Here is a 107,618-nt window from a genome sequence, read left to right as displayed (position 1 = left end):
GGAAAGGAAAGGAAAGGAAAAGGAAAGGAAAGGAAAGGAAAGGAAAGGAAAGGAAAGGAAAGGAAAGGAAAGGAAAGGAAAGGAAAGGAAAGGAAAGGAAAGGAAAGGAAAGGAAAGGAAAGGAAAGGAAAGGAAAGGAAAGGAAAGGAAAGAAAGGAAAGGAAAGGAAAGGAAAGGAAAGGAAAGGAAAGGAAAGGAAAGGAAAGAAAAGAAAAGAAAAGAAAAGAAAAGAAAAGAAAAGAAAAGAAAAGAAAAGAAAAGAAAAGAAAAGAAAGAAAAGAAAAGAAAAGAAAAGAAAAGAAAGAAAAACATCACAGAAGCATCATTACATCAGAGAAGCAAAGACAACACCACTTGCACATGACAGCATTAATACCACCAGGATAACAAATCTCTTACTCAAAGACAGTGGAACTTTTGGTCTCAAGAATAATTGCATTTGCACAACATGTCTAAGAGGTTTTTTCTACTGTATTTATATCCATCTGTGGTAAATTAGACCTCAGAAATAAGGTCGTTATTGTGCTTAACTATTCTCTTCCTCTTTTTCCCTTGAGCTCATATATTACTTATAGTTTTCTTTTTACTCTGCTCTCTGATTATACTTTATCCAGTAAGGATGTCTTGCTAAATAGGTTCAGGTTGATAAATTTCTACATTCCTCCAATCTCTGGAGGAATTTCATTCCCAGATTGTAGCTTGGTCAGGTTACAAACATTTTACTGGCCAAAAAGGGCATAATTACTTTCCACAGGAAAATATATAGCAAAATATATAGCAACCGGCACTGTTGGTTCTAACTGAGAAATTTAAAGATCAAGACTTAGCACCTGAAATACTGAAGTACTTGAATAAATTCTTCTGGAAGTTTACCAGCAAGATTAAGTTTATTACAAGATCTCATACGCCTGTTCTCAAGGAGATAAAAATTGTTAAAAATGTTATTTAGCATTAGATCAATTCCAAATTCCTTGACATTTAACTTGGAAATGTCTTCACACAGGATTTAGCCAGCTATTGGTTTTGCCCTGAGAAAGGGCAAAACCTTGTCTCTTTTTTCACGTATACATTTAGATACTTTGTGATGTCAAGCAGTAGACTGTCTTTGAGTGTTTTTTTCTTTAAACATCTTCCTGGACATCATTTTTATACTTTCTCATTTATTCTATTAATTCACCTCCTTTACTTTGGCTTCATTTCTGCAGCTTTTATTATTAGTATTTGTAAAAGCTTACATGCATGATTACTGGATTATGCAAAAGGAAAATAAAGCAGTGCATACAATTAAAATCCTCACTTGTTATTATGAAATAACTAGAAAAAGTTTTCAAGAGCTGCTCACCACTTCATTACTTTGACAATTGTTGTGCTAGACTAATTTTAAGAGAGAGAAATCAAAATATGGGAAATAAAGGCAGCGCTTTGACAAAAGAGGCATGTTTAGCTACCATTGCAATTCCCAAGGATGGCAGTAGTGTAGTACTGCATTATCCTGTGATAGCAGCAATATTGCAGAAGGAATGACCTGGAGTACCTTCCCTCAGCCCATGTAAAACTGCAGACTAAAGGTCCTTTGGATGTTACATTATAGGGAACAGTAAATAAGGGTAATTAAAGAAAATCTCATGTTCACATTGCCCAGCCTTTTAGGAATGACAAGGACTAAAACTGCCATGCTATATAAGTCATGGGTTCTACAACTCTTAATTTTAAAATTATGTATGATGTCAAAACGTTCCCCTACAACCTGGGTTATTATTGTTAGCTCAGGGAAAAACTTGACGTTTAACTCATAGGAAGAAAGCAAATGGGAAATTTAGACTTCCTTTTAGGAGTAAATAACATTAAAAGAAGTGGCATAGAGCACATTTCAACAGTCAGCCACAGGCTAAATAAGTGGGAAATAAAGCTCAATGAAGCAACACAGTGGATTGATTCATTAGGTTTGTATTGCCATCAGAGCTTGGTTTACACCGTATTTTTACTTGGAAGTAAAAATAAAACCAGCCACCTCAACCTTAGCCTTCTTATAATACCAAAAAACTTCATTTTTGTTCTTATATGGAAACAGTGGCAAAGATCACAGGCAGCTATATTAAGATGACAACAGGAAAACAAGGTAACAAGGCTTTCCCGTGCAAGTTTAACAATGGAAAGTTAAAGCAGAAATGTTCAAGGGAACAGACACATACAGCTGGAAACAACTGGAAAAGGTAATCCCCACACCTGTGGCATGGAGAATATACTTACACTTTTTTGTAGTATACCATAACGAGGTATACTTTCCAGAGACCACTATTCTATCCAGTACAGCTGAACTGGGGACGTTCATATGTTTGTTTGTTTTTAATAAATATCTGCCTGGCTGCAGCTCTACATTTTGTCAAATTTACACTTTAAAGAATATAGCATTTACAGTAAAACCATTTTTAAAATCTAGGAATCTGCTGAAACAGAGCTTTGCTAAGTCTAACTGAAGATGTAACTCCATTCATACACAACTGTTTCCTAACAGCCTCTACTCACATACAATGGGAAATCCAGTTGCTTTATATCAAAGTATGAGAGTGGTTTTTAGATTCTACCTTTCCTTTTCCATTTCCAACAATAAAGCATAGCAAAGACAATATACCTACAATTTTATTATATTAATATCTTATTCTGTATTATTTCTTTGCTTCACTCCAGTATTTTTGTTCTGCATGGTTCCCAGAGAAATCTCTGTTAAAACCAGTACTCACTGTTTGATTATTTCAGCTTTTTTTTTCCCGTGTTCTCACTATATTACAAGTTTACAATTAACTATCTTATCGCCAATGATAAACAATTCCTTAAATGATAAGTGATTCAGTAAGTTCGAACACATTTCATATGCTAAGCTCACTGAACTACGTTACGTAAATATATATTATATACATATATATATATATAGCTTCTATTGTAGCTTCTATTCGGAACCTGCTGTTCACCGGGATTTTTTTTGACGGGAAGACCTAATTAAGGCAGCAATGAAGGCCTCTTTCTATTACTAGTGTTAAACATTCTCACCTCAAGAACAGTAAAAAGAACAGATGTATTTGAGAACTTCAGTCAGCACAAATTACAGTCCTTTCAGCTGCTGGGCTTGAATGGGGAACACTTATCACCTACTAGAAACTGAAAAGAAACAGGAAACTAGCAATGTTGGTTTGGACAGAAAAAGTGGTGTTTGTTTGATTTTAAGTCATTTTCCCCAAAGATATGGGGGAATCTGCTTTTTTATTTTTTTTTTTTTCCACAGCTTCTTTCACTTGGGGAAGTGAAAGAAACAGAGCTGGGAAGAGAAATAAGCATCCTTATTTTAAAAGGCTTGCAACGTTGGAGAATATAATACCAGAGCCAAATCCTAGTTGCCTGCAGCAAGAATCAAGTGAAAAGCTTGCTTGTACCTGCCAATTAAAATTTGTGGTTTTCTTTTGTAACCCTAACAGAGACACTTCCATAGATGTTTTATAATGTCTTGCTTCCTCTGGGTCTCCAAGGAAAAGGAAGCTAAACACCTCACCTCCTTTAGGTATGACATTTAGTGCAACCATTCCACATATTTAAAATGTATCTGGGTCCCTTAAGAGCACTTTAATAGGCAAGAGAAAAGAAAAAAAAATGATACAAGCCAACAAAATCCCAGGACAACAATTTAAAAGGTTTATTAAATGCACATGAAACAATGTCTTGGATGCACTGCCTAAGTATACATTAATTCCTGAACGATCCTCCAGGAGGTTCCCAAGACCTTGTATGAGAAGGAGCATACACTCCTTTGGTTTCTTTTTAATGCAATTTCCTACTGATTTCCTACATGTGCAGTGTAGGGGAGTGATACTAGCAAGACTCCTCCTCCTGTTCTTTCTGGGATTCCACTGTTACTGTGTTTGTATGACTACCCTTCCCACCTAAAAACAGAAAGAAAAGAGAAAAAGCATATAACAAAAATAAAACAAGTTTTAAGACATGTACATCTGCAGTATTTTTAAACATTTTGCAGCATCTCAAAATGGTATAGCTCAAGAAAAAAAAAATCACTCAGTTGGAAGAAACATTTAGATAAAACAGCAAGCCAAGAATAGCCAGTTGAACTATAAAGTCATGATATTTTCTGTAAAGTGAATTAGGGAACAGCGATATATTTTTTTATGTTTGTTGGCAACACATGCAATATTTCTGGTTAGAGCTGCAAAATACACTTACAAGCACCAACCTCATATATATTAAGAAAATGAATATTAAGAACAGAACATCACCTCCATTCAGCTATAAATTGCTACCAGCAGGATCTTGGGATATGAATAAGAATGAATGTTATATTTAAATGGATATATTCTTCCAGAAATATTTTGAAAGTATGCTGCACATGTCCAATCACATCACAAGTATAACTTTCATTTGTTTTTCCATCTTAAAATGTTCCAGATCACTTCTTGTAGGCATATTTACAATGTAGATTCCCAGACAAACAATATTGATTCAGTTATAGCACACATTACAATCTGTCCAGGTCTCTTTCCTTCTCTTCTGTGTTGGCTGGGATCCATATATAGATTTGCAGAATGGTAAAAAATGTGTTTAATTTTTCACTTATGGATGAATAAAAATTTTGGAAATTATAAAATGAAGTGTATCAAAGGAATTATCAAGAAAAATCAACATTATAATTGAGACCAAACTCTATTCACAAGTTTTGCCACCCACACAACAGATAAAAAAGATTGTGTCTCTTTGAGATCAGCGCCCTTTGGGTTTCTGCTAGCATGCAATTAAAATTCTCATTTACTTCTAATACTTAATTTAAAAATACAGGTATGAATACTATCATTTAATAATTTTCTTCTGATTACTAAAAAATCTTTATATTCTTTATTGTTAATCAGCTTCATAAGTTATAACATTTTATATGCAACTGTCTTTCTTACTTCAATGAAGAAGAATCAATATCTATCTCTATTCTCTTTCTCCTATTTGCTACTCCATCTAGTCTGTCCCCTCATCTGTTTTTATCAAGCTTTGCTTTATTTTCTGAGGTTGAATTGACAAGCTCAGCAAGGATGAGGCTGCCTCTCACTTCCATTCCTTAACTGTCCTCATTTAGCTGCTGGCGTGGATCACAGTCTTCTTCCTGTTGTTGTTAGGCTGCTCTTCCATTTCTTTAAATTAAACAGTAGCACTGTTGCTCACTACACATGTTGTTTTCTCGGTGACGTCAAAATCTCAGTATTTCCCTGATGACTACCACATTTAAACAAAAACGATGAACAGATTTTTAAGATTTCAATGCAGGTCAAACACTTATATTCTTTTGAACCTTGAAGTTTTACCAGATACTTTTGATACTGCATCAAGTCACATAAAACTAGGCTGTCTGTAGAAGGACATAGGATTCTACCTCCAAGTGACCACCATTTTCTGGGACACACTACGTCCATGTTGCCCCAAAAACATTTGAATTCCAACAACTAATACAACCTTTGTCCATCTTCCACAGTACAAAGGGCTACAGTTTGGTGTAATATGACTACTGCATGGTCTTGTGGCTTGGAGAACATGTAGGAGATAGCACAAGTTCAAACACAAATCAAAGCCACATATCTACTCTCTCATACTCCAGCAGGAGTCTGGAGGTCTGGAGCCTTCAGGGTATCATTTTCATGCCGACTGGAATGCTTCTGTGCTCCCCCTACTGCCTGAAAGTGATTCTCACCTCTACTGATCTCTGGGAGAGGATGGTAGAAGACCACCATAAAGATCATCTACAGGCTTATTCACCCAAGCAAGAAAGTCTGCCTGAAAAGCTGAATTTGCATCCATCTGTACCAGTTAGGAACACACTGGAGGAATAATCCCTAAAATTTCCCCAAAATGAACATGTATAGAATAGATTGAGAGTGGAAAGAGAAAGTATAAGGTCCTGAAATTTTCTTAGCCAAGATATTTAACAAGAGAGAAAGAGCAAAAAAGTCACCAGCTCTTATATTTCAAAGTCACACAAACACTTATCAGCCTTATTTTTCAATTATCCTTGTGGTTGCTTGCCATTGTTTTCTCTTACTATACTCTTCAGAGCTAAGAAATTACTGGGCTAAATTGCTTTAGTCAGAAGTCAGTTGCAATGTCCTTATCAATCTGCCATTCATTTCCTTCATTTTTCTGTTGTTGGTTCAACTTTTCTCCCCTGAAGCAAGTCAAGAAATCTTGCCTCATACCTAATCTTTTTATGAAGTTGCAGTCATTTATTTTCCAGATATTTCATGATCCATGCTTATTTTGCATGTATAGGGATTTTCCCAATTCATGTTCATATTGCATGCAGACCATTTGGAAGAGGTGACTGAAAAGAAAAAAAAATTATTTGGAACAATGTTTCAGAGGCAGATGAATGTCTGTGGGGACTGGATTTCCAATCTTATCCGGTAAAAAGACCAACCAAAATGTATTAATACATTTTAATACATGTATTATATTAATACATGTATTATATTAATGTATGTATTATATTAATACATGTATTATATTTATTATATTAATACATGTATTATATTAATACATGTATTAATACATTTTGGTCTAGAGCAGTGCAGGAAAAAGCAGATAACTGTTTCTCAGTGGTTTTTTTGTTGTTGTTGTTTTGTTTATTTTGTTTTGTGTTTGGTTTTGCTTTTTGTTGTTTTGTTTTGTTTTTTAAATTGTGTTGCATAAAGAAAAAAATTACTCTAAAAGAAAGATATGAAGAAGAGAAGAAGCTCGTTAGATTACAGTTCAAATGTACTCTTACCTACAGAACAGGCAAACCCATGTCTCTGTGAGTATAAGCAGGGCTTCTCCATCCGCTGTTCACTGCAGCACCAAGGGATATGACATGCAATGTAAGCAAAACCTTTGCAACATAAAGATCCCTTTTTCTAATTTAGCTTGCTTTTTTTCACTTAAACTTCAAATCAGGCTACAGCTGGCTACAGTTTATATTCTGCTTTTGAAGCAGTGCAAACAAATGTGGTACCATCCTTTTTACTTGCCCATAAGGACCTAGTGTTCTGACATGTCAGTCTGAATTCTTCCATCTTATGAGCATGGAGACATCTTTCTTCCAGCTCTTCCCACTGTACTGTATTCATATTCTTGACTGCCTCTTCAAATTCTCAGACAACTGCTGCATCAGAGAAGACAAACTAGATTTCTAACTAATGGATACAGTGACTAATTATCTCACAGCAGGAAACCTTATTTATTTGTTATCAAAACAAGTATAAAGTTACAGAAAAGCAAAATCCTACTGAGGGTAAACCTGAGATGTTGCCTTGTGCAAAAAGGTTTTGGAGGGCAGGAGAAACATCATTTCTCCAGTGCTATGTAGCCTTAACTATCTCAACAGAATAGGAGACTATTCTTCAGCTTTGGGTGTGGACAGTTCTAGTCATGCAGGAGAAATCTCTGATGTTCCTTAAACTGCCTATGTCCCTGAAGCCACTCCAGATAGCCAACTCTCTTGTATCTCCTGTCTGTATGCACCTGAAGTCTGTATGCTAGCTAATATAAGTCCCAACCTATGACTGGGACAGATCTGATGATTGCAGTCCAGCAACTGAGCCTGCTCTAGAAAGTACATTTTGAGCATTGGTAAGATTTGCTGACTGCTTGGGATTTTTTCAGACATAATGTCAAAAGAGAAGGTTTTTATTATCTTTTGCATGGTAGCCTGATGGTTAAAATACCAAACAAATGGGAGATCTACTCCCACAGCAGCACTTCCCAGACTGAAAGGATACTGAAGAAGGAGGTTTTGAAACACAAGTGTTGAGTGGCCAGGAAGTCAAGATTCACAGTACTAGAAAACAAAAAAATGAAAAGAAGTATAAGTCTACCCTAGCTGAAGAGGACAGTCTCCTGGCTCTCTCTGAATATTCTGGAGAATATTTCTTGGTTTTATCCAGTGCATATGTAATTCAAAATGCATAATCTTTCCTAAGAAAATGAACAGAATAATTACTAAACACAGAATTTCTTTCACAACTTCTAATGCGTTAGATAATGAAGAAAGAAGTAAAAGTAACAGTTCTAAATGTTCATCTACTGTGAATTCAAAATACTTTTTTTCTGAGAAGACAAAACAAACAACAGTGTACATATTTTGTTGAGAAAGTAATAAAATAAAACTAATCCAGAAGAGAAAAGATGGATAATATTAAGAAAAATAATTTTCAGAAACTTTCTTTAACCAAATTTATAAAAATCCTTTAAAATGACAGTAATGACAGTAATAAAAAATTGAACACTACACATTTTTGAGAAGTTCTTAAGAATGTTATTCAGCTACTATAAATGCTGAATGGAACACATGATTTTGTAATATTTCAAGTTGAAAGCTCAAGAATAAAGGAATGCAAATCTCTTTCAAATTTCCTTATTTTATTCCTGTATCTTCAATTTGATAAACAAATTAATAAACATTTTATGCATAAGTTATTCTTTATTGGGCAAACAGAAATTGTAATCGTCTGTAAAAGTAAGACACACTATTAATACAGCAATGACAGAATGCATTATATTAAAGGGTTGCAAAGTGACCAACTTGAAACAGCTCTCTGGGGAACAGAATAGGCTAGTGTACATTCACAGATGAAAAGTTAGGAAAACATCAGAGTCAGATGCATCAGAGGCAGGAAATTTCAACAGCAAAGCTGTGCCCTCCAAGGTATACTGGAACTCTCTGCTATGCTGTATGCTCTTTTCTGGGATTTAAAATTCAAGTCATATCACTGAAGTTTCTCACAAGTAAGACTAAAACAAATACATGTGGCCCACAGATCTCACCAAAGCAAAGAGTTTTGCTGCACACTTGGAAAAACAAAAAAGTTTATATGTACTACTTAAAAGACAGAAACAGTCCTTGTTATTTCTTCTTGTTGAACACTAAATGCATGTTTTGAATTGCTAAGGAGTATACTTTCAGCAACTAATGATTGTAAACTGCTAGTCAGAAGCCAGAATTTAGAAAGCTTAGACAGATATTGCTCATTGACCAAGTAAACGAGTCCTGTAGAAAAAGAGACCTGTAGAGACCTGTAGAAAAATAAGAGTTAAATTTTCAAATCTAACAAGTGTGAAAGAAAGGCATGTATTTCTCATATTTCATAATATTCAGGTTATACTGAAGAATAACAAAATCCAAAGCAGGACATTTTTGAAATAATTTACATAGTACTCCCATGATAACTGAAAATCAAGTAGAATTTTTAATCATCCTTTCTGAGCCAAAAGAGATAGGACCAGCCACAAAGACACACAGGAATAATAAAGAACTTAGTCTAGCTGGTTTTATCAGGAAATTCAGAGTCTACTTAGAGAAAATGTTTTCTTTAATCAGAAAAATGCATGAATAATAATGAGAACTAAAACCATAAATAATCACTCTCATTGGCATAAAGGAAGACACAGTTATTATCAAGCATTATGCGGGAATTACTTAGTATAGGATTATTTAGATAGTCTCACCTCCCTGTTGAGGTAGCTGGTATGCCCAAGGAAACCTATAGAGACAGTGGCTAAGGGGGACCATGGAGGGACGCAGCTCATCAGCCCCTGGGCCACCCCATATGCAGCTCCTATCTCATGTCAAGTACATGCAAGGTTTTCAAGGAACTGGGCAAAAGAAAGCCAAGTTTTCCATGATTCTTAAACTGAACTTCTGAGAATACTTTGAAGGGCCCGAAGATGGTGAGGAGTCATAAACCTAGAGAGAGAGCAGTGGGGACTCCACCTCCGCTGGTAATTTGCCGTGGTGGGTCATTTTGACCAAGGTCTTCATGAGTCTTTGAGCATACAATTCACAGATTCTTTGCATGCCCAATTCCAATAGAAAACAATAACACTTAAGAATCTAAAATGTTTGCTGGGATTTTAATGCATTTTCAATCATCTGCAGATTGCATCTGGAACTGAAAACCCTGTATGAGAAAGGGAAGAATTTCTCAAGAAGCAGGCTGATACATGTCCCTCATTGTGCTAAAAATATCCTGAGGCCTATTGCTTGTATAACACTAGGTTCCCTCAAAAGAAGAGGTGCTAAGTAAACAGAAGATATATTTCTATAGACAAGAAGTTACTTGAAACACACTTTGAAGAGAACAAGATACAACAAAGCTGTACACATGGAATACCATCAAGCAAAAGGCAACGCTATCCACAAGTAAAGAAGATGTAAGCCATTTTTCCTGAAAAATGCATGGAATACAGAACAAATGTATGGAAAGGAGAAGATTATCTATAAAAACTTAAATTGTATATTAGGCCTTCAACAGACTGACAAATTCCCTAGGAATAAAAAGAAAATCCAATTTTTTATGAACCAACATAACATTCTTTCCAAAAATAAGAATGACTTAACACCCACCAGTAGACATCAAAATAACAGCATACACTTTCAAATATATTTATTTTCCTCAGTGCTCCATATTGCTTTTTAAAGCTCCTTATCTGTCCTACGTTCTGGCACCAGAAATCTTTGCTTAAAGTCCTTCCCCTATACCAAGACTCCTTACCTTTCCCACATCTGACTTACTTTGCCCCTCAGATCTGTAAGACATGTTCTAATAAATGAATATCAGGATGAAGCAGCCATATGGACTGCAAGTCCCTCCAAAGTCTTTCCAGTACCTCTTTCTCTTAAAGGTACGGCAATCCATAATTAATACCAATGATTCACAATGAGCAGGGTACAAAATGCTGTAATTTCAGTTGGCTTCCTTTTCCAGAAGAGGATCACAGGCTAGGTCTGTCTGCCTTTTGGGAATCTGTGCTTGACGGATAACCCAAAAGCCCTGCCTAAACTGCTTTTGTGCCCCAGATTTTTCAGGGTTTGGTCAGCACCTTGGTCACAGCTCCAAGTGTTGTCCTATTCAGACAATGCTCAAGATTAACAATTGTGCTCTCCTGCTTTAACTGTGAAAAGTGGGTTGTGATTAAAAGGCAAAAAACTCATGCTGTTTGTAAAATGAAATCATGCTTGACAAATCTACTGGAGTTCTTCCTCTGCTTACAGGGGATGTTATAGAAAAGGTGGAGCCAAACATATAATAGCAAGTCAGAATCACATATAATAATTAACCTGCAAAAAGCAAAGCCCTTTACAAAGATCTATAAATTGTGCCTTCCTATGCATTCTTTTTAATTTGCTTTAACATCTTCTGTGTAAACATAAGACCTGCGGTTTGCTACTTATTAAAGTCCAGTCTTCTCTCATACCCTCTGAAACAGAAGGTCCACCATGAGACCAGGAAAAGAAACCACTGAACTGCACAGCTGTCATCTGTCCATTTAGTTTGAAACTTTCTTGTACCCTACAGTGCCCCAGTATTTTGACATTTTCTGTTTTGTTGCTTTGACCACAGACATTTTATTGGTTGTCTCTCTCAAAAAAAAAAAAAAGCTTCACTTAAAAAATGAACTAAATGCAGGTAGCCTAAAGAAAGACTTAGAGGTTTTATTTAACCATGATTTTCTATCACTAGTTTTCTTTAATTTATTTCTATCCCTTGGCACTGACAGAAGGACTATCTTCTACGCTTCGGTTGAAAATTGAAGGATAAGAAAAACACTTCAGATGATTTGCTGCAGTGAATTCTCACCAAAATAAATGGCAGAGGTTTTAACCCATATAGCCCCTTGAAACAGCATACCTTCTTTGTCTCTAACCAATTTATGAGTGGCTACATGGCAAATGATAGGGACAAAGGATCCCTATTCTAAATCCAGAATACGTTAGCTTGTCAGGAGTCCATTGTGGGAGATGAATGATGCTTTAGTTGTTTTTCTTGCAAGTGAATCTGTGTAACAGCATAGATACCAACAGACACAGAGAGTATTAAACTAAAATAATCCAGAAAGAGGATAAGCATTACATTTTTTTCTATTTCTGGTACTTTAATTGCTACTTCATTTAGTTTATTGAACCATCAAATTAGTTTAATTGAAGGTGACGGATACATATACTCTTCCAAGAATCAATTTGGACTCCCAAATATATTTAAAATAAACCATCCCCTATACTAGCAGTTCCACTTCGCTTAATTATTCAGTGCACAATTAGGATAACAATGTATTTTATATTAGTTATGTATATTTTTTGAGTTTATTTTAAACCTACCACAAGAACAAAACCATTTCAACAACTCTAAATTTTTAATCATATGATGATAGAAATTTCTTCCAACAGCAGACAAATTTACAAAAACCAAAACTATTATTTGCCCACCGGTTATTATAAAGTTGATTATTTCATTCCTTGATTAATAAATGGGAAAATAGAAGGTGATATTAAATAAAATTTGGACTTATGGATAACTCTATATAAAACTACTGTGAAATAGAATAACTGTCACTATCAACTCCAGTTTTGTTTCTGAATGAGAATGTCTGATATAGATCTTGATTTTTTTCTATAAGAACAGTCGCTAATTCAATATTTTTATCGGCATATATAATGTGATCATGCTTCACTAAATCAAAAGCTTTGGCAAGGCCTAAAGCTATTACAGACAATTTATCATTACCACTTTATTAATAATAATGGAAGATATTGCCTTTCTTTAAACCTGTGACTGCTATGAAATATTTTGATCATCACGTGCAAGTAGGGTAGTCAAAATCTTAATGTACAATCCTTTCCTAAAAGAATAGATATTAAAAATATTTGCAATTGTAAAACCTAAGACTTTTAGTCTTAGGGATAAGAATAACCTGGTTTTCTTTAAAATACTCAAGAAATCATTAAAAACTTAAATTAATTTTTTTCTCAGCTTTTTCTGTGGGCATCATTTAAAAGTGCCCCAGGAATCTTTAACTTTCATTAATTCACGTACTACTTTTTTGAGCAAAATTAGAGCACATTCATTACCAAGAGTTATCTAAGAAAGTAACACATTTTCCCTTTCCAATGCACTCTGGCATTTCCAAAATGCTTAGAGGCCAAAATCTTTCACAGGTAGGGGACATATTGGGTTCTTAGCTGCATTTCATCTTTTTGAGAACTTCCTGGTAAAAAATTATAATGCACAAACTGGGTAAAGGTTGTGCTATGTCTATTTTAGTATCATCTGTCTACTTCTTAGCAATGGACCTTCTTTTGTATGATGAATATTATTTAAATTGCTATTTTGATACAGAAATAGTGTAAGCTAAAGGTAAAGATATTAATGCTTCCCATCACTTTTCTAGCACCCATAAGTAAGGGTTCAAGCATTCAGCTACCACTCATCTTTATTTATGGTGAATTTGGAATGAACAAAAGAAATTGCTTTTCAGAGCTAACCATGGAAAAGGTCCTTCTAAATAAACACTGAGAACTGCAAATTATGTGATGGCAACTCTGCTCAGACTTTTCAAGACAGGACACATTCATCAGAGGTTTGTTCATCAGGGTTGTGTGTTTAATTCCAGCTCAGGTTGTAGACCATCTTTTCCCTTCGTTTATTCTATTCTAACTAGGTGAATAGAGGGCATATCTAGAGGATGCACATTTACAAGTCAAATGTGTCAGCAGGGTATCTTTGCAGTAAAGGTTTGCTGCATACTGGGTTGCATTAGCCTGTAGGTCCAGGGAAGTGGTCCTTCCCCTCTATTCCATACCTATGCAAACACTTCTAGACTGCTGCATATAGTTTGGAGTTCTCCACTACAAGACAGACATCAGCATACCAGAGAGAGCAAGTCCAGCAAAGGCCACTGCTCTGGTCAGGGGGTTGAAGCACAGGAAACCAAGGGGAGGCTGAAGGATTTGGATTTGTTCATCATTAAGACGAGAAGGCATCAGGGGCATCTTATTGCTGTCTACAGTTATCTAATGGGAAAATATAGAGAAGACAAAGTCAGATTCTTCAGGAAGGTACACAGCAATAAGATATGAATCAACAAACACAAGCTGGAAGAAGGAAATTCCAGACAGATAGAAGGATTTCTTCTGTCATTGACAGTCAGTGAGGTAGATCAAATATTGGAGCTTGCGGCTCAGAAAAAAAATAAGGAATCTCCATCCTTGAAGATACTCAGAACTTGACTGGACACATTGCTCAGCAACCTGATTTAGCTGGCCCTGCTTTACACAGGGCTTTGACTAGATGATCTCCCAAGGATCCTTTCAACCTACACTTCTTTGTGACTGTGAAGTGCAGACAGTTGCACACTATATATACACCAAAGAGGAAGAGGTCATACAGTCACAGTTGTGTAAATGTGCTTAAATTACTTCCGGACTGGAGCTGACACACATCTCATCAGTCCATCAGAAACTCACAGATGCCCAGAAAATGGGCAAAGCTATCAAGCAGTTGTCTGCGCTGGCCTGCATAGACAGGTTTTGGAAGGAACAAAGTATCAGTTATGTTCTTGATAAAGAGATAACAAGCCATCACTTTTACTTTCATAGTTATCTGTGATGAAAAAGACATCATCCCCTTGCCAGTTGACTGGTTTCATACTCCTGTGAAATGTTACCTGTGCATCTCCATGCAAGCTCTTAGTCTCCATCTCTGTACTTCTCATGGTATCTGTACACATTTCACTTTCCCATTACTCTGTGTTTCAGTACCAGATTGATCTCTCATTCAGAAGACTTTTCTTTTTTGGGTCAGATTAATGGTATCCTTAACTGTAGCTGTCTGACATTGAGCTAAACTTCCTCTGTAGTCAGTGGAGAGAAAAAAAGATCCTCTGGGGGATGATTCATCCCCACTTATCTTGGGAATGAGACTGGTAGGTTTCTGAACATATGCAAATCTCAGATTTGAGCTTTTTAGCCACTATATATTTCTTTACCTGTCTTCCTTGGTAAAGCTTTCAGTGAGGCACAGAACAGAAAAACCTGGAGATCTTTGGAACAATTTAGAGTAATATAGCTGTAATATAGCTATTGTGGCCTGCAGAAGAAAGCACCAAGAGAAAGAAAGGGGAAAAAAGAAAAGAAAAGGAAAGAAAAAAAAAAAAAAAAGGAGCTTTACAGATTTTACAGAGATGGTGAACTGGTTTAATTTGTGAAAAGGGAAGGGAAAATGGAAATACGAATTATTTTTATCTCTGAAGCAAGTTACAGTGTTTTAGATGAGGACACTTTACCCAAGTATGCCCTTACAAAAGGTACAATATTTATGTAATACTCCAATGACAAAATCTCCTTCAAAAAATCGCACCCAGGAACCTAACTCAGAAAAAAAAAAAAAAAAAACCTCTTTCCTTTTGCTCCTTCTCCAAATCCCTGCACCAGTATAGGTAGTTTTCACAATTGTGACAAAGCAGTTTTGCCAGTTCTAACAGCCAAGGCTGCACTGCAGCACAAAGAGCCTTTCATCATCGCATCAGTGCTGAACCTCTCATGGCTAAAGAAACCCACAGAGCTGTTGAGACAGCACCAAGTCTCAAAAGCTGTAAATGGGAACTTGTATGGCTGCAAGGTGAAGCAACGAAGCTGCAAAAGAAAAATCAAACCTCTCCATTTGAAGAATGCCAGCAGAAAATTTTACATCATATTTGCTCTTTGCTATCTCACTGGTCTTCTGTTCTTCCCTGTGGCATCTTCCCAAAGCTTCAAGTTGTGTCAATTAACTTCAGATCAAGACCAGGAGTGTGCCAACAGCCTGTAGCTCCTGCTGAGCCCTTGCTGCATGACGAGGAGCCCACTGATCCAGGAGGTGCTCCAGCTGCAGCGCTCTGGGCAGCTGACAGGCGTCAGCCCATACGGCAGGCGTGCAGGGCAGACTGGAAAGAGAAACACTTACATCAATGTCAGCCGAGTCATCAGGGCGCCCGGGCATAACAAAAGAGGCATGTTAGAAACTGTCCTGGCTAGACAAGTGTAAAGGAGTTTCTTCTAGGGATGACAGCTCCTTTAGAGCTGGAGGAGGAAAGGAGAATGTGCCTCTCATCTTATTCTCCTCCTGTGAGAAAGACAGAAAATAAACTCATTACCTCACATATTTCTCAACACATCTGTAAATAAAAGACTACCATTAGCACTTTTCACCACACATTATCTATGTGTCAAAACTGTTTAGGGTGTGATCTGATATCCTCTCCTTCAGAGTGCATGCAAGCAAGAAAGAGCTGCCTTTGATTTAGTAAAGATGAACTATCAGTACTGTAAAAGGCAGAATGGGAATACACGTGCATACCTTAAGAGCAGAGCAGGATAAATACCAGCTTCACATTTATATATGAAGCTCCGTCCACAGCCTTTCCTGTTTATTAGCCCTGTCAACATTCATGCAGCCATAGTACATCTACAGTGATATGTTTTGAGAAGTTTACCTGTGTGTTATTCACCCGTGATTGCACCAATTTAGATACAGAATGCTTCCCTGTCTGCATCAAGTGTATTGACTTGGGAAATAGATTATGGGGAGAAATAGCATATGGAAAAGAGCATATGAAAATAAAAGGAATTTTTATTGGTTTTGTTTTGTTTTGTTAAATAAAAGACAGGGTGAGATTAATTGGAATTCAAATACAGGAAGCAAGGGAAGAGTAAAACAGTGAAAGGCATGACGATACAAGCCCAGTGCCAGGCACTGTGGCATGCATTTCCAGATCAAGACTAGTACAGAATTCAGCTCTGATCACTGAGAGTACCAGGGGGCTGAGCAAACAGAGCTTTGCCAGGGCTGTACTGGAGCTGATGGAGATACTGCCTTCAAATTACTGAATGTAGTTGTCAGTGAACAGGACAACACAACGTCACCTCCCACAACATACACTGCAGCTATTGAGCAGATAAGGCCTACAAGCAGTACCCTGTTCCTTCTTTTAGTTGTCACATGTATGATGTCCTCAGTATCCGCTGACAGCAGATACTGGGCAGCTGCTGTAAGGCAGTGTTGTGCTAAAGGTGTCATTGGTATCCCAGAAAACAGAAGTCCTGACCAGGCTGAGAAACGTCAGAGCCCTGTGGTACTCCGCCAGTTCTTACTTCCCACCATAATCTAAACACCTGCAGAAATATTCTGCAGAACAGAGCAGTCCTCAAAACACCAGAAGATAACTATGGGTTACAACTGTATTGGGTTTCCGTGGCAAGGTTTTGGTAGCAGGGGGCTGCAGGGTTGGCCTCTGTGAGAAGAATCCAGAAGCTGCCCCATGTTAGGTAAGGGCCAATTTACAGCCAGCTCCAAAAGGACCCACTGCTGTCCAGAGACAAGCCAATAAGCAACATCGTTTGTGTCTCTCTGAGAGCAGATTTAAGAAAGGGAGGAAAAAAACTGCTGCACAACAGCAGGTGGGAGAGACAGCCCTGCAGCCCCCCAGGTCAGTGCAGCAGGAGGGCAGGAGGTGCTCCAGGCACCCAGCAGCAGTTCCCCTGCGGCCTGTGGAGAGGCCCCTGGTGGAGCAGGCTGTCCCCCTGCAGCCCATGGGTCCCACACGGAGCAGATCTCCACGCTGCAGCCCGTGGAGGAGCCCCCGGTGGAGCAGGTGGATGTGGCCTGGAGGAGGCTGCGGCCCATGGAGAGCCCCCGCCGGAGCAGGCCCCGGGCCGGAGCTGCAGCCCGTGGAGAGGAGCCCACGCAGGAGCAGGGGGTCTGGGGGGAGCTGCCGCCCGTGGGGGACCCGTGCTGGAGCAGTTTGCTCCTGGGGGATGGACCCCGTGGTACGGAGCCGTGTGGGAGCAGTTCTTGAAGAGCTGCTGCCTGTGGGCAGCCCCCGCAGGCTCAGTTCGGGCAGGACGGCATCCCGTGGGAGGGACCCCGCGTGGGGCAGGGGCAGGGAGTGACCGTGAAGGAGCAGCAGAGACAGAGTGTTAGGGACTGACCGCAGCCCCCATTCCCTGTTCCCCTGCACGACTCAGGGGGAGGATATAGAAGAGGGTTGATGGTGTTTTTAGTTTGTGTTTAGTTTCTCAGTGCTCTAGCTTGTAATTAATAGGTAATAAATTAATCTTCCTATGCTGAGTCTGTTTTGCCCATGATGATAATTGTTGAGTGATCTTCCTGTCCTTATCTCAACTCTTGAGACCTTTTCAACATATTTTTCCCCCTTTCCCTGTGAAGAGGGGGAGTGAGAGAGTGGCTGTGGTAGAATTCAGCTGCCCAGCTGGGTAAAACCACCACAACAACATGCAAACATCATGGGCAATGCAAACAGTCAGACTTAGCTCTTTGCATAAAGAAATACTTAAAACTCTATTGTTGCATATTCAGTGCAAACAAAACAGGAGAAAAGAAAAAGAAAAAGCTGGTGCAAGCTTGTCTTTTGTGCTGCTTACTCCCAAACACAAGGCTGTTCTCTTCTTTCACACAGTTGTCAGTGGCCCCCAGTCACTTACTCAACCAAGATGAAATAATCTTCAGAAGCAAAGTGAGAAGCAGCTCAGCATGGAAGACCATCATTTGAGGGTTTTGTTGTCACTGCCGGCTCGGTTTTGTTTTCTATGGAGCACATTACGAAGTGCATGCTATTACTGCTCAGCGTCCCCTGTGTCCTGTTCTGCCCTGCTGCTAGTAGAAGCCACGTGCTCTCACTGGCAGTAGCTGCGCAGAAGCGTTTGCTCATCTTGGTGGCTGCCAGCCTCCGTGCATTTCCCCATGGGAAGCACATATGCTTGTCAGGGGTAGCAGCACCTGCCAAGCTAAAAAGCAATTCACAGAGAGCATTTGAGGGGAAATAGTTGAGCACGAGCAGTTCATCTCTGTGAAACATGCCCCTCAGCAGATCTCCACAGCTGCCCATATCACCCACAGGCAAAGTTTCTGGCAGGCACAGCCACATCCTGCCCTACTGCATGAACATTTCATGAAGGTCAAGCTTTAGCCTAACCCTCATGGAGCTTAGGGATTGTGCTGGAAGAGCCAGACTCCACCACAGCTCCAAGAGGCTTTCCCTTTCTAAATAACCACCATCGGGCTGCTACCGCATTTCATGCCAAATGGCACCATGCTGCAGCAGAATAGACCATGGCCCTGGCCAAAAGCACAGCAGCCTCTGCAAGCATTAGCCTTCAGTTCCAGGGGTTTGTGTCTGCCATTCCCTCAGGCAGGCAGAAGGAAAATGTACTTTGAAATCTGGTACTCAGCTATGTGGTTCTGTATATTTTCTCTATATATTTTGTGGTGCCTGGCATTTTTAGCAGCACTGCTTGAGCTAGCCAGGTCTACCTCCTATGTTACTGCCCACAGCACTCAGCCTTCCACCTCACCTCATTGTTCAACAGGCAGAAAAACAATCAGACACAACACAAAACACAGTAGAGGACCAAAGGGCGACAGGAAAACTTACACACATCTCTATCAAGTGGGCAGTTTAGCCTGTGCGAAGTTCAATATCTGAAATCTCCTGGTGATGGGGAGGGTTCAGCTGCAGAAGCTAGTCTATGATATGTGATAGAATCATCCTTGCCTCAGAACAGATAATTAGCTCTAGCAATAGAAATCTGCTGAAACAGGAACACAGTTCTCAAGCCACCATCAATCTGTTTCCTTCATGGGGATGTCAGACTGGTACACAAAAGCCTTGGAGCAAGAGAAACCAAGACAGCCATTTCCAAGCTGTCTCACCTATGGCCTCCTGTGAAACCCCACAGAAATTTGAAACCTGCTACCATGCAGTAATGAATTGGCTTTCCTTGCAGGCACCAGAAGTATCATATCAGACAGTTCCAACCCAAAGCTTGGAAATTTGCTATGTCAGCACATCTGGGTTTGTGTTTTGGCAGGAAAGGGTAGGTTCTGAGAGAAATTAGCAGTAACAGTGCTCAGCTTTAGACCATCTGAACTGAACACAGCCATTCAGTCTAAATTAACAGCACAACCCAAACTCAAAATTGATAAAACAATCTTTCCCCAAGCTATCCTTACTATTTCTTTTTTTTCTATGCAGAGTACAGTGTGTCCTGCCTGTTATAAAACCTTGCAGCTCAAGACCTCTTTCTACCCTGGTATCCTGTAAGGTCTTCATCTCTAACAATGTCTGAATGTCTCTGTCTCCAGCTCCCAGCTATCTGTAAATGCCATTGTTTTCTGCATAATGTATCTGACTTTTGGTTTTTGATCCTCCCTGCTTTTCTGGCACACTGAGCATAGTCCAATTACCTTTATTTTTCAAAGCCCTGTTCTCTGCCACCACCCTCCATATACTGTGCCTCAATCAGAACAGAATCACAGATTCCTTTTCTACTTATAGCTTGAACAGGCATCACAAAGTCACTGCTAAATCTGCCAGGTATGGGCATCTTCTTGCCTCCTTACACACTGACCCTCCCATTTGGAAGCAGCAACACGCATAAGGCCTTAGAAAAGGAAAATACTGAAAACCTGTACTGCCTGTCCCTTGCTAAGCCCCAGTGACTCACCGTGTGCTCAAGGCCACTTGCAGAACAGCTCACTATCCACAGCTACACAGGGTAATTCTAGCTCACAGTTTGTACTGCTGCTTTTACTGAAGCCTTACACCATTGAATAAGGATGGGCCAGCTTGAGCACGCACCCCAGCAAAAAGCTGGCTGTGCAGAGCTGAGCAGCTGGGGCTGAATTAACTGAATTAGAGAGCAGCTCCAATCAGGCAGCAAGCACCCCGGCCCTTTGCCTCTACCTGGGCTCCCTCCAGTACAGTGCCAGTCCTGCTACCCACCCTGGAGCCCTTCTAGCTCACAGCACGAAATTGGTCCAGCGCCCTGATGAGGTGATTGCCTGACCTCTTCCAACAGGCATATGTTAGGCTGCCCGCTGTTTCATATTTTGCTCAGGTAGGCTGTCTGCTACAAGTTGTACATGACATTTGAGCATGTAAGAGACAGTGGGACTGAAAGTGTAAGGGGAGTAAAAGTTTTGAAGCTACTACAGAGAAACAAAGCTTCCAGAAATACCAAAAATAGAATATAGACAAATAAACCTGGTACTGAGTATTAAACTCAAATAATGATACAATTGCAAAAAATAGTATTAAAGGAAGATCTGAATGCAAATGGTTCTCAGAGCTGTGATCAGAACCTCCATATTAAAAGGCCAGATGCAGTTGCTAAATAGACATTTAGAGCATGCATGGTGACTCTCAGGGGCATCTTTATTTGAAGCAAAAACAAATATCACGTACTGAACTGTGAAACAGACAGCTACTGAAGGCTGCCTACCAGAATAAGGGAAAATAGGAAAAATAAATAGAAAAGAAAGGAAAGGAAAGGAAAGGAAAGGAAAGGAAAGGAAAGGAAAGGAAAGGAAAGGAAAGGAAAGGAAAGGAAAGGAAAGGAAAGGAAAGGAAAGGAAAGGAAAGGAAAGGAAAGGAAAGGAAAGGAAAGGAAAGGAAAGGAAAGGAAAGGAAAGGAAAGGAAAGGAAAGGAAAGGAAAGGAAAGGAAAGGAAAGGAAAGGAAAGGAAAGGAAAGGAAAGAAAAAAAAATAAAAAAAATAAAAAAAAGAAAAAAAAAGAAAAAAAAGAAAAAAAAGAAAAAAAAGAAAAATAAAGTTAAATTTCTTAGAATAAAATGTAATGACATCACCCCTGCTTTATTTTCCTTTCCTTGAAGCCAAGTTTCCCTGTATTAGGTCTCCTTGGTTTTCTCTCTAACTCATCCAAAAATCTCAAGGAGGATTTGGGCAGAACTTGAAGACACTAACATTTCTGAGAGAAAAATCTTCATTCATAATTTTGTCATGCCTAGAAACAGCAATCCAGATGACACCAAGAGTACAGAGTGTGCAGAAAGCATGCATTTTTAATGTTTGCCACTTTTCTCTCTTATTGATATGCCAAATTATCTTTTTAAAAATATATTTTATGTTCTTGATACTTTTAAGTTTTCCTGGCAGGACAGATAGCCTGATCATGCTGAGCATTTCTATGCAATCACTGTTTGTTCTGCTGTTTCTCAGTACTTTTATTCAAGTCCCTTCACCATCACAGAAGGTAGCTAATGAGTGGCATTACAGTTTATAACTCACAGACATAATTGAGAGCCTTTTTTCTAGATTTTCACTACCAGTCATTTCAAATAATTCACATAATTCTCCAATGATCAACATGGTTGCAAAGTTTTCTAAAGGCAAACAAAAACTGACCTCTTCATGCCTACTCCTCAGGTTGTGTTTGTGTCCTCAGGAACCATCTGCAGCTTTCTGTTTGAATTTCCCCACGTGTGAACAGCATGCACCTTGTACCACACTGAGAGTCTCCTAAGAACATGGGTTTTGATTATGTAGACGAGGAATACCCACTAAACAGCAGACTACATTTTAGGAAGGCTTTGATCTTCTATTTGTCTGCAAGGATTACAAACAATACTTTAACATCCCTACATTCATGTCCTAACCTAAGCAGGAATATTTTCAATATTTCAATGAAATACTCACATTAGACTTTAGGTCTCACTTGTTTTTTTTGTATAGCCAGCAGAACGAGGAGTGCTTTGTAGGCTAATAATAATTGAATCTAAATTAACAAGTGTTTTGCAGAGGCTTATTTCAATTTTTATTGGCTTTTAGCAATAAAAAAAAAGGCACAACAAAAGTTGCATTACAGCAATCTAAGTATGCATCCTGCCTGAGAAATCCAAAACAAAAGATGACTTTTCAAACTCCTATACTTTATTACATATTTTTAGACATAGCTATGCTCCAGTACAAAATCAGTCTCCTATACATACTGAAATTTTCTGAGTTTTGGAATGGCCACTCTTTTTCGGCTACTGGCACAAGAGTCCCAAAACTAATAATTTTCATTATAATTATTATGTGAGATAATACTCCTTTTACTAACCACCAGCAATTACATGATGACATGTTTTTAAACAATGCACCTCTAGATATAGCATTGCACAGGGCTGAGAATTGCAGATTTACATCATAAAATCATAGAATCATAGAATGATTTGGATTGGAAGGGATCTTAAAGACCATCCAGTTCCACCACCCCACCCCCGCTTCCATGGGCAGGGACACCTCCCACCAGATCAGGTTGCTCAAAGCCCCATCCAGCCTTGCCTTGAACACCTCCAGGGATGGGGCATTCACAGCTTCTCTGGGCAGCCTGTGCCAGGGCCTCACCACCGCCATAATAAGCAATTTCTTCCTTATATCTAATCTAAATCTCCCCTCTTTTAGTTTAAAGCCATCACTGATTGTCCTGCCACCACACTCCCTGACAAAGAGTCCCTCCCCAGCCTTCCTGTAGGCTCCCTTTAGACACTGTAAGGCCTCTATAAGGTCTCCCCAGAGCCCTCCCTTCTCCAGGCTAAAGAACCCCAACTCCCTCCACCGTTCTTCATAGGAGAGGTGCTCCAGTCCCTTGATCATCTTTGTGGCCATCCTCTGGACTCTTTCTAATACTTCCATATCCTTCCTGTGCCGGGGGCCTCAGAGCTGAACGCAGTGCTCCAGGTGGGGTCTCACAAGAGCAGATGGGGAGAATCACCTCCCTCGGCCTGTTGGCTACACTTCAGTTGATGCATCCCAGGATACGGTTGGCTTTCTGGGCTGCAGGCGCACACTGCTGGCTCACGTTGATCTTCTCATCAACCAACACCACCAGGTCCTTCTCCTCAGGGCTGTTCCTAATCCATTCTCCACCCAGCCTGTATCTGTGCTTGGGATTGCCCCAACTCAGATGCAGGACCTTGCACTTGGCCTTGTTGAACTTTATGAGGAACTTCATCCTTATGTTGTAGCTCAGATGATTTTAACCCCATCTAAGTGTCAGGCAAAATTTCTATTTTCACTATCCTCTGCTTATGAAGTTAAACACTGACAAGTCTTCCTGATGGTCTTCAAAGAACAGAAGAAACGTTGATATTGTAGTAAAATATTGTGCCTTAGAGAGAAAAAAAAAGGGGGGGGGGGGGGAAGAGGGGACTAAAAGCAGAAAAGCAATGTTATAGAATATGGGTTTAATTGGTGTGGATTGTGGTGTATGCAGAAGACTTAAGGAAGCCAGAGGTTTCGCTAGGGACAAAAGACACGTTGAGGTTTTGTTTTTTTTTTATTCAAGGGAGTTTAACACATCCTACAGTCACAACCAAAGGTATTCAGGAAGTGTCTGCTGAGGTCTCTACTAAGGATAGTTGAAAGTTTTCCAGAAAAACTAATTTTCAACTGAAAATTAAGTTTTCATCTAAAGATTAAGTTACTCATTTTCTAAGGGTGTCCCTATTCCCAAAATCGTTAAGAAAACCTCACTTTCAGAAATGAACAAGCTGCTTTCTTCAGTGTTTCATTAATGCTCAGTTCAACATTAAAAGTACCCTGGTGAGCAGCTGTGGGGCTGGATATGCCCACCCTGCAGACAGATCCAACTTCTAACTGGTGTTTGTCCATCAGTCACCTCCAGCAGCTTTGCGACTCCTCCAGTGCATGGTGAAGGCCATTAAAGGAGAACAGTCATAATAAACAGTCTTGGGAGGGAACGTGGTTCAGAGAAGGAAACAAAAGCTTGAAGCTCCCAAAATACAACTTTTATAACATTGAACCAAACATAAGTCAATGATGATCTTGCCTCTGAGGAAGTTCTGAGGAAGCTCTAAGGAAGGAACTGCCCAAATGCAATCTGTTAAGTCAGGTAGCTGAAATAATTCATTACCATTTCTCAAAACAGAAATGGTTACAAAATAAAAGTAATTTCCAACAACATCTTGTCCTGAATCGTATGCAGTCATTACATCTGTTCTAACTGTAAATGAGGTATTACGTTCGGCTCTTTCATTAGGTATCAGAATACGTCATTGCTAGTGATATCCCTCACCCTTTCCTCCCCCCCTCCCCCCCGCCCCCCCCCCAAATGGAGATATTATTACTGTTGGTCTTCACTCCAGTAAGACTAGGAGATCAAAGATCTTAGTGTGCCAAGCTAAGGCCGTATTTCTACGCAAGTTCTGCAATGATAACTTTGCAGAACACATAGCTTTGAAGAGTTAAAATCACAAATCTTTATAAGACTGATTTTGCAGGAAGCAGCTTTACAATGAAAATTTCATAACAACAATTATCTACTAGTCCAGACACAAACTGAAGAGAGACACATGGGCTCGATCACCCTGAGAACAAAGGAATCACTGTCACTGCTTCAACTTGACTGGGTTGAGTCATGGACCTCCAAAATTATGGATGCAATTGTAAGTATTTCTACTGTATCCTTATACTAAGCCCTGAATAGTGCTCTTTTCACAGCCAATATAGCTTTTTTACTGTTTACTCTGTAGCCAAAACAAACTAGTAGATCAATTAGAATGTTTTGATGTGAATCTGAGGTTGAGAATAGATTTGGCTGGAGTACATGGGATTCTTTTTAGTGTCAGGTGATTAAGGGCAAATCCTCAGGTACATCAGAAACAGTCGAATATTATGAAGTATTTCTTTAAAGACATAATTACAGTAACCACTACTCTTCCACTGAATCTAAATTTAAAAAATAAAAAAATAAAAAAAATCCAGGCTGCTGCTGCTGTGTAATTGCTGGATTGTTTTTCCTGCTGGCTTCAGTAGGTTTTAATCATTTAAAGTATTTGTTAATAGTTTAAGAGATGCAGTGATTCTTTTCCATGGCATGATCCAAGTAAAAACTTCATGAGCTCTTTGGAAAGAAAAATATACATTGGTACAAAAGCGCTCAAACAACAGAATACTTAGGAACAGCAAAGAAATGTTGAATTAGTATTCTTTCTTAGTGAGTGTTCAAGGAAAAAAATTAACAGAATAGATTAATGAGGATATACTAAGCTATAAATACTAGTCATCAGCCCACATTTCACTTGGGGGATCGAATATTTCCCTTTGTTTACAATTTTGCCTTCTCATTTACCTGAAATAATGTTGGTACCAAACCAGCAATCCCAGTTGTTAACAGCTGACAGAAGGCCATTTACGACCAATGTCTCCTTTTTTTTTTTTTTTAAGATTCAAGGAACTTCTTTATAAGTTGAAGAATAAAAAATAATAAATAAATAAATAAATAAATAAAACACCAGTTTAATTCTATGGCTTTCTCTGCTAAGATTTCTTTTCCTCAAAAAAAGATAGAAAAATGGCTTGCAGATACTCTGTTATTGCTTTATTTTCTAATGCATCATATCACACTGGATTATAGTTGGTATCATTCAAATTAAATTTACTCCTGAGAGGTGCAATAACTTTCAATCAAACCACAGGTACTCAGCCTTCTCCAGGAACAGCCTCATAATGCAGAATGAATGAATGAGTGTGAACACAAGCTCTGTAAGACTACAGAGTCAATCAGCTGGGGAAGAACAAATTACCATTGCTGAATACAGACAGTTACAGCCTTAGAAACTCTATTTTGATTAGCTGAATAACTCGCAAATTACGTGTGATCCTAGGAAAAACATTTCTGAGAATGCAGTTCCTCAGAAATGGTCCTGGAGTGAAATGATGTCTGCTTTCCAAATCCAGATTCAAATGGCTCGCATTCAGAAATACATGAATACTGGTTTAATGTCACTGCAGAAGGTATCAAGAATAATAAATAATTAGAAAATAATACTCAGCAAAAAATGGATGTAGCTTTCCTACTAGACAGTTTCAAATCTTCTGCCTGGCTGCCTCTCAACCATTACATCTAGACCCAGGGAAAGCTGGTAAGAAGGAAAGGTGGAGAGGTGTAAAAAGCCAGAGCACAGAACCCATATGAGGAGAGAGAGAGACCGTTTTTGACTAGGTGCATCTGCACATGGGCAAACCTCTTTCTACTGACCACTCCAGTCATCTGTGTCTGTGGTGCTTCAAAGAGAAGGATGTAGTTCTGAGCCATTCCCACCACTATGAGCAACTAACCCAAAGCTACTCATGAGGAAAGAAATCCCTGGATAGTAAAAATTTCTGATTGCACTGTTTCAGAGTCCACCCTAAGTGAAGAGCCTGCCTAACTCCTAAACTGAAATGGCCTCTCACTTTTTAACAACATTGAGATGTTCACTGTCTATTAGATTCTCTTTCTCTGACGTATACATACAGGACAAATTGAAGTAACTGCAAAGGTTTCAGCTACAGGAGTTATGGAGAAATAGCACGCTTTGCAGTAGCTCTTTTCTAAAGTTGAGACAAGGTAATTCTGAGGACCTTTCTGCTTTGAGGAATTTAAGGTGTTTTCAGAAAACTTTTCATTCCCACCTACTACTTAATTGCTCTTAAAAATGTGTACACAGTGATCTCCTATTAGCCACTTTACAGTTACACTCATACTGTGGTTTTGGTTTTACTGCTTGTGAAAATTGACATTTTTATAGGGACTGGACCACTACTGACCTTCATACTTGTCCTCTGAAAAGAAGAAAAGATCTTCACATCTTGCATATAAAATGCAATTGTTCAAAGAAACCATCATATCCTGATACAAATCTCAATGTCCACAAAACAGAGAATTTTAAGGCAATACAGATGGTTTACACAATCTACTGAGGCCCATCCTTCTAGCATTTTGTCATGCGGGAAAATATCTAATGCTCATTTCGATGATCCCACTATTTTTCACATGAGCCTAGTGCCTCTTGGGATGTTTCAGACATTTATTATTCTCAGCTTGAAAAATTGCTTCCTAAATTATTATTTTTATCTGTTGATACTCACTTTGTATCGTCAGTGCTGGACTGGAAAAGAAACAGTTCTGACTGGTGTTCTGTGTCAATTATTTTTTATTGTCTTGTATTACATATTTGACTACTGTTTTTCTAAGCTCTATTACTTTAGGTCCTTTTAGCCCCAAACTCAATTTATTTCCCCTAAAAAACAACAATAGAAAAGCCTATACTCTGTGTAGCAGCAAGTGTATAAATCTAAATACAAGTAAGCAAAAGAAGAAATTAAGAAATATTAATTAATATTTAGACTGTATGTGACCCAAAAATTCTGCTAAGAATTGATTCTCCTGTTTTTTAGAAGGGCTGTTATCCATATTCCTGGTGGTACAAACATGAGGAGCTTGGCAGTATATATGAATAATTCTACACGCAAGAATGGTGCCATAGAATTTGCTGGAAATACACACTCTTGTGTAAAGTTAATAGAGCTACTCCAGAATGTAAATTTACTTACATGCATCACTGGTTGCAGGATGGGAAGCTGATGTTACATATTCCAGTCCATATAGTAACAACTCGCTCATCTCGCACAAACTGTATACTTCCATACAGTGTGTCTGGGTTACTTTTGAGAAAAATAAGAATTTTAATCGTAATTAGCACAAAATTAACAAGTGTTACAAGAAGACACTAGTTTCTGTTGCTCTAAATTTGGTAGTTGATCATACTAAAAAACAATTGCTGCCTCAACAGAGGCTTAGATTTTTGTCAACCTAGTTTCACTTAAAACAAACACAGCTCACTTCCCTACCTTAAATCCTAGAGAATTCAGCAGGATGCAAGCATATTAAGCTTCTGGAAGATAGAAATGGTCTCTTACTATACATCTGAGAACCTACCAGTGCAAGAAACCTACCTATTAAAGTAGCCTACGGTACAAATAACAGGCATTAAATGGGGGAGAAAAATGATAGCTATATAAGTTGCTCATGAAACAAAACAGAATTTAAATGAGAATTATTTCTCATTGTATACACAGTCATATAATTTTTTCTCTATATCTATAGAGTTATATAAAGACAGATACGTACATTTTCTCTCCTTAAAGTATCGTCCTTATTAAATTCTGTGTGTAAAATCCAAGGCAATTGCCTTTCTGCAAGGTTAACATTTTATGCCTCAATTCATGGTAGCCATCTCCACATTTAATGAGCAAAGCTCACACAGCTAAAAATATCTCCTCTCATTGCTTATTAACTCAATTTAGCTAAAAATTGAGCACCCTCAGATTTCACTGCAGGGAAAGGGTGTGGGTATTCAACACCTCTGGGATGAGGGCATGGAGTCTGATTCCTTCTCTATGTATGCTTATATATGTTTAATATGCACCATACACATAAAATACATATTATATTGACCTAAAGAAAAGTTGTTGATAGATACTGTTGATAGATATTTGAAGAAATATGATTATGTTACACACAATTCAGTGTAAGCAAACAGATTTGTGCCTGCAAACCTATTAGCTCAAATAGGTTTTGTGCGTGCCTCTTCTATCTAAGAATGAAACCTTTAATGAACAGATTTTTTTTTCTAAGCTAGTTGAATCCCAAGTTATTTATGTCACAGGAGGACACTGTAACAATTTAGCTGAGTATTGTTTTAAAGTTAAAGCAATGAGGGAAATCCAGTAGCCATAACCTTTATTGTAACCCTCTCTTAATTTCAACTGCCTGGGGTGAGATGAAAGTAGAGATTATAAAATGTTGCAATGATCTTATAGACTCAAAAGTAACATGACTTTTATAATTAAAATTATATTACTGCACAGTGATCCAACTTTATTTTAAATTCCAGATAGCCCATACGTTCACAAGTCCTGCTGCATTTGTTGGGAGTCTTGGTACAAAGGACAGGCACAAAGATTTCTGCAGTTTGCCAGGTTTATCAGGTGAGAATGAGCAACATCTGCAATGCACTGGGTTTGTAGCCTTAGCGAACAGTTGTCTTTGGTAAGATGTACAACATATGCCTGTTTAAAGATTCATTCTTCAGTTTCAGGTTTCTGGAATTGCTGTAAATTTCACTCACCAGCCCACAGACCAAATCCTGCATCGTGAGCAATAGACACACAGAGTCAAGCAGCATGAATCTGCCAGAGGCTCAAAGAATGAGTCAGCTTTTTTGGAGCCAATCCATAACACTGGAGTCCACAACTTACTTAGGTTATGCTACACCATGCCATATTTTCCCTGATTTAATCCACTGTCATAACATTTGCCCACATATGCAATACTTCCAATACGTTCATCACTCAGCCCATCATTCAGCACATTTCCCTGATGAACAGCCTCCTCTCCTAGAATATTTCATTATTCACATTGTAAGCATACCCACTGCTAGTCACATAGAAACTACTACTGCTTGCCCATTTCATTCCTCCTTGCTTAAGAAATGTCAGGAGCAAACCTCGAGTACAATCAACTAGAAAACAGTTTTTACAAGAAGCACAAAGACTCTGGGAATCTCCAGTCAGCTGTAAAGGTTAAAACATGATTTGCTCTACAGGATAGCATTTCTGGCAGAGTTGGGTATGCTACAGTCAAACATCCACAGCTCCAATAATAAAAGTTTTATTTTAATTAAATGAATTAGATAAATGTAGTAAAAGGTCTTGAAGGCTAACCTTTTCCACTGCTTCAGTGGAACTGTGCAGACAGCTGCAGGAAAGACATTACCAAAGTGTAATCACATTAATTAGTGTGAACCCATTAAAAAAATGTAAAAACAGGAAACACAGGTCAATGCTCATTTAAACACTTTCCATTCAAGGACTCAAGAGGCTGTGGACACCTATGCTAGGGAGCTTCACAGAGCCATAACCACTGGAAACATTTACTGGCACCACTGGAAACAGCCCTACATACGTAAGACATGTAAGCCACTTTCAAAAACAATAGTCCTACTGTTGGGATGCAAGCCAAAGCCACATCAGAGCTGAGTGTGTTTCTTCCTAAAGATCATTGCACGCTCATACCTTGTGCATGCTCATACCTTGTGTGGTCCCATAACATATGAATGGAGTGCAAGCCTCCATACAACGTGTGGAGTGCCTTCACGCTTTTTCTGTAGCCCAGTAAGAATGGGGATGCAGCTCTTCTCCTTGCAGGTAACTGCTTGTGTGTTCCTTGCAGAAAACTGCAGCCATTTTTTATTGCCTTTTTTACCAAGCTTTGACTGATAGAGCATCCTGAATTTCATGTACCAGGAATGGTACTATATACACAAGAAAGTCCCCATTCAACCTCACATCCATAAAATTTTCATGGTCATTTCTGTATGCCCTGTATCATGTCCTACTAAAGGTCTACTTTACATAAGTGCACTGCTATGAGAAATTGAATTTAATAAGTGACTGCAGTCCCCCATCCCCCTCAAAGATTTTACTTAAGACAAAATCATTAGCTTACTAAAAGTGTTAGAGGTGACCTCTGGAATAAAATGTAATGTGGTAGTAAAGGGGTTAGTATCTAAAGATACATTCACATCCAAAACATAGTAATAACTCAGAAAATGGCAATCATTTTCTAAATCTCCTGTGCAGAATACGGCTAGTGTTTCCGTTGACTATATCTTTAAGGAGCTGAGTTACAAAAGTAAAAGTTCTCTTGAGAAATGTTATAATAAATCCTTACTGACTTGTCTTTTAAGCAGGGAAAAAAAAAATCCATTTATGAAAAGGCTTCAAGGCAAAATGTTACCTGACTTTAGATTCGAACTTTTTATTTATTAGAAGAGATATAAAGTTGTCTCTAGGTTCTTGATGTTACTTGTTCTGAGCAGTGGAAGTAGTGAGTTACTCCAGGGGAAACATCCTCCATTTTCACACTGTTGATCTTAAAATATCGTATAGTATATATACACAAAGTCGTGTCAATCAGACAAGTACTAATCCAAGATACAAATCACACACGCGTAGTAGTGCTGTGTAGGCATTGCAAAGAGAATCTGATCAGCAGTATCTGATTTGCAATAGATAAGTTCAACTCATTATGACCCCTGTTTGGGGACTGAGATGTCAGCATATCTGTCAAACCCCTGAAAGGGAGCAAGGTTTTCCTGTTTTGGTTTGCTTTATGTTGTTATACTAAACTCTTTTGTTGTTACAGTAAGCTTTTTTGTTGTTACAGTAAGCTCTTTTGGGTTTTGTTTTATAACCAGTGCCTTCAAGCTTCAAAAAGAAAGACATTTTTTCTACTGAAACATTTGATCAACTTACATAGCAAAATAGAAAGTTCAAAATTACTGCCTTTGTTTCCAAACCAGTCCCAGCAAATATGGTCTAGAACTTTGATATCTGAAATGTCAGGCCAGGTTGGATGGGACTTTGAGCAACCTGGTTTAGCAGAAGGTGTCCCTGTCAATGGCAGGGTTGTTGGAGCTAGATGGTCTTTAAGGTCCCTTCCAGCCCAAACCATTCTATGATTCTATGATTCTATGATTCTATGTCTGTTGTTTTCACTAATAAAAAAACTAAATTGTGGAAGCAAAATGACAGTGGAAATTTCAAGATTTTCAAGTGTTTTAATATACCCATCACTTAAAATGATCTAAAAATTCTGTAGGTAGTCCTATAGGAAATAATAGAAGCTTTGTGTCCAAAACAAGTGTTGAAATATCAATGGAAAATCCTCCAGTACAAAGGAAATGGGATAAAACCTGTTTTTGAGCTACATCTAAAATCTACAGCTAAATAATAAAATACTTTCCCACTGATGAAATGGAAACTAAGCCTTCTATATCATTGACAGCCCAAAGTTGGATTTTTCAACTTCATAACAGTAGGACTAAACAAGAGCTGACACAAAATGGTCATAGAAATCAAAAAGGAAGCTGTGTCTTTCCAGCAAACAGAGATAAAGACCAGACTCTACGGACTAATCTTAGGTGGGGATGCTGGCATGCACAGCAGTGGGTTTTTGAAAATCACAGTAACATCTGCTGAGTAGTACAGGGTGACTTGTAACAAAATGGCCAATGGCACCTAAGGTCCCTAGTGAACCACCTACCAGAAACTGTACTTATATTTCCATTTTCCTTTAAGATGTTACTTCGCTGTCATTTAGGAGCAAAAGAGGCCAAGGATGCAGAAAGGGAGCTTTGCTTCCTTAGAGGCAAAAGTTGATGAATTTAGGGACAGACCTGAGAGATAACTTTCTGTGAGGTTAACAAAATCAGCTCATGCAGCAAATCATGATTTATTCCATCCCTGACTAATGGCCAGTTGCCTTAGTGTACTGAGTAAGATTTTGCTCTGCACCTAGTTGAATGCTTGCCCAAGCCAAATTTTTTTCCAATAACAAGCGTAAATCATCCAAAGGAAATTATGACTACATTGGTAATTTGATTGACTCATCTCATATATAACTGAAAATCTTTTAAGCCTCTTGCTCAATTCATTCCATGTTTTTGAGTCCACAGACTTGAGCAGAAAAATAATTGCTTGGGTTGGCAAGTAGAGAACTGTAAATGGTTTCAAATTTAAAGTCATTAATTGGAGCATATATAAACATATATAAACATATAAAGCATGCAGTTCAATAAAGGTATGTGCAAACTGCTACTCTTACATAGGAACAATCAAGTGCATGATTATGAAACAGAGAAAGACTAAATAAACAGAAATACTGCAAAAAAGGACCCACAATTAAAAGCTTCAGGAACTGCCCAGAGTCAACAGTATCATTTCACTACCTGCTTAGCCCACTTACCTGTAAAATGGAGCTTCTTTCACCCAAGCCTTACATATACCTTAGAAAGGCTAAAAGATCTGTCAACACATTATTTCCTTTAGGGTGCCAATCTTCAAAAAAGAAACTAACCAGAAATTGTCCAAAAAGAAAGAAAGAATCAAAGGTAGAAAAAATAGAATACACACACACACACACAAAAAAAAAAAAAAAAAAAGAGAGAGAGAAGAAAAAAGGAAGAGCTGAAGTTCAGATTACTGAATTGAAGATTGAAAAAAAGACGGGGTAACAATTTCCAGATATGTTAAATGGAAAAGAAAAATTGTGCTTTGTGTTCTCTGATGAATGAAAATAAGTAATGAGTTTAAATTAAGGAAAGAAGATGTAAGGTAAACATGAAGGGAAAAAATCTGTTTAATTAGAAGAATAATTAGGCAGTAGAATAGAGGATGATTTCAGAAGCTGATAGACCCACTTGGCTGTTTAAAAGAATAATGCATGTAAACACCTACAAGAGAGGTTCTCAATATAACTGAATCTGTCAGAAGAATAGACCACAGAACCTTGCAAGGACCTTTCTAGCCATATTTACTATGATTATATAATTTTACAGTTTGGGTACAAAGCTTTGACATTTGTAACATACATATAATATATGTAATTACTCTACTTAGGGATGGATTTTATGTCTCCATTCTTGGAAAGACTAGCCATTATTTGGGGGAAATGTGAGAGGCTATTAAGCTTATCTCAGAATGAGAGGAAGCAATGGTTGCTACTGCCCCAAATGCATCCTACACATCATGCCAGTCAGAAACTGAGCTACGTGGAGGAAGAGATCGGCATATTCACTGTGGACATACTGCATTTTCAGAGATCTGCCAGCTGTTTGCAGAAGCTCTCATTTCACAACCAAAGGCTAAAATGCCAGATGCATAAACACAGAGGGTAGCAGGAGGTCTGACAGGCCAAGAAGCATTTCTGAGTTCCAGAGAGGAAGCTAAGAGGATTTTTGAGCAAAAAGCAGGCTGTAAGAGAGAGAGAGAGAGAGAGAAGAAGGGGAGAAGAGAAGAGAAGAGAAGAGAAGAGAAGAGAAGAGAAGAGAAGAGAAGAGAAGAGAAGAGAAGAGAAGAGAAGAGAAGAGAAGAGAAGAGAAGAGAAGAGAAGAGAAGAGAAGAGAAGAGAAGAGAAGAGAAGAGAAGAGAAGAGAAGAGAAGAGAAGAGAAGAGAAGAGAAGAGAAGAGAGGGAGAGAGAGAAAAAGAGAAAGAAAGAGAGAGAGAGAGAGAGAGAGAGAGAAAGAAAGAAAGAAAGAAAGAAAGAAAGAAGAGAGAAAGAGAGAGAAAGAAAGAAAGAAAGAAAGAAAGAGAAAGAAAGAAAGAAAAAAGAAAGAAAGAAAGAAAGAAAGAAAGAAAGAAAGAAAGAAAGAAAGAAAGAAAAAAGAAAGAAAGAGAAAGAAAGAAAGAAAGAAGAGAGAAAGAGAGAGAGAGAGAGAAAGAAAGAAAGAAAGAAAGAAAGAAAGAAAGAGAAAGAAAGAAAGAGAAAGAGAAAGAGAAAGAAAGAAAGAAAGAAAGAAAGAAAGAAAGAAAGAAAGAAAGAAAGAAAGAAAGAAAGAAAGAAAGAAAGAAAGAAAAAAGAAAGAAAGAAAGGGAAAGAATTAGATTATTAAGCAAGGAAACTTTAGTGTTATACAGTTAAAACTGCATTAGGATGAACAAGGTCTTGTAAATTATGATTCTGTCAAGAAATAGTCTGACTTTCCCTTGCTCTTGTAAACAATGTTCAACAGGACAAATACAGCCAAAGCATTTTAATCAAAATAAGTTAAGCAATAAACATGTGAATGGGCATATGGCTGTAAAGCCGACTTTGGTGCAAAATTCTTCATTTGTCTTTGAAGTTAAACACATAATTTTAAGGAAAATAGGAGCTCTGTATTTTAACTCCAATTCACCCATGTTATTAAGGTCATGATTAGTCTAACTGACTGTGAGCACACATTTAAAATTAGAACTATATTTATATTTTTTTACTGAGTCACCCTTGTAATGGGTGAAAATGGACTTGGAAATATACATTAGCCACACAAGAGTTCTGTTTATCTGTCAGCAATCTGGTTTGGAAGGTCTCAGATGATGCAGCAGGCCCATATTTAAATTCACTGCTAAAACAATACATAAATAGCTTTTTTTCTTTACAACCAAGTTCTGTTTGTGTGTTGGCAATTCACTTCTGAAGGTTTCAGTCAGTGTATAAAACTGTGAAGTCTTCATTGTATTATTCTAAAAAAAAAGAGAGTCTGACAACAGAAAAAACTGAGCTGCAGGAAGAGAACATCTGTACAGAGTGTTCAGCAATATTTTTTAAATATCATTTTCTGATATTTGAGACAGTTTGAACAAATGATTTCCTTTCCTATGACCAAGCTTCTTCTCCTGTTAATCCTCCTCTAAAAATATTGTGCTTTCTTGTGGCAGTTCAACTCCCTGCCATACAAATGAACATAAACGTTACTAACTCATCATTAAAACCACGCTGAAAGAGCAACAACAGCAGTAAAAATGAGCTATGAAGAGAACTCCTATTTAAAAAAAAAAAAAAAAAAAAAAGTTTGACAGCTGCAAGCCCTGGGTATCTGCTTTTTCTCTTCAGCAAATAAAGATTCATAACTCATTTATTCCAATGCAGTATAGAATCAGTTAGTTTGAATCAATAGGGCTATTCTCAATTTATATTGATATAAGAAAGAGCAGGATTTAGGTTTTACATTTCCATTCATTTTCCCCAGGAGTTATCAGTGACCCCTTTTGCACATACTTAGGTAGCTCATCCATTCTCATGAATTAAGAATTTAGGGAGAAGTAAAGGTTTGGGGGAGAAAAATACTTTTTTTTTAATGTTGAAACTTTTGTGTTCAAAACAAAGCAGGATATTTCTTTTCCTTTTTGTGATTCCTAAAGATGACTTTTACTACTAGGCTGTGTACCTGTCTTTCTCAAAAAAAAAAAAAAAAAGTGATTCTCTTGAGAGCAAAGACATGGTCCCCTCATCATTTCCCCTGTTACCTCGTCATAATTCCAGAAAGACTCTTTTCAAATTACCCAGCCACAGCAGTACAATGGACAACGTGTACTGCTTCTGAATGTATTGTTTCAAGAAAAAAAGCACCTCCATCACAGTAACCAGGCTTTATTTCAGGTTACAGTAATAATAAGTCTAAACACCTTCGCAAGGCAGACCCAATACTGTAAAATAAAATAATAAAGGAAAAAAAAAGAAAAAAAAAAGAAAAAAAAACATTTATTATTATGTCCAAAATGTTAGAAATATAACTACCACTGACCAGATCTTCAATTTACCATATGCAGGGTTTTTAGAATCTTACTCTCCTCTTATTTTTGTGAAGCTTCAGCCTGCAAGTTATTATGTAGGCAAATAATGAAAATAGTCTTTATATGTATTATGCATTGTTTCTGAAGACTTAGTGGAGAAGGAGAGGTCAAAAATTGAAGCTAGGATACAAAACTGATTAGGAGGAGCTGGATGAACTGTTCACCACAGTGATGCCACAATGTGGTGCCACAAGGACAACATGCTCTCCCACAGGCCAGGAAAGAACCCAAAAACTCCTGCAGAATAAGTGCTTTCAAAGCAAATCTTGCAATTCATACAGTTAGGCTGATCTTGACTTTAACATTTCCATAGTGCTAAGCATATTAAAGTCACAGGGCAACACTGCTCCCTGTGCAACACGCGGCATAAGGCAAGCAGGGTCTGCTGTGGAGAGCATAGAGTACTGACTGCCCTACGGTGTGGCTCTGGAATGGAAACGCGTTATGTGGTCCCGGCTCAGCAGTTTAAATGCAAGTCCAACCATCACCTTTTTGATGGATGGATAATCCTTATATTTTGCATAATCGACATGCCCATTTAATTTGGTTTAAGCACCTCTAACGCTAAAAGAGCATCTCTCACGGAAAACAGTTGCCTTTCCCACCATACCATTTTGTACTCAGAACAAGCATCAAGCATTTTTGGCAGTCGTATGAGGCCTCCACTTGTTTCTGTCCGATACTACTACCTAAGTTTTCTTATTGGACAAAGTTGTCTTCATAAAGCTAATATCCCGCAACATGTCACTCTAGTCATTTCAGTGTCCTTTATCTTTTTTATTACTTACCGATTTTTCTGCCAAGACCTTTTCATGATTGATCTGGTACAACTTTATTAGAAACTGTTCACTTACAGAAGGCTTGGGGGGGGGTCACATTTACTCCCAATAAAATTAAACTGACAGCAGTAACTTTATCCAAGAAAAAAATTGACTCTGTACATTTAGAATAAATAATGAATGCCAAAATTACTCAGTTGTTTCTGTATCTCTTTTTTCTCCTGCAGAGAGTTAAGGTCTATATTGAGCCATGCATCTTGGTCTTGTACACATCCTTTAGTACCAGGAGATATCAGCAGTAATTGCATTAGAACCTGTGAGGTAGTTAATTGGATTTAAAATATTCTGATTGTGAATCTGGATCAGACCTAGTTTTGAATCACAGGTAGGTTGAATTGCTGGCATAGTAGTTATGCAAGATATATTTGCTAGCTAAATTCCCCATCTGCATTTCATTCATTATCTATTGTTACAAAGGCAATACAAATCATAACGCAGAGTCTGAAGTCGCTTATAATTACAGTCTTTCTTCCTATGCCTGTCTTATCACACATTTCTCTCTTTCTTTTGTACTGCATGCACTCTAACCACCTCCCCCTACCTCCAACCCATGAGAGGTTAGATTATTACACCATTTCAGAATTAAGTAATAGGATTTCCTTTAACTCATATGTTGTGTTCACCTCCTCACCTTTTCATTCTCTCCTGTCTGCTCTTCATAATTACTATTCTCATTTTCTTTCTGGAAACTAGCCATGAATCTGCCCAGCTTAGAGTCTTCAAACTGGTTTCCACCTGAAAGTTTAACGTTGCCAATTCCTCTTCTTTGTATTACTTAATGCTAGGACTGGCCCCTGGGATTTTCATGAGATATGAGAAAACTCTGTGACTAAGTTTTTTGACAAATGTGAGCTGTGAGAAGACAAATCAGAAAGGACAAAGGGAACTCTATCCTTCATAGCAGCAAAAAAAGACCAGGCAGTTGTACACTCCGCCTGGTTGCCAATGTTTAAAAAATATTTTATGCATTTAATAGGTAGATCTAGGCACAGATAGGCACTTGGAGATAGTATAGAATGACAGAATGGCCAAGGTTGGAAGGGACCTCTGAAGACCACCTAGTCCAATCCCCCTGCCGAGCAGGATCACCTAGAGCACATTGTGCAGGATGGCATCCAGGCAGGTTTTGAATATCTCCAGGGAAGGAGACTCCACAGCCTCCCTGGGCAACCTGTGCCAGGGCTCTGTCACCCTCACAGTAAAGAAGTTCTCCCTCTTCCTTCCTTCCTTCCTTCCTTCCTTCCTTCCTTCCTTCCTTCCTTCCTTCCTTCCTTCCTTCCTTCCTTCCTTCCTTCCTTCCTTCTTTCTTTCTTTAGGCAGTCCCCATATAAATGACAGGTGGGTAGCACCATGTGATCATCAATAGCCATCTTGTGGAAATACTTATCAAAGAGCAAAAACATCAAACTTTTTTTAAGTATGCCTCTTGTATAGCAAGCCCAGTCCTCAGGTAAACAGTGGGGGTGAATCACTGCAGGCAGACCAGAGGTTGAACTTCCTTGTATAAGCCACCTGCCAACACATTTTGAGGAACACCAGTAAAATAAAACATCTGTTTGTAAATAATTTGCCTAGGGGAGAGAAAAATGCTGTTTAGGGAATAAATAAGTACTCTGATGCAAATACTGTGCCTAGTTATTTCTTTGCCTCATGACTTACTTTTGTCACACATGCTGAAAATGCTTTGTTTTTAATATCTCTAGCCCCTGGGGAAAGACACTTATTATTTTCCATTTCCTTTCCTTTTTCTCAATCACGCATCCATATTTAGGGTTTCACTTCTGCTGCTTCTTCATCTTCCAGCAAGTTCAGTCACTATTCTTTAAAATTAGGAAGTGTGGGGGTCAGAGGAGGTGTGCCAGGACATATATTCTATGAACACAGGTTCAGTAAACTTGTAGGTATATAACAGCAAAATGTTAACATCTTCACCACACCATTCCAACAGCAAAAATGAATTCATTCCTTTTATTCCCTAGAAACCAACTGCAGAGCATTGCAATCTGCAGTCTTTTCTTCCACACTAGGGATCTTTTCCTCCCTGCTTGGATTAGGGAAAGATACGACATACCCATCTGTTTAAACGTGCTCCTGATTAACATGCTGTCAGCCATCCTGAAAACATTTGGATATTAACTAACTAATATGAAACTTGAGCTAATTAATGCGTGCATGCACACACTTGTGCAAGCGTGTCTGTATGCAGCAGTTGATATGCATGTGCCAAGGAGGGATTTTCACCTCTGGCAAAGCAGAGGAGCCACCCCCAGGGCAGCCGGGAGCCCCGTGTGTCACATGCCATGCTTTGTTCCTCCGCTGGACCCAGCACAGCAGCAGCAATACTTCTCTGTGATAAGTTTTTAGATTTGTCATGTCTGCACCCACTGATGTAGACATTATGAAAGTGGCACCAGGAGCAATCATGGAAGGATAATTAAGAAATAATTAACAAGAATAATTTGCGAGGGGCCAAGGGACAAGAGCTTTTATTTCATCAGCTGGTGTAAGTGACTAAATAGGTACACAACACTGTTGTAAAAGTTGTTTTTGGTTTTTTTTTTTTTAATTGAGAGGAGGGAATGCGTAGAGGGAGTAATTACCAATTCCTTTCTTTCTTTTGTTCTTTTGTCAGACTAACTTGCATGACCAAGTAGTTTACCCCAAGACAAGCAGTTAACAAATCACCTACCTCTACTCAGTAGAGTATCTCTGTCAACATGATGATATTTGATGAAGAACACAGCTGCACAGATACAAAGCAAGAGCAGAATAAGAAGAATAGGCTCTCTGCACTACCCCAGGTAGGGGGTATGATGGGAGGAGGGGACGAAGTCTCACTGCATCGCCTGTCAGCTATCTTGCTGCTCCTCTTTCATTTGAAAGCACTTATTGTTTCTGAAACAGGAGAAGAAAAAAGAGAATGAGTTTTCTCATGATATCTGTGGTTCTGTGATTTTGTGATTTGTTTTGGTTTCAGGAACTGAGAAAGATTACAGCCTCTCTGTAAGAGATACATGCCGTAAGACTTGCCTTCAGCCAGTCACATCTTCCTACCAGCTGACTACCCCCTCACCCCCCATGGCAGAGACAGTTTGCTTCTTGCAGTTCCCTGCTGCTGGTGAAATTTTTTGTCCTGTGCCTACTACTGCATGGCTGTAGTGCTGAAAATTAATCTCACGGTAAGAAAGTAAGTCCCATTGATCTTGTGCTCTCCCCTGAAAATGAGCTAACATCTTTCAGGTATTGTACCTGGTGTATCTTCTTACTTGCAAGTCTTGTGGTCACCACTGGAGTTCCTGCACGTGGATGGCAGCCTACTGTCAATCTTACCTTGGCCAGGACCTGTTTCTCCTGCCCTAGATTAAGAAACAAGACAGTAGCTTTTTTCTAGGGTAGTTTCAAGCCCTAAATCTGCTGCTTTTCCTTCAGGATACATTGATATCTGGTTCCCTGCAACTTCCTGTTCTTCTGACATTGCCTTTGTATTTGGCCTCTGTTAGAAATGTGATTAAAAAGATACCAACAGCAAAATGATTCAGAGGCATAAAACTAGCCCAAAACGTACAATAAGCCCAAGAAAAAAAAAAAACTTCTGTTATTAAAATACCTCACAAAGAAAGAATCAAAATCCCAGGTCAGCATCCGAGCTGTAGATTTCATGCCAGATTTCCAGGCCAGTACAGCATGAGCACATTTCTGGGAAGTATCCAAGGCTTTGAATACTTTTCTAGACCTTTCAAGTTCATCAAGCATTAATGACTGTATGAAAAATGCAAATTAAGTACTATATGTGAATTCAGAATTAAAGCCTTATAGAGAACAATGTGGAAATATGCATTCCAGATGCATTCCTGCTTGGAGGCTAAAAGAAGAGCAGCTTTCAGGATCTTGCCAGGTTCCCCTGTTGTAATTTTATCCTCTCTTTGAACAGCTCTCTAAGTAAATGATGACAGGGCAGTTAAGCACAGTGATTCTTAAACACTTCCTACTGTTCAGTGCGTTTTTTATCTGTTTTTCAAATTCAGCATTTTTATCTGTACTGCCTTTCCGTCAGTGCAAAGTGGCTGCTTCTCACCAGCTCCAACAAATATCTCTTCTGTAACTTTGATCTTTCCGCTGTCACAAGTATTATGCAATATAAAAGTCAGGCTTCTAACAGCTGAGAAGTGGATCCAGTCATGTGCTAGATGCATATTCATATCTTGTACCCAGTCCTATTTTCTTCAGCTCAGGGAGCAGGAGCAAGTCACCTGACCATGCACCAGGGGCCAAGGTCCTGCCTGCAGTGGGCTGGAGAGTCTTATAATCACAGCCAGGTTTCCCCAGTGCCCCTACAATACAGCACATACCAATGAAACCAATTGTCAGCAAGCATTCAGGAGTGATCACATCACTTGTGCAGATTGCACTTGACCCAAGCAAAGTTAATTGTCATGATAGTCTCTATACACATAGGTCTCACAGTAACAAGCATTTCCAAAGGAAGACATGAAACTCCATAAGTCCTTATTTTCCAAATAGGCTGTGTTATTTTCAAGATATTTAATTGCTTTTTCTTTTTTAATTTTTGAAAACACTACATAAAGGAAATTCTCACACTATTCACTGTTATCTATGATAACATATAATCCAAAAGCAGATGTTACAAGAGCTGCCATGACAGATAATGCCATTGAAATTGGTTGCCCAGAGCAAATCTATTCTGTGTCCTACTTACAAACATGCAAAACTCTTCACACTAGGACTCTGCCAGAATAAATTGGAGAACACAGATGTTACAAAAAAATGTGACATTATCAAACATCAGCAAGCACTACAATGCTATTTTGTGAAGCACGGCTCCAAAGTCATCCCTTTGTTCGTATATATAAATAAAATTCAGTGAAGTGAACGGTACATTGACAGAGGGTTGCACAAAATGGTCTCCTCTCGCACAAGACACTCCTGCCTTGCCTCAGGACCTGCTAACTGGGGCAGGCTACAGTACACTTACCTGTTTTACCACCTTTCAGCCCTTCAGCCTGGAAGCCCGTGTATGTACCAGAAAAATACCAAGAGTGCTTACACAAACTCAAGAAAACTTTCAAGACTTCATGTTTTCTGTAGTTCTTTCTCTAGTGAAATCTACCAAAACATATCTCAAATAGCCTATAGAGTTGGCTGGGGCAGATGGAATTTCTCAGTTGCTATTGTAGCATTTGCAGATAGTGAAATATCTACAAATGTCTTGTGAAACATCAGCCAGTGAATTTTCAGACTCACTGGCACTACACAGAGAAGAGGCAGTTTCTGGCTATAGTAGACTTCTAAACACATAGGCAGACATTACATAGCTTATACTAAATTAGCTATTGATGTAGCTGACCTCTCCTTAAAAAAAAAAAAAAAAAAAAAAGAGAGAGAGAGACTTTTTAAATGAATTCTTCCCGAAAAGCTGGAAAAAATATTTTCAGAACCACCACCACCACCATTCTGGGGTTTTGCTTTAAAATGTTATGCTGTTATACTTAATCAAAAATAAACAAATAAATAAATAAATAAATGAGGGTTTTTTGTTAAAATAGTTTTAACTGAAACAATTTAAAAAAAAAAAAAAAGCAAATGCTTCATTCTGGTGCCATGTAAGAAATAACAGAAAATACTTTCCATGGGTTTGATTCAGTTTCTCAAAAACTGTGTTCTACAAAATCTCAGAGCTATCATAATGGGATAAGTGCAAAATGGCTGCATAAGATAAGGGCCATCAACTAATAAAGAATATGAGTTAGCCAGGTATAGGCTTAAGTTGGAAGTTAGGTGAAGGTTTCTCATTCATTAAAGAGCTGAATTTCAGGCTCAGGAACAGCTTTCCCGTAGGAACTAAGGAGAATTAAACCTAACAACTTTAACATGGATTTTGCCGCACATATGAAAAAGATTAGGAGATCTGATATTTCACAAAGCAATAGACTGGTTTGTATAACACAGTAACCCCCATTCTTTCTAAATCTCCCATGACAGTCACCATTTAGAAGAATAATTTCAGGAGCTATGGAACAAAAAACTCATAAAGAGTTATATATACAGCTTATAACTAGATCTCTGTGCATGCATGCAGAAAACAACTGAAGGTAAAATTAGTTGCTGTATTGGACAGAGTAGAGGTGCTCTCAATAGAGGAATAACCTTTGTAGTGCTGTTATAATTTCCTGCAGAAAAAGATAGCAAAGTAGTCCTGCACTGTCCTGTAGAAGCATTGCTTATTGATTATATCCTAAATGGTTTGAACTCTGCCATGATAGGGCTTCATGAGAGAACAAGAATTGTTAGGTATTGTGTAAAAGTCTCCACTCTGCTCAAGGATTCTAAGAGATCTGCAGCAAAATAAGAACAAACGGAATAAAATTGGGGCTAGAGCTTATTGTGAAAACTTTAACTTTACTAATAAAATGCTTGAGGCTCTCAGCCACACTATTGACAAAGAGCAATCTGCATGAAAATTCACACTGTGGCAATGATCCGAGAACTCAAGGCAAAATTTCTGAAAGCAAGATTTTTTGGTTATTCTTTAAGAAAAAATGAAGAAATTCAGGGCTATACTAGCTGTGCCAAAATGAATTTTATTCTTAAGAATAGCTTACCAGTGTCACTGAGTCTTGTCCCCTGCTAATGCAGACATAAAAACCACTCATAAGCCCACCCCAGACACCAGCAGGTTTTGGCTCTCAAGAGCTCCTTTCCCTTTCTGCCCTGCCAGAAGAGCCCCATCCTGGTGAGCACAAATGGGTCCCACAAGTTCTGCTGGCACCCGCCAAGAGGATGAGGTGCTGAGAAATGGGGATACTTCCTCTCCTCTCACAAGCACTGGGCAAAGCTTTTGATTAATGTTAACAAATGGAAACAAGCAAATCTCTCTGACTTTTACCCTTCAAGGTTTTCCTTAGTCTTCCTCTAGCTCGGACCCTCTAGTCTCAACAGGCCAGTGCTGTAGCATATTTTTCTGATATCATCTGGAGTGACTCCTTTATTTCCTTGCAAAGAGCCAACTGAAATTTCTGAAGTGGGAACATTGTTCTCCTAGGAACAGGGCTATATCTCCCATCTGTTTTGAGAGAGGCAGACAGATTCATCAGATGATAACCTATCGTGACTATCCAGATGAAACATACTCAGCCCAATAACCTAAAGTGAAACCCTCTGTTTTTCATTACTTTGCTCTCTAGCGCATCTGTCCCTCTAAGAGAATTTCTTATAGTTCTGAACACTTGAGAAAACTGCAAAAGCTGGATGTAAGGAGAAGGTAGCCACTACTGGCAGGTTTATAGGTGTTCTTATTTTTTATTCCACACAACATGAGTGGCCACCTCAACAGTTTAGAAGTTGTACTTCACTTTTCTGTGGTTCTTTTATCTTGAAACTTGACAGTGATAATCGTAGCAAAATTACTATCGTGTTCAGATCATATTGATACTTGTTTATCCAACTCTGTGAAGCTCACCACATGGTGCTTTTTAGCACCCTTAACAGTACAACTGCAAGAGAACAAAACATATATATTACCTGAGCAGCTGGTACAGACCAACCAATGTAAACAAGAGAGAAAACTAACAGAGTGCAGGACTTTATATACACAGTGTAGGTTACAATACCTTAGAGAACTGTGGTTAAAAGATTGCACAGATAGATGCTCAATGATATACAGTGGCCTTTCATTGATAATGTATGACATCATATACAATAACAAAGGGAAAAACAGGTTGAAATTGTATTTAGAATTACATTTTTCTTTGTACTGACACCCTTGAGAAAGCAGCCTATGGTAATATAAAAAGGACCATATTGACCGCTTCTTGCTTTTGGCATTTGGACCGGCAATAACTGTCCCTTTTTATTAATATTGTTTTTATCTAGAGCTGTAATGACCACCCTACATAGGTGAAATGAAAGACATTTATTTCATGCTTAACACCTCACTGGAAAAAAAAAATCAATGTATTGCACTAATTTGCTGAATAACTTTTTGCTGTCCAGGAGAAACAGCCCTCAAGGGCCAGCCACCTCACCTGGCATGCTCAGAAACTAGTTGCAAATTACTGTGCTGGAGAGGTGGAACCTTACCCTTGAGCATGCTGCAGCCTGGAGCTCTCTGCACTAACATAATCGGCAACAATGACATAAGTTATGGAGAAGTTCCTTGAGGACAGCCTAAGCCTTTCTTACAGCATTAATCAGCATTTTCATAGAAAGAAATAAAACTATGGGACAGCATTTAGTGGCCCAAGCAGGTTGGCAGATATTAGTCCTGCCTAGGTAAGCTCACTCTGTTGAGATGTCAACTAAGATGTTATCATCTCCAGGCACCAGCACCAATGAATTTAACAGAGCTTAAAAACAGTTCCTCACCACTCACTCCTTCATGGAGGAACAGGGAGATTTACTGGCTATTTTCAAACCAAGGTTCCTATCTAAGACATGTAAAGAAAAAAGAGATATATCTGCCCATAGCTAGAGATGTATAGCAGAAGACTTCGCTTTCCTATTGGAACTGAGGATATGTCTATACTGCAGGTACCATACAGTGTAACCAGAATATCCTACATCACTTCCTCAGACAACTACCAGTAGCAGAAATACAGCACTGTGTTTCTCAATGCTGGTTATAAAACCTGTCTGGGAAACCTAGCATATATTTGAAGAGGTTTAGCAGCCTGCTCTAGGTTGTACACTGCCAGAATGATGCTGCTAATGCTAGTTTAAAGATAACCCAAGCCTTGTCTGAAGGACAGCTGCCCAAACATCACCCGAGGGAGTAATCTGAAACAGCAGCAGTCAAAATCTAACTTTGGCATTTCATCTTTATCAGTGTCTATGTGGCTACAGACTGCTCTGAGCGTCCATGTTCTTTTTCAGAGAGAAATGCCAAGTCAATGCCTGTCTTACAGCTGGACTGGTCTATCTCAGAAGCACTGAAGCTTGTGAGTTAAAGAGGGAACTAAGTGAGCCTCATGAAACAGCAGCTCCCTAAGCCTGCTGAGAGAAGAATAACTTGCAAAACAGAAAACCTACAAAATAAATGATCACACACAGTAAGAAATGCTACTGGTACATTTGAATGTGCTATTAATTTCTCACGGCTCAAAGCTATGCTCATGAACAGGGTGAGGATTTGGGAGAGACAGACCTGAAGAACAGTGCCCTGATTGCTTGCTTGGCCTGGACTCATTATACCTTGAGCATGGCTCACACGGCCCCTTGGTACAAAGCACAGGTGTCACCACAGCAGCCCATCTAATAGCTAAGTTTGCAGCCTGTGGGAAAACAACAGAAAGATTTCATTACTCAACCAGTTCAGTCTGAGTAAAATTTTATTAACACTTGGATTTGGGCTTCTGATACGTCATCAGGTGTCACTTGCACATAGGTCTCTTTTTCAGCTGCAGGAAGGAGCCATTTCCTTCCAGAAAAGTCACTTGTGAATCTCCATTTAGAAATGCATATGTTTTTCCTTCTCTGCTTGGACCCAGACTGCCCACACACCTAGCTTTGGATCTCAGAAAGCTGTGCTTCAGTTCTGGCACTCCAGATAGTTCGTGCTCTCTGTATAAATGGCACTATTGCTATCTTCTCTAACTTTTTTTTTTTAGCCTTAATAATTATGAATCACAGATCAAAAATGAGCCAACAACATTGTGCTACTGTGAAAGAAACAAATACCATACTAGAATGAAATAATATAAACATAGCTTGGAAGACATAAAGTAGTTGTGTTCCCGTTTAATGTTGATAAAGCCCTGACTTGAACACTGTATCCAGTTTCAGGGGTAATACCAGAGGAAAGATTTTAAGTAACTGGAAAATATAAAGAATAGTCATGGAAGTGACCAGAAGGCTGGAAAGCATGAAAGAACTAGAGTTGCCTAAGCTACAGGAAAAAACATAAATAAATAAATAAAAAATCTCAGTGGCCTGAAATACGTGTGCAAAGTTGCTGAAAAGAAGTGAATAATCTATTCTGCATGTTTATAGTAGATAGAGCAAGCAATAAAAGCAATAATGGTATGTAAATTGCAGCAAGAAGGATTCAGATTAGACCTTAGAAAAACTTGCAAAATTTCTTGGCACTCTGGTGATCCTGCCTTATGGTAGGCAGAAGGGCTATTAACCTTCTGAATCTCCTCTAAAACAATTACTTCTACATTACCCAAGTAGCATCTTTTTGCTCCACAAAAAGAGACTTCAGACCATTTTCTTCAGAGAGTTAAGGATCTTGAGCTACAGGTGGTAGTGGGGATGCTGAATGCCTCTTCCAAGGAATTCAGCCAACAGAGAAGGAGATTTCAAGGTCAGATGTAGCACATCCCCATTGCTAACATGCATATACACACAACTCATGACAAGGAAATCAAGAAATTAAATATCAGGTAGGTTATTTAGAAGCGAAACTAAACAAAACCAAAACAGTATTTTTCAGAACTATTTGTGCTTAACATAGTGTGTCATTCATATCATTGTATATCAAAAAATATAAAGAGGTATTCTTTCATCTGTCCTCAGTCATTCACTCATCTCTGACATTTCATGTAAAGTAAATTTTTCCAATTACTACAGGCAGCTGCAGAGAAATTTTGGCTGAGATAGAAACACTTTCAATAAGTTATCACAGAATCACAGAATCACAGAATCGTCTAGGTTGGAAGAGACCTCCAAGATCATCTAGTCCAACCTCTGACCTAACACTAACAAGTCCTCCACTAAACCATATCACTAAGTTCAACATCTAAACATCTCTTAAAGACCTCCAGGGATGGTGACTCAACCACTTCCCTGGGCAGCCCATTCCAATGCCTAACAACCCTTTCAGTAAAGAAGTTCTTCCTCATATCCAACCTAAACCTCCCCTGGTGCAACTTTAGCCCATTTCCCCTCGTCCTGTCACCAGGCATGTGGGAGAATAGACCAACCCCTTCCTCGCTACAGCCTCCTTTAAGGTACCTATAGAGAGCGATAAGGTCACTCTTGAGCCTCCTCTTCTCCAGGCTGAACAATCCCAGCTCCCTCAGCCGCTCCTCGTAAGACTTGTTCTCCAGACCCCTCACCAGCTTCGTCGCCCTTCTCTGGACTCTCTCGAGCACCTCCATGTCCTTCTTGTAGTGAGGGGCCCAAAACTGAACACAGTACTCAAGATGCGGCCTCACCAGAGCCGAGTACAGGAGGACAATCACTTCCCTAGACCTGCTGGCCACACTGCTTCTTATACAAGCCACGATGCTGTTGGCCTTCTTGGCCACCTGAGCACACTGCTGGCTCATATTCAGCCAACTATCAACCAGTACTCCCAGGTCCTTCTCTGCCAGGCAGCTTTCCAACCACTCATCTCCCAGCCTGTAGCTCTGCCTGGAGTTGTTGCGCCCCAGGTGCAGGACCTGGCACTTGGCCTCGTTGAACTTCATACAGTTGACCTCAGCCCATCGGTCCAGCCTATCCAGATCCTCCTGCAGAGCCTTCCTACCCTCGAGCAGATCGACACACGCACCTAACTTGGTGTCATCTGCAAACTTACTGAGGGTGCACTCGATCCCCTCATCCAGATCATCGATAAAGATATTAAAGAGGACTGGCCCCAGTACTGAGCCCTGGGGAACTCCACTAGTGACCGGCCTCCAACTGGATTTGGCTCCATTCACCGCAACTCTTTGGGCCCGGCTATCCAGCCAGTTTTTAACCCAATGAAGCGTACACCAGTCCAAGCCACGAGCAGCCAGTTTCTTGAGGAGAATGTTGTGGGAAATGGTATCAAAAGCCTGACTGAAGTCAAGGTAGGCCACATCCACAGCCTTTCCCTCATCCACCAAGCGCGTCACTTTGTCATAGAAGGAGATCAGGTTCATTAAGCAGGACCTGCCTTTCATAAACCCATGCTGACTGGGCCTGACCGCATGGTTACCCTGCAAGTGCTGCATGATGACACTCAAGATAATCTGCTCCATGAGCTTCCCTGGCACTGACATCAAACTAACAGGCCTATAGTTCCCTGGGTCTACCCTCCAGCCCTTCTTGTAGATGGGTGTCACGTTTGCTAGCCGTTATGTCATCTTTCATCTATATTTTACAATCGACACATACAAAAAGAGAAACCCATAGTAAAACTCATCCAAGAGGATTACAAACAAAAACAGACTTAAAAAGAATTTACTACTACTATCATGCCTTCATCTGTATAGCAAACAGTCACTGAAAGCTAAACAAACACAAGCAAAAAAGTCAGTGTTGTGGAACTGTGGAAACCCAAAAAAAATTCTTCTTTTGAAAATAACACATGGCAAAATATTTGGCTTTGCAATCTCTCTTCATAAACCTGTATTCAGTCCACAATTACTCAGTGAAACCAGGACTTAAGTCTTACTGACCTGTGTATTAGCCTTGCAAGAGCATGAATTAGGGTGATACACAGCAAATCTGAAAACATTTTACTTTAGCCATGTGTTATTAATGTTAAGTAGGAAATTCTACTATGGAGGTTCCTCTCTTCCCATTACATCTCAACAATAACATCATTTCTCCTTAATACCATCATTTCTCCTTAAAAAAATATGTAGATGTAGAACTTAGTACCATGGTTTAGTGGTGGACTTGTCAGTACTAGGTTAAAGGTTGGACTACATGATCTTAAAGGTTTTTCCAACCTGAATAATTATATGATTCTATGATTCTCTGAAATTAGGCTGAAAATAAAATCTCTTCAGAACTAGCTGTATGGTAGGAACAAAACCAGCAAAGCAGCAGTTGATAAGGGTGTTGGAAAGTTTAGCAAGAAAAGCCATATATTAAAAGCCATAGGGAAGGTGACTGTACTGGGGCTGAAAAAGAAGGGCCAGTACGCAGTTCACAAGTGACTGAGAATCAATGTGGAAATTAAGTACAAATGCTGGTAAAGAATAATAATACAAGATAGAAATTGGCATGTCATGAGGAATTTTATTAATATATTAATAAATTATTTCACGCAGATGAGAGAAAAAATTATACTATGAAATGGCAATATATATACATATTTTAATTAAATTATAGGTGCTTGGCTCCAATTGTTTCTTAGAACACTATACAAATATCCGTCTTTCCTTCTGATGCAAATCTGTGCAAAAAAAACATATTGCTACAAGAGTATGGAAAATTCACACCAACATGTTGCTTTTTGTTCTTTAATAGACTGTAAATTTTCTTTAACAGACTGTAAATTTCTGTTGTGTGAATTGTGTGCATGAAAAGGCTTCAAGGTAGATGCAGGTGAAACAAATCTCAGCTGGATAGAGAAGGAATCAGGACAGCTTAATAAAATTAAGCTCCTGTTATTTGGCTTTTCTTTAACTTCCCTGTTAACTCACTAACTGACTCACCCCGTAACAACACCAACCAGGTATTACCCACATGCTGCAGGTAAGGTGGGTGCCTAACATAGAAAAGGTGAAGTGGGCTGTCTGTATCTGCAGAGAAAATGCCAGAGACTGAATTCACAGGCAGGACTTGTTTGGCTCCATGCCCAGTTCTTAAAAACCTAGACTGTCATGCCATCAATACATGCATTTCCCTACCAAACTTTGTGAATTAAAACCTCCTGAGCTTTGCTGCCTTAGCAAGTCCAGTCTCCTAAACATCTCGCTTGTGGCCTGAGCCCTCTTAATTAAGATTCAAGAGGACCAAAGTGGCTGATGCACGGGGTCATCAGGCAGCCCCATGCCAAACCTTCATGGGCTAAAGAGGAGAGAACTTTGGTCACGCAATCTGCTCATTAGGGAGTTTGGAGGGGCTGTGTGCCCTAGCAGGTTGTGGGTCATGGTTTTTCACAACCTTTCTCTGCACAGGGGCAAGAAAACCTGGGAGGCAAGCTGCTGGTGTTTTCTCTCATTTTATACATGCGTTGTACCAGACTTGAATGCTCACACCCTTCAGGGACAATTTCTGTCCCTGTCAATTACTTCAGTAAACACGGTTAATGGTGTTTCAACTGGTTACAACCTGATATTTTTCAGGCATATACACAGGCAAAGCAGGATCTTCCTAGTACCAGCTCTCTCTGTGTTTACACAGCAGGGAGGGTAAATATGGAATGCATGTGCCAAAATAAATATGATTATTACCCTTGCCATTGTGAAAGAAATTACTCAAAAGTGAGATCAATAGAAATGTGTTGTAAATGCATGATCAGATGATTTTACAATCAGGATAAGGATTTATAGAGAGCTAAAGCAGTGAACAACAAATACATAATCAGAAATATTAAATTATCTTTGCTATGTGGGAGGAAGGTTTGACATTAAGGATTTTCTTTCTCTAAATATTTGTGAGCTGTGTAGAGACTAACATTAAAACATCAAAATGACAGCTAAACTCATATATTAGCACATCAGCAAGAAGAGGCAGTGGTATAGGTATGATTGCTAGAATGTATGAGGATATTTAGAGGCTGACTGAGGTAGCAACACCGTTTTAATGAATGTACTCAGTAAGACATTTTGGCATTCAAAATGGCACATTTTAAGTAATAACAAAATTTATGTCCAGACCAGTTCAAAACAGGGCTTGCCTCCTTCCCTTAAACACTGTATCTTTGGGGCCAGTCCAGTTATGAGATGACTGTGCTTTAGCTTCCAAATCACTTAGCTGTTTCAAAGGTAATATTGTACCTACTTTGCTTATCAAAAGATAATGCTCTGCTTGGTGACCTTATGTGCTGAGGATTAAGACAAAGTGGATACAGTCTCCTGTGGCAATAGCAAAAATCAGCTTCCCTTCTCCTCTCTCACGTTCTATGCGTAACCAGTAAGCAGTCTTGCAGCATATAACAATTTAGAACAGTATTTTACAGAAACTTGATTAAAATGACACAGTTTGGGAGGAGGGGGAAGAGGAGAACAAAATGAATTTGCAATTGCTGGAAGAAAATGCATTAACCTTGGTGGGCTTTATAGCAAGTTGCTTTTTCATGCATCCTGACACTTCTTTTGAAGTCTGACACATCCAGCCGCTCTGTTTTCCCAGTCGCTATGACTGAAGACCGCCTTGAGAATACAAGAGCTCCCATCCAGGGCACACACTGAGTTTTCTACATGTGAAGCCAAGAAGCAAGAAAGGAGAGAAGATAAGGAAAAGGAGGAATATAGAGAGGAAGCATGTTAGACAAACACCCTCATCTTAATAAAATTTAAGACATGCCTGGGGTTTGCAGGCAGATGAGGAACTTCAGAAATTCTCCAGTGTGGAGTAATACAGACTGTTTTTTGTTTAACTGAACATCAAATCCTCAGCTGAGGCTCTTCAGTGACATTCACCATATTAACACCTGAACACTTCAAAAAAATGTAATGCATCTTAATTTTCCTCCATACTCTTCGTTAGTCAAAGATTGGGTTGAATAAAACAATTTAAATTACTGATAACAGTACACAGTAACAAAAGTGATGCCTAAGGAGGGATGGGACAGGAAGGAGATGGCATGGTACATGTGCAGTGATGAATACAGAGCCAGAAGCTCTCCTCCCACCAGCTTGCCTAGTGCTTTGGTACACATCATCTCCTGCCACCCTCCAAACCATCTTTCAATTCTGGCTGAGGGCAGAGGCGTAAATTCAGGTAAGATGCACAAGCATCTTGGGGAGGGTAGATTAGGGTGCCGAAGGGGAGATGGACACCTATGTAGGGAGAAAGGAAAAGCAGGAAAAAAGGGTAAAGGCCAAAAATTAGTAGTGCAAGAGCTGGACAAGTTGTCAGCACCAGGAGGAGCACCAGGTTGCCCTCAGGAAATGTATCAGCCATGCTCGAGTCTGTCCCTGTCCCCCCTGTTTTTCAGCAAATGAATTGGGAAAGAGAATAATTTTTTCTTCCAAGGAAAATACCAGATGACAAAGAAGTCAGAAGCTACTCATTGTTTTTACTTTTTCACATTTTCTCACTGCATTTCTTGGCCAACAGTTCGTTTTTGTATTCATTTGCTCCACAAAACAGCTTCACACTTTTTGAAGTATGTTGGAGGGCTCTCACTCTTCAGAGAAACTAGGACCCATCCTAGAGACATTGTAAGAAGAGAAAGTTTCAAAGCACGTATTTGTCTCTCTATCATTTTGTTTTTCCAAAAGGTAGCTACTATCTCTAGTCACCATGAAGCAATAGTAATGGGTAGTGCTGGAGACTGCTGCAGAGGCAGCACGGGAACCCAGATAAATTAAAGCACTGATGTTCTGCCTAGTTCTTAGGGCACTGAGAACTAGAGAAAGCTACAAGAAATAGCTTTCTAGAAGGCATTTCTGATCTCAATAATATATATATATATATATATAAAATAATAATTTTTAAAAGGTAGTCTAACCAAATTATTTACATATCATATCTAGGTTAGAGACTTTTAGCCAAAATTTTAAAAATGGGGAACGAAAGTCTCTTTTCTTTCTTTTTCCTTTTTTTCTTTTTTTTTCTTTTATTTATTTTTTTTAATGCTCTGAACTTTAAAGCTTTAATTTGATGGAAATAAAATATACTTCAAAAATTCAGAAATAATGGGATACTTATCTACTTTATTCACAAAGCATATTTAAAGTAATTATAAAAAGTCATGGAAGATCCACTACAGGTTGTTATACATAAAGATACAATCCCTGGCTCAGTAAAATGAGAAGAATACTAGAGAAAATAATTTTTCTCTGTGCTCATACACTTCCCCACAGATTTTCTTCCAGACAGTGCTGGAGTCAGGCTACCAGGCTAGATGGATGCTTGCTCATACCCAGTACCACTCCTCTTACCTTCCTAAGGCACGGCAAACACCTCATAAGACCTGACAGTAGGAAGACTTACGTGGGCCATAGTTAACTATTTACCAAGCATCAGCTCTTACTGGGTGAGCTTGGTTTTGATTGTTGTATTATTTGCACTACAGCCAGGTTGCCCAAATACATTCCAGTTATTGGTACAACAAAAAAGCTTTATAAAAAAAAAAAAAAAAAAAAAAAAAAAAAAAAAAAAAAAAAAACATTGTAAAGGAGGAGGGGATGCCTGGAAGGTCACCAGGAAGCCTAGCAAAAAAAGAGAGACTGCAACTCTCTATTTACTAAACTCATCTGTAACAAGGCAGGCTCTGCATCACATTACAGAGGGTCGTCATATCACTGGGGAACTGCGTGGACATAAAACTTTGTGGTTTCAAACAGACTGAAAGTTTGGTTTGTCTGCCATTCTGCTGCCTCCTGTAGAGAAATACCATACAGCCTGGCTGTCTCCAGCTTCCAATTTACTTCTCATGAAACAGCCATGTATATCTGCCACAAATGCATTTATTCCCCATATGGAACTGTGCCACGTATGGCTGGCATAGACACAGTAATGTGACACAAAGATAGACGAGCTTTCTCCTCCTGCTAAGATATCAACCTTTTTTAATGCAAATGCCGAGGCTTCACCTGCAAATGCAACTTACTAGGAGAAAACAAATATCCCAAATATCCCATATAGTCCCTTCCCTTTGTTCTTCTTCCCCTAGATGCCTTTTTAGCAGCACTTGAAAGAGGCTTAAACTTTTGTGTTCCTCTGAGTTGCTGGGAGAGAAGGAAAAAAAAAAAAAGAAAGAAAGAAAAAAAAAAAAAACACTTCTTTGGGAGTTAAGCCGTTACGTGACTGAACTTATGCATTTTGTTTGTAGAATTATGTCCTTAGTTTTGATGCTAAAGCAGCTACTGGACTCACATCTGCTGCTGGAAGGCTAGCCAGACTCTGGAGAAATTTCAGTAGATATCAAAAAGTTCAGAGGATCCAAAAAGTGCAAAGAATAAAAGCACAGAGGAGGAAATATGCTTGTATATGCTTGTAAACTTGTGTTTGGATATCTGAAAAGTATTTCTGTTAAAAAAAAAAAAAAAAACTTTTCTAATAATCTGTACTGTGATAGAACCTACATTTTGCCTTTACTAGACTATCACAGAAGCCTTTAGGCTAGTGTCAACACAAGGAGATGCACAGTTTCCTGTGTCTGTCAACACAGAAATGTGAACAGAAAAGTGTCAAAACTTAAAGTTCTTTATAAGGGTTTAATGGAAAAGTAGAAATGATTGGATTCACCTTTTTTATACCACGCCTCATTTTCTATTAGTCACATTGTTATACCAGCACTACTCCTTTTCCATCTGAAGATGCCTTGCTATACTGGATCACAGTCTGCTTTGGTACAGCACACTAAAAAATCCATATCTCATTATGCCATAACACTACAGGGGAAATACAGTAAGACAAGTATAATATACCTTTTAAAAAATAGATGATGTAGAGGTGTTAAATAACAAAAGTCAAAGGGTTAATTTCATCTTAAGAGTTCTTATTTCAAATCATAGTCACACACGCTTTAGTTTTTCAGTGTGTAGTTCACTTCCATTCCCAGCCCTGTCTTGACCTCAGAAACTTCCTTGACAATACAAGCAAGAATTCTTATAACTAATACTGGCTTTACAGTCTATATGTCTCATTGGCTTGTCCTGGATGCATCGTGTACACCCATGTAGATAAATATTTCTGCCTCATATGTTAGATATTTCTGAAAAAAAAAAAAAAAAAATTATAGACATGTATGTGAATCCTCTACCACAGGTATTTGCATGCATGTAGGTGCACAGACACAATTGTTTGTTGGCTTATCAGTATTCAAAGACAGTTCTATGTGTAAAAACAAGTTGATATTCTGATATTTTTATCTTTATGACCACACTGATATTGTTAAGAGCAAGAGTCTTTTTGACATGGGAGTCCTTCTACCTCCTATGTCCTACTTCCCCATGACCCTGCCCTCCACCTCCTCCTCATACTACTTTTGGAACTTTAGTCCTCACGTATTCGGAATAGAGTCATGGCATAGAGAAGCATGTAGTTCGCCTTATATAATACAATATAAATAGGATATTCCACAATATAAAGATGAGGTACTTGAAAGCTTCCAGAGGAGGGCAGCAAAGCTGGTAACAGTGCGTGAAGGCATGTAGTGTGAGGAGAGGCTGACGATACTTGGGTTGTCTGCTCTGGAGAAGAGGAGGCCAAGGGGCAACCTCGTTGCTCTCTGCAACTCCCTGAGCAGGGGAAGCAGGGAGCGGGGTGCCGGCCTCTGCTCCCTGTTCACTGATGGCAGGACATGAGGGAACAGCACAAAGCTGCACCAGGGGAGGGTCAGACTGTGCATTAAGGAAAAACCCTGTACCGTGAGGGTAGTCAAACACTGCAACAGGCTTCCTGGAGAGGTGGTTGATGCCCCATGCCTGTCAGTGTTCAAGACGGGTTTGGACAATGCCCTTAATAGTATGCTGTAACTTTTGGTTAGTCCTGAAGTGGTCAGACTGTTGGACTGCATGATCTTTGAAGGCCCCTTCCAACTGAACTATTCTATTCTAAAAACATCATTGTTACTTTCTTAGGCAGAGTGAAGCTTTACAATGAAATCTGGGCAGTCTGAGTGGATTTCATTTCAGCTATTTCTCGTTACTTAAACTAGGCAAACCACAGCATTTCTCAGGTCCTTGCAGAGCCAACAGACTTTAGGGAAACTCACTCTTTACTTCAAAATATATATTCCTCTTTGCTTTACCATTTTTCAGTCACACAGTAGACACTGATGCATTTGGAATACAGTTCCTCTTATTCAATATATCTGGCCAGTGTAGTGGGGCTGGTCCTCTTTCCTGTGTCATGTCTGCATTCAGCATCCTGCTGACAAAATGGACTAATTTCTCACACTCCTTTAACTTCTCCCTGGTTTGGAGCCCCGACCTGAGCAGCCAAGTCTTCAGATCTACTACAGCTCCTGAAGCTCTGAATGCAGTTTGCTGACTTCCCCCAAAATGTTTTAATGTGTCTGGGGCTGTTCACCATTAGAAAGGAGTGCTACAGAGAGTGTGGGCCCCTATGCAAGGGCTCTCATTCTTCAGAGAGTGCTGACAGATGCTGCCAGCAGGAGAGCACCTCTGTAGGTTGGACTCTTCAAATGAGAGACCTAACTATATCAGCAAGCTAGTAATCTTAGGAAAGAGATCTGACAGGCCATTTAGGAATGTCAATAGAATGTCCAAGAGAACAAATATTATTTTGGTTGATTTTATTAATCTTAGACCAAATTTTGCTTCCTAAGAACCAGTACAGCTCAGAATGGCAAGTACTTTATCCATATGACAACATAATAAGAAAATTGCCACTCAGGTTTAGAAATCGAGTCTTTTCTATTTTCTGACATTCATTTATCCAGAAGAAATCATGCAATATCTGAAATTACACAGGCCTTATCTTAAGGAAAAAAAAATAAAAAAATAATTAAAAAAAAATGAATCATAGAAGCTGTCAATACAGTTTTAACCTTTGAAGAAACACTTTCTTTTCAAAAGGAGTCGCATTACCTTTTCCATGGAAAATTCTAATAATGACCCATAAAAATATTCCAAATACTTTTTTCTTGTTAAGGGGTCTAATATTCTTTAAAATGATTTTACCACTTCCTGTGGTAACTCATTAGTTCAAAGAATGGCATTTCACCTAAGTGCTATGACAGTAAACAATTAGTAATAAAATGTAATAAAAGTTATCACCTACTTCTAAGAAATAAAAATTTGAAGAACTATTCCTATACAACATCATAATAGCAGATAACCTCTTTGAACTGTTCTAGCATCTAGATTCTTGTTTTTGCCTTTTTACAATATATAGCATTTCTAACCTTTACCTTTTATTAATTTACACAAAGAAGAAAACAATGTCAATAACAGAAAAGTTTCTTCAAAACCAGAAAATGCATTTGATGTTTGGTCCAGTAATTTATGGTTAAGATTTCCCAAAATAAAGATGAGAATGGTCTATCTTGCCTATTCTTCTCATCTTACAGTTTTGCTTTTCGGGAATTACTTGTTCAGTCTAACTGAAGTCGTAGGTAGTGCTGCTAGTGCTACTTCTCTTGGTGCTATCTATTCAAAAATTACTGTTAAGAACTACTTGAACATTCATCTTTGGTTTTCTTTTGCCTAGTTTTAGCCTATGTAAGCTTCTCACCCTACTCTTTTAAGTTGTTCCTGCAAAGCATGAATCTAACTTACTGTTACATAGACAGTATTCTTTCACACAGATTTCAGCAGGCAAAAAGTCATTCAAACCAGTGAGAACTTCTTACACACCACAAGAGTAGTACACGATATTAGAACTCATTGGCTTATTCGCTATGAGTAAGATATCTGATGAAGTAAGCTCAGTTTTTGCTCACAAACCATTTGCAAATTGGTCATGAATTTTGTAGATCTATTGGTGAGTCTTCTGACAAATTCAAATACGGATTTCAACCTAATGACCAGTGAGAAAACTATTCACTGTAGCGTATAGTTTGTTTAAAGCTGTGATTGGTGGCCTATATTTCATATCATTTCTGCTGCCAGGAGAAACAATAACTAAATGAATACTACTCAATAGTCAACAGAAAACATTCTTTCAGGTACAAAACTCACTCAGGTGAAAACACACAAAACTCCTCCTGAGTAAACTGTTGGTCACCCAAACACTCAGAACTGATGAGGACACATGAGCAGACTGCACTTTGTCAGAGTTTGTTGATGAAAACGTTTTCTAGACATTCTTTTGGCTAACTTTCCAGAAATACTGAAGATTCCCTAAACATTTCACACCCTTTATTATAACATAAAATAATGCAAAGCTATTCTTTGTGAGTAAAACAGTGAAAAGGGTACATTTTAATATATCAAAAGATAAGTATCAATATACAATTTAGAGTTTATGAGGATAATATTTGAATTAGTTCATTAAGCCACAAAAAAACAATACTACAAAATGAGGTTGATCATTTGGAAGGACAACATCAATGTGAAAGGAATGATTTTCAAGAGCAATTATGTGATTTAGATGTCTTCTTGGTAAACTAGATAGTCTACCCTACAATCAGAACTATGATTACAGCACGTAATCCACACTAGCTTTAAAATTGAGCTAGCACTGAGAGGGCAATGAACGAAAAGTTTGTGAGCTGTAGATGCCACAAGGGACATGCTGCACTTAATGAGGCAGACACTATATATCCTTCTCTGTTCCTTCTCATGTAGGGATAGCAGCTTGTGCTATCATCCCATTCCAACTGCAAGAGTCAGCATATGTACCTCACAGATTTGCTTGCATTTTTATGGATTTTATACCATTGCAATCACTTTTTCTGTTTGTTTTTTGTTTGTTTGTTTGTTTGTAAAACAAAGGCCCAATCAAAGAAATGAAAACCTTGCTCAGATAATTGAGGATTACAAAGTTTAATGTAAATGGAAAAAGTTTCCAGTCTCTCTCAAATTTAATACCCTTCTATGTTTCTGCAAGTGTAAACTATTATTTTGTCATGATGTCCTAGTGGGTTCTTGTTCTACATTTCGCTTACAGGAAGGTAAGGCATTATGCTGAAGAAGTGGAAAGAAGACACTGAGCAGCTATTCACCTATCATCACTTCACTTCAGCTATTCAGAAAGTCTGTTCTTTGTCCTACTACTTCCCCTTGGCTACGGATTTTCCTATGCAAATATGCCTACAAACCAAGGCTGAAAATATGTCAACAACTATATCTTAAGTGCTTGCAGGCACCAAGCTAGTCAGGAAGCATTCTCTCAAAATTATGACTGACTTGTCAATAGGAGAAACAGAATGAGCATTACAGTCTAATTGCTCCCTATGCCATCCATATGTATTAAATACTGCTGCTGCTATCTTCCTTGCCAACTGAGAAGGTGTGTGTGATGCAGCAATCTGAAGGTCAATTGCCAGCCCTGCATAATGAATAATATTGCAAGATGCACTTCTCAGAGACAGTGTATACCAGTTCAGATATTCACTTGATTCAATCACACCTACAAGATAAACGAATGTCTGAAATCCCACCATGCGGGTGAGCAAATAAGACATTTCTACATCATTTCATAACAGGCGTATGACCCTGAGGACTCTTCAGAAAAACTGGGACTTAGTTGCTCTTGGGTAATAGACAAAATACCACACAACAGTTCATGAACTGATCTCAGGAACGGTCCATTTGAAATTTAGACATTGTTACTGAACTAAGCATGAGCCACAAGCTATTGATCAATCAATTAAGACCCAGCTGACTGAGTGCTTTAAACATTTTTAAAATATAACTGAACAGAAGCTTAGGTCATGTTTCATCTCCTTACCTTACACAAACATATGTTTAAAGCACTCAGCCAGTGAGTCCCAGGAAATCAGAGAGTTTGGGCGAACAAGGGGTTCATTGAAAGTGAATTGACACTATGAGAGTGGCCGATGTTCTGCTTGCTTGTCCTCCACCCTTTCTGCACTGCTTCCCTCAGGACTGCTTATTCCCTCTGTTCTCTGGTTCTCTTCATACTTTCTGCAAAACTTGTCCCCCTACATCTTACTCCATCCACCCCTTTTTCTCTGACCCTCCCTCCTCACCGTGAATGCTTTTCTTCAGCTCTCTGCTTGAATCCCTGTATTTTATCCCTCTATAAAACTAGGTCAGCCCTGCGGCTCATGTCCACAAGTGCTTGGCATATATTTTTCAGTTGCTGGCTACTGTGCACACATGCAGTCAGTCACTGCAGCTGGTTCTGTATCCTGGAGGAGCCAAACTGCTGCCAAGCGAGGGACAGCTGTCTTGCTGACTATCGACATCTAAGGTACCACAAGTTCTCCTCTTCAGCACTCCTTTGAGCTCAAAAGCATCACAGCCAAGTCTGAGAAGCATTGATCTTACCTCCAACTGTGGCCAATACCAGATGCTTCAGAAAAACAAGGCACCCTGTATGGATAAATATGCCAGAATTTGCTCTGATCAGATGGACAAAACCTACGGATGGAAGATGAAATAGCTCTGCTGGAAACAAGGTCCAAAATCTGACCTTAGCCTGAGATATATTTCAACAACATCGGGGTTTGGAAAGAGCTCCTTCTTTGTGGAGAAAATAAAAGAAAAAGGCTTCCAGACATATCCTGGAAGAGAAGGATTTTGTTCATTTTGTTCGGTGCTGATTTACAGCAGTGAATCCCACCCAGATTTTCATTTTGAGCTACAAGGTTATCTTCCCTGTAGCACCAATTACTGGATATGCTTCCACCATGCTATTTCTACCACACTATTTGTTTCCTTTTTAAACTAAAAGAAGAGAAGAACATCTCTTACTCATTTTAGATGTCTTACTTATAAGAAGAAAATACAATCTTATCCACTCATAAAACTTCTCACATACCACTAGAGCTCCTTACCTACTCACGTTCCTATTTCTCTTTAAAAATGAGGCTACCACAACCAAACATAGTATTGCCAGCTATGAAAGATAACACATCACCATAATTTGTATTCACTGTACTATTCCTTTCACAAAATTATGGTTTGGTTTGGTTTGGTTTGGTTTGTTTGTTTGGCCACTTCTGTTTTGGCCTTTGAGACACCCAAGGCAACAAGTGAAAACATTTTTCCATGTTGAAAATCAATCTTTTAATCCTCCTTTGTCTTTAACTTGCAGTCCATGATGGCACTTCAGGTGAGTAGTTTTTTAATAACTTTATGACAGACTGTGTTAAAGGCCTTTGAAATTCCAGATAAATCCTGTATATTAACCTCCAGGGCTCAGGAGGAGTTAAATCTTATCAACATTTTAAAAAGTGAAGGCAATTCTTTATGAGTAATTTTCATGAGAAAATTTCAGATAACGCTTCAAATAATGTCTTAAAAATATCAAAAATCACTGTATTTTCAAGACCATTCCCAAACATGGAATTCCAAAAAGTGTCTTGTATCAGAATTGACACTGATAGAGTACTACACTTGTACCCTTTTCATTATTAATATTTCAAGCATACTGTTGTCTCTTCACAAATTGTCACTCTGAGAGAAATGTTCTTTACTTTCTCATCTAAAATAACAGCAGATGACACTCCTAGTATTTTCTAGGAAAAGTTATTATTTTTGCGCAGAACACCAATTATCTACTCTGCCAGGTGCCACAGATCAGATAAAGGAAGAATTAGTAGTTTAATCATAGCAGAACTCTTGTATCACCTGCGGCTCTCTGCATCTCTATTTCCAGTCTCGTTTTTTAGCAATATTATGGATTTTATGGGGAAAAAAAATCTTCTTCTCAGTCTTATGCACGCTTATTAACTGTTAAAATGCATGGAAGAGTGTCTTCTCTTGTAAGTTCTATCTGACGGCTGTATTTCTTTAGTTGTAGTAGTTGTTAATTCTTAACAAGTAACAGAGACCGACAGATCTCTGTCCTTGTATCTCGGCCTCCCCTCCACATTTCCAGAAAGGCAATCCACAGATTTCTGTTTCAAAGAGCTGAGTTTTGTTTTCTCCCCTAATTTATGTTCCTGTCTCTGAGACAAATGAACAAATGAGTCACAAAAACAAATTTGTTAAATTAAATGAATAGAAAAATTGAAAAGAAAAAACATCCATAAGTAAGAGATCACTGATCAACACCATGATCATTTAAACTTTGGCAGTCCCTCTGAGATGCATTTGTAGCCAAAAGGAAAGATGGGACAAAATAAAATATTAAGTAGCCTCTATTGCTGGAGAAAAACAGAGAAATTAAATTGTGGGGTGTATTAGCACTGAAAATCAAGTCACACTGACAAAACATCCACTGTCTTTTTCTGATAGTACAGTTACAGCAGTGACAGTCTTGCAAATTTTTTACAAATTCTGTACTCAGATGTTTAGCCCCTCTCTGAGTTGATATGAGCCTGCAAGTACTTTCATACCCAGAATCTAACCAAATAAAGCATTTAAAAGTTTTGAAGTCAAGGAACATAATAACCTTGCAAATTTAATGAGGTTGCCTACACTCGCGGTATTAGAAAGAGAAACAGAATTCTCCTTAAATTATATCAATAATCTTGTGTTTTTGTCTGCAGTTCAGCTGTCAGCAACTTTTGTTATTTTTTTCAACAATATAAGCTGTTCAGTACTGGCATGGCTGTGTTTCTGCCTATCTCCATTCCCTGCCATTTTGCATCTACCTACCTACTCTGTAATTTCCCTTGGATGACTCAACATCAACTCCAAACAGCCAGTGCAGAAACCTCAGTGCTCCACGCATTACCCAGCACTGCTACAAATTCAAAGCAACACTCCCTGCCACTCTCACTACTGCTTCTACTGGCCACATCACTGCGTCTTTGCTCCATACAGATACACACTCGGTAATATAGCTGGTAGAAGACTTGAGCATTTCTCTCTTATCCACTCCTCTGGAAAATATCTGCATGTGTTTTGCTCTCTGACCAAGGGAAAATACCATCTTTCAAAGTCATTTTTGCAACTCATGGTCCCAATTCCAACACATTGAAATTTATCCCTGAAATATTCCACTGGCTCCTAGTGTTTCATTACATAAAAATCAGTATTTCCACTGGATGCCTGACTCCTGTGTCTTGCCATGTTTCTCCCTTGCTTTCCTGCTCTGCCAGAAGTGGCACACCATGCTCCCAGATGCTCCAGAAGTCTCTGAAATTCCCATCCAGAACCTGCCTCAACATTGAATTCCCTAATCAAGACAAACCCTTATATCCTTTTTTAATCCAAATCACTGCTCAAAAGCCATCTTTGCTGTTTTGCCTATAATAAGAAGAGGCAGATAATTAATGATGCCTTGAGGCATAAATGAGGCCATCTACCAACTTCTGACAACAGTTAAATAGAGCAAATGTGTATGATTTCAAAATAGATTTATTTTGTTGCATCTCTCCTTTGTCTCTCTTTTCAGGTCTCATCTTTCCTTAAACTGTGCATGTTAATACAGCACTTAGCACAGTGGGGGTCCCAATCTTTAGTGGGGCCCCTGGGCAACAAACATTACAAGCATTAAGTAATAATGTTACACATGCTTAATGTTGATGCAGATAATAAGTTTCTTAGAACAGGAAATTTCATTACCTAACGTGACAAATGTGATCAGCCTAAACAATGTTCACATTGCTTGCATATGTGATATTATTAACTGTATTCTTAAAAGCTGTGCTCGTTAAATTTAAGGACTAGAATTCTAAATCCTGGACTGTTCCTTATTCTTTCTGTTTTTTATAGGCACACAAGTATGTGAGTATAGATGGCATGAATCATCACTCTTTTCCTCCTAACGTTTGTTTTCCTTTTAAGCAATTATCATAACTATCACAAAAATATGTAAATACAAAAGGGGCATGAACAATGTGGTTGGGCAGAGAAGAATATGTAGACCAAGAGACAGTTGCCTTAATAAAATATTATCCTCACCACAATGAGATTCAGAAACTCTCATAGTATCAAAAATCAGTTGGCAGACTTATGCTCAGGATGCATCTCATCACCAGCATCCTTCTGGCTGCTGTGGCTGTTCACCTTGCTCATGTCTCTGCTGAGTTTGTCATGCCCTGGCACTGGAGGGATGTACCCCCAGGGTCTCAGGGTACATCTGCCCAGAAACCAGGTCCACAAGGTAAGCTGATAACAAATTTTGAGAAATCCTGCCTTATCAAGGACATCTGAATAGTACAGACCATACATTCACCATGTTCCTGAATCCTGAAATAATTACACATCAGGCTGTTATGGCAGAGGTTGTTTTAATCACACGCATGTCTTTTACCACTCTCCAATTTCTAGTTGATTTTCATTCTCCTTTTACCACTGACTAATGTATCTGATTAATAACAAAAATAAATGAATAAATAAAAAATTGTAAGTTAAGAAAGTATGAGTTACTAAAAAAAAAAATTAAAAAAATTCAGACTGTTTTTCTTTATGCAACTGCTTAAGTAGCTTAGTCATTTTACTCTGTCATTTGAAAATATACAGCCAAGTGTTTTGTTTTTGAGGTTAGATGGGGACATTATTATTGCTAAGTCTTTTAAGGCTAATATTTATAAAGAATAATCAGGGACATCATCATCTTCTGTCACTGAGGCTCTACCTGTCAAAGCTTAGATTTGCACAGCTGGGCTTTGCACAAAAGCCAGCCTGCTGACACACAACTCTGTGATCATCTTCCTCAAACAATGAAAACAAGACTTTCCAAAGGAGATGAGAGACACCTTCTTTTTGAGAGCTGACACTAATGCTTTATATTATAACTCAGCTGCAGATGAGCAAGTTTGCTGAAGTACTGCAGGCAGAGGGGCACCTGCCTGCTGCATCTGTTATAGTTAGTAGCTGTTGTTGGTACACACAAGAACATTTCAATTGCTAAGTCGTAAACATCAGCCAAGCCCCTCCCCAGAATTAAAACTGGGAAAAATAACCATAGTTACCAGTAAAGTTTCTTCTCCTGTTTGCTGACTAATTGCTTAACTTCTATTGTTGCATAAAAGAGAAATTAGTTTATTTCACCTTTGCAGTATATGTGCTTTACTGGATCTCCCTTTTGCTTCAGGCATTTCAGTTCAGCCAAATTATTCTCAGGAAAGCTGTGGAAAACAGTACTCATGTTATGAAAAAAAAAAAAAAGAGGGGGGCAGGGAGGAGGAGAAAGGGAGGCACTCAAAAAGTGTGCCAAACCTTGCATTACCCATCCACAGAGTGCCATATACTGGTCGTTCCAGCCAGCCCTCACTGCTGCTGTTAGTAATGCTGCTCTCGTTCACATGGCACTGATGATCACTCCAATCATCAAAAGATTGTTCTGTGTTCTTTATTTTATGCACCAGCCTTCCAGCCATTTCACATTTCCACCAAGAAGCCTTTCTAATTTGAAGTGAGATGAGATGATGCTGCTAAGACAACCTGGCAGAAACATTCAAAGGACAGTAAATATCTGATTTATACTTGGGAAAGAAATTCAAATACTCCAGCTACAGAAATAGACTATACTTTCTATACCTCAGGAAAAAAAAAAAAAAAGAAAAAAAAAAGTATATTTTGATACTATGTTTTTCATAAAATTTTGTCAACTTAGAATGAGCACAGACAACAAAGACCCGTTTTTATTATAAATGCTTACTTTCATTTCTCTTATAAATGGTTGTTCAATGAGCAGCATCAAAACCATTCTAGGAGAAGAGGTTAATTGCTCGTTGAGATGGTGGAAGATAAGCATAAAAAATAAAGACCCATGCTGCATTTAAAAGAATTGTTAGGTTTGGTTTCAAAATGGTTTACATTACTCATGAGTGACAAAACTTCAAGAAAATTTTACAGGTCACCCTTGTGTCAATTAGACAGCCCTGCCCCAAGACACCAATACTTTTTGCATCTCTCCACCTGTATTGCTGCATTTTCTTAGTACTACAGGTCAAACAGAGACTCAGAAGCCTCTAAAACAAAACCTAACTCAAACCAAATACCATTAAGTTCTGGAAGTAACCCGTTTGGGAATCTCACCTACCTAACGATATTCTGACCCTGATAAGTTTGGAGAACTTGGAAAAAGTGTGTTTATGTCACTCTTAAAATCATCCCTTCTGGTGACACGTGTTACTGCCCATTTTAAGCAGTTTTCTTGCAGTTCAGTTCATTCTTCCATTGCAGTATTGCCAACTCAGAGACAAAGATCCCAGAGCATTTTTATTGGTCTTGTCATACCATGGGTGCTGAAAGCTGTCCGAGGAATGTGTAAACAAATCTGTCAGAAAAGCATTTGCGGCCAGACAAGCACATGTCAGATACAGTAAAAGAATTAAGGTTTAACATATAAATGTTACTATCCCATTTATATATTGTAGGTACAACAGAATGCCATTGAGACAACAAGGTCATCTCCTTAGGCCATACTTTGTCTACAATTTGAGCAGTCCCAGAAAGAACTGTAACCAATAATGAAAATAAGAACATAAATTAGGGTACTCCAGATAGGAAAAGAACAACCTGTGCCCATGTCTGGAACAGTTTCGTGCACAAAAGGCAATCAGGGAAAGCCAGAAAGCTTTTATGAGAGCTATAAGTTTCCTCCTCCTACAGACAGCTAAAGATTGCTCAGTGCCCCCCTAGAAGAAAAGTGTACCAGTTTGTGAGTTAGTCTATCAGGAAGCAACCCTGTCCTTGCACGGTCACCTAAGGTAAGAAAACTGGACCCTACTGACTGTCATAGAAACTCTATATAAGATGTTGCTCCATCACTTGGTGAAAAGCCAAGGCACTTTGCAAATACACAGCCTTTGTCCCTTGCATTTCTGTTTAAGTAAAAAAAAAAAAATCTACCTACCATTTATAACTCTCACATGTGCCTAATCAGTGTAGTCAGGCTGGAAACTGTTGATAACTGTCTTACAGAATATATTTATTGCCACATTCAAACACTTTGTTTCATAAGCTAAATAACTTGAATAAATTACTTGGGCAGATGAAGCACTGCATTACAAAGCACAACATTTTAATGTGAATATATTATTTATTGAATTATTATTATTATATGAAAAGGCCATCATTTTAATAACATTTTTTACCTGTGCAGTGGAAATAATGTAAATGAACCATCATTGACCTAAAGTTTGATCGTTCCTACACATAAAACCAGGAATTAAAATAAATTTGATGTATTACACATAGTCATCTTATATTTCATTTTGCCACTTTCCTCGAGTCCTATGACCACAGTTTTCAATTAATTTTTTTCTCTTTCACTGATCACTGTAGAAAAAGACAATGGGAGGAAACTGATTAAGGCTCTGTCAGGTCTTGTCACGTTTAATAACAGTGATTTCAGGCATTACCCTCTAAATCAAACAGAACCCAGCAGTCTGAACCCTAAACTTCCTATCTTGCAAATAGATCTTCACACAGGCAAACCCTTAGGCCTTCAGGGAGCTCACCAGAGATTTGGGATATAAATGACTGTGATAACAGGCATGATGCAGGCAACGGAAATATGGACTTAAGAGCAAAACAAATGGAGGGGGTGCCATGAAACAGGGAAGGATCCTTTCCCTCACATCATGGCAGAAGTGTTAAATATTATATGTAGCAACATGAAGAATAAAATAGTGTAGACAAAAGAAACATTTTTTGGTTGGTGGTCACTCTCTACAGTCACTGTCAAAAAAGGTACTTGCACACAATATAAAGTTTTTTCAAACAGACATTACTGCACAGGGCATAAAAGCAAGATGTCTAAGTTAGATATTGAGATGAAACACTGGGATCTGCATTAATTTATGTTGCCTGTAATTCTCATATATTTCTACTGAAAATAGGTTATACCTAAACAGAATGATTTTAACTGCTTTCACTTTGCTTTTTGTCAGTCCAAAACCCTGGTTTAAAATTGCTGCCTTGAAGCAGTCTTAACCCTGGGCTAAATAAGTCTTCCTAGTCAGCATGCCTACTGAATGCCTTAGGAAGTACATAGACTGTGTGGATGAGATTCCCCTCAGCTAGCTTTTGCAATCTAAAATGTGGGTTTCTGGTTGACACTAATAGTCCCTCTACAATTTAGAAAGGGTCGAGGTGGTCTGTTCCCAAGGGTATTTCAATTTATCAGAAAATAAGTGGGATAAATATCCCTTTAAAAGTGCCAGTCTTTCTCCACTGTCTACAAAGAAAAGCTCAAGACAACCTTAAAGACACACCCAACCTCTGCACAATGAATATTAAAAAAGTGTCTGCCAACATTTAAATGGCTAATGACAGAGGAGGAAAAAAAACATACCCTCATTGTCTGTGGCATCCACAGAGTTACAGTTTAATTCTGAAATATGATGCTATATGATTTAAAGATTTCCCAGCAGCCAAAAGTTTCCAGTATTTTCCAAAAATTTTTCTTATTTTGGCAAGCTTGTTCATAAACCAGAAGAACTAAGAGGTGAATTTGAGCCAAGCAGTTATAGCAGTATGACACCTTATAGACAGTTTTTCAAAATAGAACCAATTTATTTTATTCACAACTAATACAACTTAGAAAGTGGTTTAAATGAAACAGAGAGAGAGAGAGAATAATCTTATAAAAAAGCGTGAGCATCCACACAAGGAATCAAAAGATATTGGCATAACTTTTTGGGGGAAAAAAAAATAAGGAGAAAAAAAAGTCTGAAGAAAAGATTGGAGGAATTACAGAGCATCTTAGAGGAGATAAATGACAGTTTATCATATTTGCATTCATCTTCTAAGATAACTTTAAGCTCTCAAAGACTAAAACTCCTGGTAGATGCCTCAAGAGGCTTCTTCATTATAGGTAATCTATCCCCTCAAGGGAGGCAGTCTTTTACACACTCTTATGCAGCGCTTTGACTAAAGGATATAGATGATGCCTCCAAAGTTTTATTGCTAGGTGAGAAAAAAGACCTTCATGTCTTCATTTTCCCAGTTCTGAGTGGAATTTAAATTAAAATTTGACACTCTCATATTTTATAAATGGAAATAGAGTCTGGTGTCCTGTTTAACACAGGCTGCAGTACTTCACTTAGAAATATCTTCATTACCTGCTTAACCCTTCTCTACCAGAGAAGGTAATGGCAATGTAACAGTAAAAAAATAAATAAATAAATAAATAAATAAATTTAATCACTACATTAAAAACTGAATTAGAATATGGTCTAGTATTATTTCCAGTCATTTACTACACAGTATTTGGGTTTTGGTAGAGAATGCCGATTTTTTTTTTAATCTTTTTCTATTTTAATCTAAAATAAACATAAATCCTTATAACCGTCTACTAGGAAGGCTATTTCAAAAACAATATTTGTAAATCCATGGCTTTCATATGCAGTGAAGAGTATGCATTCCCTAACCAAGAGGACACAAAGACTGCCTTCATGCAACACCATCATAATAAATGTGTCCTCTTAAATAGGGTTCATATAAAAACATAAACACACCACAACTAAACTATTGCTTCCAGCATTGGCCATTGCTGTTTCCAAGGAAAAATAAATAAATAAATAAACTTCCCAAAGTAAAACTAATTATGAATCAATATGGCTCATATTTTTTTCCCACAAGTGATTAGTCCATGCCCTACTGTGCTGGGTTTTGTGTCCTTGGTTTGTGTTAAACCACAACACCTGCAGCACACACACACACACACAAAAAAAAAAAGGCGATTTTTTCTAACATGAACTTAGTTATTTTAGTTGTTTACTCACAGAAGCAAGTAATCTTCTAGGACTACAATAACTGTTTCAATATTTAATATTCAGCAACAATTAGATTAGACCCCCAGACTGGGCTACATTTTGGATGTAAAATGTGTTTCCTTTCTGAAAAGCTCTCAGGGAAGTGAACTGTCACTCGGCATGCTAGAATACATCATTTTGGTCATAGAGCATCCTTTATGAACAAAAGCAAGATAAGAAACACTCTGAAGAACTACTCTAAAAATACTTTTTTGAATAAGAACCCTCTTCTTTTATCAAGGACTCTAGGCAAGCATGATACTAAAACATCTTGAAATGTGAGTAACAGCATAAACTAAATCTCACACACTTAACACATACACAGTCATTTTATTTGCAGGCTAAAGAAGAAAAAAAACATATGAAATTATATGTTACTGAGGAAAAAAGAAAAAAAAAAAAGGATATGTATATTTATGTATATTTACGGAAGCAACATCAAGACCACTAGCACCATATGTAAATGATACCACAGGAGGACAGGATTTCTTTTCCCCAGTGTATCTCTGAAAATGTCACCCCCAAATATTTAATGAGATAAACTGCCAGCAATTGTACTCTTTCAGATGATCTTTTACATCTAATTGTAATCCTAACAGGTCTATGTCACCGTAGCCTTTGCTGCTATAAATCTTACTAATGACAACATCTCTAAAGCCTTTTTGTTTCATACCCCAAGCACAGCAAAATTGTCAAATCAGTTCATGAAGAAGTGACAGGCTATTGTTCTTCCTTGCATTCATGAACACCTCATTAACACAAATTTAGTTCCCATAACATTTTAGAGGTTTCGATTAGGTACCCAAGCATTGCTGCACTGTGTAAGGGACAAAGTATACCATAACTTCACAGAATGTAAGTGAATGTGCACGAAATTCAATCATTATTTTCTTAATTGGAAACTTGAAAAAAAAATGCAGCTTCATCAAAAGCAATCCTTTCCAGCCCTTCTTTAAGGATAAATATTTCTGTTCCGAAGCAGAATAAGTAAATTATTTATGTCAGTCAAAACAGAGTGGTACATTGCTCCATGGTTCTGTAGCTTCTGCCCAGATTCAACTGACTGTAGGCTATAAAAATACTCAAGGGAAGTTAGTTTCATTTGGATTAGCACACATATTTAGTGTATAATAACTCACAATACAGAAGGATATCACACTGGGACTGAAAGAATGCCTTTTAATAAAAGAGATCTGGATTGCAATGAAGCCATGAGAATTCCTAGTCAATGGTGTATGAAATACAATTTAAAAGTTGGTTATTCCATAAACTATGTTTCAATATCAGTTAGGAAAAAAATAGACTGCATTTTTTTTGCAGTCCATGTCATCTGGGAGAAGCGAGAAGAAGGCCACTGGAGCAATAGGCCCCTATAGGGCCAGAAGCAAGGAAATATTAATATACTCCTACTTAAAACATGGTAAAACAATGGGGTATGAGCAGAAATTATAGTTAAGTTTTCAGTAAAGTGTTTCCTGAGGGCCCTGGTAAGGCAGTATCACTAATAATTTTTCAGTAATCACTTCATCTTTAAGGCCCAATACTTTCTCCTATCCAGAACACTAAGAGGGAGGTACCACAAGCACAGTTCTTGATATGAAGATGTTTCAGGGTAATAGGACTGCTAAGGTCTGCAGGAAGTGACAGGGTTATAGTGAGGATGGTATTGGCACAGAAAAATGAATAAATAAGAAGTGAAAAGGCAGGAAAGAAGGATTTTCCCAATAAATACCTTTGCCTGAGATTTGTTTTTGGAATTTATTCCCACATTCCCACTTGATCCCCCTTAACCTTTGCCTGTTTGATCCAGTTCCTTCCCCACCTGCCATGTCACCACAGACAACTCAGAAAACACAGTTTTCAGAATGGGCATGTCTCTCCAGTGCTCTAAGTGAATGCAAATTAATAAAGTTACAGAAATTCAGTATGGTCAGCTTGTAGCATACTGACCACATACACCTTCAACCTGCTGCATTTGTTAAAGATTTCAGTTCATAAAACCCATGAGCTTTTCTCACAAGCCTCTCGAGCTAGGAAGGCACTCATGACTGTTCTGCAGGCAGCTTCTGTGGCCATAAGGTTAAACATATTTTTAGGTCCTGAAATGCTGTTCTAGTACAATTAGGTAGTAGTACTCCATGCCCACGCAGATTTCCTTAGCCTTCAACAAGGCTCCTACCAGTGCCTGTAGGAATACGTCTTCACTCATCAAAACGCTGAGGCAGCCGCTTAGTATTTCCTTGCAAATCAAACCCAAGAGGGGAGCCTGCAGGGTTTCCAAGGCATAACTGAAGCCTTCTCTCTAAGAGGCTCTGGAGGAGTCAGCATTTACAGCATCTTGTTTGCATGAATAATGCAAACCATGAGGGTGATGTTTGTGCCCACTGAAAAGTAACTGCATCGTGCTCCTGTGTAGTCAAAGTGTCCAGAGGGCTTTCAGATAAGAATTTTCTCAGTTTACAAGTACAAAATGTTTTTTCTCCTAGCTGCTAGCTCTGAAAACTTCAACTGAAAGTTGGTCTGAAAGTCAGGCAAGGCTCCGTTTTATTGCACATTGCAAAGATTTTGTGAGCCAAACTGCACTCTAAATTACAGGTGTGAAACTGCATTCGTCCTCAAGGTCTTCATTTCTGCCTTGGCAATTTGTCCTTGTAACTGAAGCTCCGTTAACAATTGTTGTTAATGTATGAGCCAGATGGAATCCATTTTGCCTTCCTATAACTACAGGTTCTGTGATTTGAGCAGAAGTAAAGCTGTAATAAAACCCCTTTATCTGTTAGAGCAATAACCATCACTGCTGAGTCAGAAAGTGTCATTTCCACTCTTATTTTTCAAATACAGCTACAACTTCAGGGACTACCATGAATTAATTGCATAATGAAGGTGGTCTTCCTGAACAATTTCAAATAAACTTTTGAAAAGACAGTGAAATGAACACATTAGAAAAATGCTGCCTGTTACATGTGGTCTTCTGTACTAGTGTCACACTAAGAATGAACATAAAAATCATAGAATCATAGGATCATAGAATGGTTTGAGTTGGAAAAGACCTTAAAGACCACCCAGTTCCAGCCCCCCTGCCTTGGACAGGGACACCTCCCACCAGACCAGGTTGCCCAAAGCCCCATCCAGCCTGGCCTTGAACACCTCCAAGGATGAGGCATCCACAGCTTCTTTGGGCAGAAAATCTCGGGCAAAATTGGGGCAAAATCCTGGTATTGCCTTCAGTGCAGTCATTCAGTGGGTGCATATGCAGCTGAGACATAACGCACCTCAGGTGTGCAGAGAGGCCTAGGGAGCTGCCTCGAGTTCACCACAAAACCACAGCCATGCTCGCTCCTTTGAAGTCTCTGCCAAGAGGATTGAAGTGTTTCTCGTAACTTGTTCCTGGGGGCTGTTGCAAATCTATATGTCTCATGAAAATCTGTTGTTACTTTGGGTAAATCCTTGGCACTCTTTAGCCTACATGACCTTTCTGATACTGAGACACGTAAAGTGATAGCCAGATTATTTCGATTTCTTCTCCATCAACGACTACAATATTCTTTAGCGTTACGCTCTATTAGGCAACACAAGCAGAGATCAATACTTGGATCTTTATCTGTTTCAAACTTTATTTGCTTATTCCCCACTGTGCTTTCTGTGGGAGAACGATATCTAGTACTTTCTGGTTTACAGGATTTTGAACAGCACCAAGATAATATAGGTCATCAGAACTGTTCACTTGAATACTAAACTCATATATGTAAGACTGAAATTAAGATAAAACTGTTTTATTGGTGGATAAAAAAGGAAATTCTGAGCCTTTTCCTCAGCTTTAATGTGATTGCATCATTTTCTGCCTGGTTTATGCATGGTAAGTAGATTCATGCCTTGCTGTAAAGCCTCTGTGGTGGCACTGGGGACGTGGTCCCTGCTCTTCCCTCCTCCCCCAGCCTCTGGGTGCCCGTCCCTCTGCCAGAAGCTGCTGTCCCTAACGTTTCCCAGCAGAAGGGATGGTATGGGAACAGCAGGCAAAGTCAGCAAGCTATCTTAAGCAGCTAATAAAAGTGTCTTGTCCTCTCCATGAGCAGCATCCCCCACCTGCTCTGTCCTTTAGGAACTGAGCACAACTGAGAGAGGACCAGCTGTAGGCATTTAGGTATTTGTTTAGACTTTCAGATCTCCACAGGCAGGTGCAGAGAGCCCAGAGCTCCACTACCAGTGACTGAAACTAGGAGTGCCTGAGTTCACGGGCTGCAGAAGGATACAGGAGCTCAGGCACAGAACTGTGCTAATGCAACTCAGAGCATAGCCCCTCTGCAAACATCTGTGTAATTACAACCCAAACACATTCAAATCTTTTTTTTAGTTTTCACAAGAACAGAGAGACACACCCGTGGCAAAGGTACCAGAATAAAAACAGTTGAGCCGTATTCCCAGCATTTCCATGCCTTTCTGTGTGCCCTGGGAGTTTACGATGGGGCTCCTTGCCTCGTTCACCTGTTTTCCATGAGCAAGGAGTTCTTTATCCTCCTCAGGGTTATTACAAGCCTTAGTTCATTTGAAGAACAAATATACAGAGAATTTCCATGGGAGGACCTGCAGTAGGATTCATTCTTCCAACACGCCTACCAGGTCATGCGCGATATAGCAATGCACTTATACACTTCAGAGGGATGTTCGTGCTTTAGAGCTAAGCACACATGCAAAAGCAACGTTGGATCAGGATCAGAGTATTCACCACCAGATGGCACCCACAGGTGGCCAGTTTTATTCTTTTTAATATATAATCACAATTTTATCATTTTTCTTTTGCCACTAGTCACTAGTGGGCTAGACATGAGAATATTAGACTCTCCTGGTAGCTGTAACTGTTTCTTCCTCTGACAGTTTAAGGCAGTCTAAGGCATTTTAAAACCAAATGATTTAACATTTTTATCTGTATAGTTATGTGGAAGCAGGCATGTCTGCAGCACTGCACACAAGCCAGACACATGCCCCATCACCATGTTCCCCCTTTTGTTCAGACTCGCTGCTCTAAATGTATACTGTTGTGCTTGAAGAACCACCACAGCACTACAGATTTCATTTCATCTGCATGCACTCCCAAACCACAGCACAGTGGACTGAGATGGAAAGACAGCATGGTATCAGAGGCGCCAAGAAGAGACGCTGTAACTGCTTACTGTGTATCATGTCACCGAGAGACACAGGTTAATAAGAAGGTCTGAGCACAATGTCTGCAGCAGCTCCTTCTGAGAACTTACCAACAAATCATGTCAGTCTGTATAGTGTCAAGCTGTTACCACGTCAGTAACACAAACTTCGATTTATTGTGCATGTTTCCAGGGCCAAATGCCACTCTGCTATGATCAGAGATATTCTCAGGCATACTGGAAAGCTGAACCATACAGCCACAGCTTTAAGATTAGCTTATTTTAGTTTAGTTTAATAGGAGCTATTGTCCAACAAACTGGGATGCCATTAACTCCCTAGGTGCACACAGTTCTTCATTAGACTTAACTACCAGAGCCTAAAAATGTGCCTGAATGCATTCACGTGTGCTAGTCACAGAACCTCAACATTATATGGCAGTAGTTCCCATCTACTGGCACTGAGACACCCTCGTGTCTCACATTGAGTCACAGAGTGAAGGAATATGAACAGACAGGATTTAATAAGACAGAAAAACAACACAAAACCAGTGCTACATTTTCTTCTAGTAAAGTAGAAGCCATCCAAACCTCCAGAGTATTGCACTGCCATATTCTCCATGCTCCTATGGCACATCCATATTCATAGCATCACACTTCTCTTATTCTGACTCTTGTACCTATATTCTACTCTTCCACATATTCTCCTGCCTTAATCTCACATGCTATTAGGATATTAGGAAGAGTTTATTCATGGAAAGGGTGGTTAGGCAGAATTATGAGAAAAGTAATAAACAACCAAAGCAAAACACGGTTACATCACTGTTACATGTCTTATGGAAAACTGCTGGTCTTGCTTCCCTCCCAAAACAAAGAGGAGTTGGGAAATGATACCAGAGAAGGAAAACAGCAATGAAGTCAATTACAGAAGTTGCCCAAAGACAGTTTCACAATGGCTCCCCTTATAAAGAACAAGTGAAATTACTGGTCTTATTTCCAGAGTCCAGTTGAGGAAGGATTGCAACAGAGATCTATGAAACTGTGAAAAAGTGAACAAGGAATAAATATTTAGAGGTCATCAGCTGAAACTAGCCAGTAGCAGGTTAAAAGTGAGCATGTCAGACATACTCCCCATGAAAGAGGAGGAAAGCTGTAAACTCCTCACAGCAGAATCACAAAAGCAAATAGTTCGTGTTGGTTCAAAGAAGGATTGGACAAAGAAGAAAATACCAAAGACACAAAGTGGCTCAATAAGTTTGTGACCTGGAACCTGTCTGAGTGTAATCTAGGGAATTATCAGGTTTTGCTTGCTCTCCATTCTTATACACTTCCTTTTGGCTTGCTGCTCAAACTAAGGCTGTTCTTGCATTCATTTCCATTCTTTAATGGTTACAGAAAGCAGTTTCTTGGTTTGTCACCTGTGTAGTAAGCTCAGAGCAGTTTCCAATGGAAAGACTCATTTGCAGTATGCTCAACTATTCAAGTATAATACATTTCTACTTAATGCAAGAACTTCACAAAACCAAATGGATTAATCAGGCTGGTACTGTTTATTGGGAAGCACTGGTGAGCACAGCGCTTTGCAGACAGGCTAGTTCTTCATCCTGCAGATCTTCAAAACAGGACATAGACAAGGAAGACAGGTTACACAAAGCAGAAAAACCTAGTGCTTAGCATTGCCTTGTGACTTCCCAAAACATTTTTGTTGTATAACCCTAACTGCAGATATAAATGAAATGAACTCTCATGGAAGCTAACTAAAGGATAACAAAAATGGAGAGGATGTGAAAAGGTTAAACAAAAAGAGTCTCCAAGGCTCTCTAAAGCATCCCAAGAAAGTTAACAAAAAGTTTCAAGGAAGAATCAGAAGGAGAAATTGTTATAAATAGAGTTGGGTCAAGGAAACAACTGTTAGTGGAAACAGCTTTCATTTGTGGGGAAGAGAGAAAACTGAACAGGAACTTTTAGCTCCTAGTTCTTCCAAAATACTTTGGGGGTTGGGTGCTGAGGGTGGCAGGGTACACAGCTAAACAAGTGCAAATAAAATGTGTACCTGCAGCCCTCTCAGTTCAATAGCTCTCAAGAAAGTGAATTTGCCCATCTAATTTATTAGACTATTATTCCCAAGAAACTAGCTTTTATGGGGACCTGGCAACCAGAAAGAACTAAGAGTGGGTCTTTGCTCACATACTGCTTTTGTGCCCAGGGCCTCCCAGATTCTTAAGGAAGGTTTACATCAGGCACACTAAAAACAAAGAACTGCCTTCCTCTTGCCAAATCACAGCTACAAAGACCAAAGAGAAGAGCCCTCAGTTCTCCAGCGCAGTGCAGCAGAGACTTACTTGGAAGGAAGATTTCTGAAGCTTGATGAGAGAAGCAAACTGTGACTGCTGCTTGCTAAGCAGACATCACCCTAAATCACATTAATTAGTTTAATTTAGAGTCTCACCATAATGCTGCACAGTGGCAGAAATGCAGCATTGCAGTGCACTGTGAATGGGAAATTACAACTAGCTGCTAGTGGGCATTTTTTTCATTCCTGTTTGCCGTAGCTCAGGGTGGATGAAAAATGTTGGTATTTCACTGACTATAACTGAACAGCAAGGCTAATACCTTAAAAAACAGAAGTAGAACCTATGGTACAGCAAAGATCATGAATGGAGAAATCACAGAATAGGAATGAGGAAAGTGCTAGACTGGTTTAAACCAGGAGGACTTAGACCCTGCAGCCCACAAGAAGTCTGAAGACTGACCACAGGTCAGTACAAACCAGAGATTCAGATGAGTCTGCAGATGCGGAGATTTATTAATTTATTTATGTATTTATTGTTTTGGTACTGATTTAAACTGTATTTCATATGGAGCCTTCTAAATCAATAAGAACTGCATAAACACTTCAACAGTGGATTTACCTTGTCCTGTCTTCTGTCCGATTAAGCTGAAAAACTGTCAAGGTTCAAAGTTAGAGTGAAATAAGTTTGGGTTTGAATTATAGGCACAACAGCTTCTCTAGGCTACTTCTGGGCTTTTCCTACACTGTGAGCATTGGGGGAGTGACAGTTTAGACTGCTCTAAAACCATACAAATGGGCTCTCAGTGTGAGATGAAGCATCCCTTTGGAGAGCTAATTGAAAGAAGCAATTCCACAATAGCTGTTCAAGGCCAGATCTCTTCTGCAGACAGTTTGGCCAAAACAATTGTTGACAAAGCAACCAATACCCAAATCAGCTGCTTGAGCCAGCCCCTGGCATACCCTGCTTTCTGCCTTGCTGGAGTTCAAATGGAGAAATCCCAGATCCCTCTGCAATGAGGAATTGCTGCATCCCTGTACTCCCAGCACACAAATCAGCCAATACTGGAAACGTAGCATCCTGGGGTTGGTTTTGGTGTATAGGTAAGTCCTAGAGTGAATCTCAGACCCATAAATGTTACATATAGGTTGACATTTGAATGATTTGAGAGAGAACATTTACTGTTAGACTGAGCTGTATAGCTGGAAATTGTTTTAAAACGAGGTGTAAGTGTTCAGGGATTTAGTTGCTCAGCTGGATGCTTGCAAAACCTCCAAATTGGGCGTTGTTTGCACTGATTTAAAGCTCTTTTAACACATTAGAACTAGTGCTCTATGGTCTTCTTCCTTTCAGCAGGGCCAATACGGTTAGCAAAGAAAAAAAAAAGTAGAATGATCAGGTCATTTTGTCTGTGAAATCCGTTATTTAAAAAAAAAAAAAAAAAAAAAAAAAAAAGGTAGTGTGGAAAGGAAGTGTATTGCTCCATATAGGACTGTTTCCTTTCGTGGCTCAGGATTCAGCATCTTTCACTTACAGTGATACATAATGATATGTCCATCTCAAAATAAATAATATAAACCTACATCAGATTATGTGGTCTTTAAATTTTCTGTGTAAAATGGATCAGATTTGATCTGAAATTCACTGACACAAGCAGTAAACTTTTAAAATGCTCTTTACATCCAGACATTGTTCAGAGAAGAACTGCACTCAAATTATTTTCTGTTTGGACCAACATAAATGCCAAGGGAAGGAAGATGTAAAATAGCACATGAGGTCATGTAAATTTATTTTCATTCTCATAATCTAAGATGATGCAGATATAGGTAGCAGCTATTTCAAGAAGGGAATATATACATTTCCATCTATGTCTTTCCAAAACTACTTTCTTTACTGCACCTGACAGCTTTTGCAGTGCTCTCTACAAACTATAAATGTAATTAATTGATTGTGGGCTGTATTAAACTACTCCAGCAGGAGACATCACATGTGCAGCTGTCAGCTGCAAAACTCAGTTCTGTCCCTCAGAGCTTTGTCTTTCACATTTACATTATGCTGCACCTGGAAGACATTTTTCACCATTACTAGACATATAACCAGTAGCTTGAAAGCATAAATAAACCATACAGAGGGGCTACTCATTAAGACCCAAAGTCAAATAGAGAAAGTCCTCAGCACCAGACAGCACTAGATGTAGAGCAAATAATGACTTTTTCATCCATTTTATTAATTCTGTGGAAGTTTGCAAATCTCCTGTCTGCAAGCAGTTAAGTCTCAAATTTTTTCTTCTATAATTTGTTCAACCAAATGTTACTTACTTGATGACTGGATGTAGTCTTCATAAGAAAGTAATGTTCATTTACTATCTCATGCACGAATACATTGCACTCTGCATTCTGCCTGGTGGACTAGACTGACACCATTTCCATATCTAACTTAGCACTGCAGTGTCAAAGTTTTTCCACTCATTCAGCTGCTGAAAACGTATGGCAGAAATTTAGATTCTGCCTGCTGTCAGAAACAGATCACAACAAATGAACGGGTGACAATGAGTGACATTATTTTCCATTCTTTGCATACTGATGATTATGAAGCATAAAATTACAACTTTGGGTTAATCTGGCACTGTAGTGGGTTTACGTGGCAAGGTTTTGGTAGCAGGGGGCTAGAGGGGTGGCTTTTGTGAGAAGAATACAGAAGCTGCACCATGTTAGATAAGAGCCAATTTCGGCAGGCTCCAAAGGGACCCACTGCTGGCCAGAGACAAGCCAATAAGCAATGTTCTTTGTGTCTGTGAGAGCAGATTTAAGAAAGGAAAAAAAAATGCCTTAAGAAAGGAAAAAAAAAAAAAGTACAGCCTACCTTGAATCTGGAAACAGTTTTTTCATCAGTTTTGTTTTAAATGTTCTGGGCCCTCCTCTTTATTTCATCATTATAGCTATCCTTATTCGAGAACTGTATCATTTACTTTAAAAAATACTGAACCTAGTTTACTTTTCAAATCATTTAAAGCTTAAACACAGTGATTTTTTTTAAAGTGCTAATATTTCAAAGTATCATATTTTAACTCAAGCTGCCGATTTAAAATTTGTCATGTTCAGCACACCAAGTTCATATTTTTCAAAGTGCTTCAGACACTCTGAAAACTTTTAGGTATACCATGCTTATCCAATTAGGCACATTTCTTTGCATAATCCTTAACCTTTCCTTATATTTTACACTGCCTTGCTGTCCAAAAGCCATGTTTGATCTTAAAATTGTATATGCACCCCGCATTCAACATACTAAAAAGTCCTTTTGTTACTTGTCTTGACTCAATATTTCCAATGACTCAACAGTGATATTCCTCTTCTATGGATGGTGAAACATGGTCAGAGTGTGCAGTGTTATAACAAAAAGTAAATTCATTATGCTCGTGAATGGAGGGCTCCTTCATTTCTTCTTTACTCCAGGTTGCATGTTCCTGGGTTTTTCCTCATGTGTGAGAGCTCACAGAGTCACAGCAGGACAGAATAGCTAACTCATCTGGCTGAAAACTACCTAAAAAAAGAACTGAGCATAAACAAAGATTGAGAAAGGAGTCATCTTTTTTAGTATATATTGATGCTTAGCACAATGAAATCTCTTACAGATATAGATTCCCCATGGGGTGAGAGCATACAAACGAGATCCCATGATACACACTCCATGCACATTACTGCTGCGCCTGGGCTTGTATATCAGCCGTACTGTGCAAACATTACCACAGCATAAATGTTTAATAATGGAGTGAGACAATGTGATTGATATAACTTGAAAGCAAATCCAGTCGTGTATTGACTGCACTATTCCACTTCCCCTGCAGCCTAACTCTGGGGCTTAATGAAACAAAAGGAGTACATTAAACTTCTGCTGACAAAAAAAAAAAAAAAAAAGGCAGGGACCCTTTAACTATTCCAGGAACTATCTGTAAAGGTTAGTTGGCTTACAACAGCGGTAAGCCAAAATCTTTATGGGGAAAATATGTGATGATGTAATGTGGCCGTCCCAAATGCATGGCCATAAAGTCTTTATAGTGCCTTACAAACTATGGTGTACTATAAAGTTTTTATATCCATGCATTTGGGATGAGTGCTTTGCTCATGAGTGGTGAAGCCACAAGAGAGTTATGCAAGTCTTTGCCAGAGAAGTGGCACAGAACATAAACATTTTTATAGCATTACACACCATCTCACAAAACAATTTGGGAATGGACCTTTTCAGTTTCCCTTTTAATGTTTTTGTTTGTTTATTTGTTTATTTTTCTTTCTGTCCCTGTTGGAAGAGCAGTGATTAGGAGCCATGTTGTATGAGGAATGGCAGAACCAATTTCCATCAACAGTGCCCTTCAGCAGCTGTTTACATGATGAAGTTCTGTCAATTCCATTTCTACAGTTGAAATTGGACTTACAGGTGCCTGTGCAATTGCCATCACCACAGATGTGATGGACATGTGCTCAGGAGAAGTACGGAAAATAACAGTGTCAGACAGCACATTGCAAAATGAAGTCTAAACCATCCCTCTGCATTCCTTTTGACAAGCTCTGTGTTTTGTGGTTTTTCTGTATATCAAGTTACCAGGCAGTATATAGCACAGTCTTTAGGATAAAATTGCCCCTTTACAAATTTGGGCCCCATAGCTATACAGTGACGTTAAAAGCGGCCAATTAATCTCTATCCCCTTCCCCATCTTACACTGGGCAATGTTATCCAACAGGCACTTCCTCAGAGAACTACTTGAAAGAAGTGTTACTAAATATACCCAGGAATTAATCTCACATGTTCAAAGGGAGTCTGGACCCACCTTCAAAGAACTGCTTGGGAAGCTAGCCAGTCTGGAGGCCACCATGGAGGGGCTGCAGTTGATTATTTGAATCAAGCAAAAGTAAACCATTAGAATTCAAAGCAAGCATGATTTTCTGGAATTACTTCATTTTGTCTTTTATGCTTGTATGTTGTGTTAGCTTTGTATGCAGTCATATAAGTGTGTTTCTCTGGGGCTACAATTCAGGGTGTATTTTGCTGTTTCTTCCATTCACTCTTCCATACGCACAATTTGACAGAGAACTAGTCATCATATTTATCTAAGTGACCATTTTGTAAGTCAACAGCCAGACAAGGTCTACTGAAGCCTTTTATTAAAACAGGAAATGGGGAGTGGGGAGTGAGGGGACAGGGTGAGGGCTTATTTCATTTTTAAGAGTTTTTTATTTTCTCTTTCCTACAAACTGGTCAAATTGTTGACCGATATAGAAAGACTATTTTGAATTGCATATAATTCCTGCCCTATCACTCTCTTCGACTGTTGAATCATCGTTAACCTAATAGTAACAAGTCCACCACTAAGTCATGCTACTAAGTTCTACATCTACATGTCTCCTGAAGACCTCCATGGACAGTGATTCAACCATTTCCCTGGACAGCGTATTCCAATGCCACACAATACTTTCAGTAAATAAATTTATCCTAATATCCAGCCTAGTCCTGCTGAACACTCTATTTCTGATACAAACCAGGATGCTGTTGGCCTTCTTGGCCACCTAAGCACACTGCTGACTCATATTCAGGCGGAAATTGACCAGTACGTCCAGGTTACTTTCTGCTGGGCAGCTTTCCAGATACTTTTTCCCCAGCCTGTAACGTTGTATGAGGTTGTTGTGCCCCAAGTGCAGGACCCAGCATTTAGCCTTGTTGAACTTCATACAGTTGGCCTCAGCCAATGGGTCCAGCCTATACAGATCCTTCTGCAGAGCCCTCCTACCCTTGAGCAGATCGACACATGCACCTAACTTGGTGTCGTCTGCAAACTTACTGAGGGTGCACTCAATCCCCTCATCCAGATCATTGGTAAAGATATTGAAGAGAACTGGCCCCAGTAATGAGCCCTTGCGGACATCACTAGTGACCGGCCTCCAGTTGGATTTAACTCATTCACCATGACTCTTTGTGCCCGGCCATTCAGCCAGTTTTTAACCCAATGAAGCATACACCTGTCCAAGCCCTGATTTCCCTCTTCAGGAGAATGCTGTGGGAAACGGTGTCAAAAGCCTTACTGAAGTCTAGGTAGACCACATCCACAGCTTTTCCTTTGTCCACTGAGCATGTCACCTTGTCGTAGAAGGAGATCAGGTTCATCAAGCAGAACCTGCCTTTGATAAACCCATGCTTACTTGGCCTTATCACCTGGTTGTCCTGTAAGTGCTCCATGATGGCACAAAAGATAATCTGCTCTATGAGCTTCCCTGGCACCGCTCCTCCTTCTGGCCCTTCTCGTAGATGGGCATCACATTTGCTAGCCACCAGTTTACTGGGACCTCCCCTGATACGGTAGACATCTACTAAGTTGAAGTCCCCTACAAGAACAAGAGCTAGCAATTGTGAGTCTTCTCCCAGCTGCTTGTAGAATATTTTATCTGTCTCTTTGGCCTGGTTAGGTGGTCTATAACAGATGCCCTAATTCCTGCGTGACAATTAATGGGCACTTTTGTGATTTCTAACCCCTCAATGTCCCTTGTGCCTTTAAAGTTGTACTGCTAGGATCTGCTGCCAATTTTGCTCTTGATGAATATTGAGACTTTGGTCTGTGAAAACAACTGTCTTCAAAGAGGTGTTGCAACATGCGCACAACATATAACATATGCTGCTCTGCGTATATATGTACAAACCATGATTTGATCTATGTTCTATGGTTCTACGATTGTATGAGCCGAAGTGTAGGATAGTTTGAACAGCAAATGTTCTTCAACTGGCAGAGAGATAGGAGGGTGTAGTCATCAAGTGGGATGTATGTTCTGTGGCAAGATTAAAGAAAACTACAAAAGAGTAAAAAAAAAAAGTACAAAAGAACAAGAATAACAGGAAAAACAAGACTGAGTAGCTCCTGCTGGGCAAGAATGATATATGCAAAACATGAAAGAAAGCAAAGCAAATTAGTTAAGACTGTGTCATATGGGAAGTAGGCTTTTTCTTTAGAGTATAATTTTGATCTGAAAAATACTATGTAAAAAAATTATAACATTTCTCCACAAAGACCTTTAGCACATGCATTCTTCTTTAGAGATTAAAAAAAAATAAACAAAATTAAAATATCTGCTTTCCACCCCTGTTCATATACCAAAAGCAACAAAGACAGAGGGAGCTGATTTATACTTTCAGTTGTCATGCATCAACAGAACCATTTAATAGGTTCCAGTCACCTGAGCAAAACTGCAGAAAATACAGGGCTTTACAGGTGGCAGTGCAGGTCCAGTTCAAAGACAGTAGACTTGCTGTGGTGTAACTGAAGGCTTAATTTGGCCTTTGGTGTGCTCCATTGCTAGCACTTACATGGGAGAAGAAAGAAATCTAGTGTGAACTTCAAGTCCAGGTTGAGTTCACAGGGGATGACATGCAGGAAAAAAATTAAGCACCTTTTTCACTGCACACTGGAGGCACTTGATATGGAAATGATTTAGGGAGGACAGGCACAGAACCCCACTGTGCCATTTTTAGGATCATTTTTCTGTGTAGAGCTGCACTTTAAGCTGCTGCCAGATAATCAAAGGCTTTGGGAGCATCAAATGATACTACTACTACCTGATGCTATTACCTTTCTGCCAGAGACCATCAATTTTTGTCACTGAAGAGAATAGGAAGCAAAACAAACAAACAAAAGAAGACAGATGAAAGGAAGAACAAATTGCTCTCTCTTTTCACCCAGTGGCATGACCTAGGAGAGACTGTCAGCATCTGACTTCACATAATAAGGTTAGTGAAGTCCAGAGCCACCTGCCCTGGCAAAGTGTGTCTTAACAATGCTTTGGGAGGCTTTTTGAAAACTATACGTGTATCTTGCACAAGACTGAAACCAGTGTTTTGTGCCTCACTTTGGACACTTTCCTAAATATCTAACCCCACTCCATAGACACCCAAAAGCTTCAGCACTGGGAGACAGCTCAATTAATCACTAGCCATACAGCATTCAGAGCTGTCAGTCTCACAACATTAGACACCTGAGCTGTGCAGAGGTCTTATTTAGGCATCAGAGCCTACTGCAAAAAGAGGGAGCCCCTTTTGTACAGTTCATTATGGCATTAGTGTCACCTAAGCCAGTTTAACACAGGGAGACAGCACATAAACTGAGCAAGACAATATCTAGAAACAGTGGGAGGACAAAAGATGAAAGGACAGGGAGCCTTTCAAAGAAGCCCAGGAGGGTCTGTCAGGCAGCGGCACCTATGGTGGACACCCTCAGCTGGTGCTGCTCTGATGCTTTGAGGGAAGCTCACCCATGTTCACTCACTGTGAAGCATGAGATTAGATTAGACAAAATATTCACATGGCTGTTTCAAAGACCCTTTCTGTACTGCTTTTCCCTATTGTTAGATCACATTGGCTTTGCATGAAAGAGGATGTTGGTTAAAAATCACAAGTTTCCAGAAGTGAGGAAAGTGCCTGAAACCTAGCTGGGGACACAGGGTGTGAGGAACTAACCAAGGTACAGCATTAACCTCACCTCCTTTCCCTGGAGAGGAAAGCAAATTCTGGTTTGGATTGGATTTTTACCTTAACGTAACTTGAGTGCATTAGTCCCCCCAGGCTAAAAAAAAAAACACAAGTAAACACCTTTTCAGCTGTCAGACAAGCCCACAAAAGGACAACAGAGGTATAACTAACACTGAAATCACAACCATGTCTAAGAGATCATTCACAGCAATGAGAACAGTGGTAAATCAGTCATCTCTTGGTACACAAATATAAGACAGGCAGTGAGAGCCACATATGCCAAACTCTAGAGACTTGGTGCCCACTGTAACCACTGTCTTTTTTTTATTTTAATGTGAATTTAACATTTAATACAAGATTGCTTTACAACACCTGTTAGATATAAAAAATAAAAATAAAAAATACCCTTAGCTCATTGCATACTTTCAGCAATACACAGCTCAACATGAGGCAGTCCTGGCTTGCTTCTGCATAGTTAATAGTTAAAAACTTGCACTGGGAGACTGCAAATACTGTAAAACAGACTGAACAAATTAAGCATGACACTTACACAGAATGACTTTTTCTCATAAAAGACGTGTTAAGAGCTTTGATTGTTCCAGCCCCATCCTCTGTCATCATAGCACAGTTGAAAATCGAAGCTTTGAGCTCTGCAGTGGTATTGGTGGTACCCCGTGCAAGGCTGCCTTGATACCAACGTGGATGACTGGCTAACCTGCAGTGCAGACCTCTCTTCTCACTATATCCTTGCATATTAGATTAAAATGATCATTTCTCTGACAATATCCAGCTTACCTGGCCAGCTGAGGAGGGATTTATTTATTATTAATTTTGCTATTCAGAATTAGGCATTACAAAGAAAAAAGAAAATGTGGCACAACAAAGAAAGGGAGAATGTGTGCAATCCAAATTTGAAAATGTGTGTATCTATTCCCATTAATCTCATGATTCAAACCAATATGTTTACTTCCCCCATAAACAAAGGTGAATTAAAATACCACTAAACTTGCTTGAGCAGGTCTAACATCCCATGTGTTCTACATTCTTGTACATAACAGAGAACTGAAAAAGATTATGAAGATGAGAAAGAGATAACTATCTGTTGTCAAGCTATGTGATTACATAATTAGAATGCAAGTGCATCCCAGCATTTCAAACTAACCTGTGAAATCAGATTTTGTATTGTGACTGGTTTGGGATCCATTGTCTCTCTTTTGGAGGGTGTGGAGCACAAACGGTTATGAAGGATAACAGGAGGATAAATAAGTTTAAAAAAACAGGTTAATATTAAAAAAAAAAAAAAAGTTACCAGGAAAATTCTTCTGACAATGGAAAATCCTCCAAAGGGGAGGGGTAGAAGACCTATTACTTAAACCAGTTAATCTGCTCAAGGCTGATATTCCAGAGTTATAATCTTACATTGGCAGAACAATGGGCTACACGACACAAAGATTTTCTGTTTGCTATGGGCCATTTTTTCCCCTCCAAACTCTAGTACATATGTCCTGAAATTTCACATTGACACTGTTGCAACTGAGAATAAGAAGGCCCTGTAATCTGATCAGATGAGATTTCCCCAGACAGGAGTCGCACCTTGGGCTCTCTAGGGCACCTTGGTCACCTCTAGGCAGAATGAGCTACGCCGAAGCATCAACCCCCTGGCATATCCTTCACCAACTTCAAGTAGTAGGGACAAATCCCTCCAGTGCCTCCAGGCCCTGTACTCCCCACAGACCAGTGAGACTGACTTAACTCTCCAAATATCCACACACCATTACACAAAATAGTTCCAAATTGCAATTAAATAGCAAAGATGCATTTCAGTTGGCCATCCCCACTTCAGCTTCATACATACTGTAAATTTCTACTTGGCCCTGTGATCCCTTCAAGGTACAAATACAGATATCACTTCCAGTAACTCACCAATATCTCTTTATGAGAGAGAAATAATCTTCATCTCTAGATTAACATAAGAGGGTATTGGGCATTAAGAAGAGTTCTTTTGTGATATCATTCAGAAAAAGTGTTATATTCATTTTGGAGTTAAACTTCCTATAAAAACACCAAATAGTTGGCACAAAATTGAACAAAAGAGAATCAAGTAGATTTTTATTCATTGGCCTTCCATTCTTCTAATGGGACAAATCACCCCGAAATGTATAGAAAGAAACAAATAATAACAGCACTATGATTAAAGAAAAATAGTTCACATTTCAAATACTACCAACCATGACAGAAAGCATAACATGGGACACATGGGCTGTTCCTGGTTTTTCTATTGAAAAGGATCATGAGATCTTTAGCATCTACCTAGTTCCAAGTTATAAATGAACAAATAGAATGATTCATCTTTTTGTCTCATCTGAAGGAAAACGTTTCCTAACGAATCACAAAGCCAAAGACAAAAAACCTGAAGGCTATATCTATGCTACTAAAGGAAACATGCCAGGACCTGTTTTCTGTCTCTGAGACCAGTTGGCACAACATGGCCATGTCTCTACTGAGTTCCCTTAGCTTCCAAAACAAGGTCATCCAAACTGCCACAGCGAGTATGGTTCCTGGCTTGTGCTAAGCCCCTCATTGTGCCTGGACACTGTTTCAGAAAATACTAGCTGTTCTGGATGAAAAGAGTGCCAAGGACTATTCCAGCAAATGCCTGGAAATGTTTTGCCATTGCTTAATTCAGCAGCATAGGTGCTGCCTAAATCTCAGTTATCAGAGCTAGATTTTAAATCTGTAGAAGCAGCAGCAAGGCAGGGAGATAGATCTGGGACTATTATATGGAGGAGTATCTTTAAAATGAGTGTCTGACTCATTATGCAAAAGAGAATCGTTGTGAAAGTCACAGTAGGATTAAAAATCCTGACATTTGAGAGCTGTTCAGATCAAGGTTATCTGGGTCTGAGACTGTACCAAAGTACATCTCTAACTGAAACACCCTGCTGGCATCAGTCTTGGCTAATGAGTATAAGGTACTCTCTCCCTGTAAACACAACTGTAAATATTAATGCTAAAACATTATTTTTTCAGTGTTGTTTTGGTACAATGAACTGATACAGAATTTATTGTACCTTAAGAACTGCCTCTGAAAATCTTAAAAGAAGCATGAAACTGATCTTATACAGCCTCTTGCTTATGAATGATAACACGATCAAGTCCTTGTATCCTGGTTTGCACGATTACAGAGGTAAACTAAACATATAACACATAGCACCAATACAGAGTTATTGCAAACTGTCTCTGATTAGGTAGTCCAGTCTACATCCAAACATTTAATCAAATGCTGAGCAAATGATTAAAGGGAATTAGAGATGTATAGCTCTGAAAAGAGAACTGGATTTCTCTCCTCTTTGCATCCTGTGATCCCCCAGTCATTTTATATCAGTAGGAATTGCAGAAGACTCTTGCCAGCAACAGGAGCTGATTCTGCCTGTGCTCCCAAGCTTCAAAAAGAAAGCTCAAAGTTCAAATTCTACAAACTCCTCAGAAATCTATATATTCACCATGTTCTTAAAGTTAAACCTACTCAATGGGCAAAGTACTTTACTCAGCTGCTCAAGAGAAAAGCAACTCGCACAAGGTAAGTAACCAGGAGTGAAGTGAACAGTGAAGCATAACACCTGCTAAACAAAGTCCTAGTCAGGGTACTGGATTGCTTTTGCCTCTGCCAAGCCCTGTGACTCCCCTTACTTCCAGAGATGCAGCTACAGCTCATATTGCTTCTGCAGCTGTTGCAATCATGGGCATCATCCCTGCAGCATCTGTGTGATGCATTCCAAGCCAGCACTGTGTGAGATAAAAGTAGTGTCTGTGTGATAAAAAGCCCAGAGGCAGAACACTATCGGAAGAACAGACCAAGCTCTCAAGAGCACAGTGGCTGGAAAGCTTGAGAGAAGTCTCACAAAAGTTCTTCTCATTCGCTGTGATATCTGAATTAGGGGCACAGTGCCTTGCTTGTTTCTTCCTCTGTGACTATTTGCAGTGCAAATCCAAGATCTGAAATTTAAATGGCTACTTGACTTGTCTGTATTAATCAATTGCACCTCAATGGGCTTCCTTCAACTTTGGGTGTTTACCAAAGCTCCGACCACTGAACTTTATTTCCTTACTAGTCTTATCTTTTACAGAACTCTAGGAGGCTGACGTGGATCAGTGTCACCAGAGTGACTGCACAAGGTAAACCTAATAATCCAGTCTGTTTTTACATATTTACATAGAGGGTAGAAGCAAATGCAGGAGACTAATCTGTTTGATCTTAAAGGACAGGCGAACTTGCTGTCCTGATTTTGCTAGATGGAGTCCTACTTTCTCTAGGTGTCCTTATTGTGAAATCCTAGAAGTGGTATAATCAACATTATTTGAAAGATAAATGAACAGTATGTTTCAAGGCATTAGCTGTACCCTGGGCTAAATATAAACTTGGTAACAAAAAGCTGAACAGTTATTTACTCTAATAAAAGTTAGTGAGGTTAAAGCAAGTAACCTTTATGTTTCTTTTTCTTTATTCTGAAATATTTCCACCTCTAAATATGCCTCCTCTGCTCCTGCCTCTCAGACGTTAAAGTAATTTTCTTCCTGCTCCTGATCATAACTGATATAAGGAGCAGGAAAAAAAAAAAAAAAAGAGAGAGAAAAGGAGAGAGAGAGAGAGAGAGAGAGAGAATGTCAGGACTGGTAATACAGAGGAATAAGGCAAGGCAACATGATGCCTTCTTCCAGCTCTTGCTCCTATAGAGCTAACTTCTGTTCTCTTCACATTTGCTGAAAGTTAAAATGAGAAAAGTCAACACCCATCACTAAAATGAAAAAAAAAACACAAGTGTGTCAAGAAAACAGTGGAAGCTCTCTGCATTTGCATGAAATTCAGATTAAGAAGTCAAGGTAGGAGGGCAAGGAGGTACTTTCCTCCAAGGCAAAGCTTAAATGTCGGTATAGATTCTCAGTTAAAGCTGTGTTATTTTGTGCTCATTTCTATGCCAATAAATAAATAAATAAATATATAAATAAATAAAATCCCAGCACAAGCTTAATTATAGTAACAAAAACATGAATAGAGGATATGTTGCCAGTGTTATTTTCTTCAGGGAATTCGTATAAGTAGTATAAGCAATCTCTCTTTGCTGATAACGCTGCGCCTGCATTCGAACATTTTGCCAGTGCAGTTACAACAACAAACCTTTCCAAGCATTGAGTAAGACCTAGTTTAGAAATCAGAGGACAGAGAAATCCCTATTTATTTGCTAAAGAAAGGACAGATACAACACTTATGTTGATTCCTTTCATTTAAGAAATGTTCAGCCCTTACACAAACTATACATGCAATCATTATTTATGCATGTTAGGACACACTCTCTGCCTTTTTGCCCATAGCCCCAGTCTTTAAATTCAAGGACAGTCCAGTGCTCAGGCAGACACCAAGGGCCAGGCTGTGCAGCTCAGAATTTTATCTGCTGCTCTGTAGGCTTATAGTGAGATAGAATCTGATAATTGTATAGGTGTTCCTAGTCTGTGATGGACAAAAGCATGGCTACAACTTATTAACTGGCCAGCAAAGCGAAGACAAATGAGCTGGCCACGTTGGTGCCCATCTGCTCTGGACATGAGGCTGTAGGTACAACAATGTCAATGTCACAAAATTGCAAACAGGAATGTCCTTGTGCTACCAAGACCTTGACTGACTGACATTTCCTGAGCAAGGCATGGAAGGATGAGATACCATGCCTAAATCAAAACTAGGCGCTTATTTTTGTAAATCATGTCATTCCCCATACTCTCACTGAGAGGTATTATCAAAACAGAAATAAATGATTTGCATAATCACTACCGTTTATTTCCAAATAAGCATATAATTATTATGCAAATCATTACCATACATTTTTTTTATCATTTCTTTCCTAGCGAATTTCCCCGTGTCCACTAATATCTCTTTCTAATTGCTAGCAGAAGCAGCATTTCTTTTCATGATCCACTTCTTCAGTTCTCCATTTTCCTCCTTATGTGAGAAAATGTCTCCCAGCCCCAAAACCCACAAACCACTTCCTTGTAAATCTTCCCTAATTTTGTAATTAGAGCAATACAGTGTGACAGCATAGGAAAGGGAGCTAGAAAGGGAGCATGAAAAATGCCAAACTTAATTCATCACCCAAAACTAAGTCAGCTTTGGTTTTGGGTTCTATTCTCCACAAAGCTGCCACCTTCAACTTTTAATTTCCATTTGATTTCTGGTGTTTTCTGGTGTTGGAAAAATACCCAAGATCAGAGCCAAAATAAAGCAAGTCTGTCTGAATGGTATGCTCAGTGCTTTTGGAAAAAGGAAGTCCCAAGAATTAGGGTTTGCAGTCATCTTAGGTGGTTGGAAAATATATTCTTATTCTGTAGGTGTTTTTCCAAACTGAACTTTCAATGTTTTTGACATTCATGCTTTACCAAAATAGATCCCTTTACGTTTAACTGATCCCTAATCAACTCACATGCAGCTTTTTTCATCATTACCTGGTATTGTGGTATTCACACCAGCTTTTGTCTTTAGAGACACACAGTCCTCCTACACATCTGTAATGGAGATTAATGCAAGTGTAAAACTAAATGTCCCGTTCTACCCATATACCCATCTAACATATACCCTAAATGATTAACTGTTGGACTTTAATCCCACAAACGTTTATATATCTAAGAAAACCAATTTTCTTTAATTATATGGAGAACTCGGGTACTTAGAAACTTTCACCTGCAGGTTTTCAGAACCAGGTTGTTAACCAAATGCTAGCATATGCTCCTCTTTGATGTTATAGGTAAGGAGATGGTCATTTATCATTACCTTTTGCAGCACCAGGATGTCACCCATACAGTTTCATTTTCAATAATAACCCCTTTTGTGACCTGCTGTTCTCTGGGACGCTAGTTTCGAATCTGTTAGTTTTAAACAAAAGATTCACCAGCACATGCTGTCCTTGTGCTAACCCAGCTCATTTCTGTTGGGGGCACAGAATCACATGCTCTGAAGAAGCTGGTGGCACTGGAAACCATTGGGGCACTCCTTCCACTGCACTGCCTGCCCCTCCTCGGTGTGCCCCTGCCTGTGGCCAGGTGCGCAGAAGCCCTGAGCCAGCCCTGCTGGCTGCAGCTGAGCCTGGCTTGCCAGTGCCAGCTTGAGCTCTCAGTTTGACAGAGTACCACTGTTTTGAAGAGTAATATAAAAGAAAGTCACACAAACCAAGAAATTACAGCTAAAGTTTTCAAATCTGCGTGAATCTCATCTCGATGCAACATCTATCCAGGCTTATCAGTGCCACAGTGAAGAATTAAAAGCCTTCCTGCTAAGACTTCTCAATAACTGCTGTCCTACTTCCTTCCTACCCATTGCCCTGTCCTAATATTTTAGCTTTACAATTATAAAGCCTTGCCTCGTTAACCACAGGTTAAATGATTTGATAGGTAGGAACCTATCAAATCATTACTTTCCCAGTACAGTATTTCATCGTCCTAATTCTATTGTCCTATGCCATGTTGTTTACCTTTTTCTATCAGATTTTATCCTAGTTCCTTGCCTTTAGTTTCTATTGTGTCACACTGTTTATGCACTGCGAATGTATTTGCATTGTCCTCTATAGAGTATCTTGCATACATAGAACGTTTAAATGAGAAAAATATTCAAGGACAATTATGCACAGTTACTCTACAGATTCAGTCATTTTTGCTGAGGCAACTAAGCAGTTATTAATACTTCACAGTAACAATTTACTTCCCATACAAAACACAAAGGAAGATGTGTCCCTTGACCTGGAAAGTTTCTTTTTTTAATTATTAATCAACAATGTAGTTAGGATATACTAAGGATATATTATAATGACATATAGTAAAAAAACTTGCACTCAAATCTGAAGGTTTCTTAGGTTTCTTGCCTAGTTGTGCCACTCATATTTCATTCTTCAACTTTTCTTTTATAAATTTCTTGATGATTAGAAAAAGAATGATTCTTTCTGAAAACATGTAAAATGTTTCCATACTACAATAACATTACCTATTTTAAAATTATTATCTAAACAAAGTTATTGACGTCGTTCAGACCACCAGATCAGGAAGAAAAATTAGATGAGACCTTCTTCAGAAAACTAGGTTGCACACTCACAGGTTCTTGTCCTCATGGGGGACTTGAATCACACCAATATCTGCTGGAGGCAGATTATAGGAGGGCACAAACAATCCAGAAGGTTTCTGGGGTTCTTCAGTGATAACTTCCTAACACAGAAGAGAGATTTCTTGTACTTCACACACTGAAGTGCAAGAAAGTTTATTTAAACTTAAGAAAAAACTTTGTAAAGGTGATTGAACAATGGAACAGGTTACACAGAGAAGTTGTAGAGTCATCATCTTTGGGGATATTGAAAACCCGACATAGCAGAGCCATGACCTTCTCTAGGTGACCCTGCCCTGAGCAGCAATTTTGGACTAAGTGACCTCCAGAGGAACCTTCCAAACTCAACATTTTTATTTCTTTTTCTTCTGTGAACTACCTTTATTTGAATGCTCAATGAGTAGAATCTAATCACCCAGCCTTAGGCACCCAATTTGCGCTTCCTTCAGTCCTCCAGATGTAAAGGTCAAAGTTCCTTCTCTAATCAATAGGAAAGAGGCTAATGTCTCCAGTGACAAATTTTATCTGCTTAAGCATTAGGGGCATCTAAGTTAAAGCACAAGGTTGTTAACTGAATTACATAGACTGGAATTTATCCATTGATTTTTCTGCTAACCAAAGGCTACAAATCCAAATAACCTCTTGAATGAAAGAAATCTGATCAAAGTTCAAGTGTTGCACTTGCCAGAGAGTTATTATTCAAATAACTGGAGTCAGTACAAAGGTCTCATCCATGGCTGAGTTTATTGTATCTTACTGCCACTCAGCTGATCCACTGTAATGTCTTACCCTTGAGTAAAGTGTCTGTGTGTCTGAATCAGCTCCAAGTATGGGGTTACATCATACAGATGAGCCCATTTAATATTTGCTGTGATCAGAAAGAAAGCCCAAGTCCCCACATAAACATACATTTTCCTGCCTAAGTCATCGTTCCTGTCCCTACTATGCTACCTCTAGAGCACAACCAGTAACCAACTCACTAACACAAAAGAAAAAAAAATGTTTTTTTCTGTTTCACTATATTGATTTTCTAATAGTTGAGCAAGTTCGCATTGGCTTGGAGCAAGATCAGAGGAAGCACAGAGCCAGCTCAACAAAGAGGTCAGAATTGCAATGCCAGGAGTAGTAGGGAAAAAGGAGAAAAATGGGACAGAGTGAGGGAGTGGAACTGCTCTGGAGGCATCACTAAACCTCTAGACTGGTTCAAGCCCTGTCTCATAGCTTTACTGTTAGCAACCATCATAATTCATAACACCCCTAGGCATGAACAGGTGGCAAAAATGAGATACTCAGTCATGGGCAAAAGAGAATACGGCATTGGAAAAACAAAGTCACAATGACAGGTTTGTTCTTTACGTGCAGGGACAGTGCAGTACAACATACCCAGGTATTCACATGCAGGAAGATGCAGGAGAGCAGATGACCAAGGCTGACAACACTAGCAGAACAGGACAGGTCTCCACATCATGTTCACAAGAGGAAAGTGCCGAGCAGGACCAAACTGGGCAGATTTTTTTGATCTATACAAATAAGTTGGCTTGATATACCACAAAAGAAAGAGTCAAAGCAGGGGAAGAAGTTGTGCTAACTGCTGTGCGTCGTTATAGGCTTCCACTTATTTCCACCAATATTGTTAAGCTTTAGACAAGTCCCACAGAATCAAAACTGCTGAGAACAGCAGGCTGCACCAGGCAGTGTGTAGCTCTGGTCTGTATCTCCCAAGCTCCCTTGCCACAAAAATTTGTCATTCTCAATGGTAACATGGCAAAAACATAAATTTTTTTAATGACCCATAAAAATATCTGATCTGTTCATTTAATTCTACACATAAGCTTTTTTTTTAATCCAAACTCTCAGAGTAGAATCACTCATATTAAAGAAATAGAGATGCCAAATCTAAAGGTTATTTTTTTTCACTGCCCTGCATAAACAGTACAACATATATTTTTGTCCATTTTAATCTAAAACACAGCCTAGGGAGAAGCTGAGAGAACTTTCAGTTTTCTCCTGACATTCAGTTGTTGACATTGTTCTTTGAACACTGATGTGTGTGCTGTGATGAAATCCACAGTTGTTACTGTTGAATTTTACTGAAAAAATAGCAACTTGTCATTAATTTTTTTCACTCTGGTAGGAAAATCATTGTCTCCCAATTATGTGTTGGGTAAAACTTTTGGAAAACCTGAGATTTAAAAGTTTAATTTGTAACAAGTAAAGCAGCTTTCCCAAGATATCACTGCATAGCTAACAGCAACTTGATGAGATATTTTCTTTGAAAAAAAAAAAAAAAAAGCAGCAAGGATGGAATTTGTTTCCTTTTCAATGATTTTTTTTTAACTATTTGAATGCCCCGGCATCATTTTGCTCCATGCCTGGTATTAGTCTCACAGTTAATATACAGGATGGTACATGCTTGGGACTAGTCCACACAGGTACTTTGAACACAACTAACCCATTCTGGAGATGAAGTGAGGTTAGATATGGAGAAAGGAACCACACCATGAGGGACATAAAACTATCCTTGAGTTATTTTATTAAAGTGTTCAGAAGTGGCCATATGTATATTTATATATATTTTAACTGCCAGTCCCCTAAGTGGAAACTGTTTGAAACCTACATAAATAACTTCACTATGGTGGCCCTGCCAAATTAGTCAGTGCCTGTGCCTCGTGACAGATAGTGCAGACATATAATATGAAGATGATCTCCATCCAAAAATGATGCTTTTTGGTCTTGATCTTGTTATAATTTCTTTGTTTCAAGCATTTATTCTAATAACTGTTGCTGGGGAAGGGGGGTCCAACTAAAGTTCACTTTCCTGAATTTATGATTAACAAACAAGAAAACAATCAAGGCAAAGATAGATAAGACAGCTGCAAGTAAGAAAACACCAGATAGCTATAATTATAATTGTTTGCTTGATTAGATTGCAAATAGGTGTTTTTCTCTCACCCAGTAATTCTGTGAAGTGAGTGAATCAATAAAAATAAATAAATGATGATGTGGCAGAGAGGCATTATCTGTAGCATGAGCATGGGAGAGGTGAAATAAGCTTATTTAGATCACCTCAAACAAGTCTAACAAAACATTTAATACCTCTCCTACCTCTTTAAATATTAGTAATTATGTGCTGGTATACAAGAGAATCCCAGTATCTAAAAAATATATTCATGATTTTTAGTATCCTTTGACAATCTCTTTCTTGGTTTTCTATACCTGTAGACCTAGGTACTTTCATTACGCCTTAGAAGGCCACTGAAGCTGTGAAATCCATGAGTTCAATGCAGTTCTCACAAGGGTATCAGGTTTCTAAGAGCCTTGGCCATGTCCTTGCATGGAAACCTCAACTTGCATTAGGAAAAAGGCTCTAGGATTTATGTTTGTAAAGAGCATAGAAATAATGTACCATGCTCCTTTCCAAAGAAAAGTAAGCAAATGGAACAGACTTCATAGCTGCAACAGAGTTTAAGAACAGATACCTCATAAGGTTATCTTGGGAAGGGCTCATAATTTAGGGAGCATATTTACTCATAATTAAGCTATGAGGAGTGAGTTTTGATGTCCATACAGTAATACAAGAAATGTAGTGAATAACCAGGAGAAGGAAGACATAAAATGATTGCACTTCTGATTTAATTACTGCACAAGACCTGGTGAGTAAGTTCATTTGGCTAGAAGATAAGCATTTTAAAGGGGAGGTACACAGGAAGAAAGAGCAGTAGATGTTACCTGGCATGTGAAATCTAAGTTGGGTGACAGCATATGTAAAATAACAGACAAGCAGAACTGTCCAGCCAGTTAAGGACATCAGATCTGAAGAAGGCAAAGTTTAAGAAATCCTAAGAACTGATGACTAAGATCCAATTCTAAAGCTCCTTAAAGAAGAGGAAACAACCTCAGTGTGGTGGACAGAATAAACTGAACAAGGGTAGGTGGTTGAACGATCAGTCCTTCAGTGATCTTAATATCAAATCACATAGAAATTGTAAATCAGGCAGAAAGGACACAAATGAGTTTGAAAAAAGAGCATACACAGATAAAAGAAAAACTTCAGAGACCGAAGCCTAAAAATGTGACATCACTAGCAAGATAAAACAAGCAGATTGAAATGGAAGCCTAGGGAAAGGTTTCCTGCCCTGTTGAAAGTAGTCATTCATGGTCCAGTGTTGCCAAGAAAGGAAAAATGGCATTTTCATGTCAGGCAGTTAATATAACTAGCATCTAGAGAAAGGAATAAGACATCAGATGCAGCAGAGGAAGAACAGACTAGACAACACTTTGATAAATTATCTGTTTTCACATCAGTTGGGCCTAATGAATTCTACTCTTATGTGAAAAAAAATTATCTGAACAACCTCAGAAGTGTTAGCAGTTGTCACTGAGAGCTCATGGAGGATGGAGAGAGATTCCAGAAAATAAGGCAAATGTGGTGCTGACATTCAAAGAGGGAGGGAGAGAAGGCAGAAGAGAAGAAACAGCTTTTTCTTAGGAAAAAAAAAAAAAAAAAAGGGAAATAATCAGTGTGCAAGCCCCTAGAAAATAACACCGAGATAAATAGCAGTCAAGAACAAATCAAGTCAGGCTAATCTGCTCTCTTCCTTTGACACAGTAATGGTTCTCATAGGCAGGGGAGAAGCACTACCTTTGAAATACCTTGATTTCAGCAAGGCTTTTGACACTGCTTCGCATGACTCTCCTAAGTAAGCATGGATTAGATGGTGCATCTAATGGATTCCCTAGGGGTCTGCCCTGGGTCTTATGGTTGCACAACTTAATGCTTATGCTGATCGTTTGGATGAAGGGACACTTGGTAGATGTGCAGCAGGAAGGGTTGCAAACACACCAGAGGACAGGATTAGGATTCTAAAGCCTCTTACCAAATACGAAAAATAGTCAGGGAGGAAAAAGAGGCACTGCAGTCAGGACAAATAAATAAAGGTCTGTGCTTAAGTAGGAAAAATCCACTACATAAATACCGAGTGTACCACTTCAGCAATCACCATGGAGAAGAGGATTTTGCATTATGAATTACCATCTGAACTTGAGTCAACAATGTCATGAAGTTGCAAAAAAGGCAAATAGCATGTACAATCTAAAGGCAAATAGTATTTATAAATATGAGCATTAGCCATCAGCATAAAGGAATTCTTCTGTTAAGCCATGGTAGGACAGTAAAGCTGCATGAGTGAGGTCCTTGACAAATCTTCCCATTGGAGGCTCCAAGACCAAGTCAGAGAAGCACCTGTAGGGTGCTGTATACCTCTGGCTGATTCTGCCTTCAGGCAGGCAATGAGGCTCTATGGCCTTTCAAGGTTCCCTCAACCTTGCTGCCTATGAGTTCTGTGATGAACGAAACCCTCCAGTACAGCATCATATTACAGCATAGCTCTGATCTCACCAGTGCTTTCCTGGAGTTAGGAGGGCAGCACTAAGAACTCAGGCACACACGATGCAGCGATCTTTTCTTCCCTCTCTCTGCAGGCTCTGGTCCTAAAAGGAAACCATTCAAATATTGAACCTGTGGTGTGGTGCTTTGACACTGAAACTAAGAGAGAGGACTGTATCCTGATTTCCCTAAAAACATTATTCTCCTGTGTTCTCTCTCAGGATTTGGGAGGGAAGAGGGAGCAAAGCAGAGCAACGTGACTTCCATTCAGAAGCACCAATGAAATACTTGCACAGATGAAGTGGTTAAAGCAAGAGTCAAATCAGGACTTGTAGGCTGTATGGACAAACTTCACTTCCAACCACTAAAGAAAACAAAATAAATTCAAAATTTGATTCAATGAACATGCAGAGTGAGTCAGGTGGATAAGAGATTTTAGGAACCCTGGACAAAAGAGGTCATGGGAATTGTGGGATGTCCCAGGGGGCAGTGAGTAAAGGTTTTTTCTCTTTCTGTCTTCACTTTCCGTACTTCTGACCCCACCCCAGCTGACCCCTCCCTTCCTTCCTTCAGAAGAGGCCGAACCCCAGCACTATCTACACGTCAGCCACCTTCCAACATGCAGTCATCCCCAAACAATTAACTCACCATCACCCTCCTCGCCCAGGAGCACCCCTGCTGCTCCAGCCCCAGCTTTTCAGATAGGTCCCCTCACAGCTCTCTGGGGGTAGAGGAAGGGTTGGGGGCTGCGATGCAGTCTGCTCCTGCCCCAGGAGCAGATTTGCTGGACTTGACTTCCCTTGCTGGAAATGGGAGGCAAGGAAGGGAGTGGGGTGCAGGACAACCCCTGCTGTCCACGGGCCTCTACCACCACCAGCAACAATGGCAGCAGCGGAGGTCTCTTTAGGTAAAGAAAAGAGGAAAGAAGCTGCTACCTCCAGCATTCTGCTCCTGCAGGCCTATGATGCATTTATAGACAGCCTGCCCTGGCTCATCCCTGGAGGCAACTCACAATAGTGCCTGCTGCCTACATAATTTGTGTTGTAATAGCTTTGCACCCTTCCCTTTGCTCTCAAGGAGCATCTCATCCCACTCTCAGAGAGATGTCATTTCCCAAAATGGCCATTTTGGTTTGGGCTGGCTTGATTTTTTTAACTAGAAAACAGTTTCTGTCCGTAGCAAAGCCTGCATAATGGACCTTCCAATACTGTAGATATCTTCATAATACAAAGCAAAACAACACAAAGAATCTGGACAAAGTCATCAAGAAGAAGATGACAATGCTTTGAAATTGTTACTGAAGAAAATGCCAATGAAAATAAATTAAAACTTCCCAAGCTGCTGTTTAATGAAATTACATAAATACTACCTGAAGCGACAGGTACCAGAACAGAGTTGCTGCAGCTAAAATAAACAGTTTACATGCTTTATATAGAAAGAAATCAAAATTCCTTCCATTGTTGCATTCTTGAATCTTACACACTAATTTAGCTACAATGCAGCAGAGCTCACACTGCAGTAATAGAATATTGATTGTACAATGTTCAGAGACAAAGAACTCATGTTGCTGAACCTTATACACATGCATGTTGTTACAGTAAGAAATCCACATCGATATCCCTTGCCAAATATATCCAACCACCATTGTGCCTGCTGGTTATTTAATTATAAAATATAGAATTTTTGGTGGGACACAGTCAATTTTACAATAAACTAAAATGTCAGTAATGGAAATGGCCTTGAGAAAAGAAAAAGGAAAAAAAAAAAAGGTTCAAATCCAGGGAAGTGTGATGTTTATTTAGTTCTACTTCTTTGCTATCTTCTTAATGTATAGGAATTATACTTCAGAGTTACCAGAAACTTCTGTAAAGATGAGTAGTATCACTGTAGTGCAGATTTCACATTCTAATTCAAAATAGTTTGCATTTTTCTAGGTCTTCATTGGTTTGAAGCCCACTGTTAAATGAGGGATAATGAACCAATGGTCACTATGCATGCACTGTTCCTCAGAACAGCCTCCAGGTACACCAGAACAAAACAAATCAAGCATAATACAGGAGTAACTTGGGATTAATGCAGACTCTTGCCTCACACTACTTGATTCTACCTCTCCTTCTGAAGACAGGCCACACAATCCATCCCACAGCTGCAGGCAACTCCACTATCCACAGCTGCTCAGCTCCTTGCTTCTGCTTCACTACTGAAGCTAATGAGTCTCCAAAAGATCTTCTCTTAACACCTCTACAGGATTTCATGACAGGGTCATGTATATAATGCCAATTTTACAATTTTACTTGTACTACAAAGCAATTTCTATGTAATATTAGTTATGCATATATATATATATATGTATAGTCAAGTTGTTGTTTGTTTGTTTGCTTAGGGGGTTGTTGGTGGTGGTTGGTTGGTTGTTTTTTTGAGGTTTTGTTCCATTGCTGTTGGTGGAGAGATGATTAGGCATTTAATCAGCAAATACTGACAACTCATAGACAAAATACTGGACTGATGGTCTGATCCCGTAAGGCAATTTCCTAATTTCTGTTTTCTTATTTGGAAAAGAATGATGTTATTCTATTTTGTCCACTGAGCAATATCCTATCAACAATGTATTATGAACATACATATCCATTGAGCATACTCTTGAGATTATAAGTTCTTTAAAAAGTCTTTACATTGTTAAAATCACTGTAAACAACCTCAAGACACTCAGAATACGTGCAGTAATTTGTTAACTGCACAATGCACAGAAATTTATAAGCAAATAACTTTCATACTCCCACGCTTTTGTCTCTAGATATCTTTCAGTACCCGATGGAAAACTGTCTACTGATAAAATAATAGTATAGAAATACAGAGTGAGATCCTGCCCCCATCCATTTGCTTCTCCTCTCCCATTACGTTCTTTATGCCCTTTCATCCTGCAGAGACAAATGTTGATTTCTAGGTCATGTGTGCTGCTCCCCACCAATTACCATTTCCCACTACAATATACAGCAGGGGAGCAAAAAATATTACAACCAATGTATTTGTAATCTGTACTGTGTTCCTATTAGCTGTTAACTACAAAATTTGACTTATGATTAAGTTTAATCCTTTAGAGGGGAAAAGCTCAATACCATTAGTTGTTCAGCTTTAACCTTCTACCAATAAAAAATATTTCCTTTAAAATATTCATGGTTATTTAGAACCTAAACATGTCCTAGTCTTACCTAAGAGGAGAAACAGTATCTGTCTTTCTGATTGGTATTCATTATGGTTTACCACATAATTACCTTAAAAATGTTTACAGAAGATACTGCTTACAACCAGCTTTGTATCTCTCTGTATTATCCCTTCAAGGCATTAATTTCATATACTATAAAGCACAAGAAAGATGCCTTTATTACCACATTCATTAGGATGGGCTAAACAGTGCCAAATGAAGAAGCATTTTTTCACAGACAATTATTGTTATTACCTAATGCAATTTACATTTTGCTGAATAGCAAAAAAAAAAAAAAAAAAAAAAAAACTTTTAAAATTAAGCTTTTGGGAAAAATAAGTTTGATTCTAAACCACAGTGTAGAAAAAGCCTGAAGGCTATTTAGATTTGCAAGTTTGTATTTGAAGTCTACTAACCTGCACCAGGTCCAACTTAACTAATCTTGAACAATTTTGAAAGAAAAGCGCAGCAGCATTATCTACCATGTAAGACACCTGTATACAAAAATAAAAGGATTTCCTATGCTAAAGAAGCTAATTTCCAAAAACAATCTTCCCACATTTTGAACTTCATTTTTTTAGTGGGTGGACAAAAGACACTGTTTAATAGAGTTTTCATCTTGCTTGCCACATTTTAATAGCTGTCAGGATTCAAAAGACAAATGAACTCCCTCCTAAACTGCTGCTGAACTCCTTCTGAGGGAACAAAAAGCTGTAGAAGGGCCTAATTGGAGTAGTCCCCTTAGGATTTTGGCTAGTAGAGAAGGAAGTCCTGCTCCAGCAAATAGAAGTGAAGAAGCTTCATGCAGTGTAATGTTCTTTAACCCACTGAACCACCTTACACCCCACTTGGCAAAATGCGGGGATACCTTCTTTCACTAGCCCAACCCTTTGTAACCAAGGAAATTAACTTCTGGTAAACAGTTGCTTATCCCTTTTTTTTTAATCTCCCTGGGGAGAGTACAGAAGAGGGCTGTAGGACAGGAGATTTAGTCCCAATTACACAACAAGAGCAGCTTTCTGAGCTATTTTTCCTACGTGTACACTGGTCCACTGAGCCCAGCCTCTTGTCCAGCATACATTCCTGTCTGAAGGACTCTGCAGTTACATAGACAGAGTTCTAGGTTGAGAGCTGAGCATCATAAGATTTCCATAAAAGAAAGAGAGCAAATTCCCCACCCTTGTATATCACATGTAAAATCAATGAACTTTGACCTAATTGGAATAACAAAAGCTGGAAAAGGCTCTGAGGAAACCAAAGGTCTCAGGAAGTTTAAAATAAAAAATACAAAAAAAAAAAAAAAAGAAAGAACTTTCTATGTCTTGGAAACAATGGCTGCTGTACAGGTGATGGAAGAGCCAGATGGATCAAATTTCAGAATTCTTTAGGTTCAGTGAAAAACGTCAACAGATCACAGATAAAAATAGCCTGTATCCAAGGAACTGAGATGCTGTGACATGATATTTGGCCTTCCAAAGCAGAGACATGTTATTCATACTGGGAAACAATCAGTTGCTCTTAGCTATGTTTCAAACACACAAAAAAAAAAATGAAAATGATGAATCTACGGTATTAAATATCAGCAGTCAGTTATGACAGCATCATCAAAACTGAAAGTTTGCGGTAAACTGTTACTGACAATATTCTTCAACATATGCTCAGTAGTGAGGGTATTTTATGGAAAGTCTGAGATCAAAACCAATGGGGCATGGAAATCAGCGTGTTCAGAGAGCGCTGGTTCATCCTTGCAGAGGCACTAAGGTATCCAAGAAGTTGCTTACTGTTTCCAGTGTTGTTTTCCCCAGATCCACATTGATCTTTTGTGCATTGTATGGACATGTATCATCTCCAGAAGGTCAGAGAAAAGAGAAAATCTGACATAGAGGAGAGAGTAATTTATGTGAGGGAAGATGGAAAAGGAAGGCGTAAGAAACATGAGTTAAGAGATGCCTAAGTCCAGTGAGGTATTACTCTCTTTTCAGTGATAAACAAAGCCTTCTACAGTTAGTTCATGAACAGAACAAAGGAAGTATCTGAGGAAGATCAAGGGGAGGAGCAGACTGATTTCAGACCCAAATGATTAAATGTCAGTCACATTTTTGCTCTAAAAATAAATACGGGAGAGAATGTCCAATAGCAAAAACCCCATGCCACAAATGTCAAAGATTTTAAGAAATATTTGGCAACCTATGCTGTGATTGACTCTGGACCACCTTAAAGTAAAAGAGTAAGCATGCCAATAAAAACAATTGCCATCATCAGGGTTTTACATTGAGGTTGTGTTTATGTAGTCAAAGCAAATGCAAGCAAACATTTTTTTAAATGGTGTCAAATGAGGGTGTGTTCCTGTTTGGTGATGACACTACCTGCACTGTTAGAACAAGCATAGACATACTGTAGGCAGATACAGCACTGACAGTGCCTATCTTAACTATACATTATAAGAACTAGATTTTAAATACCAGCATTACTCTTCCCTGCAACAGAGGAACTGATTTGCAAGCGACAACCAAACCCAGTAAGGTTAAAGCTATGATATAATTTAATTTAAAAAGTCCACAAAGATTCATAAGGACACATTTTCCACTCTCCTCTTCCTGAATGGAAATTTTGCTGTAGTCCTAGTAGTTTAACCTAAATAAGCATCCTCCTTCCTCCTAGCCTGGAAGAGAGCAGATTGCCCTTGCTTTCTGAGGTCCAGTCACATGGAAGAGAGGTCCTCATCCTTGCCCAGCTCTTCCAATCTGGCATCTTCTCCCAAGGTAAAGTTCTCCATTAAGAAAAGCCCATGTAACAGAAGAAATCAGATTACACACTTTGAAAGTGACAGGATTTTTTCTCCACACAGGGAAGGCCAAACTGCTAGGCCCCTGTCCTAGTTTCATGTTAACATACTGATGTGAAGCTGGAAATCTAGCCATACACAAGAAGTCGTCAAAATGCCTTCAGAAGCGCATAAATCAGGAGCATACCAGGCAAGTAGGAAATGAATTTTTAATGAATGTTATAGCTGGCCACAGAGTTCAACAGCACTCTATTTCCAAAGGTATTTATCTAGAAGGAAAACACCTGGGACATGTTAAAAATGAAAGTAGAGTCTGTCAGTGTCAGTGTATCATTGAGCAGATAAAGGGATGTTAAGGAGGTTGATGGTCAGTTGTCTGTTAAACAGCACACTGGGAAGAAACACGTGCAGCTGTTTTAATAGCAGATAACAGCAAAAGGATGTAAAAGAGTGAACCAGCCTAGGCAACACTGGCAGAGCTCTGCCTTTGCTTAAAACAATGTTTGGCCATGCAGGAGATTCAGAACTACCTATTGGCATTTAGGATTAGTGAAGATTTAATTCATCACGCTGCAGTAATTGATGCAATACACTGACTTGTAGTCAATTCTAGGAAGCTTCTGGGTGTAGTTTGTAATGAAACCACTAAAAATGGAATTCAGAAGTAGTCAGAGGGAGAATGCTTGAGCAGACAATCTGCTCTTGTATCTGAGGAGATTGGAGTAGACAAATTCCAGCCTCATGACATGTAATAGAAATTGCATTAATTTTGAAAGCATCCGATTGTCTTACAGTTGCAAAAAGGTCCCATAGGGACAGAAATAGAAATAAGACTTTGAACAAACAACTTGAGATCATTTTTCCTTCTTTTTTTTTTTTATTTTATTTTATAAACTAACTCCTTCGGTCATGAAAAAATTCCACTTGCAACTTACAACTTCATACTAGAGAATATAGTCCTTGTTGTTTAAATATTTACAAAATACAGTATTCTAAAATACTCAAGATTTGAATCAAATCTTACCATATTTGTGATACCTGCTAACATTAAATTCATGATATTGCAGTTCTTAATTATTTGGAACTATTTCAGTGAAAAGTATTTTCTGTGCAATGCTATGCTTCCCACTTTTGTTTGTGTATTTCTATAGGTCTGAATAAGCAAGGACTGTAAACAGAACACTGAACTGACATCTTTATTGAACAATTCTTTTTCTTCAGTTCCTGTGAATGTTGTAGATGTGTATTTTTCTTATGGATTTCAGTAGCTTTTGGTCTCCTTTTATTAGCAACTTATCAGAATGGCATATTCTTTAAAAAAAAAAAAAGCCATTTTTAAATGAATTTTTCTTCTGTTTTTGCAGGTTGTGTAAATTTAAAGATAATGTATTCTGCACCAGCTCCCCAATAAGATAAAACATATAATGGCATTATACAGTAATTTGGATATTTTACTGACTTTATATTCTGGCAGTATGTTTCATGCCTCATTTGGTAGAAAACTCATTAGACTAGTACAAACCATGTTTCAATGCGATAGGTTCAGACTTCTTTCCCAACTAACTTGAGCTCCTGCCTATTTTCTGTACTTTCAT

The 107,618-nt window shown here is 38.8% G+C and overlaps 1 long non-coding RNA gene across 2 annotated transcripts; it reads right to left on the bottom strand.

Moving 5' to 3' along the window:
• Nucleotides 1-23,832: 23,832 nt before the first annotated feature.
• LOC310897708 lies at nucleotides 23,833-83,196 on the bottom strand. Of its 2 annotated transcripts, XR_014582497.1 has the most exons (4): nucleotides 78,066-83,196; nucleotides 40,184-40,389; nucleotides 28,030-28,140; nucleotides 23,833-24,517 (listed from the first exon to the last, which is right to left on the bottom strand). It is a non-coding gene; the product is annotated as an uncharacterized lncRNA (long non-coding RNA). The 2 variants fall into 2 exon arrangements; XR_014582498.1 differs by lacking the exon at nucleotides 78,066-83,196 and having other exon boundaries at nucleotides 40,184-40,840.
• Between the last annotated feature and the right edge of the window lie 24,422 nt (nucleotides 83,197-107,618).

Source organism: Anser anser (assembly GCF_964211835.1).
Source record: "Anser anser genome assembly, chromosome: 3".
NCBI lineage: Eukaryota > Metazoa > Chordata > Aves > Anseriformes > Anatidae > Anser > Anser anser.
This window is presented reverse-complemented; position numbering and strand designations above follow the sequence as displayed.